This window comes from Triturus cristatus, chromosome 3_1 (assembly GCF_964204655.1).
Source record: "Triturus cristatus chromosome 3_1, aTriCri1.1, whole genome shotgun sequence".
NCBI classification, from domain to species: domain Eukaryota; kingdom Metazoa; phylum Chordata; class Amphibia; order Caudata; family Salamandridae; genus Triturus; species Triturus cristatus.
In genome coordinates, this window is record NC_140583.1 from 175,876,506 (window position 1) to 176,020,684 (window position 144,179).

The following is a 144,179-nucleotide window of genomic DNA, read 5'->3' on the forward strand; positions in this document are numbered from 1 at the left end:
AAAGATAACCTGAGCTCCCTACCAGGGAGGACCTGGCCTGGCAGTTCCCATAGGGCACAGGGTCAAGACTGATTTGCATATGGCTGGGTTCAAACTGGAATGGCGAGCAAAAAAACGATGGATTTAGGACCAGCTCTCTCTGTACTGGGGTGAATGTATGACATTGTCTGCATTCTGTTCATCAATTGTTCTTTTTGCATTTGTCACCCTGAGTGTGACGGGTATGCCCAGACGTGGGTCCCATGCTCTCCATGCCACTGGAGTCAAGCTATCTTGGCTGATGAGGGGTGAAACCCCGAAACCGTTCCGTCCTAGGATGCTTGTTTCCAGTCCAGGGAGGACCTGGCCTGGCAGTTCGGGCTGGACTGTTCTCATAGGGCACAGGGTCAAGACTGATTTGCATATGGCTGGGTTCAAACTGGAATGGCGAGCAAATAAACGATGGATTTAGGCCCAGCTCTCTCTGTACTCGGGTGAATGTATGACATTGTTCTGCATTCTGTCCATCAATTATTTTTGCATTTGTCACCCTGAGTGGGACGGGTATGCCCAGGCGTGGTTCCCGTGCTCTCCATGCCACTGAAGTCAAGATATCCTGGCTGATAAGGGGTGAAACCTCGAAACCGGTCCTAGGATGCTTGTTTCCAGTCCAGGGAGGACCTGGCCTGGCAGTTCGGGCTGAACTGTTCCCATAGGGTACAGGGTCAAGACTGATTTGCATATGGCTGGGTTCAAACTGGAATGGCATGGTGAGCAAAAAAACTATGGATTTAGGCCCAGATACCTGTACTTGCCCAGATCTCTGCACTGGGGTGAATGTATGACATGTTTTGCGTTCTGTCCATCAATTGTTGTTTTTGCAACTGACAGAAATCTGGCATATTAACTATGGTAAATGTCCTGACTGAGTAGGCGTAAGGCGGCGTCGGAGGTGATCTCGCGGAAGTCACCGTTTTTTCCCCGATAGTCAGCGCGCTAGTAAAGGTGAATATTTATTGTATTGCCCTTTATGGCTCCCAGGACGCTAGTTTGGTAACAGAGCTATCCTGATTGGGCGGAGTTGGCACCCCAATCTTATTTTATTAATCCAAAAGGTTTTCTCAGTGTCACAGGTTTCTTAACACTATTGGTATCTGAAAAGAGTGAGAGGTGTTGGTCACTTGGACCACTGGGCGTGATACAAATGGTGTGCCTTGCCCTTGGGATTTATATAAGGTGCAATTAGGATATTTAGGAAAAATAGATTTAGGCCTGGTAAATTAGGTGTAACTTTTGTATGGCCAAGTGGGCCCTATGGTTCTCGAGTCATTCCTTTTTTCCTCAAACTATTGAAGTTACCTTTGTATTGGCAAACTATCAGGATCACTTAGTTCAGTGCGATGTGGAGAGCTTCCCCTGGTCACAGGATAGCATGCACTAGGAGCGAGCTAAGAGATTTTTGACAAAGTCATTTTTCTCTGTCAGTTTTGTTGAGATTAATGTAATGTGTATGCAATGTTATGGTTCTGTTAATTATTGCAAATTGCATTTTGTGCTAAGTATTGTGTTTTTGTTGATGATTTAATGTTTCATATTATTATTATAGGAGAGTGCTGTTATTTCTTACAAACTGTATTTGACGCCAGAAGTCAATATCGTTCAGATACTGTTTTTTCTTTACAATTGCTTTTTTTTATCTATGTTGCAACCCAACGTGCATTGTAAATTGTGTTGATGAAATGTTCATATAGAATTATTGATGCATCTGTAGATAGCGTTGAGTTTATGGTAACATATTTATGAGAAGTACACTACATATCCGAAAAAACATAAGTTTTGCCTAAAATGGCATGCACACACAAAGGCATACATCTTTCTCTGGCCAAAAGAAGACATTTTTAACACTTCATGCAAGCAAACATATGAGAACACACAATAAAACCAAATACACAGGTCAAACGAAAGACAGGAGGCATTATTAGAACTATGGGCCAGCTTTGAGGAGGCCCAGAGCGATAATCCTACATCACAGTTAGCAAGCAAAGTGTAAGCACCTCCCTCACCATATGTAGGTATGGAGGTGCTCACCCCAGTTCCAACTGCATTAGGATATTCCAGTCCACCTGTAGTAGCAGCCTGCAGGCCCTCACTGAACAACAAATGGTTAGGCCCAAGCATGAGAAACCAATAGGCCAGCATGCCCAGACAATTCCAGGGCAACCCAAGTCCAGTGGAAAGGCTCGACCCCCCCGTCCATCACGTCTGACACATAGGACTCCAGCTGCACAGAGAAAACACTCTCCCACTTGTTCAGGTGAACATGCACAAGTGACAGGGAGGTTTGTGGCAGTTCTTAACAGTGATCCAGCTAGTGTGGGTGAGGACAGGTGCCCCAGTCCCCTGGGAACCGATGACAAAACTATGGAACTTGCCCAATCAAACATGGGAGAAATACAGGAACCGATGCTCAGGGTAGAAGATGTGCACAACCACACACGCCTCGTACTGTCAACCACGGGCTGACCAGAGGTACAACCAGTAGTCATGGTACTCGTGAACAACACCCCATAAAACGTTGTAATAGAAACAGGGGCGGCAAGGTCATGCCTAAGCGAAGGGATGGCCCCTTATTGAAAGACATTATAATTATACAAGGGTTCTCGGGTAGGGTGTCAGGGATCCCTTTCACATAACCCCTCTAACTAGAGATATGAGGGAATCACATGAGAGGACATGTATTATTACTCTCCCTCATCCCTATCTAATCAATTAGGACAAGATTTACTGACCAAACTAACAATGACCATCCAGTTTTATGATGCCGGGATCATGGCCTGCTCCTTCCCAGGGCCTCCTACCTTATGACCTGTATCATTGCAACACCCACACATCATAAGCATACAGGCAAAGACACCACCTACCAACCAGACCACCTTCACTGAGGCGGTCTTGACATACATGGGAGAACTCTTGGATATCTGTAAACTTGTTCAGCAGTGGGCGCCTCGCATGCACTGCCTCCTAGATAAGTCAGCTAAAAAGACAAAAAGCCTTTACTGCTAATAGGGTATTTGAGGAGGAAGAGAGTCACAATTATGCTACACACTTGTCCGCTGGATTCCCTACGCCAAAAGCAAGAAACAGGAGTAATGCCCGTAACGGCTAGAACCCATGCACCTTTTGAAACACTGAGCTCAGACTATGCCACCACCATGGTACCTCAGTGCACCTAGGGGTGGCAAAGACGAGGCTGCCTGGTGCTATGTGGTGCACTCACCATGCCTAGGAACCCCTTCGCTGTCAAATATGAAACCTGAACACATAGCTATTGTAAAGAATGCTGCACGTAATAGAGGTAGAAACCCATCTCAAGGAAATGTCCCTCCATATTGCATAGGGAGGAAGGCTGAGTATGGGTAAGGTGGGCAGTCATATGCACCTCACACTCAGCGACCCACAGGAACGATCCCCAAACAGGAGCAAGCTCAGAGAGACACTACTAAATTACTCCAACACAAATTAAAAAAGACTGCCCTCGAGGGGACCAGGTTGGCCTGAAGTTTGCAAATGACACCAGACCAGACTTAAAGGGAGCTCCAATGCAACACGCCAGAAGGCTTCAACCTAACTATAGTGCCAGAGGCCAGGGAGGTTGGCAGCAACCAGACTCTAGGAAATTTTGCTATTACCGCAGGATGGGCCACCTGGCAGATAGATGCCGGTTAAAAGCATACCACAGACAGATATCGATGGGCCAGGGCCAACTACTACAAAACCCCACGAACGTTCACCCAGAAAGCCAAGCACAGGGAAACACAAATGCACCTTACATTCACCCACAGGGAGGTCAGTCAGCCACCACGTCCCTGCAAAAGGGATTAGGGAGTTGGACAAACACGTGGCACCAGCAACCACAGCCAGGGACTGGAGCCACAGCCTCTGCAGGGAGGGGTAACTGCCTGGGGAGATAATGTCTTTACACAAACACAGAGCCCAAACATGAAGTAAGATAAAACCACCCATTCATTGACATCCCCCCATAAAAAAATTAACCAAGCTAAAAGAAGTACCAATGAAACAATGTTGGGAATACAAAGAGATTCAGGGCAGCTGTATGTGTTCTATCAACCGGGTATCTTCACTAAAGTTCGCCATCAACGGCACCTGTAGGAGCCAAAGCACCACTCTGCTGCTGACAGGGCAGTGGCAGTCTGTTGAGTGGGACGGGGAGGCTCCCAAACAAGGTACTAAAAAATCAGGCACCCAGGTCCCAGTGTCCAAAGTCACTGGGACGGGTTCCGGTTAAAAATCAAAAGGTCCCTATTCAAAGTCATCCATCCTGGGACCCAAGTGTCCTTCATGGCGTGTAGCCCCCACCAGCGTCTCAAAAACTGAAGGTCTCCACTCAATGGACGTCCCCGTTTCAATTCTAAGACGACGCTGTCCTCCAGTGGCGGGAACCAGGATTCCTGTAGCCCTGGAATAGTGAAGACCCCACAAACTCTGGAGCACATGCACAAGAACCATTGTGCATTGCGAATGGCAGTCAGGAGGTACGCTGGAGTGGACACGTATCCGAGAGCTGCCGGGGCAGTCCCGGTTCATCATCAGTGTCACTGGGCAGATTTCAGTAAGAGTTTGTAGCTTTGGCCCTGGACTCTCCACGTTCTTGCTGTCCCAGCTTTCTTTTTCCTCTCAAGCCATCCATATCTCCAAAGTCTGGCCACCGTACCATACCCCAAAATAGCGACAGAAGCATGCCCGCTCATTAGATGTCCCTAGCCACAAGCCAGGAACAGCAGGTCCAAATGCGCTGAAAAGAAAGCAGGCCGTGGTCCAAGAGAGAAAGATGGGTGCCTGGGAGAGGGGAATCCCCCATATCTGTAACAGCTCCAGGCGAGAGTAGAGTGGTGAATGAGCTCATCCCTGTATCAGGCCTAGCATCTAACCAACGCACCAAGACACTATCCAGGGAAAAGCAGCAGGCCTGACCTCGGACACCACAAAGCAGCATAATCAGGGGTACATGAGGTCTATGGAACACCTCTCCAGCTCCCTTTACCTCTGCAAGGCTGTTAGACCTGGCATCCTTGACGTGGTTTCCCCTGACTTTTTGCCTCTACCTCTTGTATTTTTGACACTGTGCTGGAATTTGTTTTTTCTGATTTAGATGCTTTGGGCACTTTGCCACTGCTGATCAGTGCCAAAGTGCAAGTGTTCCCTGGTTAAATTATTATTGTGATTGGTTATCCATGATTTGCATATTTGTTTTACCAGTAGGTCCCTAGTAAAGTGCACTGAGTGTGCCAGGGCTGTTGATTCAAATGCTACTAGTGGGCCTGCAGCACTGATTGTGCCACCCACATGAGTAGCCCTAAAATGGTGTCTCAGGCCTGCCACTGCAGTGCCTGTGCGCAGTTTGTTAACTGTCATGTTGTCCTGGCCAGTGTACACACTTGCCAGGCCTGACCCTTCCCTTTTCTTACACACTGGACACCCCTATGGTAGGTCCAAGGTACCCCCCTGGGCAGGGTGCAGTGAATGTGAAAGGTAGGACATGTACTAGTGTGGGTAACATGTCCTGATAGTGAAATACTGCCAATTTCGTTTTTCCCTTTTGAAAGGCTATCTTGCCTATAGGATAGAATGGGGAATGCTGTGTAGCAGGTTTACCTGCATATCTTCCCATAGAAGCAAGATAGAAAGTTGGAATCTGGTATTTCTGAACTCAGAATTTAATAAAACATATTTTAGGGAAGATGGTTTTTAAATTCTAAGTTTAGAAATATCACTTTTAGAAAGTGGCTATTTTCTTGTTCAACCTTTCTGTGTGCCTCTGCCTGTTTGTGGATTGACTCTCTGGTTTGTGAGTGACAGGGGCTGGGGTGGCTCCAGGAGGCTGGGTGAGTCAGCACTAGGCTGAATAGGCCTATCTGCATGTAGAGTGGTGGGAGGAGTAGCCCCTGGGTCTGAATAGAACTGTGCCTGCCTTCCACAATGCTGGCTCCACCTCCTGCGGTGCGTCTGATGGCCCTGGCCCACACTACCAAAGGAAGAAGATGTGCACTGGCAGAGTGCACCCAGAACTGGTTCGGACTGGGTCCAGGACCCCTCACACATGAACAGCAAAGACTTTTGGGGTATAAATATCTAAGCTGAAACCTCTAAACTTTAGATTAGGAAAAAATTTGTGATCAAGAAGGAATCCCTGCCAAAGAAGAACAGCCAGGAAGACTGAGGAAAAGTGCTGCCATTGCTGTGTGTCTGGGAGATGACCTGCAGTTGCTGTTATTATTGAGGAAGAGGACTAAGGGGCTTTCTGCTGTGTCCCCCTTGCTTGAACAGGAGCTTTGCTGTGTGCTTTGTCCCCTCTGAAGTATACCTGTCTCCAAGGGCCTGAGAAGAGCTGGCCTTCTGTTGCAAAATAAGGGATACGGAAGTTTTGCCAAGAACTCCAGTAATTCGCCCTGAACCGGACTCTGCTGTTGCTGTTGGCTCCGGGGATAATTGTGTACCTCTAGGACGCCGCTGCTGCCACCATGAAGCCTGCCTGGCTCACACGTCTTCCCGCTCTCCCTCACCACCGGCCCCTGATCCACAGAAATTGTTGTGTGTTTCATTTTAATCACCGCCGCCAGCCCGGGAGCCGAGAGAACACTCTGCCCGCATTCACCTCCGACTGCCCGGGGTCGGGTTTGCAGTACAGAAGAGCCGCGCTGCAGTACGAGTGAAGCCAGAGGGTTGCCTAGTAACCAGGACGCCTGCGTCGACGTCACCACTACGAGGAGCAGGAAGGCCGCTGGAAGGAAGTTCCGTCCCGACCAGCGCATCACCGCCAAATGAGAAGGGCTCCAGCCGGAGGATCGACTGAAGAGCACCATCTCCGTGAGAGCAGCCCCAGGTAATACGCTCCCGGCCGCGCTGTTGTCTGTGCGAGGCCAGGAGCAGGTGGGGAACTGGAAGGGCTGCCTTAGACTGTGCGGTGCGGTGCGTTGCGGGAGAAAAGTGCATCTGTCTCTGTGCTGCGAGTGCAGCGGGGACATTATTAAAGCGCAACCTTGCAGGATAACGTGCTGGGCCAGGAGTGTAGTATTTTGCTACGAAGGGCAGCGGGGACATCTTGTGGTACAAAACAGTTAAGTACAGCCTTCTTTGCTACAAAGGGCAGCGGGCGTATTTTTGTCCGAGAGGACCGTGTTCTTTCTCACAAGTGCGGCATACTTGAGCCCAAGTACAGCGGGGGCATTGTTGATAGGGGCACACTTTGTTACAGTGTCTTTCCCCACATGGGAAGCCGAGTCTATAGCCCTACTGACTCTCCAAGTCACTTTAGTGTTGCAGGGACATTTATTTTCACAAGAACGTTCCAAAGAACACTACAAGAGAACCTTTGCTTTTAAAACAACTTTTATGGTGTATGTTGGTGTTATGTCATTTTGATTCTGCCTAATCAAGGTAAAGAGATTTATATTTTTATAAATAACTTGTGTGGCGTCCATTTGTGGTGTTTCACTATGTTACTGTGAGTGTTGGTACAAAAACTTTAGACATTGCTTTGGGGATAAGCCTGTCTGCTCGTGCCAAGCTGCCAAGGGGGTGAGCAGGGTTTATCAACAGTGTGTTTCCCCCTTACCCTGACTAGACACAAGGGTCCCTATTTGGTCCGAGGTACTTACCTCTGCCAACAAGAGACCCCCAGATCTAACAAAGACCTAGGGGGAATACCCAACCCCCCCCCCAAAAAAAAATCCCAAGGTTATCCCAAAAGAAGTCTATGTAGAAAGGACAGAGTCAAGATATTTGGCACCACGAGGGAGGGTCACGTTCCACACCACAAGCCAGGAACTGAGTGGCACACACACACATGATCTCAGGACACGTTGCAACTCACCAACAACACTTAACAGTGACACGCCCCTCCTAGCGCAGTCCTGTGCACATGTAGATTGAGAGACGCAGCCCACACCAATGGCACCCCCATGCACACACTAGGAAAGACATATTTTTGGAAAATTGGCGGCACTCATAGAACCCTAGCTTAAAACTGATGCGTTTCATCTTTATGATCAAGATCACTCCATAAACATTTCCCACTAATTTAAAAACCTAGTTGAGTACAAAGAAAATGGGGGAGAGGGCGGATCAACACCTCATAAATAAAGATTAACTTGTCTAATTCCCAATAAGCACCTTTAATTTTTAATTATCAATAAGATACCAGAGATTTCCCAGAGAAGAGATTCTTTGAGGTAGCAAAACCCCCAACACTAAGCACAAACACATCTGCCCCTGCATCAATTTGTGGTCAAAGGGTGGCCCTTAGCATATCTGCGGCAGTCTTCTTTAACAACAAGTTGGCCGGGCTAGGAGTTCCTGTGTAGGGCAATCCAGCTTGACGATACAAAGGGAAATTAGTCACACAGGGGAGGGTTGAACAACCGCATGACCACCCCATGTCAGGAAATCTGGGATACTGAGGTGGGTAGATACACTTGGCTAGAAGGGATGGGGCAACCCCTAATTGTGCGGAAACGCTGTGTTCCTTGTGTTTCAGATGTAAAGGAACTCTTCGACTGGGCATGAATCACAACTGTGGCACAATCATGTACATTCTGGATATGCAATGGGGCACCTCCACACTGAACAGCAGCAGGTCTTTAGGCCAGCTCTCCCCTGCCGCTCACCCCAGCAGGCTCTCTCCTGCTCGCCTTAACCGTTGCACTCCTCCAGACTTTCTGTCCCTTAGCTTTCTCTACAGAGTTTGCCATTTCGGTCTCTCTGCCTCTTTCTTGCACTTCCCTCCCGCCTAACTGCTCGTCCTTCTGCCTCTTTCTCACTTCTTTTTCCTCATTCCTCGCAACCATTCTGTCCTCTGCTCTTCCATAAACCTCTGTTTATCTCCGCACAGATTCCTTTAACTTTGGCGTTTTCTTTCAGATTCCCTAACTTGCCTTTTTCTTTCAGATTCCCTAAACTTTTTACCTTCAGATTTTCTAATTTTGTTTCTTTTGCTTTCCACATATTCCCTCTTGTTTTTTAAGCCACTCACTCCCCATACGTCCCTGTTCTCCCTGCCAGCTGATCTTCCCTCTCCTGCCTTACTTGCACCATGCCCATTGTCCAGCTCCCTCCTTCCGCAGAACCTACTTAATGGTGGCCGAAGTGCACCCGCCATGTCCGCCCGTCAAAGGTAAGCCCATGTGGACCCATCAACACTTGAACCACGCCCAGCGCTCAGTTCCCTGGTCCCTCTCCAACACACCACAGATAATCAGGAAACAAACTCCTAGCCCTCAACCCAGGGCCTCAACATCAATTGATACCGCACATCCCCACGCCACAAGGCTGGACCCTTCACCTGCCGGCTCTGCCCTCTCCACTGCAACATCAAATCTACCACACCGAAACTCCCCCCCTTCACCACCACCGAAGCGGGACAACTCCACTGCCTACTCATCAACACCTACTCATGACAAACACTGTAGCAAAATCTGGTACACCATAACCTCACTCACGCAAGACCTAGGGCCAGATGTACGACCATTTGATTATGCGCCTCGCGATTTGCGAAAAATTGCGAAGCGCAAAATCAAATGTACAACAGTGTGTTTAACACTGTTTGCGATTCCCAATGGGGTCGCAAATTGCAAGGCTCATTAATATTAATGAGCCTCTCGCAATTTGCGTGCCCTTTGGGAATGACAGTCCCTCCAAGGGATGGTGGCCTGCTGTGCTCAGCAGACCACCATGTCACTGACTGCTTTTAAATAAGGCAGTGTTTCTTTTTAAATGCAGCCCGTTTTCCTTAAAGGAAAATGGGATGCATTTAAAAAACAAAAAAAATGAAACATTTTTGTTTCATTTCTTAAGGGCAGGTAATGGTCCGTGGGACCACTGCCTGCCCTTAAAAAATCATTTTGCATGAATTTGAAAAGTAAAAGGGGTCCCCCTGGGTACCCCTTCCCACTTGTGAATGCATTACAACCTACTTGAAGTAGGTGGTAATTGCGAGTGTTTTGTGACCGCAATTGCAGTCACAAAACATTAGTACATGGGTTTGAGGCTGGCTATTTGGAAGAGAATGCCCCTTCCAAATAGCGAGTCTCTAAACACTTTTTTGCAAGTCACAATTCATTTGCGACTCGCAAAATTGTATTGGTACATGGCCATGACAATTTTAGCATGCGCAAACGTGTCGCTAACCTGTTTGCGCATGCTGAAATTGTTCGTACATCTGGCCCCTAGTCTTTCATACCAAGACATGGCTAAACCATCATCGCTGCTGCTTTTCTGTCCCGATACAAAATAATTCACTGCGACTGCACCAATAAATATGGTGGGGGAAAAGCCATCATTCACAAAGCACATACGCCACATACACTCTCATCATGTATTGCCTCAATTTTCAGATCAACGTTAACAGGAAAATCACACTAAGAGGCACCTTCGCCTACCGATCCCCCCCGTACCACCACGCTTTCTGCAAGGACATCGCAGATTTCCCCACTAGCTAGCCATTCCAAAGACTTCCTCCTTCTAGGGAACCTAAACTTCCACCTGGAGGACCCCTCTGACCCCAACACCACCAACCTCCTCAAGATCCTGGAGAACCTGAGATTCTCCCAGCTAATAACCGACCCCACTCACACTGCAGGGCACACACTGGACCCCATTTTCTCTGCCAGCAAAAAAATCACCGACTGCCACACCAGCGAAATCACCTGGTCTGACAACTCTATAGTACACTCTCTTATCTCCTCCAGGCGCCTGACCAACCTCTCCAGCATCCTTTACAGGAGCTGGAGCAAGGTATCAGAGAACCTCTGGTCACACACCCTCAACGCCTCCCAGATCCCTGTCACAAACTTCAATACCTGATCACCCACCACCCACTGCACCCAAAAAGTCACCCCCTCAAAACCTCTGGACCCCGCAAATTCCACCCCGAGCCAATTGGTTCACAGACAAACTCGTCAACACCAAATAAAAGTGCAAGAAACTGGACCTGGTGAGCCAACAAGACCCCCCCCACCAACATGGAAAATCTCAAAAGAGCACTAAACAAATACCACTCCCAGCTAAAGAACACCAATAAAGAGGCCCTCAACAACCACCTAAAAGCCAGCTCCAATCACATTAAGGAACTCTCTGGCATCACCAGGGAATTCACCGACTCCCTTGCAGAGTTCTTCCACAGCAAAATTGCAACAATATGCAAACACTTCAACCTCCAACGTCCCCTTGATACCCTCAGCACTCTATACACCAACAAAGACAACAACCCAGCCACCATCTCAGTCTGGGAAACCCTCACCACACTGACCACAGCCTCCACCCTCATGAGCTCCATCCACTCCGGAGCTCCAAGGGACCCCTGCTCTCCCCCATCCTGAACCCCTCTGTCGCCCATACTTAACTCCCCATCACATGAAAGCATGCAGAAGTCAAAACTCTTCAAAAACAAAAACCTCCGCAGACCCTGCAGACATAAAAAATACCAACCTATACCGCTTCTACCCTTCCTAGCCAAAGTCATAGAAAAACAGTCAACACTCAACTGACCAACCATCTTGAAACCAACAACCTCCTGGATCCCTCGCAATCAGGATTCTGTGTGAATCATGACACAGAAACTGCCTGCATAGCATCCACGGAAGACATCAGAGTCCTCATAGACAAGGGCGAAACCTCTGCCCTCATCTTACTGGACCTCTCCGCAGCCTTCGATTCCATATCGCACTACATCCTCCTCCATGGCCTCAACCAGATGAGCAGCCAAGAAAATGCCCTTAAATGGATTGCCTCCTTTCTCACAGGCGGAACCCCAAGCATCCACCTTCCACTCTACTCCTCAGCTCCAAAAGACATCCTCTGCAGAGTCCCCCAAGGCTCCTCTATTAGCCCCACCCTCTTTAACATCTACATGGCCCCCCTTGCCTACCCTGGTCAAATCTCATAACATGAACAATCATATCTTACGCGGATGACACCCAAATCATCATGTTCCTTTCCTCTGACCCTACCAACACAAAAGCCAACTTCCACAGGTGCCTGACCAGCAGATACCTCAAATTTAACACCCATAGATCCTAGGTACTTCTTTGGGAGCGCCGTTACTCCTTGCCAACTGAACTAGGCCCCCCTCCTGAACACACAGAACACTCAAAATGTAGGCATTATTCTTGACAGCAATCCATCAATGAAAAGAAAGGTGAACACAGTCTCCTCAGAATGCTTCCACATCCTCCGCATGCTGAAGAAAATCTTAAAATGGCTCCCCAGACACCAATAGCATCATCTCCCAGGCCCTCATCAGCAGCCGCTTGGACTACGGTAATACGCTCTTTGTATGGATCAACACCCAACTCTAAAAGAGGGTCCAGTCAATAAAAAAGCGGCCTGCCAGGCTCATCCTCAACCCTCCGAGACAGACCCACATGACCCTCCACACCTCAGCACTGCACTGGCTTTCTGTCAGCAAATGCTGTCATTTCAAACTCCTCACCCACACTTACAAATCCCTCCACAATGAGGGCCCAGCCTACCTCAACCAGAGACGAAAGCCCATAAGACAGCTTGACTACTTCACCCTCCACTTCTGTCGTGAATAAAATATTACGCTCTCATAATTTCATAATATCAATAAGATCATGCATAAAGCAAGAGGCTGAGTCTGTGGTATCAGGTTCATAAAGGGCTTTATACCAATAACTCGAGTCAAAGGGAGAATATTACCATCACCACAAAGGATCTGGAAGGGACTCAAAAGTATTCTCAATATTCTCAAAACATTATTCACAGAGTACAGTATATATATATTTCTCAATTGTACGTAAGCAAAAGAGCAAGAGAGAATGAGATAAGAGCATGTGGGCGTGTAAGTAGGCGTGAAGGTGGGCGTCCATGTGGGCGTCCACTTGATGATAATAGGTAATTTGTCATAGGTGGGTGGATACCTGGAGGGGGTTGCGTGATCAGCTGGAACTTTACTGGAACTTTGCCTTACTTGTGCTCAACTCGAGCATGACGTGTAACTGACGTGGGGAGGGTTGCTATGCAACCGGACAAGTCTGGAAGTGAGGCCTTCAGTGTCAGGACGACCAGCACATCTTGTATTATCTGATATCTAAAGTCTGGAGCAGGGACTGATTTGTGACATAGGTTGCTCATCACCAAAAGCCAATGTGGCATTTATTTCTTCGTTTACTGCTGAAGTCTTGCACGGGGGCTATGGGCTTTTCACTGACGTGAGCTTTGTAATCACACAAAAAGAGACAGAAAGGCTAGGCTTTCTCCTTTGCAGATGGGTCATGTTTAAATTCCTCCTTCTCCAGGCAGGAATGTATTTCTCGAGGAGCGGAGCAGATAACTTGAAGGCTGAATACAGTTTTGGCAGGCAACAGGCCGGGCTAGGCACCGTTAGCCGCGCAGGGAGTAAGACAAAGTTCATGGATACAGATGCAGGTCCAGGCTGGAGCATTCAGAGGCAGAAGGCAGGAAAAGGCTTGATGGCAGAATTCAGGGCCTACCTTGCCAGAGCTGAAAAACGTGAAAAGTACACCATATAAAGACGGTGGCAAGGCATACTTAGGAACGGAATATTCGACCCATTCAGGGCGGATCTGAAAGAGGACATGTTGACGTTGGACACAATTGTATTTGCGTCTTCATAGCTTGAAGTGGAGGGAACATACATGTACTTGTAGCATGTACATGGAGCCGTTGGGGTCTAAGATAGGGGACACAATTGATCATAAAAATTCATATTTCCTCATTCCCTCCTTGTCCCCTACGGACCCTTCATGAGATATCGATCCTCAGGAATCCATCAATCTGTTCATGTAACATCATTTGCTCTTCTTTCTTCTTCCGGGATTTTGAATGAGAACTTGAACGTGGAATACATGATGTGGCACACAGGCCGCAAATCGCTGGCCCACATTGTAGACACAGGCAGCAACTGAATATTATTAATAGTATCAACCCACAGACGGTCAACACTTTCCATCCCCAAGCCGATATTAATCCCCAGAGCCAACCGGACCATGTCCACGTGCCTGGGTCTTGATGTATGCTTTGGGCAATCTTGTGGAGCCTTGTTATTGCTTTGTATACAGACGGTGCGTTATTAGGAATGAAAGAAATGATATGTAGCACGTCCCACCCCAGTCTAAGGGCAGTTGCACATAGGCTGTCTGGCCACAAATAAAGTAGGTGTGTCGTGATGCTCTGAAATAGGACTTTCCTTTGTCTTTGAATACTATTATAGTATCACACTCACTGTGCCCCAAATGTACTGAGCCTTCTTTTCTGACACACAAGTTCCCTTTTACTGGCAGGACTGTAATTGAGGATGGACCTAAATTGTGTATGGGCTTGACATTCAACACTATAAAGTCGAGGGTCGCATTTCCTTGCAGATACTCTTCATTTTCTAGATCTGTACCTTTCATTTGGGGAAGACCCTCTTCATCTGGGAAACATGCTTTGTTCATGACTTTATTCAAGTTACCCCATACCCACTCGCCCCTACACTCCTTGTCTTGACATTCTTTGGCATCACCGTTGATGGATGTCATTAAGGCAAACCATGCTCCGCAAGAACCATTATGGGAGAACGGAAAAGGAAAAAGAGGCAAGACTCCCTTTACCTTCTGATACGGGGGAAGTCGGCCACAGACCCAGCAGTCTGTAGCATTGCTAACCTAATGTGAATGGTGCAGCATCTGAATAAAGGTATTGCTGCGTAAGGCAAGTCGATATGATAACTCATGGGATGGCAGATCACTAAATGTGTGCTTTATGGTATCATTAGTGGAGGAGTATAAGAGTGAGGCAATAGGAGGAAAAATAGCATGTAGTATTAAGCTGATACATATTATCGTGATGCACAGAAGAGATAGAAAAATCACAGTCACTATACGTCTACCACGTAATATTTTACAGTATTTGCTTCTTATCTTGCTCTTTTTTTTTTTTTATGTTATTGTCCAAGATCTTATGCAAGCCAGAATACATGTTCAACCGCTTCACCACCTAGTGGACTTAATTGATCAAACGGGTTCTGACTTTTTAGATCTAAGTTTAACTCCTGCTGGGGAGTCTCCTCTAGAAAAGGGGGCTCAAAGTCCAAGCAGTCAGTGTTCTTTTTGGAAAGTACAGTTATTCCCAAAGTAACGTTTGCAATGATGTATCCATCCTTTCCGTCCCTCGACTTTAACGGCGGTCCTTGTTGTTAGCAACACCAATTTCTGCGTCTTCCACCTCGGCTTAAGAGGGCTTGATCTATCAAAGTTCCGGATCAGCGATGGAGTGTCCCTTGACCTGGGTGTTGTCAGGGAAGGCGGCAGCAACCTGCGAACAACAAGAGAGTAGTGCAGACATCGAGGAAGCCAGGTAATCTGTCAGCATGTTACTATCAACATCAGTAATCTTTTAGGCATTGGAGTGCCCCACATATTTGGTGGTCTACCAAAGACCACTTCATAGGGAGATAAGCCTGTTCTAGAATGAGCTACCATTTGCATGTAAAAGAGGGCAACCGGCAGGGCTACCATCCAATCTACACCTTTGTCTGCGCAAATTTTTAATGTCCGATTATGTCTTTCTACAAGGCCTGCTGCTTCAGGATGTCGCACACAATGGAATTTCCAGGTATACCCTAACAGAAGGGACACCTGCTTCATTAGTACCAGGACATATTTGTAACCTCTACATCTGTTTATTTGGATATAATCCATTTGGAGCACTTCAAAAGGGTGGTCAGGTGGATGGAATCCACCTTGTTCCATCGGAATGCCTTTACCTGGATTGAATTGGCAACAGATCATACATGTTCTGACCTTTTGTTTCGCTGCTGCACGCAGGTGCTTGTTGAACCATATATTCTGTAAGCTATCTATCATTGCTTTCTCTCCTAAGTGTGCAGGACTATGTGCGGTATTTATAATCACTTGTACCATCGAATCAGGAAGAAACCATGTGGATTTGCCCTTATTCATCCAACCCTGATCAGTCAGTACCCCTCCTTGTTCCGACCATTTCTTTAATTCGTCTAGAGTAGCATGTGTCTGAATGTCTTGTACATCCTTGGAAGGATCCCTAACTGTCATGGCGTTGGACACTGATTGAACCTGTAACTTTGTCATGTCTAGTGGGGTCTGAGCTGTCTGTTTAGCAGTTCGGTCTGCCAGATCATTGCCTTGGGAAATGGTATCTGTGGCTCTAGTATGTGCTTTACATTTTAGGATAGCTATGGCTGTTGGTAAATGTATTGCTTCCAGTAGGGCTTGAATAAGGGGGCCATGCTGTATCTTGGCCCCATGAGAGGTCAAGAAACCTCTTTCTCGCCACAGAATCGGTGTAAATGTTTACTCTCAGGTGCTTAGCTCTTATGCACGCTTGTGTCAGGGCGATGAGCTCTGCTGCTTGTGCTGACAATATGTCTATTCTTTTAGTCTCTATTATTACAGTATCAGAAGTCACTGCATATGCTGCCACTAATTCTCCCGCCCCTGTCCTCATGCATGAGCCGTCAACTTATAGTGTTAGGTCGGGGTCTGGGAGTGCAACGTCTGTCAAGTCTTGTCTTGGTTTAGTCACGGTATGTATTACTTCAACACAGTCGTGTGGTGAAACGCTTTCTGTACTGGAGGGCAAAAGAGTAGCAGGATTCAATATGTTGCATCGTCTGATCTCTATGTGTGGTTGAAATAACGTCAGCTCATAACCTGTCAGTCTCGCTACAGTCAGGTGTTGTGTTTGTGTCCGGTTCAAGAGAACCTCCACTGCGTGCGGTACTTGTACTGTCAGGGGGTGGCCCAGCACTATTGAGTCACTTTGTCTTATGGCTAAGGCCGTTGCTGCAACAGATTTTAGGCACGCAGGCAAAGCCTGTGCTACTGGGTCCAATGTACTAGAAAAATATGCACAGGGCTTGTGTTTTCCTGCATGATCTTGTGTTAGGACAGATAGTGCTGTTCCATCCCGCTCTGTCACAAAAAGCATAAATGATTTGTTGTAATCAGGGTTTGCTAAAACTGGTGCTTGACATAAAGCTCTCTTTAATTCTTCAAATGCCACAGTGTGTTCTTGTGTCCAAGAGAGGACTTTAGTAGAAACTGCCTCCTGTGTCGTCAACTGTATTAGGGGCTTGGCTATGTAAGCATACTGGGGAATCCACTGCCTGCAATATGAAGTGAGGCCAATGAATGCACGTACCTCCTTTTGTGTCTTGGGCTGTGAAAAACCAGAAATCAATTGAATACGTCCCGGTGCCCACAACTAATTCCCCTGAAAGATCACAATAAAACATGAGAAAAAGGGGAAAGCACCATACCTATTTCCTCGGCTTAATTTCTAAGGGGGCTAATTTCTAAGGGGCTTAATTTCTTAAGGGGCTAGCGGGAAGCGAACCTCCTCAGGGGCCAGCAGAAAGCCAATATTCTCCTCCTTCCCCCCTTTTTGACAGGAGGAAATCTGAAACAGATTTCACTGCTGTCAAACACTATCAAACCCTGTTTCTTGTCAACACTATTAATCCCTGTGTGTAGCTACTGGGCGTAAGCAAAATTATAGGAGATACACAGCGTATTTGAAACGGCGAGAATTCCTTCAAATTAATGTACAAACCTCATTGTGTTAGCTCATAAGCTGGCCAAATGACATCTCATATGCAAATGTCCCTATTACATGAACCTACACCAACCTGAAGTCAATATTAATGCTAGGAGGCCCTAATAGGAATGCTAAATTACCTAAATATTCGGAAAACCAAGTTTAAGAACAGTTGTTAATGTTGATAATTAATAATTTATCTGCTAAAGAAATCAGTCATTTTGCAATAATTTCCACCTATACAATAAACTGCATCCCTCGCCTTTCATATACAAACGTCTCCCTTCAGAGGCTCAAACCTAATAGCCTAATTAAAAAACATGTCAACTTGTGGCGCCACCATTTACAAGAATGAGCTTACTAAAGCAAACTTTAAAAAGGAAATCCTGTCAGATATTTTCCCATTACCCTAAATACTGAGCCTCATTTGTCACTCTGGGGTGGCAGTCCTTATTTAAAACAGGCCTTTCAAGAGTTAAGATGCGAGTGCACAGATCATAATGGTTCCTTAATGTCCAATCTGGAAACATATGACCGAGGCTGCCTGTCTATAAGAGAAAGGCAGTTATGTGAAAAATATTTTAGTCTTGCATAGCCTTTTTCTTTTGTTTCAATCACCGTGTCAAGTCTGACACACAGGATCAGCAACAATAATCAAAAATGAAGAACACACGAACCTGTCTTTTTTTTATAAAAATGAGCTATGCATCTTTGTACACAATGTACCCTCATGTCCTAGTCGAAGATGCATCTCCCATCTTTCCTCACAGACCCGTAACCACTGGATCATTTATCCAATGCAACTGGTGGCAGCTTGTGGCCACAATTCAAAAATGTCTGAATTTGAAAATCGTTTTTATATAGGCACATAGCCCTTAAAATTCCAAGCAAGAGCAACATTTTACTTTCTGGCCAGAAGCAATATAACATTTGCTAAAAAATAAAACAAATCTTCTCCATAGACATTTCCTCGGGGCACTGGTTTTGCACAGAATAGAACAAGGGAATCTTTCTCGACTTACATTTCTCAGCTGCCCTGTCTTATCAGAGAAGCTAAAAATAGCCCCTCAGCGCGGCTTGAGCCTGGGCTGCCAGCCATCTTATTTTTTTTTCTTACTCCTGGCCCCCAAGGCTCTCCGGCTGCAGGCATTACACAGATGCGATGTCAGAGAAGCTTTCTAAGCAGTGCCTTTGTTCTGCTCCTCTCACCGGCCCCCACCTACACTGGCTACAAGGTCAGAATCTGTCTCCGATTTCTGTATCACATTCTGCTCTACACAGCCCCCACCTTCTCCTCACTCTGAAGCTGTCAAAGACAAAAAGACTACTCAATTCCATAAAAACTGCAATAATTCGCCCAATTGAAAAATTATTTTTACATACAATTTGCACTCAGGGGGTCATAATCTTACCGACTTGACCCAGCACATTGGCTCACTGGACCACCAAGAACACAAACCTGTATTCTTGAACAATTTGCAAATTCGAAATACCCACAATTCTTTTTCTCAAGCTAAACCCTTAATGGATCACTAATTATTTTTCGTTAACACTTTGTACATTAGGGGTGTCATCAAATCACAGGTGTTGCTCCTTCTCTAGCTACACCCCTCTCAATTTCCTTTTGACAACGTAGTCAAATGTTGGACCATGTAAACACCAGCTATGCGCTGTTCGTTTGGTGGGAGGCTCAAGAACCTTTGGGCTACTATATCATTATTATATGTATCGTGGTACTTGCGGTGGCACTCTAACTGGTCTTTCTACTGGGGCCACTCTTGCTAGGTCCTCTGAAAGGACGGGATAAATACCAGCAACGTCAGTATTTCTTTCTCTGTCAGCCTACGCTCATTTTACCTGCTCCACTTCCTCCTGTAACATCTTTTCCTTGGCTTTTCCAGACTCCAGTCTACTTCTCTCTGCTTCGTGAAACACTTACTCTGTCCTCCTATGTGACTCCTTGCGCCAAAACTCAATGGCATCCTTCCGAGCTGGTCTACATTTTCTCTTTCATAAGAGTATTTCGTTGTCTGTCTACTTGTTCTCCTTTTACTCGGATACCTTCCTCAACTAATACGTTTTCTCGGGCTTTGTCTGAATCCTCCCTACTTTTCTCTTCTTTTCTGAGCGCTTTCTCTATGCGTCTATGCGATTCTTTACGCCATAATTCAATGGCATTTTTCTGTGACTGTCTGGCTTTCTTTTTCCATAATGCTTCTTCTACTCTCATGATGCAATCTGCATCCCATGTCCCAACAGCGGGCCATCTCTGATTCTCTGCTAAATCCTTGGTGTAGTCCACCCACAAATCGAGATATAATACGGCATCTAGGCCATGTTTATGGTACATAAAGTACCCTGCAGTGTCCCTAGGTGGAATGGGAACGGCTTCCTCGAGTATTCCTTTTCTAGTTTTTATCTGTCTTAATTTTGAGAATAACGGCATCTTAAACCTTGCTACTTGATTCTTACTCGGACTTGAACATAATTAATACAATAAACACAGTAATGAAGATCGAACAATCACTCATACCACGACATTTAAAACACATTAAAACATTTTAAAATGAACAACGATAATTAGAATAAAACTAGCTAACTGCATAATACTAGATGTACTGCTAAACAGTACAGATACACTGCTAAAACAGTGCAGACCAGGTCTGTGTACCCAAACCCATCTTGACCGGCACAAACCAATGTGCACGTCTAGATGCGTCCCCAGCAACGGTACTCACCGGGAAGCACGGAACGGAACAGAAGGCCTCGGAAACTCTGGACTGGACTAGACCAGACTGGACTCGACTCGACTCGTGACGTGGATACTTCGGAACTTCGGAATCTGGTGGGCCTCTGTATACCTCGGACACAGCTCTCTCGCAGGTGGGCTCTGGGTAGGACAATCTGCGTTCCTCACCGCCTCGTCTGGATGCCTGGTCGCAGTCCGTCCCCTTCGTTGGCCTGAGGGAGTTGGCGGGAAGACCCGCGAAGTGCGCGCTTGAAGTCCGTCACGGCTATGGAAGGGGGCAAAACTGGACCCTCATCTCCGGCGTGTGGGGAAAGAGATTGAACTGTTCGGGCGCCAATATGTCGTGAATAAAATATTACGCTCTCATAATTTCATAATATCAATAAGATCATGCATAAAGCAAGAGGCTGAGTCTGTGGTATCAGGTTCATAAAGGGCTTTATTCCAATAACTCGAGTCAAAGGGAGAATATTACCATCACCACAAAGGATCTGGAAGGGACTCAAAAGTATCCTCAATATTCTCAAAACATTATTCACAGAGTACAGTATATATATATTTCTCAATTGTACGTAAGCAAAAGAGCAAGAGAGAATGAGATAAGAGCATGTGGGCGCGTAAGTAGGCGTGAAGGTGGGCGTCCATGTGGGCGTCCACTTGATGATAATAGGTAATTTGTCATAGGTGGGTGGATACCTGGAGGGGGTTGCGTGATCAGCTGGAACTTTACTGGAACTTTGCCTTACTTGTGCTCAACTCGAGCATGACGTGTAACTGACGTGGGGAGGGTTGCTATGCAACCGGACAAGTCTGGAAGTGAGGCCTTCAGTGTCAGGACAACCAGCACATCTTGTATTATCTGATATCTAAAGTCTGGAGCAGGGACTGATTTGTGACATAGGTTGCTCATCACCAAAAGCCAATGTGGCATTTATTTCTTCGTTTACTGCTGAAGTCTTGCACGGGGGCTATGGGCTTTTCACTGACGTGAGCTTTGTAATCACACAAAAAGAGACAGAAAGGCTAGGCTTTCTCCTTTGCAGATGGGTCATGTTTAAATTCCTCCTTCTCCAGGCAGGAATGTATTTCTCGAGGAGCGGAGCAGATAACTTGAAGGCTGAATACAGTTTTGGCAGGCAACAGGCCGGGCTAGGCACCGTTAGCCGCGCAGGGAGTAAGACAAAGTTCATGGATACAGATGCAGGTCCAGGCTGGAGCATTCAGAGGCAGAAGGCAGGAAAAGGCTTGATGGCAGAATTCAGGGCCTACCTTGCCAGAGCTGAAAAACGTGAAAAGTACACCATATAAAGACGGTGGCAAGGCATACTTAGGAACGGAATATTCAACCCATTCAGGGCGGATCTGAAAGAGGACATGTTGACGTTGGACACAATTGTATTTGCGTCTTCATAGCTTGAAGTGGAGGGAACATACATGTACTTGTAGCATGTACATGGAGCCGTTGGGGTCTAAGATAGGGGACACAATTGATCATAAAAATTCATATTTCCTCACTTCGCCCACTCCCCCTGAATCATCAGAGGCAGTCGATCCTTCTCCCACCTTGTCCCCAAACTCTGTAGCAACCTCCTCCTACTTCTTCAATCATCACCAACACTACTGGAGTTAAGAAAGAGACTAAAAACTTGGCATTTCAACAAAAAGCTTGGAGAAGCAGAACATGCTCCCCCAGTGCCTGGAGACCCTCATGGGTGATAAGTAACACCCTATAAATCCAGTTTGATTTGATTTGATGGATATCTATTGGGAGTGTGGCGAGTTTGCCTACACTCAGCTTGTCCCCGGATGGTGCGGTCTCTTTTCCCTGGTCCCCATACACACCCCTATCCTAGTCATTCCTGGAGAAGAACTGTTGGATTTGTACCAACACCCACTAAGGAAAAAGAGCCTTACTGCATCAAGCTTGTGAAAAAAGAACTGCAGATTATTTTGGCTAATACCCGCTTGCTTCAAATAACCAGTGGGAAATGCTTAAAATTTTGAACAGCACCGAGTTCGGTCGTAATTCAATCAAGAAAGAACTGAGATCAATCCGCCTCATGGTAATGCAGCATCGGTATGTGTTAGACTTAATAACCACGATGAAGGGAGGGATATGTACCAAGATCCATGCTTCCTGCTGCACGTTAATCCCAGGGAATGACATGGATAACGGAACATTGACTCTTGCCATCCAAGCACTGCACCATTTGACATGCATGAGGAGGAAGGTGCCCCCGAGCAGGAGTGCTTCTCAAATTGGATTTCCTGGCTTCCCCAGTGGATCGCTTCTCTGTGCGCGTCTTTGTTGCCAGTTTTCATCGTGTTCTTGTTTTTTTGTGGCTCCGTGCAGTTGGGGATTTCGTGCTATTAAAACACAGTCTTTAAATTGTGTAGAATGCAAGTAACTAGGAAAGTAGTAATTGTCAAAAGCCATCTTAAAGAACAACAGGCCCCTAATAATGTAACTGTCATGAAGAATGGGTCAGATAGTCTAGTTGAAAATTCAACTAGAGGGGGGACTGTCAATATGAATACATTCATGCATAAAAATGAAATCTCATCTTTATTAACCTATCCGCCCGTCATGAACTCTACGCCAACCCCAACTCATGGCCGGAGGGGTTTACAAGCTCGCAAGACACCATAAAGTCAGTTGCCACATAAAGTTAGGAACATGTAGCCATTCAGGACACAGCACACAAAGTACATGCAGTGATCACGTACTCCCCATGATGGACATCTGGAAACGTTACCCGCTGGCCCTCATTGTGTCCATACAAGGTTGAGACCGACCTGCATTTGTCATCCGGTCAGTAGTAATTTGTGGCCTCATAACGAGACCCACATTCTACTCCCGAAACAAGATCTATGGATTGTTTTATGTTGCTTCAATAAATGTATAAAAAGACTTTCAAAACAATTGTTCTTTGAGTCAGACCCATTTCAGTGTGCTGCACTCTCGGCCGTAGCGTTTGATTAAACCACCTGTTCCAGTTTTCTCAAATGCCTCTTGTCTCGTGTATTTTCAAGGTGTGTCAGGTTCAAGCAACGTTATGTTATGTTATAAGTTATGTTATTTGTATAATGCACAACTCACCTGGGAGGGTACCGTGACACTAAAGCAGGAGCTGTATGCACCAAACCGGGGTTAGGGCTAGGTGAAGAGCCAAGTCTTCAATTTTTTTGCGGAATTCAAGAACTGAGTAGGAGGCTCAGATGTGCAGGGGCCGGTTGTTCCTGGCTTTAGGAGCGAGGTAGAAGAAACCTCGACTGCCGGGTCTGGTGTGCGCAGGCAGTAGGGGTGCAAGTAGGAGTCCAGCTTAGTGGATAGTTGGGGGTGTCTGGTAGGATTGGGGAATTTTACCTGGTTGTTGAAGTATGTGTGGCCAATGTTGTGTAAGGCGTTCTAAGTGTGCGTGAGGAGTTTGAGGAGTGGTTGTTTTTATACTGGGAACTAGTGGAGCTCTTTGAGGTGCAGGGTGATGTGGTTGTGGGATGGGAGGATAAGATGGAACCTGGATGCTGTGTTTCCTATGATCTGGATCTTCTGGTCAGTTGAGCATTGATTCCAGCATAGGGTGTGCTACCATGATGAGGGCTTGGACGATAGTTCCATGACTGTTGGTAGGGAGTCATTTTAAGACCTTCTTGAACACCTTGTTTCTATGAAAAACAGAAGATGGAGATTAAGACTGTGTACAACTGGCCAGTCAAGTTTTTGGTTGCAATTACTATTCTGAGGTTCTTTGTGTGGGTTTCCGGGAGGGGTGTGGGTCTGAGTTTGTAAAGCCACCAGGTGGATTTCTGACACAAGGTGTCTTTGCCAAAGATTCTTGCCTGTGTTGAGTTTGTTTTCACCAATCTGGTGACTTTTGTCATTCAAGGGGAGAATTGATCCAGATATTTTGCGTCATGATAGAGAGGGAGAGTATGAGGTGGGTGTCATCAGCATAGGATATGATGAGGATTCGATGGGCACAGACGATGCTGGTGAGTGGGGTCATGTAGGCATTGAACAGAGGTGGGGCTGAGTGAGAATCCTTCTGAAACTCCGCAGCTGAGGTTGTTGATATCTGAGATGAAAGGGGCCAGGCTGACCGACTGTGTGTGGCCTGTCAGAAAGGATTTGTTAATATAACAAGCAGCTACATAAGTCAGAACATTCACAGTCCTGCTTGCAGTGCTTAATTTGAGCAGGTGGTTACTGGTTGTGATCACAGGCACTCATTTTCGTGCACCAGCACTTTTCTTCATCAGACATTTCCAGAGAGCAAGAGAGGGCAAAAAAAACACACAAATGGGAAAGAAGAAGATGGAAAGCCTGTCACCAAGGGAGAAAGCTGGAATTTTCAAGAGTGAGATAGAGTAACAGGAAATGGTAGCAGTAGATAACAGAGACCTAGTTTGAATTCAGGATAAGGCAACCTTGGTATTGGGTGCGCCAACATTTAATATCCTCGGCCACGGGCTTCTGAGCAGTGCTTTGGGCACCGGTTTTCATTATTTTACAAACTAAGCACTGCCTGTTTGTTAGGGTGGACTGGAGGTCTCCTTCGTGGCACGGGGGCAGTTAACTCCCATGCAATTCAGTTGGACAGTTTCAAATCCAACCTTATGAACTCAATTTGTAAAATTAATTTGGAAATGTACTCCTTTGTCTGAAAGAAACTTTCTCTGTATTGGTTTGGTACTGCTACTTCAGTGTATGTATGAAAATTCCCTGAACTGGCATTTACTGCCGGGAATGCGGCCCATGAATAGAATACCTCTGTTTTGTACGCTTTGCTGGCCTTTACCATGAAGGCAATATCCCCTCCCATCTGTGGTAGCCCATGTTGTAGTAAGAGCTGTGTTAGTGCATGTCTGTAATTAAGTGGTAGAACCACCTGTGCTGGCTTTGCCATTGATATATTTCTGGAATATCTGGAATTCAGATTGGGTACCTTTATGGGGTGATCCTTTTAAAGGTTCAAGCTTGAACAACCTACAGCCAGAAATAGGGGTTCCCTACATAGCTGAGGAGGAATTTTTCCCTAACACCCCAGACGTTAGTTGGTGAGTAGGGTCTTTGGGCACACAAAAGAAGAACTACTCAGGAGACCCAGTAAATAAGTATCCAAGCTAGAACGTTAGTGGCGCCTTGTCATACAGTTCATACCTTCTCCGTAAAAGTTTGCGTTTGGTGGACAACATAACATCAAATCTGTGAGAGACTGACTCCAAGCACACCATCAGGTTATGCTGGCTTTACCTGGTTAGCTCGCAGTACACCATCTGTACCCCTAACATAGCAAGGTAACTGGTGGTATGTGCAACCTCAGAAAATGACAACCCTGCCTCCCCAAGGAAATCGTGGAAACAGATCTGAAACCCTTTCGTTTGGTAATTCATTCATGCCCAAAGGGAGACACAAGAAATACTCAAATTGGCATTTCAAATCTGTATTGAAGCAATAGGATTTTTGTGTAAAAGACTTTTGCTGCAATTATTAATAGAGAGAAACAATCAGCATCACAAGAATGGTAAAGAAAATGAATAGTTTAATTATTGTGCTGTTACATAGAACATATTCTTGTATATGAGTATAGTTATAGTTATAATCCTACCTAGCGCTCCCTATCCTCGTGTGCCTAGGGTGGGTGTATCTGCCAGAATCCCTGAGGGTGATCTAACTCCCCAGTTACCTGTGGGTATGTTTCATTTGGGAGCCCGTCTTGGGGTAGAGTTGGGAGCCATCCTTCTCAAGAGGTAAACAGGATTCAGCTGGGCTAAAATTCCAGCATGGGGCGACCTCAACAGTGTCAGCAAAATGCTCCTCTACTAAACCAAGGAGTAATTTTTTTATTTTTAAATATGTTTTTATTATTTCCAAAACATAACAATTCAATCATTTTCAGAATACGTAGGCAAGCAGGTACTCATATAACGACAAATAAAAACATATAACGACAATACAACCTGCTCGCACCCAGGGAGAAGTGACTTAGCCATTATCAACATATATTGCGTATCATTCTTCAATGCAGTTGTGCCAAATGTCAACAGGACCCTTGATAAGCAAATTTATTAGTAACAACCAGTTGTCAATGAGAATAATGGCAAAGACACTCGTGCCGCGGATTAAACCAAGGAGTAATGTCGTTTATATAATAAAACTCACCCATGTTCTCATGCTGTAGCCCCAGTCAGGCTGTCATTGTTGATTCTAGCCTGATATGTTTCATACAAAATGTTCAAGGCACTGATAATATGCCTGCAAAGATGTGTAAATGCAAGCAAAGTTGTCTCATGGAACATTATCCCATACAAGCATGCAAGCAAATGTGTATCAAATGTCAATGTTCAAGAAAAGATGTCTACTTTAAACATGTACCTGCAACAAATGATGAACGGAATGCGGAATGATTCAAACATTCTCCCCCAGTCAAGAGATCTGGGTTAAATCCATTGTTCTTTTGCTTACTACGCCACTCCAGTTTGGACCCAGCCATATGCAAATCAGTCATGACCCTGTGCGTCATGGGAACAGTCCATACCAAACTGTCAAGCCAGGTCCTCCCTGGACTGGAAACAAGCATCTTGGGACTGGTTTCGGGGTATGTCACCCTTCATCAGCCAGGCTAGCTTGAATCCAGTGGCACAGTGAGCAACTGGGGTGTCATGGTGAGCAAAAGAATGATGGATTTAACCTAGATCTCTTGACTGGGTGTGAATATATGATTTATTCAGCATTCCGTCTATCATTGGTTTCCGTAGTTCTTTAAACGTGAGCATGTAAAATGGGGGTGTTCTCACTCGGGTCTAATGTGACCACATAATAAACCAGAGGTAAGATATTTTCAATTTTAAACTGAAAATAGCTCCAAAATATGTTGTGTCAACCATGATCATCTGGTTGCGTTTGACCGGTACTTAGTTAAGGCTGATCATGAAGGAACATAGGTCAGATACTGAAAAAGGTTCTACCTGGTTACTCATTTTACTTTCGGACTCCGTATATGAAATGGAAGTCAACATTTTTTAGCAGGGCAAGGCAGCAGGCTGAGGCTGCTAAGGACTCCACAACATTAGATAGCATTTAAACAGGGTTCTGGGAAGCCCTTGACTTTTGGCAGCAAAGCTCTGAATGGGAGAATTTGAAATTTGGCCCCAGAGTACATCCCTTGCAGGTGGGATAGTTTTGCCCCTTAGCCCTGTGAAGATTTCTATCTTTGCAATCAGTCACCTTTTTGGAGCTCAGATTGTTCAAGTAGGGCAAGGTTGCAATCTGCAGCTGAAGGGGGCTTTATGACGCCAGATACATTCTTTGTGAGGTTCCGCTGAATCGGATGTGCTGCTGAGGAAACCTACATCTTCAGCCCGGGGTCAACAAACCTTCATTGAATTGGCTTCTCAGGTTTATACTAGTCCTCTGGAGGTCTTTAGAGCCATAGAGTTTCTAATCCCAGATTTTTATGGGTGGTAGGAGGAGTACACTATGACTCCACACATTGGTCCAGAACCTTTAAGACAGCAGTTGGGGGTCAAGACTCACTCCAGCTGAGGACTATAGTAGGGTCCAGGGCAGGTTCAGTTGGAACTGGTTAAGTGTGCCATTTACAGTGAAACGACATTGTGGTATTCCCCAAGACAGATACACCAACAAGGGTATGGATTTCAGCCTTTGTATTACTAATTTAGATTTATAGGTGTGTACTGGTAAGTCTTTCCTGCTATAGAGTGGTCTTGTCCTACCCAGGATCTTCACTATGATATTGCAGTGCTCCTTTTGTTCTTCGGTTTCCTCCCAGTAGTCTGCCACTCTTCCCTCCCTTAGGCCTCAGTTAATAGTCACAGTGCTCTCCTGAACATGTGCCCCTTTCCATCTACACTGTATGTCTTCGAATCGGTAGCCGCGCCCCGACCACCACCTCCGAAGTGACACAGACTGCAGCAGCGGTACTTGCCTGAGGCCTTCCAGTGTCATGGCAACGGGAACCACAGCGTCCTCCTGCCCTCCTTGGCTGCTGGGTTCAATCGCCTTCAGGGTAACGTGGTCTACGTCATTGGAGTTGTCTCATTTTGTAGTCGGCTCGGCGCCCTCACCTCGCGCCTTGGTGAGTGGGGCTGGCATCCCCTCAGCTTTGGCTGCTTCCTCTGGCTTTGCTGCTACAGGCGGTCTGCAGAAGTCCTTTAGTGTCATCTCGTCTACAGCTGAGCAATCCGGCATCATGGAGACACAGTGTCCTCTTTCTCATCTTTTTGACACTTCCCGGCTTTTATCTCCAATCACTACAGTCTACAACCTGACATTGCACAGAGAAACTAGAACGTTGCAGCTCCACCCTTCTGGGTCGAAGTTGTCGGCCATGTTGGAATCCATGGCCAGGGCTTCCTCCAAACTACACTGCCTACCTACCAGGAATGGACGTAGGGGCCGTTCAGTGACTTGGCAGTGGGACAGTGGAGATCCACATTTCCCTGCAGCTCACCGGGCACATGCAAAGCCTGAAAGAGAAAGGTTGCAGAGCCGGGAACCCCCTCAGCATGATTAGGATTTGTGTCTTTTTGTGGAGCTAACTAGATGAGTAGCACATGGTCTGTTATAAGAATGATGGTACATCCCAGGAGATAATATTGTATGCTTTTCATAGCCTGCTTGATGGCAAGGCACATATTTCTATAGTTGAATAGTTCAGTTCCCTCGGGTACAGTTTGCGGCTCAAAAACATTGCAGGATGCATGTCCCTAGGTGATCGGATTTGGACACGACGACCCATAATCCCTGACCCGAGGCATCAGTCTGCAGTACAAAGGTGCTACAGAAGTTGGGACAAACGAGAATGGGAGTCATCTATCTGTCGAAGGCATAGGTTTTGTAGAGCATTTGTCTGACAACAGACCAGTGAGGGGCCTTGCAACTTCAGGGAACCCTGAGATAAACCAGCAATAGTATCCCACAAGCCCCAGCACGGAGTGTATCTTCTTCTTAGTCATGTCTTTCGGTATCTTTTGGATGGCCTCAATTTTACTGATTTGTGGTTGAACAATCCTTGAATGTATAGTGAACCCCAAGTATTCAATATGCTCCATGGCGAATCTTTGGGTTCAATGTGAGTCCAGTTTGATGTAGTGTGTTCAACTCCCAGTCTGGACTATATACCACAATGTCATCCAAGTATTCAGCAGCATACTCCTGGTGTTCCCGCAGCAGAATATCCATAAGTCTTTGGAACATTGTGGTCGCTCCATGATGGCCAAAAGGAGGCACCTTAAATTGATAAAGACCCAAAGGGCATGCAAATGCAGTCTTTTCCCTGGCCTCTGGGGCAAGGGGTATCTGCCAATCACCTTTCATTAGGTAGATTGTGGACATAACCCCCGCCCCTCCTAGCCTGTCTATCAGCTCATCCACCCGTGGCATAGGATATGTATCAAACTGAGAGATGGAGTTCAACTGTCGAAAATTGATACAAAAACCTTTTGTTACCAGTACCAACTGGGAGCAGTAGGCAATAAATGACAGCTCTATGAGGTCTGCCTTTAGCATTGCTTCCACCTCCAGTTCCACTGCCTGCATCTGAGCTCCTGGTAGGGCTTTAACTTAACCATCCGGGACCCATCAGTGATAAGGTTATGGGGCACTAGTGTAGTACGTCTTTGATTCCCCAAGGAGAGAGAAGGGCATTTCCCCAGAAGCAGATTTAGTTGATTTCTATGGTCTAGGATTAAGAATTTCCCCATATTAACGCTTCCCGGTTTGATCTCTAGGAATGGTTGAATGGATATATCTACAGAGGTGCTTGTGGTGATGTATCCTATGTGTACCATCATGTTCCACCCACCTGGGAGGGGATTCTTCCCATTTTTTTAACAAGTTAATGTGGTCGATTTGTCCCTCCCTCCTACCATGGGGATTTTTCACTCTGTATGTAGCAGGGGTCACCTTTTCCCTGATTACATAAGGGCCCTAACACATGAGGAGGAGTGTTTTATCTGATGTAGGAGACAGGATCAACACCTTCTTCCCTATGGTGAATTCCAATAATATTGTCCCTCTGTCATACATCTGTCTTTGCCATTTTTGCGCTGCCTTTAGATTGCTATGAATCTCCTCCCCCATGTCGGAGAGGGTTTCTTTAAGTAAGGTGGTATACTCCATTAGAGATTTCCCTTCATCTTCTTCCTCGACCCACTGTTCGTTGGCCTTTTCCAAAAAGTTGCGAGGTTCCCTCCCGAACAAAAGTTCAAAAGGGGCAAACCCTGTTGACTTCTTTTCATGTGATCTGTTAGCAAAAAGGACCAATGGCAGTTTTCGGTCTCAGTCCCTCCCTGTCTCGTTTATGACTTTCCGCAGCATGGAAATGATGGTTGTATTATACCTCTCGAACAATCCGTTTGTGTGTGGATGATACACAGACGTATGAATTTGCCATATGCCTAGGTGTTTGCATATTTGGCCCATCAACTGGAACATGAAGGACGTGCCCTGGTCAGTGAGTAACTCAAGTGGAAAGCCAACCTGTGAGAAGAACAAGATCATGGCAAGAGTGACCGTGGTGGTGGTCATACTTGATAGCGGGATTGCTTTGTGATAGTGTGTTGCATAGTCCATCACGACCAATATGTACTAGCGTCCTTGAGCTGAGGAAGTCAGTGGACCTACTAGATCCATCCCCACACTCCTAAATGGCACCTTGATAATGGGGAGGGATGCAAGGGGGCGCTCGCTATGCCCAGAGGTTTTATTGACTGACAGGCTGCACAATACCTTGCTACCTAAAAGTATACCTCAGGCCAAAAAAACCTTTACAACAGGTACTTTAAGATATTTTCCTGCCCATTATTTCCTCCCGCAGTCTGGTTGTAGGCCAGATCTAACACCTGATCGTGGACAGCCATCAGGCACTAGGAGTTGTTCAATATGGCGCTCACCCCAAAATATCATCCTCGGCCCCTATAGGTCTAGAACAATGCCATTTACCTATGGAGTGCCTCAGGGCTCCTGTCTGAGCCCCACGCTCTTTAATATTTACCTGGCTCCCCTTCCTAAGATAGCCAGAGGCTTCGGATTTGAGATTATCACATATGCTGATGATATATAGTTACTTTTCTATCATGGCCCCACCTTGTCCAAATCCAAAACCATGTTCTCCTCCGGGATGAAGGCCATAGTCACCTGGATGTTGAATAACAGGCTGCAACTTAACCCTACAAAAACCGAAATCATGCTATTCGGACAAGCTCAACTTGTCTGGGCCCTGGATTGGTGGCCAGCTGAACTGGGCCCCAGCCCTTCACCTAAATTGGTAGTAAAAAATCTTGCTGTTCGCATAGATCAATCTCTTTCTATGAAGGAACACATTGCTGCTACCACAGCATCCTGTTTATACATGCTGCGTCTGCTGAGAAGAGTTTTTCCTCTATTATCTCTCTCCTCAAGGAAAACTCTGTTTCAAGCTCTGGTAATTAGCCGCCTCGATTATGGCAACTCACTTTTGGCGTTCATCAATGAAAATCTATTATCCAAACTCCAGGTGGTCCAAAATACTGCGGCACCCCTTATCTGCAACCTCCCTTCGCGTTCATCTTCAGCCCCTCTTCTGCGGTCTTTACACTGGCTTCCAGTGAAAAAAAGAATCATTTTCAAATGATGCTGCCTAACCCACCGTGCCTTTCATGGCCAAGGGCCATCTTTTCTAGCAGCCAAGGTTCTGCCTTACACCCCAGTGAGACTTCTTAGAACTAGTGACAAGGCTTTACTTAAAGTCCCTAGGTTTAGGAAGGCCACGGCTGGTTGCAGATCTTTCTAATTTCTTGCTCCTCATCTTTGCAATAGTCTGCCCATGCAGCTTCGTCTCTGCGAAAACCATTTTCTTTTTAGGAAGACACTTAAAAGTAGCCCAGTTGAGTCATCCTCAGCCTGTACTCCTCCCAGGTCCCGGACCAAGATGGCCCTTAGGGGCTGAATCGAGCACGTTATTAACTTAAAATAACACGTAACACCCCCCTTTGTGACCCTATACAATAGGCCTTTCTTTATACCAAGGAATGGTCCTACCTGGCTTGGCACCTGTTAGACCTGGCACCTAGGCGTGAGTCTCCCTTCCACTTTTTGTCGCTGTGCCTCCTGTGTTTTTATGGTGTTGGCCGCTCAGAGCACTGTGCCACTGCCCACCAGTGCCACAGTGCAAGTGCTCCCTATGTAAAATGTATATGTTGGTTGGATTCCATGATTGGCTTATTTGGTTTACTATCAGACCCCAGTAAAGTGCACCAGGAGTGCCAGGGCGTGAAAATACAAATGCCGCTGGTGGGCTTGCAGCACTGGTTGTTCCACCCACAGAAGCGACCTGGTAAAATATGTCTAAGGTCTGCCATTGCAGAACCTGCGTGCAGTCTGGTACTGTCATGCTGACTGCGCAAGTGCACACACTTGCCAGTCCCTAAACCTTCCCTTAACTTCATATTAGTCACCCCTATGGTAGGCCCAAGGGCAGGGTGCATTGTACGCATAAGGTAGGACAAGCCCTGATGTGTGTGGCATGTCCTAATAGTGAAGTACAGCCATTTTCATTTTTCACTATTGTAAGGCTACCTGTTCTCATAGGCCAGAATGGGCTGTTAAGATAGTTACATCCTATGATACTAACACGTCCAGGGAACATGGTAGAAAATCGAGTTTAGTATGCCTGAACTCAGAGTAATAAGGTACATATGTTAGTAAGGTTTATTTTAATATTCTGCGTTTGCAAATGCCACTTTTAGAAAGTTGGCCTTTGCTTGCCTAACCATTTCAGCCCGCCTCTGCGTGATGTGTATCTGCTGTCTGGCTTGTGTGAGTGACAGGGCTGGGGAAACCCAGATGGGCAGGGCTAGGTAGCCTGGTGGTGAATAGGAAGATTGGCAGATAGATGGGTGGGAGGAGTACACCTGGACTCTGAATAGGAGTGTGCTCTGCCACCGCAATGCTGGCTCTGCCCCCTGTGGAGCATCTGTTGGCTCTGCCCTGCACCCTGAAAGAAACAGCCTGCATCGCAAAAACAAAGTGCTCAGAAACCGGACTGGACTAGGCAAGGGCCCACCTGGCCTGGCAGAACAAAATAATTGCTGTATAAATGTAGGAGCCCTGCTCCCAAGAAATTAGATCCTGTCCTGCCAAGAAGAAACCTCTGTCCGACCTGAAGGAACTGGAAAAGCTGCATGGAGGAGTACTGTCCCTGACCTGGGGGATTGGCCTGCAGTGGTTGCCTTGCTGCTGAAGAAGAGGAACAAAGACTAAAGAGACTTTTATCTGACTTGTGCTGAAGATCTCCAAGGGCTTGTGAGTGAGCTTGCCCCCTGAACGAAGTTCCAGGAATAGTGCACTTCACCGCCGTGGAATCGCCGCAGAAAACGGACCGTTTTCCTCACATCTTCGCGTCGAACTGCTGTGTACGCCTCGCTGCTCGCGGCGTACTCCCTGTGAGCTGATATCCCGCTGTCCAGCACGAACAACGCGTCTTTGGCCCCTCTACGAGCTGTAGCTCGCACCGCGAAGGAAGGTACTACCAGCCCAAGCAACGCAAGTTACTGCCCCTACGAGCCGTAGCTCGCACCGTAATTGAAGGATATCACCATACCAGCTCGCACCCCCTACGAACCGTACTATCACTGTACACGCCTCTCCCCTGCTTTGGGAAAGGCCGTAGTACGTGTGGTGGTCGCGTACGTCTCCCGTCCGGAGCGTACTGTTCGCCTGTGTCAGCAGTCCAAGTGAAGATCAGCGATCCCGGTACGTCGCGTACCCGAACGTCTGGCAGTACGGACCGTACTTTTGCCCCGTCCCCTGAGCCGCACACGCCCAAGGTCTCCTGTACCATAGTACGCGCCGCCCAGAGGACTTCGCACCGTACTGTACGCCTGCATCCAAGGAAGTGTCCGTGACAAACTCACCAAGCATCAAGGTACTGTGCCCGTTCGCGCCGTAGGGCGTACTCTTCACTTGAAGCGCCTACAGCACGTGTACAACCCGTCCCAAAGCCTGTGTCTACCGCGTACGACGCGTACGAAGAGGGACGACATGCACAGAACTGTAAAAGTACGCTAAACTTAAGAACTCTTTGAAAATAAGTATTGTGGCCTGCTGAAACGTTATTTGGTCTTGTGCTAAGCCTGATTATTCTATATAAAGTATTTTTAAGATATATCCTGTGTGGAGTCCATTTGTGGAGGGTCACTGTATTACTGTGTGGGTATTTACAAATGCTTAACCTAAATGCCCTGAGATAACGCCTTGTCTGCTCGCGCCAAGCTACCTAGAGGGTGAGCAGGGGTTATTATTGGAGTGTATCCCCCTACCCTGACTAGAGGAAAAGGTTCCCTGCTTGTCACAAGTACCTACCTGTGCCAACCAGAGAACCCGGAATCTAACATTGGTGGTCAGCGGTGAGGATTACGAATTTGCATTTGTGATACATACACAGTGATTGGTGAACGCCACATAGTGAAGGCAGACCAATAGCGCAACCACTTACTTTTATTCGCATTTTTCTGGGAAATCGCCAGTTGTTAAAAGAATCATGCCTGGTTCAAGCGTTGTGGAGAGAGCAGAATCTGTAGTCTCTGACATTGAAGGTATTGAATGGGAAGAAGAGAGACTAGAGAGCTACACCAAGGCCCAGCTGAAGGGATTCTGCAGGAAGTTCAAAGTCCCCACTGTTGGATGTAAGAACAAACCAGATCTTTACAAGGCACTGAGGGCCTGGATGGAGTCAAGGAAACCCTCTAATGACGTGGAGAAAATTGAGCGGGCAGAGAGCATCGCTAGCTTGGGCAGAGGCCTGTCGCCAGAAGAGTTGGCTGACAGGAAGGAAACCAGAGCTCATGAGATAGAGATGGCGAAACTAAATGGACAACTGGCAATGGAACATAAAAGGCTGGAAATGGAAGAAAGAAAAAGTCAAATGGAGAATGAGATGAAATTGAGGGAGCTAGAGTTGAAAGCCCAGGGCTTGGGAAGCACTCCTTCTGGTGGCAGCACACCCCCAGTGCAGGTAGAGTCCAGAGTGTACATACCCAAAGATGTAGTGAAGGAATTTTTTTTAAATGACGACATAGGGCAGTGGTTCAAAGCCTACAAAGTAGCCATGTCCTCCCACCGGGTCCCTGAGAAGGATTGGGGAGCGGGGTTGTGGGGGCGGTTCTTGAGTGAAGGGCGGGACGCACTGCTAGATTTGCCCTCAGATGTGTATAACTCTTACCCCCATATGAAGGATGCTTTAATGGCTAGGTATGGGTTAACTCCTGAATTGTATAGGCAGAGGTTCAGGGGTTGCACTAAGATTCCCAATAGTACGTATGTGGAGTATGTGACTTTTTTTTGCAGAGCACTGGATGGTTGGGTGAAGGGTAGCAAGATTGATAATTTTCAAGGGCTTCTTGATTTAATGGCATGGGAGCACTTGTCCAGTAATTGTTTTCCTGAGCTACGCCAACACCTGATAGATAGTAGGCTGACTAACCCTAGGAAGCTTGCTGAGGAGGCGGACCGCTGGGTCAGTACCAGGGTCCACAAGGGTCCCGTGGGAGACTCCGCCAAAGGTGGGCAGGGTCCCCAGCAGAAGAGCGGGGGGGACAAGGGAAAACAGAGGGAGTTCCAGAAGAGGCCCTAAAGTAATCCCCAATGAAGTACCGGGTTTTTAGGACCCAGCGGTGCAGGGGAACACACACTAAGACTTCGGATTCTTCCTGTTTCAGACCCACAGAAACACAGAGTCTTCTAGGTGAAATCAAAGATCGTATTTATTGGCTGCAGACCAATCACAGATATCCGAGAAGTACACCACGATGTATGTTCTCAGGAGACTGCTCCCGAACCAAAAACCAGTCTTTACTTATATACACAAAATTACGCTTTGGGGCAACACCGCCCCTGTTTTACAAGTGGTCATTCACATATTTTAGTTTCAAAGGAACAGCAGAGCCATAATGACAATCCCACATTTCAGTTCATTAAGCATACAGTCATTGTACCCAGCAAGGCTCAGAACCCTCATCAGATAACAGCGGACCCCAATAAAACGGGCACCTCCTGCTCGTAAAACAAGCCATAAAGTAGGAAACAGAGTCAGGTGTGAAATAGCTTAGTCAGAGATCGTGTGCGAACAAGGACTTTATGATGGGTCGAGCCCTGATGTTAATCACATTAGGCCGCAAGGAAAGGAACTGGCCAGACAGGATTGACCTCGGGCAGCGGAGTTAGTTTGCACAGGTCAGAGAGAAGTCACAGAAGGTGTACGTGTCCTTTTAGGCCTAGGCAGGGCCTTAGTGCGCAGCCTATGTGAGGGCAACCACAAAATGGCTACTGTTCTAAAATGGAACCCGAAGGGTTCAATATGTGGTATCGTATGCACGGTGAATTCATCGGTAAAACATGACGAAAACACACATACATACCGCATTTGATATTTGCGGTTTGCTGATACTAAAATCGGCATGGTGGGACCATGCCACCGACACGGTTCCGAAATTTACAGTACCACAGACCCTCCTTTTGCCCTTACATAGGCAAGAACTATACTAATCTGAGTCCAAGTCTATGTTTATGAAGTCATGGAGATGTTGCTGTAGCATCATCCTATTGCTTAGCTCGTCCCTTGATACAGGTTTCCTTACACATGATGTAACGCAGAGGCTACACATTACAGGAGCACAATGTATACATAAACAGAACAGGAAAAGAATGGCTAAGATCGTCCCAATGACTATTAGAATCTTCCATCCCCAAGCTGATATCAGTCCCCAGAACCACCCCATCATTGACCAATCTCCTTTATCCACGTGAATGGATTCGGAAATCTTATGTAGTTTGGAAATGGCCTGGTAGACTGTCGGAGCGTTATCTGGTATGAAAATACAACAGCTCGATTGGATAACCTTGCATACCCCACCACGGTCTGCAAGTATGACATCTAGAACCATACGGTTCTGCAACGTCATGAGGTGATCCGCCTGAAGCTCAGCTGTCAAGTTACCAAGGGCACCAGCCGTTACATTAACAGTGGATTCAACTACACGGGTCAGTTGTCTCAGGTTCCGACTATTGACCATTGGTCCCCAAAACGGCAGGAAACCCAGGAAAAAGTCTCCCGCTTCCTGACCGGCAGTATCCTCCTTACTAACAACGCCTCTCACAACTCTGGTCTTGTGATAATCAGAGGCAGCAGTAAATGTTGGCGGTAGCAAATTCGCAACATAACACGTGCCCGAGAAATCAGGGGGCAACCATGTATATGCTCGATCACTACAAACAAAGTATGTACCCTTGGCAGCTAAAAACGCAGGGGAACTCTGTGATGGAAAAGTGTATGTTTCCATACAGTCACTCTTCCCTAGTTGAGCTCTTGGATTCTGACCATTGCCTTGTAAACAGAACCGACCTATGTGGGGTACGACCCAAATCGGAGATGAACTTTTGCGCTGTTTTTCGCCCAAACTAATGCTATACCCTGTCGCGTTCCAACCTACATAAGCTCGCAACTCATCCTTGGGAATAGATGTATATGCATCGATATCTCTACTCATATCTGCAACTCCTCTCATCAAGGCTTTATTGTTCGAGTTAGGTCTAGTGGAACGCGGTGGTCGTGGGGAGTAGGTTTCAAGCGCAAAAAGAAACATGGTCTGGAATGCCCATGATGAACCATTATAGCTAAACGGCAGTACTAGATATGGGATACCCTTATTAATGGTATGCGGCATCAAACCACACACCCAGCAGTTTGTTGTATTCATAACTAGTTGGTGCTGGTGCAGGAGTTGAATGAACGAATTGTTTACAAATTCAGCACGTCTAGCTTGTTCGTGTTCTGGCAGACGGTGGAAAGAGTGTGGGAAAACAGTAGGAAGAGGTGTGGGCTGTACAGTGGGTGCAAATGACACTTGGAAAGACAATAATACACACCCTACATAAAACATCATTATGCTAAATAGTACAGACAGACATAATACTACAAAACATTTGCTATTCAATATTTTACACATTCTGCTCCTAAAATGTATTTCCTCGGTGGGCCTCTCCATCCTGAAAAACTCCATCCTCTAATCGTGCTGCACGCGGCAGATGAGTATCTAGACCAACCTAGACCAACCAGAACCGTTGACCTAACGTCTTCGGCTTGTACCCTAAAGTCTTGGCACCGCGACCCTGCAGCTGAACCCGGATGGTGGTTCGAAAAACAAAAAGTCAAAAAGTTTCTCAGATGAGAGAGATGCACTTTTGAAAATATCAAAGGAAAATCAAATTATACCTGTTTTTCCCAGGTACTGTCTGGTCTTGAAACAAGAGTTCAGGATCTGTGGTGTCCAATCGAATTGATGGCGATATAGCTTCTTGCAGAATGTCGTCACTTTCTTGCTCTGTAATTGTTCCCTTTACACGTGCATCGCTAAAAGGCACAAAACGAGGCACAGTCTCAGCCTCGGAGTCAGCGATCCCCTCCTGGACCCACCGATCATACGGTAGGGGCAAAGGGATCCTCTTGCAATGGATGCCGTGTATCCAATTCTTTTTCCCTTTCACTCGAACCGCTGATCTTGTCGATAGCAGGACTAGGTGGGGGCCGATCCAACGGGGCTCATCATTTTTCGTACGTTGAAAATTCTTAATCAGCACCCACGTTCCAGGATTAATAGGGTGTCCTGGAGCTTCAGAGGCCTGGGGCAGAGTATTGTGAACCTGTTGGTGTAAGACACGCAATTTAGCCGTCAATTCATACAGGTAATCAAGCACTACTGGATGTTCGATTTCACTGAATTTTGTCGGCCTTGGCACTCCCCATACATTGGCCGGACGGCCAAACACAATTTCATATGGACTAAGTCCCACTCGTGAATGCACAGTCATTCTTGTTGATAGGAGTGCTAAGGGCAGAGCGTCAGGCCATTTAAGACCGGAGCTCGCCTGAATTTTGGCCAACTTATGTTTCAAAGTGCCATTATAGCACTCTACTAATCCAGCTGATTGGGGGTGATTTGCAGCGTGGAACTTCTGCTTAATGCCTAATCCTTCACACACATCCTTCATCACTCGACCTACGAATTCACTCCCGTTATCACTCCATACCATCCTTGGCATTCCGAACCTAGGGAAAAATTATTTGACAAGGGCTTTAGCTGTGGATAAGGCCGTATTGTCTTTTAGGGGATATGCTTCTATCCATCTTGAAAAAGCGCAAACAACAACCAGTACATATTTCAAATTGTTGCATCTTTCCATGTGGATGAAGTCTAGTTGCAGAACTTCAAATGGATATGATGGGGGAGCAAAATGACCAGGTGGAGTTGGGGTTCCCCTACCAGGATTGTATTTCAAACATACCATGCAATTTTTGACCACATTCTCTGCACATTTGGGAATTCCAGCATTCTGCCATACTGGAGCCAACAACTTACAAATCCCTTTCACACTGATATGTGCCATTCCATGTGCCATCGTAACCACTGGAAGCACATATGCATCAGGTAACAACCATCGCCGGTGTTCTGACAAATCAACCCAACAACCGTTTTCATCCAATTTACCCTTACTTTCTTTCCACATATTCAATTCTTTCTCTGTGGCTTCAGCTTGAAGGGACTTCACACTCTCTATCGTGTCTTCACACATTCCAACATCACCAACCCATCTTGCAGGGCCTGCAATATACATTCGAGTTGTCACATCTTTTGCTGTTTCTTTCGCGACTTCGTCAGCAAATGCATTACCACGACCAACATCATCGGTAACCTTCTTGTGTGCGCTGCATTTCACAATCGCGACTTGTAACGGCAAGGTCAGTGACTCGAGGAGATCATTTACTAACTGACCATTCTGAATCTTAGCTCCATGCGAGGTCAAGAAACCACGTTCTTTCCACAAACGCCCAAAACTATGGGCCACACCAAAAGCATACTGACTGTCAGTATATATGTTCACTTTCATTCCTTTCGACAACACGCATGCTCTTGTAAGTGCAATTAATTCTGCTGCTTGGGCTGAATTATGTGGTAGGCGTGCAGTTTCAACAATCGTGTGCAGAGTCGTGACAGCATATGCAGCAGTCGTATCACCATTCGGAAGCTTGAAGCATGAACCATCCACCCATAAGGTACCATCACATTCAACCAGGGGAGTATCTTTAAGATCCACTCTCCCTTTTGTTTCTTCTTCTGTTCTGAACAGACAATCATGCTGTTCAGCCTCATCTGTGTCTGCTGAAATTGGCAATAATGTGGCTGGATTCAGCGTGTTGCACCTCTTTATGTGCACATGGTTTGCTAACAGTGTCAATCATACACTGACAATCGAGCATTAGTTAAATGCTGTGTCTTGGTCCTGTTTAACAATGTGTCCACAGCATGAGGAACCATTACAATCAATGTGTTATTCATCACTAATCCAGCAGACTGTCGAATAGACACAGCTGCTGCCGCTGTGGCTCTTAAACAACTTGGCAACGCCCTCGCTACAGGGTCCAAAGTCGACGAAAAATACGCGCATGGACGCGGTCTGTCTCCAAACGGCTGTGTTAGCACTGACAATGCGCAACCGTCCTTTTCATAAACATACAAGGTAAAAGGCTTACTATAGTCGGGGGTACCCAACACAGGAGCTGAACATAATGCCTTGCGTAATTCCAAAAAACTTTTCTGACACTCTTCAGACCATGGGACAGGATTCGGTGTATCTTTATATGTTAATGCTAGCAATGGTTTTGCCAGCAAAGAAAAACTCGGGATCCAGTGCCTACAGTGTGAAGTAATGCCCAAGAAAGCACGCACTTCTCTCTTTGTCCTTGGCACGCTTAATTGTGCAATGGTTTGGATTCTTTCTGGGGTCAGCTTCCTTCCCTCCTTCGATAAGAGATGACCTAAATAGGTCACTTCTTGTCGACAATATTACAGTTTAGAGAGAGACACTTTGTGATGAAAGATGTAGCTCCTTTACAAATCTCCTCAGTATCCGCGGCGATTAGTAAATCGTCAACATACTGGATAAGGGTAGCACCACTAGGTAAAACAAGGGCGTCAAGCTGCGCTTTTAAAGCCTGACTGTATATTGATGGACTTTCACAGTAGCCCTGTGGAGCGCGTTTAAATCGGAAGCTTCGACCTCCTAAACAAAAGCCAAAAATATCCCTGCTCTCCTCTGCAATCGGGATACTAAAGAAAGCATTCTTTAAATCAATCACTGTGAACCAAGCAGCGGAAGCTGGGATCATAGTCAACAAGGCAGTTATATCAGGGACAACTGGAAACTGTGGCACAACTACCTTATTAACCTCTCGAAGATCAATCACAAATCTGTAAACAGGTGGCTGAGAAAGGTCAGTACGTTTTAAAACAGGCAGAACCGGACTATTGCAAACGTTGCCTCTTGTCTCTTCAATTACATCCTTCTCAATTAAATCATAGATAATCGCTAACAACGCTTTTTCACCTTCCTTAGAGATCTTGTACTGAGGAATGCGTGGCAATTTAACATTGGCTTTCAAAGTGACAACATACGGCGGTATTTCCAAAAGGCCCACATCATTAGGGCCAGTGGCCCAAAGGGCATCAGGAAGAGACGACAATTCAGCTGGCAGTTTATTCTTTGACAAATACATGGGAGAAATCACTTCCTTACCCAGCATAAGTTGTACTCCAGAGGGGGAACAATATAACGTCGCATGTAATCTCTTCAACAGATCCAATCCTAACAGGTTTTCACCACATCCTGTCGTTAGGATAAGGGGTGCTTTCAGCTCACAAGGTCCAACAGAAAGGGCCATAGTACTTGAGATCGGGTTCCTAACCGGGGCGCCAGGAAAACCTACTGAAACATTCATTTCGCCAGACAAAGGCGCGCCAGGGAGTTTTGAGAGCATAATAGAACTCTTTGCAGCACCAGTATCCAGCAGAAAGGGCTCTGTTACACCTGCTGTAGTCACCTTAACATACGGTCCGCTCTGATCCACTGGCCCTGAAACAACTCCCTCTCTCTGTCTATGGCTGTCCTAGCAATCATTACCTTCCGTATTATCATCTTCTGCATAATAGTCATTATTATAGTACTGAGCTGTCTTGCCAGTTGCATTGGCTTGCTGATCAAAACTATTCATCGTATTTTGAGGCGGAAGAGAACACGCGTTCTGGGGAACATTTCCACGCCCTCTACCTCTTGGAGCTTGCTGGCCACCTCTACCTCTTGCGCCATAAGCATTATTCGTGCGCTGCAACAATCTAAGACAATTATTTTTAAAATGACCTTCCTCCTTGCAATACGAACAATGATTGGGACCGATAGGGACACGTGGTTGATAATACCCATACATTTGCTGATGATTCTGAAACTGTTGGGGTTGCTGATAGATACCCTGTGTTTGCCTATAATTATTCTGATTTTCACGAAGCGGATAAGCCTGCTGTAAAAGAACCTTCGTTTTCAACTCTTTCGTTTTCTTGTCTGTTCTATCCTTCTCATCTTTGTCCCTATTTTCGTAATATTGTGCAGTAGCCAGTATTTGCGCTGAAGAGGAAACGGCCCAAGAACTCTCCGAATCTTTTAATTTTTTACACAACTCCGGAAGCAAATTATGCACAAATTTATCAACAAATAACCGTTGGCCACCTTCTGTACTCATGTCCTGACCACTGTGGTCGATAAATGTTTCTTCAAACCTGGTGAAGAAATTGGACACTGTTTCATCTTTCTTTTGTTTGCATGCGGATAATTTATCCCAATTTACACGTATTGCGGGCATTAAAGTTTTCATATAGTTAATTATTCTACCAGGGAGTTCTGCTACCGCGGGCTCAGGCTTGGCACCACCGACCTGTCTGTTGTCTGCATTAATGATATTAGCCCATGTGTCACCTAGTTCTGCAGCATGATCTGTATTACGAATCAATCCCCACAAAGGCTGCGGAACAACATTCCCGAACAACATATCTATGTCACCTAGGTTCATGACACATGATTCTGCAGTCTGTGATAACTCCTTATAATATCCTGCAGGGTTTTTACGGGGGTCAGGCAGAGTCTGCTTAAGGGCTAAAACTTCAGATCGCTTCTAGGGAACATGTACCCAAACCCGCTGAAAATGAGCTGGCATAGCAGCAATACCATTAACGGCATCAGCTGCAACAGCGTCCTTCCATACCGGAGGGACTTCTCTCATAGGGTACTGTCGCACCTTAGTGCCAGAGGAGTCAAGCCCAAACAGTGACTGAGAAGGATCCTCAATCCTAAAAGATAACAATGTCGCAACTGCTTGCCTAACATCGGGACCCACAATCGTACCTTTTCCAAATTCAAATCGCACTTGACACAACTCCTGCGGGCTTGAGTCTAAACCATTATCTTCCAATTCCTCACAGAGGAATTCACACATTTTCTCAAAAACGTATCTCTGTTGTGGTGCTTCCCATTGATGAAAAACATTCACAACAGACTCTACATCATATCTAGAAGGATAAACAATCCATGTAGGTGCCATGCGGTCCAGTTCTTCTTTCTCTCTCGGACCAGGTATTTGACTACGTAACTGCTTACATTGTGGACCAGGGGTCGTACTAGATGACCCAAAGAGGGGTGACATAAGACTAGTGACTGCAATAGCTATTCGTTGTCGTGCAGAAGGAGAAGTTGAGGCAAGAACCGGGGGAAAAACAGAGGGAAGAAAAACGGGTGTAGATACAGATACAGGAGTAGTAGCAGGTAGGGCACCAAGAGAGGCAGCTGACGTGCTAGGGAAAGTCGCAGGGAGCACAGAAGAGGTAGGTAGCAAAATCGGCGTCCCTTGGGAAGGCTGCGCTGCAGGGATAGGAGCCGGCTGAGGAGGAGCTGGCGGCTTGTGGCAAATTAACTAGAGGCTGTGCATTTAAAGGTTGCGGAGGTGCTGTAGCATTTTGCGCATACGGGGGTGGCGAATTTAGCAAATGCGACATTAGGGGGTCTTTCTCCTTTTCTTTTAACGCATCTTGCTGAAGGGGCGGCAAAACTGGGTAACATTTATCAATGACTAGTTTGCGTTGCCTGTGCAACTGCTCATTCATTTGGTCCTCTTCATTATCTTTAAACTGTAAAGCTGCTTGCATTATCGACATACCTCTCTCTCTTTTATTCTTCTTTGCTAATTTAATTTCATTTTGTTTAGCTTCCTTTCGCCATAGGCGGAAAGAATCAAACATCGCCGGCCGGGCTTTCTTCTTGAATAATTTAACTTCTAGATTATCTAGGATCTCTGTGTCGAAACTACCATTTTGGTGCCATTTTAAAACACCATCCTTCCTGGTGTATCGGACCCATACTTCATTATACGTAATGGGGCCCACGACATGTTTCACATAAAGATCATAAGTTGGAGTTCCAATTGGAGGAACCGGACACGAATCCTCCAATCGGGAATCCCTTTTACAACCAAAACAAAACAAATTTCCAAATATACTAGAACCAGGCATCTTCGCTCACTAGTCTAGCTTCAAACTTCAAAGGATTATCGAATACGATAGTCTCGTGAATACTCGAGTCCTCTGACTTTGGCACTTGCAAGACCCAAATCAAAGCGATCCCGAAGGATACCAAAATCCCGAAGGATACCAAACAAACTGGGAGACGCTCCACTTATACTTAACTGAGGTATCGATGACTTCACCAGAAGACTCTCTCAATTGTTTCGCTCTACCAAATCGTCAAGGGTCCAAAACAGGGCGATTAATCAGGGCAGCAGTCCTTCGTAGCCGTCGGGACGCGGAGAACCTCGCAGAAAAGACTTTCGGACCACGTCGAAATGCAGGGGTCAATGAAGTGGCGGCCTTCCTCCGGAATTTCCACACGAAGCTCCTCACGAACCTCTGGCTTGGACCGGTACCGCTGAAATCGCCCGGCGTTGGGCGCCAACTGAAGTACCGGGTTTTTAGGACCCAGCGGTGCAGGGGAACACACCCTAAGACTTCGGATTCTTCCTGTTTCAGACCCACAGAAACACAGAGTCTTCTAGGTGAAATCAAAGATCGTATTTATTGGCTGCAGACCAATCACAAATATCTGAGAAGTACACCACGATGTATGTTCTCAGGAGACTGCTCCCGAACCAAAAACCAGTCTTTACTTATATACACAAAATTACGCTTTGGGGCAACACCGCCCCTGTTTTACAAGTGGTCATTCACATATTTTAGTTTCAAAGGAACAGCAGAGCCATAATGACAATCCCACATTTCAGTTCATTAAGCATACAGTCATTGTACCCAGCAAGGCTCAGAACCCTCATCAGATAACAGCGGACCCCAATAAAACGGGCACCTCCTGCTCGTAAAACAAGCCATAAAGTAGGAAACAGAGTCAGGTGTGAAATAGCTTAGTCAGAGATCGTGTGCGAACAAGGACTTTATGATGGGTCGAGCCCTGATGCTAATCACATTAGGCCGCAAGGAAAGGAACCGGCCGGACAGGATTGACCTCGGGCAGCGAAGTCAGTTTGCACAGGTCAGAGAGAAGTCGCAGAAGGTGTACGTGTCCTTTTAGGCCTAGGCAGGGCCTTAGTGCGCAGCCTATGTGAGGGCAACCACAAAATGGCTACTGTTCTAAAATGGAACCCGAAGGGTTCAATATGTGGTATCGTATGCACGGTGAATTCATCGGTAAAACATGACGAAAACACTCATACATACCACATTTGATATTTGCGGTTTGCTGATACTAAAATCGGCATGGTGGGACCATGCCACCGACACGGTTCCGAAATTTACAGTACCACACCAAGGGAACCAAGGGAAAGGTTCTCAGCCTCCCCCACCCCAGAAACCGACTGGGGCCCCGACAGGTACCCCTGTTCAAAGAGGGCCCCCAACCTGTTTCAGATGTGGTGAGCTGGGTCATTTTGCCAATGACCCCAAGTGTCGCCAGTTTGGTTAACCAGCACCCACTGGTGCACCCCCCCGGCAGACGGCTAGTGTAGCCCTGGGTGGAGAGATGGGTGTCCAAGGTGGGTGGGGTTCTATAGAAATGTCCCTAGTCTCATTAGGAGACCGTGAAGTGGTCCCCAAAACCCAGCTGCCTGAGAACACTAAAAAATACAGGCAGTGGGTGACCATAAATGGCCATAGGGTTGAAGCTCTCAGAGACACAGGAGCCAGTGTGATGGGTGTCAAGCGCCACCTGGTGTCTCAGGAGCAGGTTGTCCCAGGAGCATTCTATCCGGTTGTTGCCGCCGACAACACCGAGAGTCACTGCCCGGTGGCTCAGGTTCCCTTTGAGTGGGAGGGGGTCTCTGGTACTCTTCAGGTAGCTGTGAGGCCCGCCATGCCTGTAGACTGTCTGTTAGGGTACGATCTGGAGAGCTCACCTTGGGCTAAGGTGGAGCGGAGTGCTCACCTGGAGATGTTGGGTATGCCAGATGGGCGTGTGTCACCACACGGTCCATGACAGCGAGTAGAGGTGCTCAAGAGGACCTGGAGCCTGAGAGGGAGGAGAAGAGGCAGGGGTACGGGAAACCCTGAAGTTCCCACGGTCCAGGAGGAAGCAGACCTTGAGGGGGATGCCCTAGAACCTAAAGGGAATAGATAGCTGAACTGGGGGACCTGCCTGAGCTGACCCTTTGGCAGCAAGAAGGAGGACCCTCCGGGGAGGAATTCTGCAGGGAGCAGAAAGAGTGCCCTTCTCTCGTGGGTATGCGGCAGCAGGCTGCAGACCAGGCCAACGGTGATCAGTCTGGAACACATTTCATTTACTGGGAGAACGTCCTCCTATATTCTGAGCCTAAGGTTGCTGAGCCTGGGTCAGCCCGTTTGCTGGTGGTACCCCAGCGCTTCAGAGCCTTGCTACTGGGGCTGGCTCACGATGTGCCATTGGCAGGACATTTGGGGCAGGACAAGACCTTTGAAAGGCTTGTCACCCACTTCTTTTGGCCCCAAATGCGCAGTAGTTCAGACACTCACTGCATGACCTGCCAGACTTGCCAGGCAAGTTGGAAGAGTGGAAGGAAGCAGAAGGCTCCACTCCAGCCATTTCCTGTGGTCGGTACCCCATTCCAATGAGTGGGGATTGACATTGAAGGGCCACTGGACCTCAGGACAGCGATGGGCAATAGGTTCATCCTGGTCCTGGTGGACCATGCCGCCCGGTACCCGGAAGCCATCCCTCTGAGGACAGTGACGGCCCCCGTGGTGGGAATTTTCTCCCGATTGGGATTCCCTCTAGAGGTGGTGTCTGACCGGGGTAACAATTTCCTATCCAAATATATGAAATCCCTTTGGCAAGAGTGTGGTGTAACCTACAAGTTTACCACACCTTACCACCCCCAAGAAAACGGGTTAGTTGAGAGATTCAACCGAACCCTAAAGGGCATGATGATGGGTCTTGAGGAACCCATGAGGTGTAAGTGGGATGTCCTCTTACCATGCCTTCCCTTTGCTTACAGAGAGGTGCCACAGAAGTCTCTAGGGTTCAGCCCCTTTGAGCTTCTGTACGGACACCCAGAGAGAGGACCTCTAAGTCTGGTCAAGGAAGGCTGGGAGCAATCTCCCAGGAAACCTCCCCAGAATGTATATAGCTACATTCTGGCCTTCAGGAACCAGACTAGGCATTTCAGGGAACTTGCTGAGGCAAACCTGGAAGTCAGCCAGGAGGAGATAAGCGGTGGTACGACCAGAATGCCACTCTGGTAGAGCTTCAGCCCGGACAGAAGGTATGGGTCTTGGCCCCCGTGGAGCCTTGTGCGCTCCAGGATAAGTGGATCGGTCCCTTTGAGGTGGTGGAGCGCAAGAGTCCTGTTACCTATTTGGTGGACTTGCGGTCTCCAAGGAACCCCTTAAGGGTCCTTCATGTCAACCGCCTCAAGCCCAACTTGGAGAGGTCCCAAGTGGGCATGCTCTTAGCGACAGATGCTGTGATGGAGGAGGAGACCGAGCCTCTTCCTGACCTCCTGTCAGCCAAGGAGCAGGATGGGTCAGTGGATGGTGTCATCCTCTCTTCCACCCTGACCCCTGAGCAACAGAACGATTGTCGCCAGTTACTGGGACAATTTTCTGACCTGTTTTCCCTGATTCCCGGTGTCACTGATTGGTGTGTCCATGATGTGGACACTGGGGATAGTACACCAGTGCGGCACAAGGCCTACAGGGTGACTGACAGGGTAAGTGCCTGCATCAAGGAGGAGGTCTCCAAGATGTTTGCCCTTGGGGTAATTGAGTCCTCAAGCAGCCCTTGGGCCAGTCCAGTGGTCTTGGTCCCAAAGGCTGCAGCGCCGGGAGCCACACCCGAACTCTGGTTCTGTGTGGACTACAGAGGACTCAATTCGGTCACCAGGACTGACGCACACCCCATCCCCAGAGCTGATGAGCTCATAGACCAGCTAGGGGCTGCCCACTACCTCAGTACGTTTGATTTAACGTCTGGGTATTGGCAGATCGCCTTGACCGATGGGGCCAAAGAGAGGTCAGCATTTTCCACCCCTGATGGGCATTACCAGTTTCGGGTTATGCCCTTTGGGATGAAGAATGCCCCTGCCACCTTCCAGATGTTGGTCAACCAGGTGTTGGCTGGGCTGGATTCGTTCAGTGCAGCCTACCTGGATGACATCGCAGTGTTCAGCTACACTTGGGAGGAACACCTGCGCCACCTCTGGGAAGTGTTGATGGCGCTGCGGAGGGCAGGCCTCACGATCAAGGCGAGTAAGTGCCAGATCGGGCGGGGGTTCAGTGGTGTACTTGGGGCACCAAGTTGGGAGTGGCCAGGTGGCACCCCTTCAACGCAAGATAGAAACCATCCTGAATTGGGGGTCGCCAAAAAGTAAAACCCAGACAGAGGTGAGAGCCTTCCTAGGTCTCACCGGGTACTAGAGGAGGTTTGTCAAGGGGTATGGCAACATTGTTGCCCCTTTGACAGCTCTGACTTCAAGGAAGCAGCCCAGGAATGTGATTTGGACTGACACCTGTCAGAAAGCTTTTGAGGCCCTGAAAGCTGCTATGTGCACGGCGCCCATGCTTTTGGCTCCCAACTTCTCCAAAGAGTTTATCGTTCAGACAGACGCTTCAGAGCATGGTGTGGGGGCTGTTCTTTCACAGATAAATGAGGAGGGCCTAGATCAACCTGTAGCCTTTATTAGCAGGAGGTTACTACCACAGGAACAGAGATGGAGTGCTATTGAGCGTGAGGCATTTGCTGTGGTCTGGGCACTGAAGAAGCTAAGACCCTACCTGTTTGGGTCTCACTTCCGGGTTCAGACAGACCACAGGCCCCTCAGATGGTTGATGCATATGGGGGTGAGAATCCAAAGATGTTGAGGTGGTCCATTTCCATACAGGGTATGGATTTCACGGTGCAACATCGCCCTGATACCGATCACGCCAATGCTGATGGTCTGTCCAGATTTTTCCGCCTTAGTGATGAGGAACTCCCTGGGGTAGGGTAGTTCTCCCCACTTTTCAGCTGGCGGGGACACGTGTTAGACCTGGCACCTTGGCGTGAGTCTCCCTTCCACTTTTTGTCGCTGTGCCTCCTGTGTTTTTATGGTGTTGGCCGCTCAGAGCACTTTGCCACTGCCAACCAGTGCCACAGTGCACGTGCTCCCTATGTAAAATGTATATGTTGGTTGGATTCCATACAAATGCCGCTGGTGGGCTTGAAGCACTGGTTGTGCCACCCACAGAAGCGGCCTGGTAAAATATGTCTAAGGTCTGCCATTGCAGAACCTGCGTGCAGTCTGGTACTGTCATGCTGACTGCGCAAGTGCACAAACTTGCCAGTCCCTAAACTTTCCCATAACTTCATATTAGTCACCCCTATGGTACGCCCAAGGGCAGGGTGCATTGTAAGCATAAGGTAGGACAAGCCCTGATGTGTGTGGCATGTCCTAATAGTGAAGTACAGCCATTTTCGTTGTTTACTATTGTAAGGCTACCTGTTCTCATAGGCCAGAATGGGCTGTTAAGATTGTTACATCCTATGATCCTAACATGTCCAGGGAACATGGTAGAAAATCGAGTTTAGTATGCCTGAACTCAGAATAATAAGGTACATCTGTTAGTAAGGTTTATTTTAATATTCTGCGTTTGCAAATGCCACTTTTAGAAAGTTGGCCTTTGCTCGCCTAACCATTTCATCCCGCCTCTGCGTGATGTGTATCTGCTGTCTGGCTTGTGTGAGTGACAGGGCTGGGGAAACCCAGATGGGCCGGGCTAGGTAGCCTGGTGGTGAATAGGAAGATTGGCAGATAGATGGGTGGGCGGAGTACACCTGGACTCTGAATAGGAGTGTGCTCTGCCACCACAATGCTGGCTCCGCCCCCTGTGGAGCATCTGATGGCTCTGCCCTGCACCCTGAAAGAAACAGCCTGCATCGCAAAAACAAAGTGCCCAGAAACCGGACTGGACTAGGCAAGGGCCCCCCTGGCCTGGCAGAACAAAAGAATTGCTGTATAAATGTAGGAGCCTTGCTCCCAAGAAATTAGATCCTGTCCTGCCAAAAAGAAACCTCTGTCCGACCTGAAGGAACTGGAAAAGCTGCATGGAGGAGTACTGTCCCTGACCTGGGGGATTGGCCTGCAGTTGTTGCCTTGCTGCTAAAGAAGAGGAACAAAGACTAAAGAGACTTTTATCTGACTTGTGCTGAAGATCTCCAAGGGCTTGTGAGTGAGCTTGCCCCCTGAACGAAGTCCCAGGAACAGTGGACTTCACCGCCGTGGAATCGCCACGGAAAATGGACTGTTTTCCTCACATCTTCGTGTCGAACTGCGGTGTACGCCTCGCTGATCGCGGCGTACTCCCTGTGAGCTGATATCCCGCTGTCTGGCACGAACAATGCGTCTTTGGCACCTCTACGAGACGTAGCTCGCACCGCGAAGGAAGGTACTACCAGCCCAAGCAACGCAAGTTACTGCCCCTACGAGCCGTAGCTCGCACCGTAATTGAAGGACATCACCGTACCAGCTCGCACCCCCCTACGGACCGTACTATCACTGTACGCGCCTCTCCCCTGCTTTGGGAAAGGCCGTAGTACGTGTGGTGGTCGCGTACGTCTCCCGTCCGGAGCATACTGTTCGCCTGTCTCAGCAGTCCAAGTGAAGATCAGCAATCCCGGTACGTCGCGTACCCGAATGTCTGGCAGTACAGACTATACTTTCGCCCCGTCCCCTGAGCCGTGCACGCTCAAGGTCTCCCGTACCGTAGTACGCGCCGCCCGGAGGACTTCGCACCGTACTGTACGCCTGCTGCCAAGGAAGTGTCCGTGAGAGAATTCACCAAGCATCAAGGTACTGTGCCTGTTCGCGCCGTAGGGCGTACTCTTCACCTGAAGCGCCTGCAGCGCGTGTACGACCCGTCCCAAAGCCTGTGTCTACTGCGTACGATGCGTACGAAGAGGGACGACATGCACAGAACTGTAAAAGTACGCTAAACTTAAAAACTTTTTGAAAATAATTATTGTGGCCTGCTGAAACGTTATTTGGTCTTGTGCTAAGCCTGATTATTCTATATAAAGTATTTTTGATATATTTCCTGTGTGGAGTCCATTTGTGGAGGGTCACTGTATTACTGTGTGGGTATTTACAAATGCTTAACCTAAACGCCCTGAGATAATGCCTTGTCTGCTCGCGCCAAGCTACCTAGAGGGTGAGCAGGGGTTATTATTGGAGTGTTTCCCCCTACCCTGACTAGAGGAAAGGTTCCCTGCTTGTCACAAGTACCTACCTGTGCCAACCAGAGAACCCGGATTCTAGCAGTACCTCCTCTTTAACTTACTCCCAGGGGGACATTGTTGGGCTGTGTGCCCCCACTCCGCAAAATGAAAACTCTGTGGATCCTGTGGCTGACCAGACCCCCCTGTTGGTACTCTGGTGGGAAATCTGGGTGGAGTGGGCATCCGTATTTCCCCTGTAGTTCCCCCTTCCTGAACATGCTCTTTTGGTGGAATAAAGGGAGGCAGCGGTGGATGAGCTAAGAACTCTGGGAAGCAGTGTTAAATGCAACCTAGCTTAACTGCTGAGGCCACAGACAGCGTAAGGTGCTGCTTCACCAAAAATCGGGTGTTGGTGGGTAGGGCATCAATGAATTGCTCTAAGTATATCTTCTCTGTTACTTCATCAACTGTTGTAGTAGAGGATTGGAGCTATGGATTCCCAAAATCCCTGATCCTATAGAACGGAGCTCTTGGATTTTCCCCAGCTGTCCATTTCTCTTTCCAAAACTGGCTCCTATAGTACTCAGGGTCACATCCTAAGCGTTTTAGTATACCCTTTTTACCATTCATATCAGGGGTTACTCCTGCAGGATCCGCTGCTTGGTAGGCAGTCTGTAGTTTGCTCGAAAGCAAAGGCGCTATGTACTGCCCCCACAGTTCATGTGGCTATGCTGCTTTGGTGGCTACCCTCTCGAAATTCACAAAGAAATAATCGGGGTCATCTCCTTCCTGGAACTTCTGGAGCACTGACCCCGTACGTTGTCATGATGCCAGACACAATATCCCACTTCAGACACCACTGTGGTCTTCCCCAAGACAGATACACCAATGAGAGTATGGATTTAAGCCTATTTATTATTAATGTGACTTGATGGAGACATCCTGGTAAGTCTGTCCTGCTATAGGATTGTCTTCTCATCATTCCCAGGATCTTCACTATTGTATCACAGTACTCGCATCCCCTTTCGTTCTTCAGTTTCCTCCCGATAGTCCACCGCTCTTCCTCCCCAGGCCTCAGATAATATTTGAGTTGATGGCCTTGAAGAAACCATACAACAGGGTAAATCACGGTCTATTAAGGCTCCCTGTTACACCACTAGTGCCCACCATCATGCTCGTGAGTGAATTGTGCTCTCCTGCACAGTTCCCCTTTCCATCTATACAAGGTGTCCCTGAACCGGTAGTCGCACCCCCGGCCACCACCTCTGAACTGACAGAAACTGCAGTAGCGGTACTTGCCTAAGGGCATGGCCCTCAGGGGTCATAGCATCAGGAACAACAGCGTCTTCCTGCCCTTCTTGGCTGCTGGGTTTAATCGCCTTCAGGATAGCGCTGTCTCTGTCGTGGGCGTCCTCTCCTCCTGTAGTCTGCTTCGCTTCTTCGTCTCGCATCCCCGTGGGCAGGGCTGGCACTCCTTCACCTTCGACTGCTTCCTCAAGCTGTGCGGCTTCAGAAAGTTCGCAGAAGTTCTGCAGTGTCATTTACTCTACAGCTGGACAATTGCCGGGGCAATTCCCGTCGCTGACCCAATTGCAGGAAGGGCTTCAATACCTGGCTCTTCGACTGAACTTCTGTGCCCAGACAGATCAGCAGCCCCTCTCCCAGCGCCATGAGACCCTCACGGGTGAGTAGCCGTGCACTACAAACTCCTGATTGATTGATTAAGGTAGAAAGGTCACCGTGTGCTGCCAAATCCTAGCCGCAGACCATGAGAAATAGGAGGGCAAATGTAATTGCTGAATACTAGATTTACAAGAAGAAAAATAGGAACCTAGCCTGACCCCGTGCTCTGCCCACACCACCACCAGTAGTACAATGCAACATCCTCTACAGCTCCTGTGCGGTGTGCCCATCCTGGGAATTTTAAAGAAAATCTATTCCCACAGCATGGGTTCAGGTCATGCTGGCAACAAGAAACAGTTTTTTTTAAGAAATTGGATTGCAAAATATTTGATATGATGTTTTATAATACTAATATATTTGTTGGCAAAGTGTTTTTTTCCTTGTTTTATATTCTCTTTTTTGCTAATCATTTTTTATGTGGTCTGGTATTCAATGTGACTGAATTCCAACATTTTAATTAATTTAATGTAGTCAGACTATATAATCCAAGATATATTAACAGCCAGAATGGAAAACAATAGAGAAAAGATTCCATATTCAGGAAAGAGTAATTAAGGAGTATTGTCTAGACCCCTGCTGGCAACAAACACTGGGTGAGTAGACAGGAGCTAGCACCTTTATACAGAAATAAAAATATTCATTTTATGAATTCTACATGTTCTATGTAATGTTGCCTCTTCAAACAATGTGGGGAGTTACCCATTACAAACATAATAAGAGATTAGAAGCATGTACGATGAATGCTTAACCTTGGAAGAGGCCATATGCAAACATAACGGGAGCAGCAAGTTCCCTCAACGTGAAATTGACCTTCTTCAGTTTATTGTCGATATTGACTTCGACTAGGTTACTGGTAACAAATAAAAAGAGTATAATTTAAATAACAGGTTAGTAAACAAGAAATAGGGGAAACAGCCAAGTGAAAAAAGATACACATCACAAGAAAATACAAAAAGAGCAGGAAAGAAGTTGTATGACTCTTGAATCATTGTGAAAATCAACATGGAGACTAGAAAGGTCTAATGAGCAGCATCTGAAAGTGAACTGTGTAAACACAGTTGCATAGATGAAGGTATAGACCTTTTTCACGGAGAAGATGGGCCTGATTTACAAAGGTAAACTTAGACCAAAAGTCTAAGTTTAGACCTGAAGTCTAAATTTAGACCAAAAGTCTAATTTACACCAAAAATCTAACTTTAGTCTAACTTGAACCAAAAGTCTAACTTGAGTAGGAGTAAAGTTAGACTTTTGGTCCACGTTTACCTTTGTGAAACAGGCATAACATTTGCAGACCCGTATATCATGTAGGACAACAGCTGTAAATAGTACATTCCATGTGGGAAAATGAAATGTATCAGAAAAAGATGTAGTTTAGAGAATTACTGCAAGAAATTGAGCGAAAATTGGATGCTCGACTTTAGAAAAAGAGTTTGTCCAAATGACATCCTATTAACTACAAGTAGCAAGGCTGATATGAGAATTCACAATGAATGATAGACAAAAAGACAGCATAAAAAAACAAGCATTGGCAAAACCAAAATGTTTCGCCTAAGCTAGAGCTATTGGCATTGTCAATGTGTTTGTTTACATGTTGCACAGCAGCGCAAATATGCTGCGCACCATAGCTTGGGGCAAATTTACAAGCCCCTTGCACCACTTTTGCGTCACTTTTAATATGGGAAAAGTGACGCAAACGTGGCGCAAGGGGCTTGTAAATCTGCCCCCATGGCTTAAAGTTAAAAAAATGCGCTATGACATGGTCAGCATTGACCACATACTAGCGCTTTCATTTTTACTTCAAGCATTGTAGCAAAGCAGCTCGGCACTCACTGCTGTGCAGCACATAAAAAATATATATATTGAGAAAGACAATAGATCTTGCATGGGTAAAACCTATTGGCTTTGCCAATGATTGTATTAAAATGGCGAGAATTTAAGGCCAAGACAGCTCTGAGTATTCACACTGATGATTGCCAGATCATCTAGATGGTTGCAAACGCCTAACTCACTGAGGGGCATATCAGCAAGGCGGCGCTATGAAATTATCGCCACTTTTGCATCTGTTTTCGGGCGAAAAGCGGCGATAATTTCATCGCCTTATCAGCAAAGACACGCTATGGCGTGTTTTGCTGACTTAGCGCCCGTCACAACAACGCCCAGCTTTGCATCTCTAATGAGATGCAAAGTGGGCGTTTCTTCCCAAAATAACTGGAGAAATGTTGCTAACCGACATTTCTCCAATTATGAATGGGCACGCTAACAAGCATAGCAAAAAGAAAAGTGGCGATATCCTCGGTTATTGCTACTTTCCTTACACCTGCTTTTGGTTTGACTTAGCCATGATATCCAATGGAAGGTGGATATCATGGCTGAGTCTGCCCTGCCCTATCAGCAAGCTATCGCCAAACGTTGTGCGATTATCGCTGGATTTCCAGCGATAATCGCACATTTGGCAGCTTGCGCCTGGAATTTTATCGCTTTTGAGATAAGCGTTGCTGATAGCACGCTATCTCAGCGATAAAATTCAGCGTTAGCCGGCGATAATTATCCTCGCGCTAAACGCGCTGAGTGATAATTATCGCCAGCCCTTGCTGATATGCCCCTGAGTTGGCTTAACCTCGCTTTATTAGATGATTAAGCCTACATGTCAGTTAGCTACATTCAGCTGTTTTAAGCTGGTTTCATTGCAGCATTCTTATGGTGATACAGAGCTCTGGTTGCCATTGTGTATTATAAGTGCCACCAAACAACAATATACACATCTCAAGAGTATTCATTTATTCTTCCAATTGGTATTTAAAGAGCATCTCATGGCCTAACCCCGTTGTGAGTGATCTCTTAAGTGCGGCGACAGAATGAACGAAGAAGAAGGCCTCCCATTGGTTGGGTGTGGAGTGGTGGGGCACAACGTGAGTTTGACACTTATGTGGGACAAAGGGAGGGATAATGGAGGTGGCATCCATACAACTCCACTTTGTTGTTGCCTCCGCCAGCCACCTGTCTCCAAGTCTGGCACCCAGAGCAGACAGACTATAAACATATCCGCGTTTTATCGTTTTGAAGCTTGAATGAAATATGAATCAGGGGCTGAAATAAAAACATGTCCCAGCATGATGAAATAGAGTTTGTGTAGCTATACAACAGCATTGCTGCTACGCTGAGGAACAACGACCTAGTGCGCACCTCCCTGCAGTGCACCAGGGTCTTGTTGATGTCAGCAGAAATGCCATTTCCTAGAGTCAGGGCTGAGGACGGACTGACTCCGAGAGCTGGCATTGGTGGTGGAAAATCCAAGGAAGGTGTTGCATGGAAACAATTTTTTTTTCTACCTGGGGCTGGGCAGCTACAGGGCAGCTATTTAAATATCTGACAATCTACTAGTATTAAGACACTGATAGATACCAACATCTGTGGCTTGTGAAACGCAGGCATGGTTGCATTTCTTGCCCGTGACCAATTCAAGCATTCAAGTGTTACTATGAGGGCAGCCTGCTGAGAGGAGCCTTCCGCTCCAGGGTCACAGCACGGGGACAAAACGCACTGCAGCTTTATTGGCACCATAGCAGCTGTTTCTGCAAGACAAGCAGAATATGTAAACAAAAAACATACCAACAGCATAAGGGTCTGGGAAAGGGTGAAAACAACATAAGAATGGGGGTGTGGGACAACAGACAGAGGAATGAGGGCAGGGGTGGGGAAACAACGAACAGCAGGAAGAGAGTGGGGGTTGGGGAAATAGACACCAGTAGGGCAACATAAACCACATATAGTGGGAACATGGGTGGAGAAACAATGAGGAGGAATGCTGGAGTAAGGGAGAGGGACTGGAGACACATACACTCTATGAGAGGGAATGTGCAAAAGGTAAAAAAAAACAAGTAACAGCTTACAGTTCAGGTTGCGATCGGAAAGAAATCTTTGCAAGAGTGCGTGCTGGTGCTGCAGTCCATCTAGAGCTCTTGCCGAAGGTCGCTGTTGCTCAAATATGCATCTGTCAACTTTGCAGTGCGTGGTTGAGTACAGTCGTGACATGCACTGTTGTTATGAAGAAGAGATGGGCGTAAGGGCTGGGCCCGGCTCAGAAAACTGTGCATATAAGCATGACTCAGCATCGAATGCGTTACTAAGCCGATAAATGAGCTATGGATGGATTACTCTGACGTAATGCCCAAATTGAATGAGAAGGTAATCTAAGAGCTGACGAGTTTGTATTAAGAACACTATAACCAGTGGTATAAAAGTCATACTTTCATGGTGTGTACCTGTCAGTATAGGCTGCGGGGGCTGAGGCGCAGGATGGGCTGCAAAGTGAGTGCTTGAAATGCGTGCTCACACAAGGAGATTAGGTAAAATGCGTTGGGCAAATTCATGCTGAAGGTGGATCGGAAACAATGCCAAAACCTAAAAGAAGTTGCACAAAAGTGGATGAACACAAGTACTTGGGCCACATGACACTGATAAGAGAAACACATGCGGAACAACAGGAAATAGTATGTTACAACCAATAGAAACGGGAGGAAAAGTAAATCACAAGCACATTAACAAATGAAACGTACGGGTAGGATGTAAGCTCCTTTTTATACATTAATTATAATACAATGAACACATGCGAAACCCAAAAAGTGGAAGCTGCCCTGATTTATCTCACATTGGAATCCAGTCAATTTGTGAAGATAATCAGTAGACATCAAATATCTTCAGAACTGATAACATTGTAAAATAACTGAGAGGTTATTCAGCAAATATCACACCAAGAAGGTGTTCATTAAAGGACAATTTGGTTCACAGTCATCTCAATGAGGAAAACAAAAACAAGTAAGAGTGGTTGACTACATTTAAGGGGTTCTTTCCGTATAACAACTTTAAGGCATGTAAAAACAACACTGAGAAAAAAGCAGTAAACAGTTCCCTATCAGAGTCAACCATTACAGATTAACACATTTATAACCTGCAAAACAGATTATACAGTTTATGCAATATAATGTCCAGCCACTAAAAGTATATGGGAATCACAATTTCACCTATCAAGGTCAGAATCCTGAAGCAAAAACAAGCCATAAAGACTCAAGGTTTTGCCTATGGAGCACTCAGCTTCCATTTAGCTAGGTGTGTGCTACAGAAATACCACATACATATCTACATACATATATACTGTAACCTGCCATTTCCACCAGGAACCTCAAGTCAACATATATATTGTATTTTGAAAACCTGTTGATTAAAATCTGAATATATTTTATTTTTGAACCACGAAAAGAGACAATTCTATAAGGATATTTGCACTCCTATTGAGAAAAAGACACTTAAGTTCAAACGTGTGGAAAGGAATTCGATTTTTTTGCCCGTGGTTCTTTGGTATGTATTTACCCAATATATATCTTTTCCTGAACCAACTGTAATGAACATTTTGGCAGAATTTATCTTATTCTCTTGTTTGGTGCCCTTTTTATTTCTCTTTTCAGCACTAGGCATTATGATAGTCTTCTTTTTGTTTAGAGTGCAATTAGTGAGGTTACCAAAAAAAACTGTTTGGTATAATTACATTTTGACTGGTAGCAACATAAAATATTTGTATATCTTGCCATTCTAGACAAGCGCTGTATAGTTTCATTGTCCCTTACACTGTTTCTGCAATCCCTTATAGATGTATATTGGGTGCTATGTCACGCCATAACTTTGTTTAAATAACTGAGTCTGTAAAACCAATGTAGACACAAGGCCACTGAGTTTCATTGAAACCCTAAATGAATTGCAGTATTATGGATCCAGGAGAACTGAAACATATCCTGTTTCATGAGAACTTAGCTACGCTCTAACTTAAGATTCCTCTAATAATGTAATGTTAAATGAATGATATCTACTGCTAATGGTAGTAAGTTATTCATTGCACTTTAAGAACTAAAAGTTAAATGGAGACAAAACAGAGATGCTTCTGTATGGCAAAGTTCAGCTGCACTAGTCGGAGGTTGTATTTATTTTATAAATATAAATTATTTTGTATTTTAAGTAGATAGAGTTAGTCATTTATTGAAAATAAATTGTGAGGTTATGGGGAGAGGATGGGTGGCAGAGGCAGCACAAGTTAGGCTGCAGGTTGGAGCTCCCCACAGACAACAGAGTCAGGGAGCAGCAGCCGGTCTTCTTCATTAGGGGACGTAAGAGTGATACAGAAAAAAGCGGGTAAGAAGTCTCCAGCTCATGGAGAAAGGTGATTCAGTTGATGGTACATCTGGGGATAAGCCCTCAAGATACACACTGCACACTAGGAACATTGGGGCTGGTAAGGTGAGACAGGTACCTGACTTCCCTTCCATGACCCCTTTAGTTACTGTAAAAGAAGTAAATGACTTAAGGAAGGGTAAGCGAGGGTGCCACGGCAGAGGTGTAGGGGGGCAACCTGTGCTCTGCAAAACAGGAAAACTGGTAAACCCCCTTCTAAAAACTCAGGGGAGAGAGGTAAACAGCTAATAAATCAACAAATCAAATAACACCTTCACTCAAATCTTTTTTTCAAGTTTTACCCATCCTGAAGAGTAATCTCAACGAAAAGTGCTAGAATGGAGGAACCCCCTGTGGCCATTAATCCTATTGAGGCAAGCATGATAGGAGTTTCTGCTCAAACTGTGTTAAATGAGGATGAAATAAGTTTGGAAAGAGTCCACATGAATGCAGACCCAGTCCCCATCAGGAACAGGTTTGAAGCTTTGGCAATCACAGAAACACCAGAGGAGGCAGAGGATCAACTTATAAGGAGTGACGAAAACGTTAAAAGCAGAGAGGTACAAAAGGAAAATGCAGAAGTGTCACTGGCCGGTATCTTACTGGGGTTCAAAAAAGAAATTGAATCGCTTTGAAGTTTCAGAGGCCAATCAGGTCGGCATTCAAGATTCATGATCTGAGCTAGCGCGGAAATTGGATGAGTTTGCCTCCCGCAGCAAAGCCCTGGAAGAGGTAACTGGATCAATAAAGCAAGATGTGGCAAAAAATGCCACTGAGATTACCATGCTGGTTAAACAAAACCAAATGCTAAGGGAGGACTTTGAGAGAGTGGAGAACAATTCTTGCAGGAATAATTTAAGATTTCTAAATATTCCTGTGGCGGAGGAAGGCACGGATATGAAGGTTTTCATAATTGGTCTACTGCGAAATACAGTCCTAATGGACAGAAAGGACATTCATCTTTAACAGGAGATCCAAAGAGCGGACAGGTAACCTTTCAGGCGCAATCCTCAATGGACTAAACCAAGGAAGATTTGAATAAATTTCCTCTCGTATACGGTTAAGGAGGCAATCCTCAGTGGGGCTTTAAAAGATGGGCCTTACACAGTCATGGGGTTCTCTGTCACAATAAGATTCGATATATCTAAAGCTTGAGAACAGAAGCAATGGGAGTTAGGTAATAGGATTGAGGATCTGCGGAAGCTGGAGGCGAAGGTGCAATAAAAAATTCCTGCAATGCTCCGGATAATGTGGGACAACCAAATGTCTAATTATCGAGCAGTCAAGGATGTTGATGTACTAATAGACTCAATAAAAATAATGAAACAGCTAACTAATAAGTGTATGATCATTAAATTGTCGATTTGGGAGACAGGATAACAAAATTTAGACGTGCTATAGCGCTGCAAAATCGATTGTTTAGAGTTTTGCTTAGTATCACCCCAGCAAGCAGCTCACAAGGCATATTTATGCCTACAAAGATAGGGAGGGTTCCCCAGGGTAGGGCTAATGGGAGGGGTAGGTGTGGTGGTGGTGGTAAACTGGTGGGGAGCAGTGGGGTAGAAATAAAAAAAAACTTCCTCAGTATCACCTAATAAGACATGCTTACTCAAACAGAACTTGGGACAGGTGGTGGGGATTAGAGTAGGGGGGTGATGGGTAGAGTAGGTAAAGTCATAGACTTCCTAACCTGGAATATGAACGGTCTTAAGTCTCTTACTAGGCAGAGGGTGGTTTTCAGATACCTGCAAGAAAGCCAAGCTCATATTATGGTGCTGCAGGAGACACCTTTGGTGGCAAGTGAGAGAAAGGAGTTATTCCGTAGGTATGGATGGATTCAGGGCTTCTTGGACTCTGATCATGAGCAATGTGGTAAGGGTGTTGCGATCCTATTAACGAGGGGCTCTGGTGTGGGGGTTAAGTATTCCAAAACAGATAGCTCCGGAAGATGGATCTTAGCTGGCATGAAATGTGTAGACTTCAAATTTATTTGTGTTGGGTTTTATGGTCAAAGGAGGACGATCCACAGTATATTGTAGAATTGTAATTTAACCTAGTGGAGACTACGGTTCTGCTGATTTTGGGTGGAGATTTTAATATTTAGTTGGACCCTGTTTTGGATTAGTCAACCCAGGATAATGGTGCTCTGACTCCTAGGATAAGGTGCGTTCTTAGAAATATGATGCAGAATATAGGGTTGGAGGATCTATAGCGACATTTAAGAAGGCTGACAAGAGGGTATACTTCCCACAGTAAAAAATATGGACATTACTCTAGATTAGATTATTTCTTGGTGGAAAGGGGTTTAGCTGCAAACATAAAAGAGATCATACATCATCCGGTACATTTCTAAGATCATTCAGCCGTCACCATGACATTACATGTCCCAGGAATTAAGCCCTATGTAAGTCAAGCATTAAAGTGTGCTCTCCTCTTATATAAGGAGGCGGTGCTTGCCTTAAAAAAGGCTATATCCGAGTATTTTTTAGACAATACCGGAACAGTTTCCCCAGGAGTAGAATGGGATGCTTTCAAAACATGCATTTGGGGGGTTTTGAAAAGTTTGTGTTGCTCTAATGGTAGAGAAGAGAGGGCCGAATTGGCTGGAATGGAAAAAGCTGTCAGTATTCTTGAGGCCTCTTTACAGGCGGCGACTGAAGGGAACATACGGAGATGTTGTCAAAACGGCTTGAAAAGGCACAGCTAAATTATAAAATCAAACTAGACTCTAAGTGTAAGGCAAGGTTGCAGGCTAGAAGTATGAGACAGTTCAAGTATGGGGAGAAAGCCGAGGCATTACTGGCATAAAGGGCCAGGGTCGATAGATCTAGAAATATGATTAAGGAATTGGTAGGCATCCACGGCGAGGTGATAGACAACATGGAAGATATGCAGAACCATATGGTCTCTCTATTTGCTTCCCTCTATAAGGAAGACATTTTTCCAGAACCTCAAAGACTCAGAGAATGGTTGAGGGGGCTGGTCTTCCTGTATTTACAGGAGAAGGAAAAGAGTGTATGGAAGCCCGATTACCAAGGAAGAGATTAGAAGGGCCGTGATGTGTATCAAGAGCATGAAGGGTGCTGGCCTTGATGCTATTCCCTCAGAGATCTATAAACTCCTAATAGAGGAAATTTACTCAGTCTGGGAGACTTTGTTCAACTTAGTATTTAAGGGTAAGACACAAGTACCCTGGTTGTGGAAGGAGGCTACTATAGTCTTGATCTTAAAACCAGCTAAAGACCCTAGGAAAGCGGACTCGTATCATCCGATATCCCTGCTTAATTCAGACTATAAGATTTTTGTTAGTATTTTGGCAGGGAGACTGGCTAAACTGACACCTCAACTGATACACTTAGACCAGAAGGGATTTTTCCCTGGGAGGCATATTCATGAACTCACCCAGCAATTAATGAGTAGTATAGATCTTGCCACAGCCCGTTTGATTCTCATGGCCGTACTTACATTGGATGCGGCTAAGGCTTTCAACCGTGTCTGCTGGGCTGTTCTGTGGGAAGTCCTGGTGAAAATTGGTTTAGGCCCTTGATGTATCACAACGTTAAAAGCCATCTATGGGGAAACGACCTTTACAACAACTAATTCACAATGAAGGGCCTGAACCACGACTCCTTAACAATGACAGAACCTGAATCACAAGTCTTTTAACCACTAATGCATTTACAACTACCTCTAGCTAGTAGATGGCACTCATGGAATGTATATGATAGATGTATTACTATTGATAAAATGGTGGATGGCTGTATTTTATATGGTTATGTAGAGTGGATGTTTTTTTTTTTAACAAAATAAGTTTAGGAAACCGTTTTCAAAAATAGTGTTTATTATGTGAAAACGTGTTTGAATCTCGTTGTAAATGCATTAAAGGTAAAGGTATACTCGCAGTAAAAAAAATTACTTCAAAAAGTAAGTATTTTGGTAAGTATTAAAGGTAAATATTACTTGTAATATATATGTATATATATAGGGTTGCAAGTGTATTTTTAAGGGTTTAGGGTGAGTATGTGTTTTTGTGTGGCAAGGGTAATTTGGGGATTTATGGTGGGTATGGGTTTTTGGGTGGCAAAGGTATTTTTTAAGCTTTGAGTGGGCATGGGTTTTTGGTTGGCAAGGCTTATTATAGGGTACAGGGTAGGTATGGTTTTTGGGTGGCAAGGGTATTTTTAGGGTTTAAGGCGGATATGGGTTTTGTGTGGCAAAGATAATTTTAGGATGTAGGGTGGGTATGGGTTTTTGGGATTGAAAGGGTAATTTTATGGTTTACGGTGGGCATGGTTTTTGGGTGGCAAGGGTTATTTTTAGGATTTAGGATGGATATGGGTTTTCGAGATTGCAAGGGTGTTTTTAGGGTTTAGAGTAGGGATGGGGTTTTGGGTGGAAAGTTTTTTTTAGGGACTTGGGTGGGTGAGGGTTTTTGGGTGGCCACGGTAATTTTAGGGTTTGGGCTGGGTATGGGTTTTTGGGCGGTAGGGGCAATTTTATGATGGGTATGGGTTTTTGGGTGGCAAGGGTAATGTTAGGATTTAGGGTTGATATGGGTTTTTGGGATTGCAATGGTATTTTTAGGGTTTAGGGTCGGTGTGGGTTTTAGGGTGGAAAGGGAATTTGTGGGGTTCCAGGTGGGTGTGGGTTTTTGGGTGGAAAGGGAATTTTAAAGGTTTGGGTGGGTGTAGGTTTTTTGGGTGGAAAGGGATTTTATAACATTAATAGTGAGTATAGGGATGTGTGTGTGTGTGTGTGTGTGTGTATATATATATATATGGTGTTAATACTTACCAATATTAACTTTACAACACATATGTCTTTAGTATGTATGCCCTTACCATTAAATTCAAGTGTTTTACAGGTACATACAAACGCATTACCCATACATACATGTATATATATATATATATCCACGCTTCCAGTCCTCCTTCTTGTAAGAAAAGACACAGCACTCACGGGGTCGAGTCAAGATTTATTGTGACTCACAACGCTAAAAAACCAGACGCGTTTCGGGTATGCCTTCCTCAATGGTTTACAGGCATCACGGAAGCCGCCATATTTATAATACATTACATTGCCACCACTTCCGTGCAACAACAACAAACAAAGGACTAGCATGTCCTTGTAATCATTAACGCCATATTGTAATGGTTTTTCTAAAGCGAAATGAAATGAGCGCTCATTGTACTCAACTACTGGTAAACACAAAGCTTGGTTTAAAATAAACGCAAATTGTCTATGATAATAGGCAAGGAATGTTAGTGTTAGAATCTCGCCCATAATGGGCTAACATTTAATATCCATATATATGATATTCCTCCCACGATCCATATCGACACAATGGGAAATCAGGATCATGTCACATTTATACATTTAACAAGTGTAAATACCCATGTTACGTATACTCGCCTATATTATCAAAAGCAATTTGCAAATTAATACCGCCCTGAATGGGCCAAGTCCCCCAAGCTCCTCGTCACCCCATGGGAGTACACAATCCTACACTGATGCAGGAAAAGAAAGAAAGAAGATAAAGAAGAAAAAGAAGAAGAGAGTGGAGGAAAGAAACTTAGATAATCAATTGTTAGGATACATTTCCCAATAAATTCATGTTATTTCCAACCAATAAAATAGTTCAAACAGTTCATAAGAGCAATACAGTTTGGATAGTCAGCTACTGGGATACATTTCTCAACTTGTTCGTATTGTTACTACCCATAAGAGATTAAAAATTTCAACCAGTTCATTGGAGCAGTACAGTTCATGCAGTATACATTGGATAGAGAACCCCTTACCCTAAATGTACGGTAAGTTCCTCATTAGTGTTGAGTCCCCCGGGGGTCTTGGTACCCAGATCTATAATATATCTTGATTCGAGTCTCCTCAATCTAGCTACCCTATCCCCTCCTCTTATATTAGCCGGCACTTGATCTATTGCAAAAAAAGTTAATAAATCGCTATTGCAATTGTGGTACGTTTGGAAGTGTCTGGCTACGGGGTATGTTGCATCTCGGTTTTTTATTGCTCTTGTGTGCTCAAGTATGCGGATTTTCGTTTGGTGAATAGTACTACCAATATATCTCAAGCCGCATGGGCACATAAGGCAGTATACTGTGTAGGGAGTACTACAAGTCAAGAATTTTCTAATGTATCTGCAATTATGGGTTCCCATGGCCTCATAGGTAAGGACCTTTTTTGAATTTTTACAAGATTTACACTTTCCACATGGATAAAAACCATGTGGTGCCTCACCAAATGGTTTGGGGACTTTACGTACAAAGTGGCTCTTGGTTAAAGTATCCCTGAATGCCCTAGCTCTTCTAAATGTGAGCATGGGTTGTCTAGGAATATCTGTTCCAATAATGGGATCATTCCTCAGTAGTTTCCAATTTTTCTTCAGCAATGTTCTTAACTCTCCCGATCCATTAGAGAACGTTGTAATCATCCTAAACTGTTCTTTAGTCTCTACAGTTATTTTTGGTTTGAGGAGTTCATCCCTAGATTTCTGCTGCACTTTCTCAAGGGATTCACGTAATGATTGTTCATTGTAACCTCTGATTTTGAATCTCTCTATGCTTTCTTCTGCATAGGATAAGAAGTCAACCTCATTAGTACAATTTCTTTTAATCCTCAGAAATTCCCCGTAGGGGATACTTAATATCAATTTGGAAGGATGACTGCTGGTAAAATGCAAAATTGAATTGCCAGCTGTGGTCTTACGAAATAAACGTGTGTTAATCTTGTCAGCATCAATAAAGACTTCGAGATCCAAGAAGTTCACACTAACCGAACTAATCTCCGCTGTAAATTGTAGATTGTATTGCTTATCATTAAGTATCTCCACGAACTGTAAAACAGATTCTTGTGACCCTCTCCACACTATAAAGAGGTCGTCTATATACCTGTACCAGGCTACTATTTTTTGTGTCCATTCCCCATTGGTCGGCAGCCAGGCCACCTGCTCCTCCCACCAGCCCACTAAAAGATTCGCGTAGCTGGGGGCGAAGCAGGTGCCCATGGCTGTACCTGTTAGTTGTTTATAGTGCTGATCCTGGTACAGGAAAATGTTGTTCTCAAGACTGAAGGTAAGAAATTCTACCAGCATTTGGTTGTGCTTGGTGAATTTCGCCGAGCGGGTATCCAAAAAGGACTTCACGGCTTTGATGCCATCCCTATGCAAGATGTTTGTATATAGGCTGGCTATATCCATAACTAGCATACAATCACCTCTATGCCAGTTAATCTGTTCCATATGACTTAAAAAATCCTTCGTATCTTTCACATAGCTACGTAAGTTTTTCACAAAACCATTCAAGAAATTGTCAATATACACAGACATATGCTCTAAAAGGCTGCCCTGCGAACTCACTATTGGTCTCCCCGGAGGCTTTATGCTGTTTTTATGAACTTTAGGTAAATGATAGAAACTTGGGGTTATTGGGTTCAAACATCTTAGGTACAAATACTCCTCAGTCTCCACCAACCCTAGTTCATACCATTTCTTCAATAATTGATGACACTTTGTTATGCTTTCTAAATAGACTTTTTTATCGATTTTTTCATAACAAACAGAATTGGACAATTGTCGTAATGCCTCCTCATTGTATGCCTCATAGGTTTGAAGCACTATATTCCCCCCCTTATCCGAGGGTTTCACAATGATACTGGTATCGTTCTTGATGTTATCGATCGCCAGGATTTGTCCCTTAGTTAAGTTCGGTTTCTTATTCGTGAGTTTTGTCCTTCGCTTCATAAGTTCTTTAGACACAGTCTCTACAAACATATCAATATTGTCGTTGGGCATCTGTGGTAAAAAGGTTGATGCAGGTTTAAAGGAGGTTTCTCCTCCCACTTGCTCTATTCCTGATAGTGAGGATACATCACATGTCCTTGTTTCCTCATCTTCCATGCCCAAATCTTTCAAAGCTTGCAGCGCTGGTAAATCTCGTCCTGTTATAATGTCTGTTATTTGTTCTGATTTACTCACTGATGTTGCTTTTTTCGGTCTTAGCTTGTAGAATTTGTGTAATTTCAACTTCCTGGCGAATTTGAATAAATCGATGCGTGTCTGTGTGTATTCCAGATTTTTTCGTGGACAGAAGGATAGTCCCAGCTTTAGAACTTCTTCTTCATTTTTTGTGAGCTTTTTCGGGGTCAGATTGATAATTGTAAGGTTGTCAACTTCTCCTTGATTTATTTCCATTTGTTGAACCTTTTGCTTCGAGTTGCGGGCGGTGAGAATTTGCTTTTTGCGCCACTCGCCTCCCCTCCTCGTTGGCCGCCTCTTGCGTTCTCCGGTGGTTTGCCTCTTGTCCCCTTTTGCCAGGATTGCCTGATTAATTGAAATTCCTCGTGAAAAGGGGTCTTTTTTGTCATTGTCGAGCTCGCAGTGTCTCTTTTCTCGGCATTTGTTTGTTCAGTTTCCGACACTTCCGATTCGGTGGTATCTCCCTGTTCGCTCACAGGTGGTAGACTCTTACTTTGTTCCAATGCTTGCCGTGGCGCTTCATATTTTTTCGCAAAGGTTAAGATTCTGCCCGATGCGTAGTCGCGTTCATCACGTGCAAACTTTTCTTGCTTCCGCTGTCTGATTTTCCCTTCATACGCTTTGATTCTTTTGATCATTAATGTTCGTAGTTCCTCCTGCTTCTTCTTATCATCATCTTTATTAATTTCATTTTCAAGTTCATCTATAGCCTTGCGAGCCTTCTCATGGTCGCTCCACGCAAACTTAATCAGAATTAAGAGCATTCCTTTGCAAGAGCCAGCTGTATATTCGGCCCATTCTTCAAGGAGCTGTGGGTCCGGGTTTTCATACGCTGGAACCGTATAAATGCGAAGGCCCCTCGGTACTCTGTTAGCTTCCACATAATTTTGCAGGGAAGTCGCTTCCCACCATTTGCGGACTTCGCGTTCGTGGAGTCTCTCAAGGCTAAGAAATTTGGCTTTAAGTGTAGTTAACTCTCTCGTGTCACCAGAGTTACTCGCCGTTGCGTTAGGTGGTCTTTTTTTAAATACTTCCAAGGCTGCCTCTTGACGATCAGTATAACTATACATCGTCACGTGTTGTTACTTATATCTGTTCTGTAAGCGATCCCCAGAGTCCCTGTTGAGCTTCTGGAGCCCCCTCGTTCTACCAACAATCCGCACAAAGATATTTATCGTCGTCCCCTACCTGAGGGGATCTTCATACGTTTCTTTCAATGGTGAAATCCATGGCAGATGTCGGCGGTGCGTGACAAATCATATCCACGCTGCACTCGCACCAGTGTCTCGCACTCTCGAACGGGTGCTGTTGGGCGGGGGGTGCGCCCGCCAAATATCCACGCTTCCAGTCCTCCTTCTTGTAAGAAAAGACACAGCACTCACGGGGTCGAGTCAAGATTTATTGTGACTCACAACGCTAAAAAACCAGACGCGTTTCGGGTATGCCTTCCTCAATGGTTTACAGGCATCACGGAAGCCGCCATATTTATAATACATTACATTGCCACCACTTCCGTGCAACAACAACAAACAAAGGACTAGCATGTCCTTGTAATCATTAACGCCATATTGTAATGGTTTTTCTAAAGCGAAATGAAATGAGCGCTCATTGTACTCAACTACTGGTAAACACAAAGCTTGGTTTAAAATAAACGCAAATTGTCTATGATAATAGGCAAGGAATGTTAGTGTTAGAATCTCGCCCATAATGGGCTAACATTTAATATCCATATATATGATATTCCTCCCACGATCCATATCGACACAATGGGAAATCAGTATCATGTCACATTTATACATTTAACAAGTGTAAATACCCATGTTACGTATACTCGCCTATATTATCAAAAGCAATTTGCAAATCAAGATATATTATAGATCTGGGTACCAAGACCCCCGGGGGACTCAACACTAATTAGGAACTTACCGTACATTTAGGGTAAGGGGTTCTCTATCCAATGTATACTGCATAAACTGTACTGCTCCAATGAACTGGTTGAAATTTTTAATCTCTTATGGGTAGTAACAATACGAACAAGTTGAGAAATGTATCCCAGTAGCTGACTATCCAAACTGTATTGCTCTTATGAACTGTTTGAACTATTTTATTGGTTGGAAATAACATGAATTTATTGGGAAATGTATCCTAACAATTGATTATCTAAGTTTCTTTCCTCCACTCTCTTCTTCTTTTTCTTCTTTATCTTCTTTCTTTCTTTTCCTGCATCAGTGTAGGATTGTGTACTCCCATGGGGTGACGAGGAGCTTGGGGGACTTGGCCCATTCAGGGCGGTATTAATTTGCAAATTGCTTTTGATAATATAGGCGAGTATACGTAACATGGGTATTTACACTTGTTAAATGTATAAATGTGACATGATCCTGATTTCCCATTGTGTCGATATGGATCGTGGGAGGAATATCATATATATGGATATTAAATGTTAGCCCATTATGGGCGAGATTCTAACACTAACATTCCTTGCCTATTATCATAGACAATTTGCGTTTATTTTAAACCAAGCTTTGTGTTTACCAGTAGTTGAGTACAATGAGCGCTCATTTCATTTCGCTTTAGAAAAACCATTACAATATGGCGTTAATGATTACAAGGACATGCTAGTCCTTTGTTTGTTGTTGTTGCACGGAAGTGGTGGCAATGTAATGTATTATAAATATGGCGGCTTCCGTGATGCCTGTAAACCATTGAGGAAGGCATACCCGAAACGCGTCTGGTTTTTTAGCGTTGTGAGTCACAATAAATCTTGACTCGACCCCGTGAGTGCTGTGTCTTTTCTTACAAGAAGGAGGACTGGAAGCGTGGATATTTGGCGGGCGCACCCCCGCCCAACAGCACCCGTTCGAGAGTGCGAGACACTGGTGCGAGTGCAGTGTGGATATATATATATATATATATACACTTGTATATTACCTACTGGCAGTCGCCAGTAGGTAGTTATAGTTAGGACCTATTTTCCATGGGAAATCCGCAACATTCTATTCCCAATAACTTTGGCGCCGATTGACGAATCTTTGCGAAATATTCAAAACTTTTTGACAGCTCCAGTCCGCTCCTGTCCTGAAAGTCTCGGGATGATTCGTGTAGCGGGGGCCGAGAAAAAAGGGGGTTCCCAAAACGTGTTTTCCCCATGCAATTTCCAATAGGTCCTTTAGTCGCAGCTACAGCCCGAACTGCTGAACGGAGTTACACAAAATTTGGCAAAGAGGTAGTCCTCAGTTCAGACTCGTGCCTTTTGCTTAAATGGTGTCAATCTGTTCAGTAGTTCCTGAGAAAATTACAGTTAAAAGTACATATATATCTATGGCTGCGCTGGATCCGCGCACCCTGAGTGCACCCTGAGCGCACCCTCCCGATCTCGCGCTGAATGCTAATTGGCTGTCAAGTGGTTGTCAACATTCAAAACCAGGAACTGTTGGCAGCCATTTTGTGCCTCGGTAGAAGTGAGGCTGAAGAAGTCTGTGGAATAAGTGTGCAAAACATATAAAGGGGGCAGGGTAGAAATACCCTGACCCTCTAAACCTGCTTAGAGGGTCTCAGAAGGACTCCCAGGGCCCCCCCAATTATTATTATTTTTTTTTAAACCACAAAGTGCGCGCAGAGTGTGCTGATCCTGCTGTAAAAAATAAATAAATAAAACAGAGCTTTTTTTATAATTAGCCACTGGGGGGACAAATCCCGGGGCAAAAATATTAAATTTAAAGGGGGCCCAGAGGAGCCCCCCAGCCCCGGGGACCGCCACCCCCCTAGGGCTACAAAATAAATTGGGAGGGGCTCGAAAGCCCCTCCCAGTATAATTTGTGGGGGGGCTCAACGGCCCCCCCAAGCACCGGGGACCAGCACCCCCCAGGGCTTTATGTATTGAGGGAGGGGGGCTGTGTGGCCCCCCTCCTGGAGCCCTCGAGTGCCCTGGGGACCGCCACCCCCCAGGGCCGGCTCCTGCAGTGTCCTGGGGTGCCCACCCCAGGACACTGTTGTTTGCTATGAGAGGGCGGGAGTCTCCCGCCCTCCCATAGCAAACTTGGTTTGGATTTTGAAAGAGAGTGCAGGGAAACCTGCTCTCTCTTTCAAAATCCAAACCATATTGCTTTTCCACACGGAGAGCTGAATGTCAGCAGCTCCCCATGTGGAAAAGCAATGCCGGCTCCCAAAGAACGAGGGGAGCCAGCTGGGACCGTGGGGGCGTTGGGGCTGCCCCCACGGTCAACAACGTTTTTTATAAGCCCCAGGGGATGGGGTCCCTGGGGATAATAAGAATTTGTGATTGGAGCTATTTTTTTTATGGTAAAATTAGGAGTCACGCATCCAACGCGGCTCTCAGCGTGGCCCCCTGGTGTGCACGCGTTGGATGCACGACTACTAACCTGTAGGGTGCGCGACTCCAGCGCGTTTGGTGCGCCACTTCTACGCGTCAGATGCACGATTCTAACGCGTTGGGTGCGCGAGTCCAAGCAAAAAAATACATAAATTTGAGCTATACATCAAGCTTCTGTCTTTTAATCTCGGGTGGTTCTAAAAAGAGCCATTGTGTTTATTGACAGAGTTTTGGTACCTACAAGTAAGTACCGATGTAGAGTCTAAAGTTTATGAGGAAGACTCTGTTAACCTCATCTGTAAAATTTACACCATCTCTCCTGTAGATGCCATCCATATTGAAACGCAGATTGTTGTGGTAAATGGACCCCATTCTATAGTCTCGGAGAAAAGCAGAAACAGATTTATTCACATGTTTCCTAGCTTTCTCAATCTGTGGACAAAATTGATTGGACCAGTTCCATTTCTGCCTTTGGCATATGTTAGAATAGACAAAGGCAGTTTGGGGGAAAAGTGACATCAATTCTTCAAAGGTGTCCTTCATAAGCATTTACAGACCTACCCCAGTCAAAGTGCCTAGGTCATTGCCACCACAGTGCACAATTTTGAGGTCAGGGTGTGGAGATGCAAAATGGATTTTACCAATGGCATCAATTGGTGCCACGTTAACCCTCCGTGTCCAATCCATTTAATGTCTACATTTGGCAAACCTAGGACTTTGTGAATGCCTTTGTTTTCTGCATACCTTTGGCTCCAGAAAATATAGCTGTGTCCCATAATCCACACTCTAAGCATCTTGAAGGGAGGTCTGGATGCACTCAGATGGTCTCTCTAAATGAAATGGCAGTTTGAAAAGTAAGATTTTTCAAAAATGGTGGATAAGATGCAGTTTTGAAAAAAGAAAAGTAATGATTGGTTGTTTGACAACATTCTACACTGAAAACTAGGGTGCATGTTTCTGTTTTTTAAAAGCATGATTCTTATTGGTTAACAAAAACTGATTGAAAGGAACATTACATAGGATAAGCTGATATGTTGAAAAGTCAAGCACACTTGCTGTTTTGATTAGCAACATTGTGTGCTGAACTTGTGACCTGTGTGCTGAGTTAAGTGTTCCATGAACTGTTCTTTGGTTTTGCTGACAGGTGCACAGTGCAGAGATTCTGTATAAGAAAATCTGTTGTGTGACTGACATACTTCTTAATCTACAAAACAATTTGAAAGGTTAGTTATTTAATTGTGAGGTGATATATGTGGTCCATTTTGGTTTTAATCAGACTAATGTGTTTCTCCTGCTAAAGTGCAGGGAGTACTTTATTTTGTCTAGAATCTTATTGTGAGTGTATATGTATTTAGAAACCATTCTGAGATAAGCATTTGTGTTTTTCATGTGTTAGCAGACAGATATCTGTGCTGTTTTCATATTTTGGTAGAATTAGAAACCAGTCATTGTTTATGTATTTGCAAAATGAGTCAAGTTTCTACACTAAAATGCAGTACTCCTTCTAGACTATGAAATGTGTTTTGGTAAAATGCAAAGGATAGTGTTGTTTGTCTAGAATCACACAGTGAGTCTGTGTGCATTTAGGAATCATTCTGAGAAAAGCACTCTATACTAGGGGTGGGCGGAATTTGCGAAATTGCGTTACGCAAATCTCCGCGAAACGGTAAAAAATCTCCGCGAACACGCAGAAATTCCGCGAACACGCGGAATTGCTTGTTCGCGATGCTTTTTTCCTGTTCACAATTGCTGTTTGCGTGCTCGGGGAGAAATATCTCGCGAACACGCATTTTGAGAACGAGAACAAGCAAAAATTTCGCAAAATCGCGGAAAGCGGACTTTGAGCAATTTCGCGTTCTCCGCGGAACGCGAAATTACGCAAATTCCGCAAATTCCGCGAGAGGAACGGAATTTGCCGCCCAGGCCTACTCTATACTAATGTGTAGTAGAAAATGTTGTGGAATGTGTGCAGTCATCTTACGTCTTGTAGACTACTAAATGTGTTTTGGTAAAATGTAAGGGATAGTGTTGCTTGTCTAGAATCACACAGTGAGTCTGTGTGCATTTAGGAATCAGTTTGAGAGAAACATTTTGGTACTAATGTGTAGTAGAAAATGTTGTGCAATGTGTGCAGTCACCTTACATCTTGTAGACTAGTAAATGTATTTTTATAAAATGCAAGGGATAGTGTTGTTTGGCTAGAATCACACAGTGAGTCTGTGTGCATTTAGTAATCATTCTGACAGAAGCACTCTGTAAAAATGTGTAGTAGAACATTTTGTGGAATGTGTGCAGTCACCTTACGTCTTGTAGACTAGTAAATGTGTTTTGGTCAAATGCAAGGGATATTGTTGCTTTTCTAGAATCACACAGTGAGTCTGTGTGCATTTAGGAATCATTCAATGAGAAGCACTCTATACTAATGTGTAGTAGAAATATTTGTAGAATGTGTGCAGTCACCTTACGTCTTGTAGACTAGTATATGTATTTTTGTAAAATGTAAGGGATAGTGTTGCTTGTGTAGAATCACACAGTGAGTCTGTGTGCATTTAGGAATTATTCTGAGAGATGCATTTTATAGTAATATGTAGTAGAACATTTTCAGGAATGTGTGTAGTCACCTTACGTCTTGTAGAGTACTAAATGTGTTTTGGTAAAATGTAAGGGATAGTGTTGCTTGTCTAGAATCACACTGTGAGTCTCTGTGCATTTAGGAATCATTCATTGAGAAGCATTTTGGTATTTCATGTGTTTGCAGACATATAACCGATTAAAAACTCTGTTTTCACATTTTGGTTGGATAAGAAACCAGTCATTGTTTATATATTTGCAAAATGAGTCAGGCTCCTATACTAATATGGACTATCCCTTCCTGTATACTAAATGTGTTTTGGTATTATCCAAGGTACAGTGTTTGTTGTCTAGAATCACACTGTGAGTCTGAGTGTATTTAGGAATGATTCTGAGAGAAGCATTTCGGTATTTGACTGTTGTTGCAATCCCATAGTGACTCTTTCAGTACCATGTAGTAATGCATTCACTAAAGTAAAACTCAACCAATTATGAATTCACCCAATGTCTCTCCTTATAGTACTGTAATCATTCAGTCAGTAAGCATGTACTCATGCAGTGAGGCAGGCTTTAGGGCATGTAGTGTTTCAAACTGCTATGCAGTATGCATGTAGTGGTGTAACCACCGTCACACTTGTGCTTCAGGCCTACAAGTCCCCAGTCACTATCCATACACTCCAGCAAACACAGTGTGACTGCTGTTGCAAACCCATAGTGACTCTTTCTGCACAATGTAGTAATACATTCACTAAAGTAAAACGCAACCAATAATGAATTCATCCAGTGTCTCTCATTATAGTACTGTAATCATTCAGTCAGTAAGCATGTACTCATGCAGTGAGGCAGGCTTTAGGGCATGAAGTGCTTCAAAGGGCTATGCACTATGCATGTAGTTGTCTAACCACCTTCACACTTGTGCTTCAGGCCTCCAATTCCCCAGTCACTATCCATACACTCCAGCAAACACACTGTGACTGCTGTTGCAAACCCATAGTGACCCTTTCTGTACCATGTAGTAATCCATTCACTAAAGTAAAACTCAACCAATTATGAATGCACCCAGTGTCTCTCCTTATAGTACTGTAATTATTCAGTCAGTAAGCATGTACTCATGCAGTGAGGCAGGCTTTAGGGCATGAAGTGCTTCAAACGGCTATGCACTATGCATGTAGTGGTCTAACCACCTTCACACTTGTGCTGCAGACCTATAATTTCTTAGTCAGTATTTATATAAAATGTGTTTGTATAGTAAGAGAACAGTATAATTTATCAATTTATTAATATACATTTATTTCTGATTATTTTTTACAGATACTATCTATTACCATTAAAATAAAGTTATCATGCCGGACAAAGTAAGAAAAAGAAAAGAACAGAAAAAGGACAGTTACTTGAAGAAAAATCAACCACAAGTATTGGATAAACAACATAATGTGGCTAAAAAGACAAAATCTTCTGGTAAGTTTACAAAGCAATTTATTAAAAAGTTTGTAGGGCCAGACAGAATGTACAGAATGCTGAAACCACTGACAATGCTTCAACTAGAAAAAATACTCAAAATGATAGGAAAGGAAAAAAAGCAAATGGACAGTCAAAGGACACGAAGTATGGTAAAAGAAGACAAAATCAGTATAAAGAAATACGCAAACAATTATTTTACAACAGAGTAGTGCATAATTTGCTGAAAGATATGAAGAAATATAAAAAGAGAAGCATATTGAAACCATTTTTGAAAAGGCTTTTGAAGTAAAAAGGAAACTATTCATTTTAGTATTAAACAGAATTCTATCACTAGATAAGCCAATCCATTTAATGAAGGCCAAAAGTAAAAGGAAAAGATTAATTAACAGAAGTGATTTTTATGATTCTTTTTAGGGGAATGGAAACATAGTTCAAGTTCTGAGCCTTTTTTTAAATAAGAGAGTTATTTTCAAACCAATGATTTGTTGCATGCAGTTGACACCAGTGGTCGAGCTTATGAGGTTAGAAATGGTTGTCCATTTGACAAAGAGAAAATGGTTCCCAGAAATGTAGAAGAAGTGATAGCTGATGAAGTTCTAGGGAGACGTCCTAAAGCCCCAGTGTACACTTGGGATTGCAGTAGTATTTGTAGTGTACGACAAAAATCTATTGATAAATTATGCGATTTCTTACGAGCATATAGTAAAAAAAGGACTAGACCCTTGCAGAGTGAGAAAAAATACTGGTTTGCAAGGCCATTCTCTGGCTTGTCTTTCTAGGAAAGTTTGTCAAAGTGTTTTTCACCATTTCAGGATGATGGCAGTACATCATACTCAAATGCGGAAGTTAGTGAGAAGATTGTATCATGCAAAAAGTCCAGCACTAAAGTTAAATGAGTTGAATAGTGCTCTTTTGCGTGGGTCAGTATCAGATGTGAAGAAGGTTTGTGATGATATTGAGTTTTGTTACTTTGGTCCTCAACAAGTGAGTGCAGAAACTGACACATTAATAGAACAAAATGTTGAAGATAATGTAGAACCCACTATTACAAAATATTTTGAAGATCAAATTACAAAGTTTACGGTCATTTCAGGTGAAAGACCACATTTTTCTTGTATTTGTTGTCGGCGAACTCACTATAAAAATCAGACTAGGAGTGTCAATCTCTATTTAAAAAGTGAAAGAGAAAATAATGATAAGTGGAAGGAATGTGCAACTTATTTGTTGGTAGAAAATTGTTTTGATTTGGGTTCTGACCTGTGTATTTGTAAATATTGTTATAACAAATTAGATGCGAATAAAATGCCCGCTAGAGCTGTCCGTAATAATTTAGAGTTGGTTGGTATTCCTACAGAACTGATAGATTTAAATACCTATGAGTCTATTCTCCTTCAGTGTGTGCACCCGTTTCAGGCTATTGTTCGTATGGAGCCTAAAACAGGTAAATTGCCTCCATCAGATTTACAAAGAGGATTAAAAGGAAGGCTTGTGTATTTACCGTTAGATTTAAAGAAAAACATTGAAACTATTGGTGTAGACTGTGTAGAAAGTGAGCCACTAGTTATTCTAGTTAATGATGTGCCTACTAAGAGTAAAAAGTTCTGGCAGGAGTTAGTGGATGTTAGTAAAGTACAGAAGGCAAGTTTGTATTTGATCAAAAACAATAAGTACTATACAAATATTTATATGGGAGAAGATTAAATATTTTTACCAGAAGATACTGAAATATCAAGTGGACAAATTGAAAAAGTGGATATGTCAAGATGTGAAGAAGTCTATGAACATGACAGTGTAGATCCACTTCATTCAAAAGAAGTGATGGGGAATACTATTGAGTTGTTCCAAATGAAAAAAACAAAAGGAAGTCCCATGAGTGTATGGGAAGAGAGCTTTGAAGCTCGTTGTTTCCCGCAGTTGTTTCCAACAGGAAAAGGTGGAGGATATGATGATACTGTTTTGTCTTTTATTGAAGAATATGCCACATGTGCTGTACCCAAAAGCACAGAAGATAAAAACTTAAAACAACAAGTCTTACGATTCCAAAGCCATCGATGTGGAAAATACTGTCAACGAAAGTTCAAGTCTAAGGATAAGTTCTATACCAAATGTCGTTTTGCATTTGCACATCCTGTATTATCCAAAGGAAGAGTGAACAGTTTTATGTCAGCTATGCGACATACCATCACAAGAAAGTCTCCGAAAAATACCTACAACTTAAGAAGAAGTGAAGAGTCAAAATACATAAATGACTACAATCCAGTTATTTTATCCATGTGGAATGCTAACATGGATATTCAGTATGTTGCGGACAATTCCATTGCTGTTGCTCGATATGTAACATCCTACATTGCTAAATCAGAAAAGACGGAATTGAAAGAAATGTGGGAAGAGATTTCTCACGAGAAGACTCTAAGTAAGAAATTATACAGTTTCAGTTTGAAGATGTTATCGCATCAAGAAATTGGAGCATATGAATGCTCAGAACAGTTATCATCTGCAAGTCTATACTCCAAATCTAGAAGAATCATTTGGGTGAGTCTAGGTCTTGCAGCAATGCGAAATCGGGTACTGAAATCTATTCAAGAAATTTAATATTTAGCAGAAAAAGAACCAGAAAGTACAGATATTTTGAAAACGAATATGTTGGACACATATTACCCAAACAGAAGTCATCATCTTGAGAACATGTGTCTCTATGAAGTGCTGCAAAACTACACTTTTAAACGGAATACTACAGAGAACATCAATGATGGAAAATAGGAAGTCATTGGTTACGAAGGATGTTTGGTGAAACAAACGAAAGGAAATTTGATTAATCACAGGAAGCTGAGTTGTGACACTGCTGATAAAAGGGAATTTTAGTATTTAGCCCTTTTGCAACTGTTCAAACCGTGGCGTTCAGAACTGGAATTACTTGGAGATTTTCAGAGCTATGTAGATTCCTTTAATGCTTGTAAAGATAGCATACAATGCAGTGCTTTTGCAAATTATGTGAAAATGTTGAATGATGAAATTGATCAAGAAGCTACAATTGCAGTTGAGATTGCTAGAGACAGTTATCAAGACAGTCAAAGTTCCACTAGGACAACCAATTGTTGAAAATGAAGCAGCAATCCCCATGAATGAGGTGGAAACAGCAATGCATCAAGCTCAAGAAGATGTAATGGACTTAGCAAACTTGGAAGAACAACTAAATGTTGAACAGAAACAAGTATATCAGCAAGTGGGACAACAGATTGACCATAGATTACTTCATGAAAAGAAAGAGTGCTCATGCAGATCATTTCAACCTATACGAAAAAGTTTCTTAATTAAAGTAATTACAAGTTATATACAGAAAACAACTGAGTTGCATCTGTCTTGTGTTGTCACTGCTCCAACAGGGTTGGCAGCACATAACATTAAAGGAATTACTTTACATCGTTTACTAATGCTACCAGTAGAGCATGAGAACATATTGGAATACCACAAGCTATATGGAGAAGCTTGTTGTGAAGTTTCAAGAGCCCTGAAGAAAATGAAACTTCTCATTATTGATGAGGTAAGCATGGTCTCAAACTTAATGTTTAAATTTAAATTACCTAGACTTAATTTATGAGGTAAAATTCAATAAGAATAACTCAGTAAAAATAAGAGGCAGAATCCGTGGTATTTGAGGTTATAAAAGGGAATTTATTCCTTACAAAGGAATTATGGTTCGAACCAGGCAATCGGGTTCCGTCACCACGAAGGTTCAGGAAGGGATCGGCAATACATTATTGACAGGCTATAATATATATAGTAAATGCATTACAGTAAAGACAGATGCAGGAGGCGTAACAGCTGATAGGGAAGATAAGAATACACATACATAATAAAAAAGGCGTTACAATAGGCGTGCATATAGGCGTATACTAGAAACGTCATTATGATGATGACACAGATGGGTGGATCCATGAGAGAATCCTGCAAAGTCGGCAGAAATACATGGCAGAGATGCGCGCACAGCCGCATGACATGTGATTGACGTGTAACTAGAGGGTGAAGGGAACTTGACATTTAGCCCTACATGAGGAGACAGAAGTCTGGGATGTCAGGACAACCTAATCCCAAATCGTATCTAATATCTTGTGTTTAAGGAACTATATTATCTGGAAGGGAAGGTCTCTCAGGCAGAGGCTATCCTATACTAACTACTAGTGCGTGTATAAGCGTCTAAGTGTCTACATGAGATGCGAGGGGGCATGGGCCTACCATGGTAACGAAAGTCATGAATTACTTGCACGGAGACAATGAGGCCGGGCCCTTTGCTCTGTAGCTGGAAGAATGTTTACCTAAACTACTAGACAGGAATGCATTTCTCGAGGAGCGGAGCAGATAACTTGAAGGCTGAATACAGTCTTGGCAGGCAACAGGCCGGGCCGGGCACCGTTAGCCGCGCAGGGAGTAGGACAAAGTTCATGGATACAGATACAGGTCCAGGCTGGAGCATTCAGAGGCAGAAGCAGGAAAAGGCTCGATGGCAGAATTCAGGGCCTACCTTGCCAGAGCTGGAAAACGTGAAAAGTATACCATATAAAGACGGTGGCAAAGCATACTTAGGAACGGAATATTCGACCCATTCAGGGCGGATCTGAAAGAGGACATGTTGATGTTGGACACAATTGTATTTGCGTCTTCATAGCTTGAAGTGGAGGGAACATACATGTACTTGTAGCATGTACATGGAGCCGTTGGGGTCTAAGATAGGGGACACAATTGATCATAAAAATTCATATTTCCTCATTCCCTCCTTGTCCCCTACGGACCCTTCATGAAATATCGATCCTCAGGAATCCATCAATCTGTTCATGTAACATCATTTGCTCTTCTTTCTTCTTCCGGGATTTTGAATGAGAACTTGAACGTGGAATACATGATGTGGCACACAGGCCGCAAATCGCTGGTCCACATTGTAGACACAGGCAGCAACTGAATACTATGAGAAGGCCAATACCTAGGAAGGATAAGATCCTCCATCCCCAAGCTGACAATACGCTCCAGAGCCAACCGGACCATGTCCAGGTGCCTGGATTCTGATGTATCTGACTTGCAATCTTGTGAAGACGAGTTATTGCTTTGTATACTGATGGCGCGTTTTCTGGAATGAAAACACAGCAACTTGATCCGATGACCCTACAGGCTCCGCCCCTATCGGCTAGGATGACGTCAAGGACAAGACGATTTTGAAGAACAACAATCCGCATCGCAGACTGCTCCTCTGTTAAGTTGCCTAGGGCGGAAGTAGTTTCATTCACTACTGCTTCAAGGGTTCTGGTTAATCTACGTATCAGTTTACTATTAGTGACAACACCTATGTAGGGAAAGAATCCTTTATTGAAATCTGTATATTGTTCCCATGCTGTTTCAGTGTAGTCAACAATCGGGATATCTCTCTGGGGTCTATTGTGTACTAAATGGGTATTTCTATGATAATCAGGAGGGGCTAGGAAAACAGGTGGCAGAAGGAATGCAATGTAACAGGTACCATCCCAATCTAGAGGTAAACGTATATATGCGGTATGACCACATATGAAGTAGGAATGACGAGAAGCTCTAAATGTAGACTTGCCTTGATCATTGAATTCGATCACAGTAGTACATTTACTATGACCCAGGTGTACTGAACCATTCTTTCTTACACAGAATTCACCTTTAACTGGAAATACTGACATAGCGGGCAAGACTGGTGCAGCTTCGGATTCAACATTCAGAATCATGAGGTTAAGTGTAAAGTTACCTAATCCATATACTTCATTTTCTAGGTCAGTTCCTGTCCTTTTGGGAAGTCCCTCCTTGTTAGGATAGCAGACTTTAAGCAAAACTAAGTTCAGGTTTCCCCATACCCAGTTGCTCTGGAAAACTACAGTGTTTGAATCTAAAGAATTAATCAAACTAAACCATGCTCCACAGGAACCATTGTGTGTGAACGGGTACGGAAAAAGAGGCAGAACTCCTTTGTATTTCTGATAGGGAGGGAGTCGGCCACATATCCAACAATTTGTAGCATTGCTGGCCTGATGGGAGTGATGTAACATACTAATGAATGTGTTGTTGCGCAGCGCAAATCTGTAGGGCAACTCATGTGGAGGTAGTTCACTAAAAGAATGTTCAGCAGTAACATTGTAAGCAGAATGAGCACGCTTGAAAATAGGATAGTACATGCGCAACAGTATACTTGCAGCAATAATCAAAAGACTTAGAAAAAACATAATCAACAGTGTCACTATACAGTGACTATGAAGTGATTTACAATATGCACGTTTCTTGAGCTGTTTCTGTCTATCTCTCTCTCGATTTCGGTCTAGAGGATACATGTCAGAGACTAATTCAACCGATTCACCGAGGAGAGGACTTAAACAATCGAATTGTCTGACTTGTTAGACCTTAGTTTCAGTTTATATTTTTGTGATTCGGTTTTCTCAACCAGGGGGAGTTTTGAGTCAGTCTGTGGGGGAAGGCAGGGCTGAGAGTTCAAATCAGACGGTAGTCCATGAAATTTCTTGATATGGCTCGAGTGTAGCCAACCCTTGCGACCCTCGACCTTCACTGCTGTCCTCGTGGTCAGAAGTACCAGTTTTGGCGTTTGCCAGCAAGGCTCCAACGGGCTCCTCCTGTCGAAATTTCTTATGAAAACAAAGTTTCCAGGAACCACTTCATGGGGCTTCACCTCGGTGTTGTCGGGAAAGGCTGCAGCTACCTGTGAACGGCAAGATTGTAGTGCAGACATCAAGGAAGCAAGGTAATCTGTCAGCATATTACAATCGACATCAGTGATTTTACGAGGTATAGGCGTCCCCCACATATTTGGTGGCCTACCGAAGACCACCTCGTACGGGGATAGCCCTGTGCGAGAATGTGCTACCATTCTCATGTAAAATAGTGCAACTGGTAAGGCTACTATCCAGTCGACACCTTTCTCTCTGCAGATTTTTGAAAGTCGAATTTTCAGAGTTTGGTTGTGACGTTCCACGAGACCTGCTGCCTCGGGATGTCGGACACACTGGAATTTCCATTGATAGCCTAACAAGAGTGAAATGTGTTTCATTAGCTCGGATGAGAACGGTTGGCCGTTATCTGAGTACACGATACGGGGCAAACCATACCGTGGGAAGAATTCACGAACTAACTGTTTGGCAGTAGTCGGGGCAGTGTAATCTGAGACGGGATATGCCTCTGTCCAACGGGAAAGAGCGCATACAACTACGAGGACATATTTGAATCCTCGACATCGTTCCATCTGGATATAATCCATCTGGAGGACTTCAAAAGGGTGATTGGGAGGTTGAAATCCACCCTGCTCTACAGGTACGCCTTTACCTGGATTGAACTGACAACAAATCATACAAGTTCGGACTTTCTGTTTGGCTGCAGCTCGTAAGTGTTTATTAAACCAAATGTTTTGAATACTGTCTAACATAGCTTTTTCTCCTAAATGTGCTGGACTATGTATTGTGTTAATGATAACTTGAACCATTGAGTCGGGGAGAAACCATGTAGATTTTCCCTTCGTCATCCATCCCTGATCTGTTTGGATCCCTCCTAATTCAGTCCATTTCTTGATTTCCTCTGGTGTAGCATGTGTCTGTATGTCAATTACATCAAGGGCGGGATCCTTAACTGTCATGCAGTGTGTCGATGTCGGAACTATTGTCTTTGTCAAGTCAGTTGCATGAGTTCTATTCTGTGCTGTTTGCTTAGCCGTTCGGTCTGCTAGGTCATTACCCTGGGAAATGATATCGGTGACTTTTGTATGGGCCTTGCATTTCATGATAGATATCGCAGTAGGCAGATGTATTGCATCTAACAGAGCTTGAATGAGGGGACCGTGTTGAATGTTGGCACCATGAGAAGTCAAATAACCTCTCTCTCGCCAAAGGACTCCGAAGTCATGGACAACTCCGAATGCATAACGTGAATCTGTATATATGTTAACTTTTTTATTTTTGGCTTGAATACAGGCTTGTGTCAGAGCGATGAGCTCTGCTGCTTGAGCTGACAAAGTGTTAATACAATTTGTTTCAATGACTTCAGTGTCTGTTGTGACTGCATAAGCGGCCACTAACTCTCCTGTACTTGTTCTCATGCATGAACCATCCACATAAAGTGTCAGGTCTGGGTCTGGTAATGGGATGTCTGTCAAGTCTTGTCTGGGTTTCGTCGTAATAGTAATGACTTCAATACAATCATGTGCCAATGGGTCTGTTCCACTTAATGGCAAAAGTGTGGCAGGATTTAATGTACTACAACGTCTGATTTCTATGTGTGGCTGAAACAATGTTAGTTCATAACCCGTCAGTCGTGCTATAGTCAAGTGTTGTGTTTGTGTCCGGTTCAAGAGAACTTCTACTGCGTGTGGTACTTGTACTGTCAATTGATGTCCTAATACTATGGAATCGCTTTGTCTGATCGCTAAAGCTGTCGCTGCGACTGATTTCAGGCACGCAGGAAGAGCCTGGGCTACTGGATCTAATGTGCTAGAAAAGTAAGCACACGGCTTGTGTGATCCTGCCTGTTCCTGAGTGAGTACTGACAAGGCAGTACCTTCACGTTCTGTAACAAAAAGTGTAAAAGGCTTACTGTAACATGGTGTCGCTAAAACAGGTGCTTGGCATAAGGCTTTCTTTAAGTCTTCAAAAGCTTGTGTATGTTCTGGAGTCCAAGGGAGGACAGTCGATGTCGCTGCCTCCTGGGTTGTCAACTGAATGAGTGGTTTTGCTAGAAATGCGTATTGGGGGATCCACTGCCTACAGTACGAAGTGAGGCCTATGAAGGCCCGTACCTCCTTTTGTGTCTTGGGTGGTGGCATGTTTATAATTAACTGGATACGATCAGGTGTGAGCTGTCTCCCCCCCTTGGACAGCAAGTGCCCAAGGTACACAACTTGCTGAACACAGAATTGCAGCTTCGAAGGGGACACCTTGTGCCCCTTGTCGGCCAGAAAATGTAAAACCGTCAGTGATGCTTTTTCACATTCGGGTTCGCTTCGGGCGGTGATCAGCAGATCATCGACATACTGAAGCAGTGCAGTGTTAACAGGCATGTGGATACTGTCAAGTTGTCTTTTCAGTGCTTGGCTGTAGATGCTAGGGCTTTCTGTGAATCCTTGAGGTGCGCGTGCAAATTTAAAGCTTCGTCCATTTAAACTAAATCCGAACAAATATTGGCTTTCCGGATCGATTGGGACGCTAAAGAAGGCGTTCTTGAGGTCAATTACAGTGAAGAACGTTGCTTCTGAATCAATAGCTGTCAGTAATGAAGAGATATCTGGGACCACGGGATATTGTGGTACAATGCATTTATTCAATTCGCGCAGATCAATAACTAATCGATATACTGGGGGTGCTTTTGGATCAGTTCGTTTAAGAATCGGAATGATCGGAGAATTACATACATTGGAGTCGGTTTCCACAACCACTCCTTGTGCAATGAGCTCGTCAATGATTTGCAGTAAAGCCACTACAGCATCTGGAGGTAACTTGTATTGTCGCATTCGTGGTAATACCACTCCTGCTTTGAGTGTGACTCGATATGGTGTAATGTGCATACAACCTACATCAGTGGGGCCTTGCGCCCATAAATGTGCAGGTAGATTCTGTAACCGGTGATCCATGTCTCTTGACACGTAGTGACCTTTAAAGTCACGCAAAAATAGTCGTACTCCGTCCGGAGAACAACATATTATAGCTCCTAGAGCTTTCAATGTTTTTATACCTAACAAGTTTTCTGGACATGATTTAGTAAGCAATAAATCTGTAGTCCGTGTCAATGGACCAACTGTAAGAGGAAGCGGTTGCGATACTTCGTTAATAGTAGGCTTTCCTGAAAATCCAAGGGAAATATTCTGTGAGCCTGAGAGGGGTGCCCCTGGAACCTCGTCGTGACTTATAGTTGTTCTGCTTGCCCCTGTATCAAGTAGAAACTTTCTGTCTTTCCCTAATACTTGACTCTGTACATAAGGACCCTCTTGATCTACGGGAACCTCAATAAGGGGTAAGCCAACTTCCCTCTCTAGGCTATTTCATGTGTATCGCTGATAATCTGGATAGTCATTTTGTGCATACTGGTACATCTGATGTGTCGTGTTTTGTGTTGCGGCAATAGGCTGTGGCTGTGGTACCGCTACGGTCTGTTGTGGAACCGGCATAGGTTGTACATGCTGAGGTGCTTGTTGTTGGATCTGATCCTGTCTAGGCGGTCGTGGTCTCTCCTTGGTTTTACCCGTAGAGATATTATGTTTCAGAACTGCACAATCGTTTATATAATGACCTGGCTGTTTACAATAGTTGCATGTCCCTTTTACAGGAACCGCTGAATTACTGGACTGTGTCGCACCCTTTTTATGACCGTCAGCTGGAACTGACTGAGCAACGAGCATTTTCATTTTCGTGTCTTTCATACGTCTTTGTTCGTGGTCTTGTTCTTCTCTAATTCTATTCTGGTGATACTGTAACATTTGTAACATTTGTGAAGGAGTGTTAGCTTGCCAAGTGCTCTCAACTTTCAATACTCTGTTCTTAACCTGGGGCAGGGAATTCTCGACTAGTTTTGTTACAAAGAGATGTGGATATGACTCGCTATTTGCTTTTAGGCCGCTATTAATACCAAAACATTTTTCAAATCGGGAATAGAAATCACTAGTGTCTTCATCGGGTTTCTGTTTACAGGCTGAGATTGCTCCCCAGTCTTCCTTTTTCGTAGTTAATAAACGTGGCAATACTTGTACTAATAATCCTGGTAATGCTTTAGTTTTGTCCCCAAGCCCTACGCCTGCAGTACGGGCATTTTCTTCGTTTTCTAATGCTGTCCAATCAATCTTTTGGTCTCCCACTTCCCACTCTTTTTCTTTGAGTTTCTCGTAAATACCGGCAGGCAGTAATACTTTCAATATTTTCATAATGTCAGGATAGGTATAATCACCCATGAGTAACATGTCCTTTAGTTCACGGTGAAAACGTGCTGGATCTTTGTCATGGCTGGGCACTAATTTTTTCATTTCCAATAGTTCTATTTTAGTTATAGGCGTGTACACGAACACGCGTCTAAAAGTATTATCATCATTTCTAACTGGGTGTACTTCGCGTAAGGGATTCTGTCTGTCTATGTAATACATCTTTCTTTCCATGGAGGGAGCTGGATCATGTTCTGGACACAAAAAGGCACTATATCTGTGTCAGTATTCTAGAATTACTTTAATTAGATCGGTACCTAGACTTCTCCATTTATTCAGGAGTAGTTCTATCAGTATATCAGGTAGGGGACCAGGATCGGAGTGTTGGCCTTTACATAATATAAGGAGGTGTTGTATCATGTATATACCAGCTAAACGCTGTTCGTCTGGTGTGAGATTCAGAAACGTGTGTGCTAGCGCATCATCACTGTATTTTTCAGAACTGTCAGCCCATTGTACTGCTGACCTGGCTAATTCTTGTTCATCCATAGAATCGAGCACATGGTACCCCCTTCGTTCTCGAAGTAATTTATCAGTAGCCTGGAATAAGTGTTCAGGGGTCCTTGGATTTGAGATAGCTGTTTGAAAAATTCTGTTACATTCTGGACGTATCGGACGTATTGTTTTATTAAAAGATCTTCCTTTTCCTACATAAGCTATCGTTTCTCTAGCTGGTAATTCTAATTGTCCTGTTGTCATTTCTGACTGTTCCTCCTCCTCTCCCTCTGATTCAGTTTTATCTGCTTCTAATCTTCTTTCATGTATTCGTTCTACTTCTTTTCTGATCTTTCGGTGCATAACTTCTATACTCTTCTGTTTATCATGTTTTCCGTCTGCTATATTCTGACCCCATCTGGTAAGTACTTGCATTTCCTCCGGATCTACCTCAGGCCTATCTCTGTTTCTGATCAGGCAGTTTATGAAGAAGCGTAACAATAATTTTTGCATGTCCACTTTCTGGTATTCCATGGCCTCGCCAATACTTTCAGGACCTTCCCCTGTTTGGATAAAGTGATATATTTTGTCTAGATGACCAATCATTCCTGGTAGCGTCATTAGATAGGTCGAAACTCGTCGTAAACGTACTGATGATAGCTACATTCTGTCGTGTTTACCGGGCACTGGATCATATCTACAATCTGTAAGAGGCTCATTAAATATTTTGTCATTAGCTGTTTGGGGTGTACGTTGGTGTGCTAAATCCCTATAAGTCAATCTAGGTGCTGGCGGTGACTTGGAAAAACCTCCTGTCGCACCTCCTGTCGCACCTCCCGAGGTGCCAAGTCCAAAAGGATTTGTTGGGTGTAAGGTAGAGAGTGTAGATGCAGGAAGGACTGTAGAAACAGGTGGAACGTTTTGAACGTGAGGAGGAGTTTGTTGCTGCGGAGGTGGGGGCAGATGATCTTGGGGTTGAGCGTCGTCAACAGGTGATGCGCGTTGATGCGCAACATTAACATATTCGGGGGCTGCATCGTCTAAATAAGAAGAAAGGAAAATGTCCTTTGCGGTCTTGGGATGTACTTTAATCGGGAGTAATGGAGGTGGCAGATCTTTTGGTACCTCCAGGGTGGCCTTAGGCAAACCCTCGGCCAGGAGAGGATACATACCATTCATAAGAGTGTTTCGTTGTCTGTCTACTTGTTCTGTTTTTACTCGGATACCTTCGTCAATTAATAGGTTTTCTCGTGCTTTGTCTGAATTCTCTCTACTTTTCTCTTCTTTTCTGAACGCTTTCTCTGCGATTCTTTACGCCATAATTCAATGGCATCTTTCTGTGACTGTCTGGCTTTCTTTTTCCATAATACTTCTTCTACTCTCATGATGCAATCTGCATCCCATGTCCCAGCAGCGGGCCATCTCTGACTCTCTGCTAAATCCTTGGTGTAGTCCACCCATAAATCTAAATATAATACGGCATCTAGGCCATGTTTATGGTACATAAAGTACCCTGGAGTGTCCCTAGGTGGAATGGGAACAGCTTCCTCGAGTATCCCTTTTCTAGTTTTTATCTGTCTTAATTTCGAGAATAACGGCATCTTAAACCTTGCTACTTGGGTCTTACTCGGACTTGAACACAATTAATACGACAAACACAGTAATGAAGATTGAACAATCACTCATACCACGACATTTAAAACATATCAAAACATTTTAGAACGAACAATAATAATTAGAATAAAACTAGTTGACTGCATAATACTAGATATACTGGATGTACTGCTAAACAGTACAGATACACTGCTGAAACAGTGCAGACCGGATCTGTGTACCCAAACCCGTCTTGACCGGCACAAACTAATGTGCACGTCTAAATGCGTCCCCAGCAACGGTACTCACCGGGAAGCACGGAACGGAAGGCCTCGGAAACTGGACTGGACTGGACCAAACTGGACTCGACTCGACTCGTGACATAGATACTTCGGCACTTCGGAATCTGGTGGGCCTCTGTATACCTCGGATCTTGCTCTCTCAGCTAGGCTCTGGTCGGGATTCTCCGCACTCCTCACCGCCTCGTCTGGGTGTTGATCGCAGCCTCAGTCGCCCCCGTTGGCCTGAGGGAGATACAGGAAATCCTGCGGGTACGCGTAGTTGTCCGTCCGGCTGTGGCAGGAGACCGGGTCTGCAACGCACCTCCGGCGCGTGGGGTGTGAGAGGTGTCCCTATTCGGGCGCCAATTATGTGGTAAATTTAAATTACCTAGACTTAATTTATGCGGTAAAATTCAATAAGAATAACTCAGTAAAAATAAGAGGCAGAATCCGTGGTATTTGAGGTTATAAAAGGGAATTTATTCCTTACAAAGGAATTATGGTTCGAACCAGGCAATCGGGTTCCGTCACCACGAAGGTTCAGGAAGGGATCGGCAATACATTATTGACAGGCTATAATATATATAGTAAATGCATTACAGTAAAGACAGATGCAGGAGGCGTAACAGCTGATAGGGAAGATAAGAATACACATACGTAATAAAAAAGGCGTTACAATAGGCGTGCATATAGGCGTATACTAGAAACGTCATTATGATGATGACACAGGTGGGTGGATCCATGAGAGAATCCTGCAAAGTCGGCAGAAATACATGGCAGAGATGCGCGCACAGCCGCATGACGTGTGATTGACGTGTAACTAGAGGGTGAAGGGAACTTGACATTTAGCCCTACATGAGGAGACAGAAGTCTGGGATGTCAGGACAACCTAATCCCAAATCGTATCTAATATCTTGTGTTTAAGGAACTATATTATCTGGAAGGGAAGGTCTCTCAGGCAGAGGCTATCCTATACTAACTACTAGTGCGTGTATAAGCGTCTAAGTGTCTACATGAGATGCGAGGGGGCATGGGCCTACCATGGTAACGAAAGTCATGAATTACTTGCACGGAGACAATGAGGCCGGGCCCTTTGCTCTGTAGCTGGAAGAATGTTTACCTAAACTAATAGACAGGAATGCATTTCTCGAGGAGCGGAGCAGATAACTTGAAGGCTGAATACAGTCTTGGCAGGCAACAGGCCGGGCCGGGCACCGTTAGCCGCGCAGGGAGTAGGACAAAGTTCATGGATACAGATACAGGTCCAGGCTGGAGCATTCAGAGGCAGAAGCAGGAAAAGGCTCGATGGCAGAATTCAGGGCCTACCTTGCCAGAGCTGGAAAACGTGAAAAGTATACCATATAAAGACGGTGGCAAAGCATACTTAGGAACGGAATATTCGACCCATTCAGGGCGGATCTGAAAGAGGACATGTTGATGTTGGACACAATTGTATTTGCGTCTTCATAGCTTGAAGTGGAGGGAACATACATGTACTTGTAGCATGTACATGGAGCCGTTGGGGTCTAAGATAGGGGACACAATTGATCATAAAAATTCATATTTCCTCAGCCTTTGTGCATTTAAGAATGCAGCAAATTCTTAAAACAGAGTATGACGTGTTATTTGGAGGAAAACACGTCATAGTTTTTGGAGATCTACTGCAACTGACTCCTGTAAAAGGACAACCAGTATTTAAAACACTTGCGCATGAAGACACCAGAAAGTCTCTGGGTAGTGTTGGAAACGTGAACTTTTGGTCATATTTTGAATACAAAGAACTCATTACAAATATGCAACAGGCAAATGATGTTGATTATGGAACTATTCTCCAAGATATAGGAATTGGACTACTGACAGAACATGGCAAACAAGCTTTGCAGAGACGATTACTTTCCAATTTGTTTCCAAATTAAAATGTTGTTCCTGAGAAAATATACATGAAAATTGCAGAAAATAAATCTGTGAATTGCTTAAGAACACTGCGCGAGTGTTCTATATTCAACGAACAACTTTTGAAACTGGAAAATGAAGAAATTATAAAAATGGAAGCCATCGATAAAATAGAGCATGAAGAAATCACTATTATTTTAATGGAAAAATTGAAAACAAAATTGGATCCTTTAGAAAAAAATATATCTAAAACGGCTGGTTTAGAAAAGAATCTATATGCATGTATAAACCGTCGGGTAATTTTAAGGCGTAATTTGGATGTAGAAAAAGGTTTAGTTAATGGATCAATGGGTAAAGTTGTGGATTTTGTTAATTATCAGAAAAAAGATGGAATTGAATTTTTAAAAATTAAATTTGATCAGATTGAAGAAGTTAAAGAAATTGGTCGTTGTTCAGTTCGTTTTTTGCTTGTTAAAGATTTATATGTCCGTAGGAAACAATTTCCATTTTCTCTGGCATACGCAGTGACTATTCTTAAATCTTAAGGATTAAGTGTAGACAGTGCTTTGGTGAACATTGGATCTACCGTGTTTAAAGAGGGTATGCATATGTTGCTTTGTCGCGAGTCAGAACATTATCTGGTTTGTTTTTGATTGATTTTGATGACACAAAGGTTACTGTAGATGCAAACTGTGTAAAAGAGTATTATAGGTCAAGAAGAACATATGCTCCCAATTTAGGTCAATATCCTGTATTTGAAAAGCGTGTGGTTGGTCGAAAAAGAAGGTATGAGAATATCCGTACTGAAGGTGTAGAGAAGGGAAAAATACAAGACAATGTTGTCATTGCAAGCAAAAAGAAAAAGGACACTGTTGAAGAGATTGTTGGTTATCAGTCTGAAAATAGTTCAAGTGTCAACTGCTATGCTAATGTAGTGGTCAATGTTGTTTTTTTTCTTGAAGGTTTGCAAATTATGGAGAATCGAGAAAAAAGACTTTGTTCCATGTTGCATTCTGTTTATGAAAAATTGAGAACTGATACAAGTAAAATACAAACCGTTTCTGATGTTCGTAATCTTTTGGATGTATGTTCTGGTTCTACACAATTTACGCAAAATATCCAACAAGATGCTCAGGAATTTCTAATATATATGCTTACCGTATTGGAAAATGAAGGTGTAGAAATAGAAAATACTTTTGGCCTTTGTTATAAATGGGAACATCATTGTGAAAATTATATGTATACATGCAGCACTAATGTAGACACTGAAAGATTTCTATATTTTACATTGCCGGACTGTAAATCAGTGTCTTTCAATAAATTTGTTAAAGCCGCAAATCAAAACATGAAGTGTATCCAATGCAAATCAGAAATGTTATCAACATTTTTTTTGCAAAGATATGGGCAATATATCATTTTAATGATGCAACGTTGATGGAAGAAAATTGGACACTTTAAAAAAACATTTTGTAGCAACTCAACTATCAATATCAGGAAGGACTTTTGTAGCAGTAGCAATAATTTTCCATGATGGTCCTTCCACAACATCTGGATATTACACTGCCTATCTAAAATGTGATAAAGGCTGGACACTTTGTAATGATGCTCAGTTGGTTTTCAAACAACGTTTGCCTAGCGAATTACCAAATTCCTACCTAATATTTTTAATGCCAAAGTTTTAGGAAGATAATTCAGCCTCTGATGAATTTATTATAATAATTTAATAGGATTACCATTGGACAATATACATAAAAAGAGTGCAAAAATACCATTTGGCCTCATGGAAAGGTATATGTTTGAATTATGGACTTTTTCTTAAACATTGTCTCAGTGTATATTTTTAAGCGACAACATGTACACTGTTTATAAATTTAAGTTATAAAATTTTCTTAGCAGTAAGCATTTTCTAAATGTGTGATTTGTATTATCTGGTATTCTACTGAGGATAGATTGTTGTTTTTTTTTAAACAATCTTTTTGATTGGTTTTTTTTGCCCGCTGTTATGTGATGAGTACGATTGAAATCACTGTTTCTAGTGAAATTCAATATATTCTGAGAACTGCAAAAAAAGGCAAAGAAACTACTTTGTAAAATGTTTAAATTATGCTGTGTTGTTAAAAATGTATTATTACATGTTATAACTATTTTTTCTTTTCTTTCACAGATCCTAATTCTAAAATAAGCAATTTACCACAATTTACATTATAAAAAACAACTGAATAAAATGTGTAGCGTCTTTTAAATATTTTACTGCTGAGGTAAGTTTAAGTAAGTTTTAAAATGCACAATGGCGTGTGTTTCAACACAGTTGAAAAAAGTGAAGCTGGATGGAGTAGATTTGTGCCAGAGAATTCCATTGCAGACAAGTATCAAATAGGACACAACTTCAGAGCACCTGTCTGCAAGACACATGGTATAGTATACAATAGAGAGATATGGTGGTCTTGTAGGACCTGGTAATTTTAGAATTAAAAGATATAAATCTCTTTAACTTAAAGTACATAACTGAGTGTTTTTGCACATGTCACATTAGGCCCCATCTCTTCCCTTCAGTAATATATAAACATGTCCTATAAGTTTCCTAAAACGTAAGTACTTATACATTTATCTTGTTCTCTGTTAGCAGTACAGAAATGTACTCATATAATAAGAATTGTCCTACCATTAACTCTGTTTCATATTTACAAGGAGAGGAAAAAGGTCCTCTGTATACCTTTTGTTTTCCAATCTCATCATACACACCACTTTGCGTTGAAAACACGTTCTATAGGTGTTGCTGTGCGTGTTTGCTCGGAAGATTTATAGAACAAGACACATCTCCAGTTTAAAAAAAAATCATAAATCTGGACATGCATGTGAATGCTGCACCATCCTCCAATTGGTGTAGCAAGGCACAACAAGGAGAATTGTTTTCACTTCTCATTCTTTTTTCTTTAAATATATGTTACAATGCACAGCATATATTGAAGGAAAAAATGCCTTCACTGAAGGTGTCCCTTTCTGCACAAAAACTATCTCCACATGACACAGACATCCTTGCACCATGGTGCAAGGGTGCCTGTGTCACCACATGGCTGCAGTTTATGTACATATTACATCCCTGTGCTTCGGAAGTACCACAACACGCTGTAGCTAAACACTTTACAGTGTCATGCTGCAGCACTTCCTTATAGTTCTGCACTTATCCATTCACCATACACCACAAATGCTTTCTTTCAGTCAATCATCTACTACACATATATTCATGTAAAGTTTCACACACTAGCATACAAGTTTAGCTCTTTTTTTAACCAGAGTAGTTAGTTCTGAAAATATTTTTTTTTCTTTTTGTTATTTTATATATTTTTTTTGATTTTTTGAACAATTTTTTTTTTTTTTTTTAAAAGAGGGTAAAAATGTCAATAGCACAAACAGAACTAAAAACTAGGAGGAGAAAAAAAAAGGAAACTAGCTACGGTGGTTGTCGATGGCACGACAAACAAGGTCCACTGATTGCTCTCCATATGCAATCAGGTGGTAGCATTTAACACAATGCATCTTGACTTTCCCAAATTGGGGACGAATATCAGGAGGAGATGTTGAAGTTGATGGTGTTGCCCCAGATGTACTTGCAACACCCGGTGGTGCAGGAGCATTTCCCCTCAGTCTTCTCATCTCTTCTCTTGCGAAGTTGACCGGATGTCGTGTCTGAAGATGTTTCCGCATATTCGCCATTCCACAAGAGTATTTCTTTGTAGGGTCTCCCCTGGAGAGGACCACCTTGAATATTTTGCAAGTAAATAGGGTTACAATTGAAGTGTACTTTTCTGGAGGGGGAGGTTCAGGCACAAACTCTTCTCTCTCAGAATCTTATGAATCAGATGATGGTGGATTAGCTGCCATTTCTCCAAATTTGAGGACAAACAGGTGTGCAATAAGCAAATAGAGCAGTTCTTGCTAGTAGATGTCTTCTCCTAAGGAAGGTCTAACAAGATTGATTGAAATGGGTGGGGTCCTTCGAAACTTACAATAGGAAGTGTAATGAACCGATCAAATCTCTTTTTTTGTGGTCACATGGGGTCCACGTAGGGTGCACGCACGCAGCTCGTACCCAACTCGCACCCAGCGCGACTTCGCGAAATTGCATTTAAAAGAAATGTAACTTTATTTAAAGTTAAAGAATATTATTTTTAAGATTAGCTCAAATAATGTCTTGTCTTAATATTTATATTAAATATATATACATATATAAGTTTTAGAACATTAAAACATTTTGCGAAAGTCGCGCACCCACCGCGTCCGATACGCTTATGATGTCACGCGCAACCGCGCAACCGTCATGTCGCATAATACGTACAAGTCGCGTATGCGCTACAAGTCCGCGTTGGGAAAGTCGTACTCGTCGCACACCGTACGCAGATCCTACACTTCAATCCTAAAATGGCGGACACGTTCCCGTTCCACACAGTGAACGAGAAGGGTGCGCTTTGGGTGCGCGACTCCCAAAAAAAAGAAAAAAACTAGAAAAAAAAATAATATAAGTATATTTAATAGAATATAAAATAATTAAAAAAATATATATATTTTTTTAAAATATTTTTTTAAAATATGTGTAGTGTAATTAAAAAAATATATATATATAAAAATAAGTAGATAAAAAAATTTAGTTCAAGAATATAAAAAAATTAGAACAAGAAATACATTTTAAAAATATCATTTAAAAAACCTTTGAAATTCTCTGAAAAAAAACAAAATTTTCAGGCATGTTATTCTTAAGAATTAGCATTTCAAAAACCTTTGAAATTCACTGAAAAAAAACATAGGTTTCAGACATGTTATAGTTAGGAATTAGCATTTTAAAAACCTTTGAAATTCACGGAAAAAACCATAGGTTTCAGACATGTTATAGTTAGGAATTAGCATTTAATAAACCTTAGAAATTCACTGAAAAAACCATAGGTTTTAGAGGTGTTATAGTTAGCTGGACATTTCACTCATACAAAACCATTGAAATTCCTCCGTTATAGTTAGTTCAGCTAACTATAACTCGCGCGCCCGCAATCCACTGCTGATGATGTCACATATTACATCATTCATGACATGGTCAGTGACATCACTGATGACATCACTGATGACATCTCAAATGACATCACTGATGACATTATCCTCGTGACAACCTGAAACACTTCATCACACAGTAGTATAACCTTTTATCATTCAGTATAAAATATGGAGTACCATGTTTAAACCACTGACACACCAATACAATTTTGTAAAACCCACTCAGTCATTTGTAGATCTACATACACATCTAAACACTTACCTATACATTTACTCATACATGCTGAGAAAGATCAATAGCACACTATTAAATATACTTATACACCTATATCGACATTAGACACCAGCACACATCCTATTCACTTATGCAAACATCCTACTCACTTATGGAAACAATTGATCATACTTACAGCCACTCAGCTACACACTTATACAAACAACACTTTATTTATTCATATAGATAATAACTTATACTTAGTGTGTTATAATATCACTATTATAAGTATATAGATTTCCATACAGTCACTCAAACTATCAATCAGTATCCTGTATACTTATTTATATACAACAACTGTCACATACATTGCCTTTTATATTTCTAATTTGTTGGACATCTATCATTGAGAAATATATTTACTCATCAACACACCCATAAAGACATTCACTCACCCAAACAACTGTTTTCACATACAGTCTCAACCTCATATATCTACTTAATCAATTTATTTACACATCTTTACACAGTTACACACCTTCCTTCCAACTACACACACATTCACTCTCTCTTACATATACTCACTTAACTAATAAAAAACTAATATAGAGTTTCACATAGCTAGTAACCAACGTATGCAGTAGTTTTCACAACAAGACACAGAGTGAAACAAATATTCATACCGTTAAATCACTATCCCATATATTTAGTCAGACACTTTAAATTAGTCACTTACACAGTCAATCACATTAGTACTAAATCCTCCATCCAGACACCTGTACATTCACTCAGTATTCAATGTGGATTCCTATATATATAATACTTATTTAAATACCGAACCAAACCACATTCACTGGATGATGTCATCAGTGAAGTCATCAGTGTTGTCATTTGAGATGTCATCAGTGATGTCTCTGACCATGTCATGAATGATGTAATATGTGACATCATCAGCAGTGGATTGCGGGCGCACGAGTTATAGTTAGCTGAACTAACTATAACAGAGGAATTTCAATGGTTTTGTACGAGTGAAATGTCCATCTAACTATAAGACTCCTAAAACCTATGGTTTTTTCAGTGAATATATATATATGTAGTGTCCCCTAGTGATTGGAAAACTTCTTGTGAGGGACCATTGAGAAGGATCCTAGCTGTTAAGTGCTCATATATATATACACACATATGGGTTTATACTTACAAGCAAAATAGATACATTAATGGGGTAAAGGCAAGCGAGTTAAAGGCAGAGTAGTTGTAGAAGATAGTTGTTTTTAAAACTTTAGTGGTTTAGACTAAGTAGTGGTTAAGGAGTAGTTATTTAGACTGTAGTTGTTCAAGTGGTAGTTGTTTCATCACACAACCCCATATATGAGCACTCAACAGCTAGGATCCTTCACAATGGTCCCTCACAAGAAGCTTTCTGATCACTAGGGGGCACTCGCCAGGGCTACCCTATTTCCCCACTGTTGTTCGAAATTTATATCGAGCCACTTGCTCAGCTTCTGCAGCGAGACAGTCAGGTCTTTCATTTTAGTTCTGCCGCCTACAAAAACAAAGTTGCATTGTATGTGGATGATCTTATAATATTTACTTCGGACCCGGTCCAAACTATTCCTAGGGTGGAAATTTTGGTGAAAGAATATGGGGTATTATCTGATATTTGGTAAATAACCTGAAGTCCAGGGTAATGTGTTGGAACATAGCGGGCTGGAGGTGGGGAGTACAGGATGAGCTTAGGTATCTTGGTATAAGTATCTTAAAGTCATTAGAGGCAATAACCCAGTACAATTTGAAGAGGGTAGCAAAGGAGGTTGAAGCATCATTAGTTAGTTGGAAGAATCAGCCCTTGAGCGTGAACTTGATTAAAATGGTGATACTTCCCCAATTGACGTACCTTTTCAATTGTATTCCCTTGACATTCCTAAAAATCGTAATAGATAAGATTCAGAGGAAAATAGCGAGTTTTATTTGGGGATCAAAGGGAGCTCGGCTGGCCTGGGAGAAATTGAGGCATGGGCTTGAAAAGGGTGGACTGGCTTTTTTAGAACTAAAATTATATTGTATGGCCTTCCGGTACATACACGGGTGGGGGTACGACTCGAACGTACACGGGTGTACATACACGGGGGTACGACAGGTACACGGGTGTACATACACGGGGGGTACGACACGTACACGGGTGTACATACACGGGGGGTACGACACGTACGTACGGGTGTACATACACGGGGGTACGACACGTACACGGGTGTACATACACGGGGGTACGACACGTACGTACGGGGGCTGGGGAGGGTCGGCGCGTATGCGGGCACATGTCTCCATGGTTGCTATCGGTGTTCGGTGCGGACGGTGTTTTTTCCATACGGTTGTAACATCGGACGCACGGGATGGATCGTGATTCCGCGGTCGGACTTCACTTTTCACATTTGTACGGTAAATCGTCCGAGGACGTGTCGGACACATTTTCCGACCCGAGGACGTGTGGGGAATAATTCCCAATGCGGTTCGTATGGACTTTTTACCATGCGAATCGTGATTGGCAGTTTGTACGGCACTTGTACGATTCGTATGGTAAAAAGACCGGATACGAGTCGTACGGGGAATTTTTTTGCCGGATCGTAATCGGCACCCAAATGTTTTCCTTTTAGGTTCACAGGAAGAGAGACATCACCAGCAGTACTGCCAAACAGAGCGCCTGTGCAGTCACACGTCAGTCCTCCAATCACTTCTGCTTCTGCAGTTTGGTGTAACTGCCAACTGAGAGCTTTAGGATTGCCCCTAAGAAAGATGCTGCCAAGAAAATGGCCAGTGAGAAGAAGCTATTTTCCACCACCGGCATGCTGACCTGAACCTTTTTCGGCAACCTTGGGGCTGCTGCACCTGCCTCCAGGGAGCAAGCTGCAAGCAGCACTCCTACATCAACAGCACCACCCCAACCTAAGCTCAGGACCATGACTGTCAGTGAGGCAGCCACTGCAATCATGACGACGCCAACTAGTAGTGACGTTGAATTGGATTTTTCCCTTTTGCAAAGTAGTACACAATCATTTCAGGAAACAGAGCAATGTGGACAGCAGCCGCAGCTAGCAATAGTACATTTTCCTGACGTTAGAGCAGAACAGGAGGTTGAGCTTCCTTCTGAGCAAGAAACTCCTCTTTTAGAATTACTGGCTCCCAGATCTCCAGCTTTGAAGAGGAGGGATGCTACTCCACCATCTTCTCCAGGCACCACTTCTGATAATGATAATAGGGACATGGACTGGACCCCAGCAGAGTCCAGGAGACAACAGGAGAGGCAAGGTAAAAGAAAAATTCCTTAAAGACTACGGGGCATATTATCAAGAAACGGCGTTAAAATTATCGCCGCTTTGGCGGCAGAAAACTGCCGCTAAAGCGGCGATAATGGGCTTGATAATATGTCCTTGAGAATTCCCAAAGAAGCCCATGTTCTGGTGTCAACATGAGCTTCTATTGGAATTCTCTGCGGCATATTATCAAGCCCATTATCGCCGCTTTAGAAGCAGTTTTCTTCCGCTAAAGCTGCGATAATATTAACGCCGTGCTTGATAATATGCCCCTTAGACTTAAAAAATTGGATGATGAGGAGTATGACGACAATGAGGCAGTCATTGTAGAAGGTGACACAGAGGAGTCTAATATTGTTATTCAACTTGCCCAGAGGGATGTGGCACAGGTAGCATTGCCAGCTCTCATATTTGCACAGCACCAACTGAAACCTACACCAACCCCTACCTCAGCAGAAGCATAGAGGCAATCGACGGCATGCCCACCTTCCTCCAAGTTCTTCTTCAGGCATTGCCAGTGGCACAGCAAAAAAGTACTTCTCCCAGTTTGGGAAATTTTTACGGTATGCAACAAGGAGGAGCACGTTGCAGTATGCAGCACAAATGTTTGTAGGGGAAAGCCTGGTACACATTATGGTACTGGGGGCCAAACGACCCATATGAAAAAACACCACACAATCAAGTGGGAGAAGCACATTAAAATAATTGCTGAACGTGGTTGCGGTGGTGAGGAAAAGCCAGAGAACATCAGCTACCAGTAAAATCACGGTGGGAGGAGATGATGAGGAAGAAGAGTGGGACATCTTCACGCAAAGCAGCCCTGTCCCCAGCAGTGACTGCCACACCACGACACACATTGAGTCTACCACCACCATCTACTTCTCGAAAGAAGCCTGTTTCAGTGGCCCCAGAAAATACAAAAATCCAGGTTACTATTACAGGCATGTTTAGGCAGGAAGGGCTCTATGAGCGGAACAACCCAACTGCACGTTTGTACAATGGGAAGCTGGCAAAAATGTTGGGAAGGAGTGGAATTCTTAGAATTTGTGACAGCCATCTGCCCAAAATGTAAGGCACCAAGTTGGATCTATTTTGCCAGATTTGCTGTTCTAGTGCTGCATCACAATATGCTACAGTTGGTTGGACAAGCTTTACAGCAAAGTGTTGTTCACACCATCCACCTGACCAGACGACTGATTACATGTTCATCGCTGCACACTGGATCTCTTTTGCGGGGGAAAGCAAATGATATCTGCAGGTCTTGGCTCTGAAGAAGGTTTTTAGAGAATTGGGTGGCATGAAACAGTAGCCATGTTCGCAATGGAGAAATCACATACAGCTGTAAACATATTGGATGAATTAAACAGCAAGGTGTATGGGTGGCTGCGGATTTGTTTCCACAGACCATGGCAGTAACATATTCAAGGCCATGTCAGACGAAGGCTATTTCAGTGTCTTGTGTTTTGCCCATTGCAAAACCCAATGGTGCAAGACTCCGCTCTCATTTCAGCCATTCTTTTAAAGCCCGCAAGCAGTTGCGGATTATTCAGCATACTAATAGAGCACCAGTTAAATCCCGATACAGGAGGTGCCAACACGTTGGGACTTAACCTATTTCATGTTGCAAAGAGGAGGTGATGCAGCTAGGAAAGGTATGACCATGGATGCGGGCAATGGGGGCTTGTCAAATGCCTGACACATATGCTTCTCCTTTTTCAGGTTTTCACACAAGTGGTTAGCAAGGAGGACTGTACGACTGGCCAATCAATCCCATTGTTGCATCGTCTAAAGGGCCAGGTAAAGAAGGTGTCTTAAAGCTTCACCCAACAGGTGTGAATGAAAACACAGAAGCGCATGCCTTGGTTGAAAGCTTAATCCTTCGCTTGGCTTGTAGCACAAGGTTGCAAAATGATGTCATTGTGTCCAAAGAGTGCATCTGTGCCGCACTACTTGATCCACAGTACAAACAAATTCTGAAATTCTGCCCACTTTAATTCCTTTTTCTGAAGGGGATGTTTCAAAATACAAGAGGTGGATTGTAGAGCAAGCTGGATACCTGGAAGAAGAACTGCTGGAACTAAGAGTCCCACCCTGCAGTTCTGGGGTACTGCATTCAACCACCGGAAAAGGCAGTCTTGTCTCAAACTAGCTAACACCACCATCAACCAGAACACCAGCAACAACAGCAACAGAAGGACTTGACTCAACCTATGCATTGTATTGGTTTCAATCAGCAGGACTTAAGTCAAGTGCAGGTTGAGCAAGTGGCATCACCAATGACCATCCACAGGATGTTCTAGGAGCATCTGGATGATCAAAAAGAGGACTATTTGGATCAAAATGCATTGATGTATTGATATGGGAAGCATAAGTCTCTCGCCTTGAAACATGGAGAGATTGACTATGATCAAAACAAACCCACATTTTATACCATGCAATTACACCATTCCAGAAACAGCACAGGAGGAGGATGATTGGTCAGAAATTGAATCACGTGTATTAGCTGGTCAAATTCTGGGCGAACCACCTGAGTTTGACCACAAACACTACTTCCCGGACTAAGTATTCAGGTGCCCGTATTAGAACCTTTTAATTATTTATCGTTGAACTTCTATCTTTGCAAAATAAAAATAGCTTGTGGAAGATTATTATTTTTGTCTCAGATGTATGCTGCCTCACCATTTTTTATGTCACATATTTTGCCAGATAGCAGTTGAACCAGGGTGCATTGAAGAAGCCTCTACAATTCCCTCATGACATTGGAGACAATGTCTGCCCCCTCACATACCTATTGCCTATCCTTTTTTGCATCACTTAGCACTAGCAGGTCTGCCGCAGAAGATTGTTTATTTACAAAAGTGCCAATACTAAATTCAAATGTGCTGCCTGCGTCAAAGATGAATACCTAATACCTAAAATACCCGTGCTTGGATTGGAAGAGGTAACTGATTATTAATCATTTTGTGGCTGACAGTGACAGTGAGGGAGGGTGTACTGTTGAACTGTAATGCAGGAACTTTCTTTAGATGATTGATTTACAATGTTTTGGGCCTGAGTGATGGGCGATCATTTTTCCCTGGAGGTGACTGACCTTTAAAAACATACTTAGTAAACATTAGTTAACCTGTACGGTCCACTCCTATGAGCCTTCTATTGTATTTATCATCTGGGATGGCTGCCCCAGGCAATCGTTTGATTTACAAGACTGCAAAATTCCAATCTGTTGCTTGCATCAAAGGGGGGATAGTGTACCTACTACTTAGCTTGGATTGTAATAGGTTAGCCTTGAGTCAATGCTAAGATTATCGATTGATTGTGAGTGCTTATTGATGATACATGAGGTGGTTGACAGTGAGGGAGGGTGTGTGTTGAACAGGTGCACAAATAACACTCTTGGACCCGCTTGTTGTTAATATGTTCACTCGGAGTGACCGATGTGGGCAATGTTTCAGTGTTGTGAGTGCTGACCAGAGTTCTGCTCTTAGTGGTGTAGGCATATGAGAAAGAAATGGTGCTTACGTCTTTAAGTGCTTATGTCTTTGGCTGGAAGGGTGAGCAAATTAAGTGTGGACTACGTGGGAATCGCGTTGTGCTTTATTGACATACCTCCAGCACTGAAGTCAGAGAGTGAGGCACGTTTTCAGGATACTGAAGCCCTCGTTGTTTTGGATACCTGCAATCTCCCTCTCCTGCTGGGCGAGTAAAGCGGCAGCAGGGCCTTCATTGGGGACTCTGTCTTGCTTTGGTTGCTATCCACCAGTGATAAGAAGATAACAAAGCAGCCTTTTTTGAAAGGAGTCATCTGTACAACATGTCCGATACTTGTAAAAATAATCCGGTGTTCAGCAGTGTGCCATTCATATCACAAACACTGCTTTCCCAAACCTCCTCTCGAAAAACATTACAAACATATTATGTGAGCAAGACATGTATATTTGTTTCAGCTACCCGCTGCAGATGAGCTCAGTGTATATGGTAATTTGTGCCTGCTGCTGACTGGCCACGGGACTTTTAATTTTTGGGACGTTACAAAAGCTAATTCCTCCTGAGAGCCAGAAAAAGTGTTGTGGGCCGAATCTACTTTTTTGACGCAGTTATTTCCTGACCTTAGAGTTATTTGTGACAGCACACGTAAATGCAACATCTACCCCTTCTGTGAGGTTTGCATATGTGAGCAGACTGCGGGCTACTGGTGTTATTTTAAAAAAAAAATAAATAGCGTTGATATGAGTTTGGCAAATCATGGTGCAAAAAGATGGTAGAAAAAAGTAACAGTAGTCTATGCCGTTCACAAAACAAGCTCTGCCGCAGCAAATGCCATTGGCTGCCGGGTGCTGAGGTGTAGTGCCTCTGAAAGGAGCTTGTTTCAAGGTGATGTAGGTTAAAATCCTTCCACACACTGGGTGATCCTCAGGGTGTGTCCTTGAAGCCCCATGCTTATCTCAGGGCCTTTTTAAAGGGGCATCCAGAGTGTTTGAAGCCCTCGTGGACCGCTGTTAAAAAATGCCCAAAGAGAACAGAGTTCTGCCTCAAGAGCCGTCTGCACAGAAAGGGCCTCAGTGCCACGTGCACAGAATAGTAAAATGCCCCTGGTTCCTTGAGTCAAGATATTCCCTGGTGCCACCTCCATAACAAGCAAGGATGAGGAATGGACGGTATAGGCATTCAAGGAACGGGTAGGGTGATAATGAGGCTGGCATTGCAGCATGTCCGGACACCTCTGGGGCCACGTGGACTGCTGTTAAAAAAACAAAAGCTGGCCACGACAATATGTAAAGATAAAGTGGAGCATGCCGTGCTGAAATTCAACGATAAAGCGATGCAATGGCATGCTGATATTCAGAAGCAAACAAAAGCGGGCGGTCGGCCAGCCGCATATTTAAAGTGAAAGCACGAAGCGTTGTGTGTTGTCTATAAACAGAACTTGGCCCAAGAAAAAACAAAGTAGTCCTCAGAGGAATACCTACACACTGAAAGCATAAGGAGAGAGTACTTGGCCAGTGCTCCATGGCAGGAAAGTGGAAACACAAAGGAGGGAAAACAGGAATGGTCGTTGTTGCACAGTCATCATGTGCCCTGGGCACCCCCCAACTTTTTGCTGACTGATACTGGTGGTAACTGACTCTGACTGACCCTGGGCTCTGCCTAACCAGGCCCAGGGCCAGTGCTCTGCTGAAAGAGACACATTAGAATACAGTTAAACACCTACATACACTAGGGTACACAATGGTATGGTGGGGTACCCCTGTGATTGGCATGACCTACCCTATAAGCCCCTATATACAATAGGGCAGGGGGATTGAAACTACCTAGAAGTCCCTAGTACCCTAGGTCATGGCGGTTTAGAGGCCAGCAGCTCATTTTGCACTTGCATGTGTGCACTGCTGAAGCCTGAGGTCAGTTTAAAAGTAGCCCTGGGTGCCAGGACTGCTTTTAAAAGGTAAATTGTACCCAAACTCGACTTTGGGGTTCGGGGCACTTACAAATGGATAACCTACAATGTTTTGGCATATTAGGCACCCCCAGGGTCTCCCCTAGGTGTTCCAATGGTGGGGAAACAGATATTTATCAGAGACACTCTTAACAAATGAGTTTTATATGCCCTGGGTTAAGTGAAATTCAACGTTGATGCTAGGAGCACTCTGGAGGGAGGATCTGCAATATTTCTACAGATTCAGAACCCCCAAAGTTTCCCCTAGTTGCACATGGGGTGGGGGTCCTGTAGAAATCAGTAAAGTACTTATAAAATATGTTTTTATAATCCCTAGTGCTGGAAAAATGTCGCAAGTCATTTTCCCCATTACAAATCCCAGGCCACATAGGTTAGCATGACAAGAGGTTAGAAACGAATAACTCTTGATAAGAACAGGCTAGAAATACCATTCAAAGACTTCTCAGAATGGTATTATTAAATCCAACAATATCATATTGTTGAATTTCTCCTAAAGTGTACATACAAGAAGTTATAAGACGTTCTTGCTTGTAAGTCCAAATTCAGCCTTCCAGTGGTCTTCCCTGATTGGTCAGAGTTAAGTGGATTAGCCAGGCTGCCTTGAAGAGGCGATAAAGAGCCCCTGTGGTCAATCAGCTCTTCTGGGAGGGCCGTGTGCTGCTACACAGGAATGCCAGAGCAGGGGGAGGAGTCGTAAACCATGGTCTTCCAAGACAGAGGGATGGCCACAGTGTCAGTTTCCACTCCACACTTTTGACCCCAACCAGACCTAGGATTAGGGAAGGTATGTGCAGATGGTAGGGGAGAGTCTATGGAAATAAGCCATCCTAGGGGGTGTGTTTAGCCAGCTCTTTACACTCGGGCTTTGTCCGTTCCTCCTGATCTCTACCAGGCCTTTTATTTCTCAATTAACCTACACCCCACTGAAAGCTTCTCTGGCATCTTATGTTATAGGCAACCAGGCTCTAGGGTTTCCTTTAGTCAGGATTTTAGTAGGTTGCTAGAACCCTACTATGATAGATCCAATCTTACTCTCTTGGGGGATTTTAATTTTCACTTAAACAATATTCAATGTAAAGATACCCAAAGTCTTTTGGAAAACTTGAGTTGCTGTGGTTTCTCACAGCTGGTCAGAAAGCCCACCCATATAGCTGGACATACACTTGATGCTGTCTTCTCCAATGACCTTCGGATAAGGGTGGGGGATCCTATCCCCCTAGCTTGGCCTGACCATTTTGCCATCCCTTTTGATTTACACTTTATGGCATCAGCGATGGCTCTTCCTGGCAGCAGGACTTCGGAAGAAAGGAGGAACTTTAGCCTCATCAGTAAGGAGTCACTTTCTGATCTCCTTAATAACCTTGAGCTCACTAAGCTTCATGATGTAAATTTGGCAGCTGCGGAGCTATCACATCAATTATCAGCAACAATGGACACCCTTGCACCTCTTAGTAAGCACTACTCAGCAAGTAAAAAAAACCTCTGCTCCCTGGTTTATGGAGAGACTCAGAAAGTTGAGTCAAGGCTGTCGTAAACAGGAGAGGCTCTGGCGCATGGACCTAGAACCGTCAAGTAAGACCTGGCTGTTTCAACCAGTAACTTCCATTCTTGCCTCTATTACTTTGTACTCAGTCCGTCCAGGCGCCGGGAAACCCTTCTTGGGTAGCTGTCGCGCCATACAAATGCAATAATAATAATAATAATAATAATAATAATAATAATAATAATAATTGCACAAACAGGGTCTAAAAGAGTATAAAACAGATATGATGGAGGAGAAGAGATTATACTTTTCCAAGATTACTTAATCTATTAAATCGTCCAGGGATCTTTTCAAGGTAATAAACTCTCTTACCTCTCCCCATGTCACTGACTCCTCAGAATTTTCCCAGAAGCACTGCGATAATATATCTGAATTTTTCCATACAAGGATCTTAGACATTTATTACCTGCTTGAAGCATCCAACACCTTCGCGGGGTCGTCTGTTGAGGTGACTGATCAGCTTTTAAAACGGGTCAAATCAGGCTCCCCACTGGATCCTTGTTCCCTCAATCATCATTTCCCATCTTACCGATGTCCTGAATGTTGCCATCTTAGAGGGGCAATATCCCACTCAGTGGAAGACGGCTGTAGTGAAGCCACTTTTGAAGAAACCTTCTTTGGATCCTGTTGAACTGAAGAATTATCGGCCGATCTCCCTGCTCCCTGTTCCCGCTAAGATCCTGCTGCTAAACTGTGGAACTCCATCCCGGAAGAGCTTTCAAGTCAGGCGTCTCATTCTCTTTTCCGTAAAGCCTTAAAGACCTGGCTTTTCTTACAGCCCTCGGTATAAGCATGTTTTTCTATCTGCACCCTTATGCTCCGCTTTAGCGCTTTGACGGCTTTGGACTAAGTTTGCGCCCTACACGTCCAATATTCATTAATTCATTCATTCTGCTGGAAAATCAGCCATTATGAATTTGGAAGAATTGGTGCACTCTGGGACAAAATAATGCCACACTCTACAGGATGTGGTCATATTTTTGGGGAGTTGGCCTGCTCCTATTGGTCAGCAGTGACCTCCTACTTGACCCAGAGAACTGGGAATAAGTATCTGAGAGGGGCAGAGCCTCTCAGATCTGCTGCTTGAAACTTGAGTAAGCAAGACGTTGCCATGCTGAGAATTTTGAAGTACAAATTTCTAAGGCCTGCCCTCTGAAGACTGCACCATCTGAAACTACAGCCCTGTGGACTACCTTGCTGTAAAAGAACTAAAGAGTTGACTCCCTGCAAGCTACAGGTTAACAGAACTCATCTGGACATCCCCAAAGAATTCCCAGCCTGGAGTACCAGTGGATTTGTAAGGGTTTTGTTCAAGTGGATTGCGGAATTGAAGTTTCACACTTTCAAGGACCCTCTTGGAGATTTCATAACCTTGGATTGTGTTGGATACTTTGGGACTCGCAAGCAGAACTTCAGGAAGGAGTTCTAACTGGACCCAGCCTGCTGGAGAAGGCTGCACAACACAGTGGTGAGAAATTCTCCAGAACAATTTCTAAAGGTCTGTCCCTGTCACAGAAAACAAAATGACTAAAAGTGGCACTGTTGCTTTTTAAGCACTGGAAAGTGACTAATCTTTACAAATTCATATCTCTGGTTCCCTACAGTGGATTTTTGTTGTTTTGGTGTCATTTTAAAGATAAAAATGTTTCCTAGTTTTATAAATTGGTGTTGGATTTTTATTTTGTGTTGTATCTTAATTATTTACTGAATTAGTGTTTTTAAATGCCTTACATACCAGCCACGTTACCAAGGGTTGAGCATAGGAATAATTTTCTAAGACCTATTCTGAGCCCCATACTGTGTTAGTGGCCTTCTTGCCAGGGGCAGACGTACATTTGCCCCTACCAATAATCCACTTTCCAACATTCTGCCAGTAGCAAGCAAGGATTTCTAGAGGACAGTGGTCCAGACAGCTAAAATTCAATGGCAATCAGTTGGTGGAGTTTAACTCCACAACCCATCTGCAACAGGTCACTAAGCGACAGCGCAAGCATTTTACACTCAACCTAGAAACTAAAATAAAGTAGGTTGCCACTCCTTAATTTTATGTATGGCAGCAAAACGGAACAAGATTACAGATTTTTTTTTTGCAGGAGCAGTTTAGTTTCAAACAATTACTTCCTGATGTGGAACTCCCCCTGGTTTGTTTAGATGAATTTTTAAAATGTTGGATCTGAGTTAAATATCTTGGTAAAGGCTACTGCAGTGGCCCAGCAAGGATTTTATGGGCCCCAATGCAAGCAAGAAAAAAATGGGTAAAAAGACAGCCATGGAACGCATGATATGAAACCCTGAGACCATGGATCACTTACCCACTGCACCTACTACACTAGTGACAGCTACACCCCTGGATTGGATATCAGATATCTTTACCACATCTCAGCGCTATAAAGGCACTGGATTCCCTATATACTGAACAGAAACAGGCAAGCCATTATCTCTATGGCTTCGGTTATTACGCTGTTGAGAGCATGCAGGTGCATGAGTTATAATCTCTCATCTGATGGATCTTTGTGAGTTAATTGAGACTCAAAGGGGGTTTGTAATAATAAAGCAATCCACCTTTTGTGAAGCCCATTTGGCCCCACAATAAGGACCAGGGATCAGTAACTGAAGTTAACTGAAATATTGCAATAGGTTCAGCCTCAGTAAAATAAGACATGAAATAATCATACCCACAGCAATAGAAAAACTGAGAAATAGAAATAGGTGTTTCTTAGAGAAACGTCGATTTTCTTTCCTAAACATGAATATGTTCTAAAGTCATCTAATCGAGGCTCTAAATTTAGAATATGAATGTTTTGTAGAATAGGGTCATAAGAAAATTAAGAAGTGTGTAAAGGTGTCAGTATGGTAAAGGCTCCAGTAGAAGTCTTCCAGAATTGGACCCCGTTTTTAGCATGAAGCTTCACACTTGTAAGAATAAAGTAATCAGAGAGGTCTGTACCCTTCAAAGTCGAAGGGATCTGCTCTAACTTAAAACAGGGTGAACCCTAATTAAGACCCATAAAACTATAAAAACAATCATAACTCTTCCTACACCACCAGAAACCAATAATTTCACACCTAGTGCTGTGCATTTGCAACATTACCAGACTTTCCCATTCCACAGAACTTGGAAAAACTGCAATCTTTAATATTCTCTATTTCAGATACACAATGAATAGGAGGCTTCATCTGCCCATGAATTCTTCATGTTTCTTGACAAGATGTCTCTTCTCAGGCCCTACTAGTAAGAAACTAGTACATACAACAATGCTCCTTTCTCTACCTATGAAACTTTGAGAACGCACCTGCAAAAAAAAGAACATACTTACCAACCAAAGTACATTTCAGAATTAAGGTCTTTAATCAAGATAACTTTAATCAAACATTTAAAGGTGCACTTCAAATACATGGTTATACTTGTACACATGCAACTCAAGAACAAATGCAAATGTAAGTAAAAGCGTAAATGATTACACTTGCAAATATGACTTTCTGAAAATATGCAAATGTGACTATAAGTATAAATGCAAAGTGAATAGAAAATACGTTTTCTTGTTAAACTGAACATTAGCGCACAGGTTTATAAAACTCTAGTTTATAGTAAATACATTTTTTTTAAAGAGTTCAAATGTTCACATATGTTAATAAAGCTATGGCACACATTAAATATAGCGTTACATATAGGTACATAAGAGCATTTCTGTGGCGTGTAAAGGTGAAGTCTAAATTGTGTCACCTGACAGCAGCAAGGGCCAAAGGTCACCACAAATATTTCTCACAGGAGCTAAAGTCTACACAGTTTGGGTGAGCTGCAGAGACTACGGTTTGGCAGACTGCCAGTGCTAAGAGAAAACAGGGTAATATGATGACTGCTGCCAGAGATGGAGGTGAAAGGTTGCAGCGACTAGGGAGGCAGGATGCACAGGATAGCTGGAAGCAGACTCCAGAGCCAAGCGGATGCATGTCTGAAGTGCTGCAGGAAAGCAGATGGAGAAGGGAGAATGCTGGGGCTGCAAGTGGCACAGGACAGAAGATGCAGAGGGGCAGACTAAAAGAATCACCACCAAGAGTGAGTACGTGACCGAGGCAGACTGCAAGGGCACCCACTGTAACAAGTCAACTGCTGTAGTTGGGGGTGCAGGCTGAAGGACATGGGGTGCAGGCTGCATGACCAGGGAAGATGGCTTGTAAGAGCAGCAAGGATGCAAGAGCTGAATCGCACCGGCTGCAACAACTGGAGGCGATTTGGCAGTTTTGGCAGCTGAGAGGCAGGGAGAAGCCTGCAGGAACCAATCTGCATAATCTGGAAGGTGACCTGCAGGAAAGAGTTTATGGAGCTGCCTGACTGAAAGGAGAGGCAGGATGCTAGAAGTGGGGAGGATAAACTGGAGATGGAATAGATAGGCAGCAGCACATGTAGCTGCAGGACAAACACTACCGGTGCTGAAGTAGGCAAGCCTCAGAGGGTCTCAGATGTGAGGTAGACTGAAGGAGTCTTGTGTGAGCTGCATTAGCTGTGTGGAGGACTGGCATATGCCGGGACATCAGTTGCAGGAAGTTGGTTTCAGAAGTAGACCGATAGAGATCGGTAGGCAGAATGGGGACCTGTGGGTGGGCTGTGTGACTATTATCAGCAGGTGAAGGAGCAGGGAGTGAGACTTCTAGGAGCTGGGTAGCAGGAGCTGGAAGTGGCAGACTGTCGGACCTTCTGTGACATAGAGGAGGGGGCTACAACATGAGTTAGGTTTAGGGTTATTGCTTCAGAAAGGCTAGGGGAAGGACAAGGGTTCACATTGTGGATGTCTGTTTCTACAGTGGAACAATGAAATCTAAAAAACTCAACACTTGCAGAAGAAATGGAAGTAAAGAACACTCAGTAGTCCCTTCTCAAAGCAGTTTAGCTTTGTACGCACCAGTAGGTCCACTGCATCCACCTTCAGAGCTGCTTCTGTTGGCATGCACCTGTATATTGTCACCTGTTATGGGGATTCTACTCAGAAACTGAACTATGCTTGGGACCATAGAGCAACAGTGTGTAGGGACGAAGTTATCATATCAAATCAGTACCTATTGGCCCGAATCAGACTAGCTTATAGTCCCTCACTTGCCCTCCTAACCTTTCCAGAGAGACAAGTGATTTGGCACCCCAGAACACAACCCTCTTGACCCTCTCAGGAATCGTTGTAGCAGGTCATCTCCTTTCATTCTCTCACTCATACTTGTCCACAATAAATAGAAAAGAGACACAAAGGAAGCTTAAAATATTTATTGAAACTATTGTGCTCTAATATGCAATAACAGTCCCACGGTTAGAAAACAAATGCAGGTTAGTAATGTCATTACCCCAATTAAAATATCATATACAATAAAAAGCCCTGTCATATTAGCTGACAGATTTGCATATACCCAACCTCACTCTAGAAGCCAAGCATTATATTATAGATCTCTGCAAGTAGTGGCGAACCCCATACCTTGGCACATATAGATGGCTGCTCTAAATCTCAGCCGGTGCCGCCCTTTGTCTCAGAACCTTTGCTCTGCCTGCAAGTCTCCGCTCTGTGTGTTTTCAAAACGACAAGTCCCAGGTTACATGATAAAACATGTGTTCAAAATAGCAGCTGGGGTTCTCTATTATGTCTAGGTGCTAGTGTCCGACCACAGAGAATTACAAAGATCAACGTTGTTTGACCTTGTCTAGGATGTTCTAAATCACAGAGAGAGAACAAAATACAAAAACATGTGCTGCCTATGTGTGAAAAAATAATGTGACACAGAAACAAGCTTGTGCGCCCTGCAATGTGCATAGTTAGGCTAACATAGGGAAAACGACAATGGACAACTTAGAGACCACACAACACACCCTGTGGGTGCATGGCAATCCCCTGAATTCAGAGGTGTGATTCCTAGTGAACATCAATCCATACTCGCTCCCAGCTGTGTGTCATAGACATTGCCGGGCATGTGCAGCTGGGCTCTCTTACATTGGAGCCGCGCCTCCTGTGGTAAAACTAGGGCCACATGCAAATTAGTGATGAGGCTGTACAGGGCCTGTGCGTTCATACTTACATAAGCTGGGCTGCTTTGTATTTTCATGAAAGACAAGGCAACTGCTCAGTTACAAAACAGATGAGCTTAATTAGAATAGATGCCTGCCTCGTGTATTCAGGCAGCCTCTGAAAATGCATGTTGTTGTGCTGTGACTGCTCCAAGATGGCTGCGCAATACCTCTTCCATCCAGGGAAGAGTAAGCACAAAGTGCCTGAGATAGGCACTCGCAAAATGTAGAGAACAACCTGATAAATAACTGCAGCTGCTGCAAAGCAGGCTTTGGCCCCTTTACCTTTACCTTTCTCAGCCCGGAGACACTGCACCGGCTGTACCACGGACAGCTACATCCCCAGGGTACTCAGAAAAAAGCTGCAGTGCAAGGTCATTGTATTTGAATGACTCACTTCTTTGCCTATACTCAAAGAAACAGTACACATTCTGCATGCTAATGTCTTGTGGTGCTAGAATGTGCTCACATCTTAACACAGTTTCTTTAGTACATGCAAATATCACTTTTTTGTGGTATCCTATTGATTAGTTCCCGAGAGTGCTATTACATCACAATATTGATGGACAGATTACTCAATTTGTTCTGTTCTTTTACTAGGATGGTTTTTACCAACACTGACCATACGTCATTGAATCACATCTCAAGCAAAGTTCCATTTTGTTCCAAGATGCCTTTCTTGAGATGTCCAACCCCAAGGATACATTTCCCACTGATGCAATTTTCAATCTGATAGTACAGGCTCTCAGTAACCTGTCACCAGAGAAACTGCCTCACAACTGTAGGGCTTTCTAATATTGCAGGAAAGATCACACTAAGGCACCCTTTCACATAGTAATAGTGTGAAATTGAGAGGGCAATTGGTGTTGCAGTGCCCGTTCCACCGCAACACCCATTGATTTTGACACTGCCTCCTATTTACAAGGGCAGTGTAAATAGGAAGCAGCACCAAAATTAAGACCAGGGAAAATCTGGTCTTAAACAGGCGAAATGAGGAGAAATGCTCTATTTCTCCTTGTTTTTGATGTTTGCATGCAGCACACATAGAAACAGCAAATTGCCTATGATTGTCTTTGCGCAGTAAGGTCCGCCTTCCTGCACATAAACCATCATTTAAAAAAATTTAGTGGCATATTCACTAGGAACTACCGCCAAGTTACCGGCACTTTATCGCAGCCAAAGTTCATTCACAAACTGGTGTTCACAACCCACAGCACCAGTTTACCTGCAATAGCAGCCGCCAAAAACATCACCACAGAGGAACCTCCCAACTATCGCTAATGAGATGCGGAGTAGGCATTTCCGTGCCAAAAGCCGCAAAAACACCACTCCACAACATTCACAACGACCAGACAGAACTGTGATAAGAACACGAAACAGGCGATAAGGCGCTTTAGCAGCAGGAAAATAACACCTGCTCTGACCTGGTGCTAAGTCGGACCACAGCCTGCACCACAAAAGGGAGCACAGCCCTCAGCTTCGCCTGAAGAACAACCGATGCACCCGGGCAACTGAACATGCAGCCCGAAGCGCCGAAAGAGAAACAACACCTGCCACAACCACCCCCAGGACCCCTCCTCCTCGGCCCTCCCCCGACCAAAGACATGCCACATCAGCTACACCCAATCACGTACAAAATTATCCACATGATGTCGCAGAATCACAACTGGTGACATGCATGTGTCATCACAAAAATGAGCATCACACATTCATTTCCAAAGTAACAAATCAAACTTTATTAAAATGAACACAGAAATGAAATGAAGACATATTGCGGCTCCCCTTGTGCCAATCCATAAGTCACAGCCTGCAAGACAAAAATCATGATGAGAAGGTGTGTCCTGCGCACATCAAAGGACAGAGAGAGAGCGTAGGAGAGAGAGAGGAAGAGAGGGAGAGAGAGAGAGAGAGAAGAAGAGAGAGAGAGAGGAAGAGAGTGAGAGAGAGAGAGGAAGAGAGTGGGAGAGCGAGAGAGAGAGGAAGAGGGGGAGAGAGAGAGAGACAGAGAAGAAGAGAGTAGGAGAGAGAGAGAGGAAGAGGGGGAGAGAGAAAGAAGAAGAAAGTGAGAGAGAGAGAGAGAGAGAGAGAGAGAGGAAGAGGGGGAGAGAGAGAGAAAAAGAAGAGAGGGAGAGAGAGAGAGCGCCGCCCCTGCGCACCCAGGCCACACTGCTCACCTGCTGCCACCGGTGTGTCTCCAACCACTTGCCGGCATGTAGTGCAGTCCATTAGGTCACACATCTGAGACAGACCGTCATCCGAAACAGAGTCCAGATACATGTTTGGCACAGTACACACAATTGCACAAGACAATATCGCCTGCCCGCCCATGTACACCTAGACAGAGGCACCGCAGCCCCTCCCGCTGCCCATCAGAGCATGCCCGCCCATGCGCACCCAGGCCGCACTGCTCACCTTCCACCACCGGCGTGCAGACAGGAGGTCTCACCACGTGCCGCTGTAGGCCACAAGCCTGGGCCCACGAACATGGCACACTCCACACCATGCCGCCCTGCTCCACAGGCCACCAGGTCTCACATTTGGTGCTGGGTCTTGATTACTCGAAGGCAGAGGACATACCAGGGCACCCAGCCTCATCGCGGCTGCACACCCGCTCAGCAGCTTAAGGTGCCACCAACTCTGTGATCCCGGAAGTGACATCACGTGGCGGTAGGCCCGCACTGCCCACTGGCTCTGGCCTACTCTGCGGGCCAGCAGGGCACACAAAACCTGTGCTGTCCGGACCACCGAGACGGGGCATCATTGTAGGCTGCACATCTGCATCAGCTTAAGGTGCCGCTGACTCAGTGCACCCCAAGTCACCGTCCTGTGGCAGTGTGCCTGTGCTGGCCGCAAGGCCTCGGGGGCCACTAACCCTGTGCAAGCCCAGTCAGAACCACGTGGTGGTAGGCCCGTGATGGATTCAAGGCCTCAGGTGCCACTAACCCTGTGCAAGCCCAGTCAGTGCCACGTGGTGGCAGGCCCGTGACGGACGCAAGGCCTCGGGTGCCACTAACCATGTGCGCAACAACTCATGGGCTCTTTATGAATGAGAACTGTGGAGCATCCGTCATCCAGTTACCACCGGCAGAGGAGAATGTGAGTCACATCTCCAGCAAAGTTCCATTTTGTTCCAAGATGCCTTTCTTGAGATGTCCAACCCCAAGGATACATTTCCCACTGATGCAATTTTCAACCTGATAGTACAGGCTCTCAGTAACCTGTCACCAGAGAAACTGCCTCACAACTGTAGGGCTTTCTAATATTGCAGGAAAGATCGCACTATTTGATCTGGTACAGAGACAGTGACGTTGTGATGGCTATAGGGGCCTCACCTTAATTACAAGGCTTAACTCTACCTTGTGAATAAGGCACCCTTTCACACAGTAATAGTGTGAAATTGAGAGGGCAATTGGTGTTGCGGTGGCCGTTCCACCGCAACACCCATTGATTTTGACACTGCCTCCTATTTACAAGGGCAGTGTAAATAGGAAGCAGCGCCAAAATTAAGACCAGGGAAAACCTGGTCTTAAACAGGCGAAATGAGGAGAAATGCTCTATTTCTCCTTGTTTTTGATGTTTGCATGCAGCACACATAGAAACAGCAAATTGCCTATGATTGTCTATGTGCAGGAAGGTCCGCCTTCCTGCACATAAACAATCATTTTTAAAAATGTAGGGGCATATTCACAAGGAACTATCACCGAGTTAACGGCACTTTATCGCAGCCAAAGTTGCAATAAATCTATCGCCCCGTTCACAAGCTGGTGTTAACAGCCCACACACCACTTTACCTGCTAGAGCATCCGCAAAAAAAATAGCCACAGAGGACCCCACAACTATCGCTAATGAGATGCAGAGTAGGCGTTCCTGTGCCAAAAGCCACGACAACACCACTCCACAACATTCACAACGACCAGACAGAACTGCGATAAGAACATGAAACAGGTGATAAGGTGCGTTAGCAGCAGGAAAATAACACAAGCTTTGACCTGGTGCTAAGTCGGACCACAGCCAGCACCACAAAAGGGAGCACAGCCCACGGTTACGCCTAAAGGACAACAGATGCTCCCGGGCAACTGAACATGCAGCCCGGTGGGCCGAAAGGGAAACAACACCCTCCACAACCACCCCCAGGACACCCCCTCTCCAGCCCCCCCAGACCAAAGACATGCCACATCAGCTACACCGAATCACGTACAAAATTATCCGCATGATGTCGCAGAATCACAACTGGTGACATGCATGTATCGTCACAAAAATGAGCATCACACATTCATTTCCAAAACAACAAATCAAACTTGATTAAAATGAACACTGAAATGAAATGAAGACACATTGCGGCTCCCCTTGGGCCAATCCGTAGGTCACAGCCTGCAAGACAAAATCATGATGAGAAGGTGTGTCCTGCGCACATGAAAGTACAGAGAGAGAGAGAGAGAGAGAAGAAGAAGAGAGTGGGAGAGAGAGAGAGAGGAAGAGAGTGGGAGAGAGAGAGAGAGAGAGGAAGAGAGTGGGAGAGAGAGAGAGAGGAAGAGGGAGAGAGAGAGAGAGAAGAGAGTTGGAGAGAGAGAGAGAGAGGAAGAGGGGGAGAGAGAGAGAGAAGAAGAAGAGAGGGGGGAGAGAGAGAGAGAGCCACCCCCGCACACCCAGGCCACACTGCTCACCTGCTGCCACCGGTGTGATTCCAACCACTTGCCGGCATGTAGTGCAGTCCATTAGGTCACACATCTGAGTCAGACCCGTCATCTGACACAGAGTCCGGATACATGTTTAGCACAGTACACACAATCGCACAAAACAACAGCACCTGCCCGCCCATGCACACCCAGACAGAGGCACCCCGGCCCCTCCCACCACCCATCGGAGCATGCCTGCCCATGCACACCCAGTCCGCACTGCTCACCTTCCGCCACCGGCGTGCAGACAGGAGGTCCCACCACTTGCCGCTGCAGGCCACAAGCCCGGGGCCCACGGACATGGCACACTCCACACCATGCCGCCCCGCTCCACAGGCCACCAGGTCTCACGTTTAGTGCTGGGTCTTGAATACTCCATGGCAGAGGACATTCCAGGGCACCCAGCCCCATCGCTGGTTGCACACCCGCTCAGCAGCTTAAGGTGCCACCAACTCTGTGATCCCGGAAGCGACACCACGTGGCGGAAGGCCCGTGCTACCTGCTGGCTCTGGCCTACACTGTGGTCCAGCAGGGCACACAAAACCTGAGCTGTGTGAACCGCTGGCACGGGGCATTATCGCAGGCTGCACACCCGCTCAGCTGCTTAAGGTGCCACTGACTCAGTGCACCCCAAGTCACCGTCCCATGGCGGGGTGCCTGTGCTGGCCGCAATGCTCCAGGTGCCACTAACCCTGTGCAAGCCCAGTCAGCGCCACGTGGTGGCAGGCCCGTGATGGACACAAGGCCTTGTGTGCCACTAACCCTGTGCGCAACAACTCATGGGCCCTTTATGAATGAGAACCGTGGAGCGTCCGTCATCCAGTCACCCCCGGCAGAGGGGAATGTGACGTCGACGGCACCTTATGTTGGCGGAGTCACAGGGCCTGTGATGCCTGTGCTAGATGGGTGTGGTGTGCGTGCACACCTGCCCTCAGGGAGTGGCTGTGACATGCTGACAAATAGACCAGTGACCTGCACACCACCAGCGAGTACGCCTGCAATGGGTAGTAATGAGCGCCCCCCCTCAGAGCGTAAGGGGAGTGGTCTGCCCTGCCGTACGCCGGACCAGCGCAGGGCTTGCAACAATCACACATGGGATCTGGGCGTGATTCAGTCCATGTCCGGACATGGAAGTGACTGATGCGTGTGTCCCTGTTGTGGTGTTCACGGGACCCGGTACACAATATGCTATGTAGCACCCTCTGAATGGCATCCCACTGGATGAGCATCATTGACCCTACATTCACCCACACATTCATACATGGATGATGAACGACATAACACAGTAGTGCTTCACTGGATGCTTATTGAACATCCAGTGCAGTCCTGCAGCTGGAGCGGTACAGGGCAATGCGGAGCACACTACAAAAAATGGGCCTGTGGAGGGCCAGCCAGAGTCCATCCGGGGATGACAAGTCCTACGGAAGAGGTAGGGTACAGTCCACAGTGTGGGATCTGGGCGTGATTCAGTCCATGTCCGGACATGGAAGTGACTGATGCGTGTGTCCCTGTTGTGGTGTTCACGGGACCCGGTACACAATATGCTATGTAGCACCCTCTGAATGGCATCCCACTGGATGAGCATCATTGACCCTACATTCACCTACACATTCATACATGGATGATGAACGACATAACACAGTAGTGCTTCACTGGATGCTTATTGAACATCCAGTGCAGTCCTGCAGCTGGAGCGGTACAGGGCAATGCGGAGCACACTACAAAAAATGGGCCTGTGGAGGGCCAGCCAGAGTCCATCCGGGGATGACAAGTCCTACGGAAGAGGTAGGGTACAGTCCACAGTGTGGTCGCTGTGTCATTGGTCATCACACAGGATATGGCAGTCCATGTCACTGTCCAAGGTGAGTGCATCGGAGTGTATCGGGGGTCAGTGGTAGGTCATGGGGCCATGTGCGGCACCAAGCAGGAACAGGTCAGGTGGCGGAAATGAATGCTAGTGCCTGCTGATCACAAACCCATTCACGTCCTTGTGTGCTCTGCCCCACCTGTGGACGTTGCAGTACCGACTGGGGCACTGTGTGCCACTGACACATCAGGGGCCAGAGGAGGGTTGTCGGCCGCACTGTGTGGCAGTGACACATCAGGTGCCGGAGTGGATACGCCTGCGGCACTGTGGGGCACTGACACACCAGGGGGCGGAGATGTGGATATTGTGGGGTTAGCAGCATTCATCAGCGCCATGCCTTGTGGCAGCAATGCTATGATGATGGTCTGCAGGGCATGGTAGATCCCAGCCTCATTTTGCTCATGTACAGCGGTGGCTGCCATCCTTTCCGCCTCCATCTGCACCATGTCCTCCATGAGCCTCCACATGTGTGCCAGCTCACGGCTGCTGTCGCTGGAGCCCCTCTGAGCACACAAGTGTTCTTCTCTCCGCGTCAGGACTCCAGCGATGTCAGTCAGGGCTCGTTGGAGGCCATGCAGTGGCCCTAGACACCCATGGATGACGGTCAGTTTGGTAGCCATGAGGTCAAACCCCACCCGCACCTGCTCAGCCGTCTCCCTCTGGGCCTCCAGCACACGGCGTTGGAAGGCCATGTGTTGTTCCTGGGGGTCTTGGGAGACTAGTGGGGCCGTGGGTGCCTCCTGCTGGGTGGTTTGGGTGGTGGGTGGGGTCTCCTCGATGCAGCTGGGCAGCCCTGATCCTGGAGGTGAGTTGCGGATGATGTCAATGATGTCTTGGAGGGCTTGGGTGTTGATGCTGGGGTTGTCCTCCTCGTCCTCAGTGAAGAGTGGCTGGGACTGCTCTGCAGGGGGTGTTGACGGTTGCCCTGCAATGTGAAGGAGAGATGGTGTATTGCAACGTGTCCACATGTTTGTAGCCGCATTGTACATGTTGACATTCAGATAGCATGGCATTGTACATTGTGACAGTCTGTGGATCTGGGCGATGACGCAGAGTCATTGAGGGTGTGCACTGTGCTGTGCTTGATTATGCATGTGTGCCATCATGGCCATCTCCACCCGTCCCCTCAGTACCTGGTGGTCACTCACCCTGTTGCGGTTGTGTTGTGTCGAGCAGTGTCCGGTCCCCCGACTCCGGCCACTGATGACTGTCGACACCAGCTCCTCCATGTCCTCCAGCTCGAGCTGTGGCGCTGGGCCCCCACCTCCCGTCTGCATTGCTGCCTTCTCGTTGGCTGCGAGTTTCTCCTTGGTCATTGTCCTCTTGTGCCCTCCGACGGCATTCACCTTGTCCACGATGTCCTGCCATATTCCAGTTTTGGTGCCCAATGACATGTTGGAGGTGATGAACAGTTGTTGATGGTGTTCCATCACCTCCGTGACTATGATCCTGTTTGTCTGCGGACTGAACATCGTCTTCCTCTTCTTCTTGTCCTTGCCCTTCCCTGTCCCCGAAGTCCCGGGCTGGTCATCCGGGGTGCTTGTGGGGTTGCGCTCATCCTCTGCGCCTGCTCCGGCTGCCTCCATGGTGCTTGGGTGTTGGTCAGTTTGTGTTTGGGTGTTTTTTTCTACTTTTATGGAGATTTTTCCCGCCGGCCAGGTGTGTGTTGCAGGCCTCGTGCTGCTTATCACTGATTTCCTCATCGCGCTATGGCCCGTCGCAGGTTTTTTGGTGTTGTGGTTTGTGTTTTTATCTCCATCGAGGTGGTTGTGTCACGGACTTTGTCCGCGGTTTCGGCAGACTATCGCATGGTACCGCCTTGTTGTGAATTCCACATTGACATGGGGTTCTTTTCCCGCGATGGACTGCGATGTTGAGAGTTGCGTTAAGCTACTCTTGCGGTAGTTATCACACGTTCTTGTGAATATGCCCCTCAGTTTTGCACCTTCTATGTGTGCTGCATGAAGGGGGACCTTCCTGCACATAAACAATCTTCCTGTCAACACAGGCTCCCTTGCACCAGGGTGCAAGGGTGCCTGCATGGGCGCTAGGCAGACAAAGTTTTCGCCAGTGCTAGGGAAAATGCAGAGCTGCACCATATTCTTGTGAATATGGTGCAGCCCTGCGTTTCTAAAGTGACAGAGCGTGTCATTAGCCTTCTAGGCTTAACGACATGCTTCCCCGCTTTCTTTGTAAATATGCCCCTTTGAGCCATATTTTCGACTTTAGTGGTGCGGGGCAGCGCAGCAAGTCAGATTGCTGCGCTGCATCACAGAGAAAGGGCAGGAATGTACCATATTTATCCAATACGGTGCATTCATGTCCTTTTCCCCGCAGAATGCCGCACACTCAGAAAGAGGAACAAGCCTTTGCAATGCAATCGGTCTCGCATTTTTGAAAATTAGAGCTATTGGTGTAAACGGCAATGTTTTTTATTTATTCTATTTGTTTGCAGTGGAGGATTTATTTAGAAATCAAGTGCACAATATACCAAAAACAGCAACACCCTGAAAAAAAGTGGTTGCATAGGGTTCTAACTTATGGTATCATTTGGGTGGGGGAGACAATTAAAAGCTGCAATTTGCAAATGGTTTACCTCTGCTTAATAGAAATTGTAGAATATATTCCTGAAATGAAAGGAGGCAAATATGGGGATTCGGGCAGGTTACCTAAACTAGATGGGTTTCCCTATTTTTGAACGGGGGGCATGCTAACGTACAGCACCACAGAGAGGAGCACGGCATTTATATAAATATATATGAAAAGCACTGAACATGTGTAACACACAAGCAACGGTCCTTCCCTATAAGAATGCCAGCATGGCGGACGCCAACATCACTGATAATTTCGGCCAGACCAATATTTTTTAGGAGAGACAATTTATGAACTGCGTGTAATAAAAGGATTTCTGGCTTAAAACAGTAACCCACCGACCTACCAGTAATGATGTTTTTGTTAGGCATACAAAACTGGCAAAGTTGAAGACTTTAAAGTTCCTGGCTGTAATACTTGCAAGATACTTCACGCAGCTGCGTGGCAATGAACACGCGATTGCAACACCGCAGTAAAACTGAAAGATTCTCCGAGCCCAAGTCAGGCGCTGTACCTTTAAGAGTGCCCCCTTACATCTGTCTCCACGGTACGCTGTTGCACGGGTCCTTGCTGCCGACCACTGCATGCTCTGCAGTGTGCAGCGCTTCGCCCCAGCACCGCGGTCCGCGCGGCGCGAGGCGGCTGCAGCAGCCCTTCTAGCAGGAAGCCGCTGGGATCCGTCTCACCTTCCGGCCTCTGCCCTGTGCGCTCAGGCCGCCAAATCCGTTCCCATTAAAGTCACGTCATAATGGTTTCCTCATTAAAGACTCTGCGAGGTGCTTTCTATGAGACTGCTCTTGTGCACCCACCCTCCGTGCTACCTGAGACCCCTGCACTCTTCATATGGGTTCAGGGACATCTTAAGGATTTTTGGGGGCCCTCGGCCAAACGTACTTTGGGGGCCCAAGTTTGCTACAGCTTTTTTTGAGTTCAAAATATTTTATTAAATTTTTCCATAATATTAAACAAATACAGACAATACAGAAAAAAAAAATTGATCATAAGCGAAAATACCTATGTAAAATAAGAAATTTCAAAAAACAATTCTAAATACAATAGGTAAAGAAGTATAAATAATCAAGTAAAGGAGGGATGACAAACTAAAAAGAAGGGAAGGAGCCATGAAAAATTGCGATGTCAACTTATTTAGAAAAAAAGAGCTATAATCATCATAGAAATCTTGAAGTAGAATGACTGTAAAACGGTGGATCAAGTATAAATAAACAATTATAAAGATAAGTATATATCTATAGGTAACCAGAAAGAGTGAAACAATTTAGAATTATGATTCATCCCTTGCAGGGATAATTGAGCACCTCTTCTTGTAAAAATGACCCATGACCACCAAGCATGAACCGATAAAGACGAAATATCCTTCCAGCAAAAAGTAATGGACTTTAAAGCAGCTGACAGTAGGAAATTAAACAGTTTACCTTCTAATTCAGATAAGTTATGCAAAAGACCAACAGATTTACATATTAATATTTCGTAAGAAATAACATCATGAATATGAAATATTTGTTGAATAATATCCCAAACATCAGACCAAAATTTAAAAATTAATGGACATTCAAAAAGCATATGTCGTAATGATCCAGGAAGTAATTTACAATGCCAACATAGGTCGTCTTGCATCAATTTAGCACGAAATAAACGCACTGGGGTCCATAAACAATTAAATAAAATATAAGAATTGGTTTGGTAAAGTGAAACAGGCAGCCATCCTGAAATACTATTAAGCCAAACAGCCGTCCAAGTATCGTTGGACAAAGAAAGTGAAAGCTCAGCATTCCAGAATGTTGAAATAATATTTAAATTGTTTCCTATAGAATTAGATAATTTCTTATATAAAATAGAGACAGTATGCGATGACATAGAGATAGTTCGAATATATAGTGCTAAATCTGCTTTAACATTAAACGGAATACCATGAGGGAAAGAGTCTAAAATTGAATTACATAAAGATTCATATTTAATCAAATCAGAATGAGGTAAACTAAATTTCATTTGTAAAGCTTCAAAAGAAATAAAAACATTGTCAAAATAGATATCTTTAAGATACAAGACACCAGCTTTAATCCAAGCATTCCAAAAATTAACATTTCTATTCAATTTAATCACATTACTATGCCACAATGACAGATCTTCAGTATGATTCATAGGGGTCAAAAAAATTGAATCCAGGTCATTAAAAATGAGTTTAGCGGATTTAATAATAACCGACTTATGCACATATGTTGACCTATTGGACATTGTTAGTAAGGCGGTCAAAGGAAAAGGAGCCACAAGAGACTGCTCTATATGAAGCCATGTAGGTTGGTTATTTAAAGAGGAAGGAGAAAACCATATGGAACTTTGTTTCAGTATAAAGGCCTTGTGATATAGAAAAAAGTCAGGCACGCCAAATCCAGCATTGCATTTAGGTATTTTTAATTTCTTATAACCAATACGAGCTGGTTTATTGTTCCAGAGAAATTTGGAAAGAAGTCTATCAATGTCTTTATAGAATTGTAATGGAAATTGAATAGGAATCATAGCAAGTGTATAGAAAATTTTAGGAGCAATAGTCATTTTAATAGAGTCCATTCTACCCCACCAAGAGAGGTGTAGTGAAGACCATTTAGATGTTTTATCTTTGATATAATTCAGAATAAAGTTACTATTTAATGTTAATGTTGCTTTTATGGAGGACGCAAATAGAATCCCAAGATATTTTAATTTATCTTTTTGCCACACAATATCAGCCATGGGTAACATATCAGGAGTACAAAAAATGTTTAAAGGGAAGAATTCAGTTTTATTAATATTAAGTTTATAGCCAGAAACCATGGAATATTTTGCAATAATGTCTAATACGGCAGGCATTGAGGATATAGGTTCACTAATAAATAACAGCACATCATCAGCATATGCTAAAGTTTTGATATTAATCTCCTTAATCTTAATACCTTTAATATTAACACATTGTCGTATATGAGTAAGGAAAGGTTCAATTCCAATGAGAAATAAAAGTGGAGAGAGGGGACAGCCTTGTCTCGTGCCTCTAAAAAGAGAAAACTGACTAGATACTTGGCCATTGATAAATAAACGAGCAGTAGGGGCATAATACAGAGCAGAAATCATGCGTATAAACGAAGTACCAAAATTAAATGATAGTAAGGTTTGAAATAAAAATTGCCAGTGAATTTTGTCGAAAGCTTTCTCTGCATCCAAAGCCACTTTGAATTAATGATACATTTAAGCTCTTTCATGCCCTCCTCGGCCAGGTCACAGACAGTGCACATACACACTTGTCCCAAATCCTGAATGTGTTTACAGCCACAGATGTGTGTTTTCAATGTTGTAACGCAGCAGCAGCTCACTAATATTACTGCAAATAATCTCGGCGGCACCCTCCCATTTCCCATATGCGAGGTCCTGTTTTGATGTAAAAGAACTTTTTTATGGATGTTGTATGAAACAAAATGCATATTTCTCTGCAAAATGTCTGTAATACACTCACACCTCGTCCACATTCAAAATCAATTAAAGGAAAATGCTATTTAAAACAATCTGTTTAAGAATTATGCAAGGTCCATTTGTGGGTTGTAAACTGTTACTGTTACAGACATGCAAATAATGGGAATAAAGTGCACAACTGTAGTCTACTATTTGTCTATGCTGTGTGACTAATGAAAAATACAAATATTTAAAAAAAAATATTATTCAAGGTCACCAGGGCAAGACTAGGCCGAACAGAGCTGGCTCTATCAAGGGGGCCTTAAAAGACTGGGGCCCTGGGCCAGAGCCCCCTTTGCCCTTGCCTTAAAACATCTCTGTATGGGTTTGTATTATGCAGTAGCGTAGCAAGAATGTTATGGACCCTGATGCAAGCAAGAAAATGCTCCCTTTGACAGCTGTTGGGGTAGTTGAATAAATATAGCAATTATTAGATGTGAAATGGGCCCCTGAGAGCTCTGGCCCTGGTGCACTGAGATGTCGCTCTAGCGTTATGAATGCAAAGCGCAATGTTTATATCAGGGGTGAGGGGGTGCTGTTCCGTCTTCTGACCTAATGGATTCAACATACGCGAGCGACCCAGACATGACTGACGCCGTCATCATAATGTGTTGTGATTGAGTTGACTAGATTCACCGTAGACAGTAATATGTTTGTAAGCTGCGTGGATGGAGCTGAGCGAATGCTGATTCAACACAGTTTTAGCACTGAGGGCCATATTAGCAACAAACTGCGATAAATATCGCAGAGCGCTTAGCGCGAAATTGTTTATCGCCAGCTATCAATGGAATATATCGCCACGCTAACGCTGTATTAGCATAGCAACAATTAGCGCTATGGCGATAAATATTCCAGCGATAGTGGGAGGGAAGGGCCAACATCGCGACAAAACCAGCGAAGCTGCTAGGGGAAGGGGCAAAGCCTTGCTGATACGACCCTGTGGTCGTATCAGCATAATCCACCCCCCATGTTAGGTATGGTTAAGTCAGGAAAATAGCAGGTGTTAAAAAACCGGCGATAACCCCGGTTAGCACGACTTTTCACGTCGCTAACCGGGGCCAGGGCCTCCTTGCTAGTAGGCGATAGGCCCGTTAGCGGCTGTTTACCAGGTCTGTTGGTCGGGAATGCCAACTTTGCATGTCATTAGCGATAAATATCGCTGACATGCAAAGCGTCACCCAAACCGGTCGCTTTCGTCAGAAAGCTGTCGCTAACTGCTGTTAGCGACCGCTTGCTGATAGGGCGATAGAATTATCGCCGCTTTAGCAGGAAAAGGTCTCGCTAAAGTGGTGATATTGCCCTTGCTAATATGCCCCTCAGTCTGCTCCACAGTCATGTATACTGCTGGTATTGTGTGTAATCGAATTACACAGCACACAATATTGGGAGGGGGTCCATGACCATGGCCACTCTCTCGTGCAATTAAAATCTTGCAATGCTTATTCTTACCTCAACGAGCAGTTGTTGCCCAAAATGGCAATGCCACAGCTGGCAGTGGCGTTCGACTCCTTGAAAGGTTCTACTCATTGCCCGACCATGTGGTAAATGTGCCATATTTCCTAGATGCTGCTGAAGGTTGAACCCAATACGGGACAATAAATAATCACGTGGGCAAGCTCCCTTTGTTATGATGTGGCATTTATTTTATTTATTTATGGCCAATGCACGCTCAGCCTATTGTCAGTTCCTACGAGTCTACAAGACTACACACACATTAACAGTAAGTGCAAACACTAACCAACCTCCCTTGCTGGGTTGTTAGAAAATGACAGATGCCTACTTGTTTAGATTTTACGATGGTTCCTCGAGTGCTTTTAGTGCACCATTCTGTTTCTGTTGATGTATTCATTCATTTCTATTTCCTCTTGAAGGGGTCTATTGACCATTGCTTCTGAAGTGTGCCCCTCGCATGAATGGTGCTCCTGGAGCCATGCTCGGATTATGTAGCTGGGGCGCTATGCCAGATATTGCTGTGCTGTCTCTCTATTAAGGTGACTAACCTCTTGTTAGTGCATGTAGTTCAATCTGAAAGGTAAGTGCCTTATTCCTGAAGTTCAGGAAACGATGGTTTTGTCCTTGTAACTTAACTTACCCAAAAGTGCGGATAAATGTGTACGACTTCTTTCCCTTTCAGCTCCATGTGTTCAATATCCCCTCCTATGGGCTCCTCGAAGTGTAAAACACACGCAGATCAAGGTCATGGTGCTGTTTACGTGAGGGTGACAAGACCAGTCTCCTACATGCAAACCTTGGAAAACAGTTTGGCTTCTAGCAACGATTAACCTATGTCTCCTTTACTCTACGGGGCAGATTTACAAGGCCCTTGCGGCGCTTTTTCATCATCTTTAACATGGGAAAAGTGACGCGAAAGTGGTGCAAGGTATGCATTTGTCCCCGCCTGGTACTGAATGTTAGCTACCAGTGTGATGCTCGCTGTCATTATTCGTTGCTGATCTGCACGGTGGCTGCTCTATAACCTTGAAGTGAGCGGCACTTACGGTACAAGTGAGGGTTATTTATTTATTTTTCTCATGTCTGTGCTGGGATCGTGTCTTCATCCCGACAGACGATGGGGGCTTTGATCATGTGGAAAGGAGTGCCCCCCCCCTTGCGTATTGTTGATAAGTGGAATTAGTACCATGAAAGCCTGGTCAGCAAAATCAAACCTACAATGTCACTTTGTAAAACGGTTCCTGATTCACATATTGGTTTCTCTCAATATATGCCCCAAACCCGTGACGGGGACCTCTGCCGAAATTTTCAAGAAATCTCACATATGCTTTCCTCGGCCATACACATTGCGGAGCTAAGTCAGGTGTAATGACTTGGAACTGTACGGAACCTCAAGCTCTTGACTCGAGCTCTTCTGCATTGCATTAACGTTTTGCGAAAGCTGGAAGTGGCAACAAATTGCAGAAGATTAGGGGCATATTAACAAACCAGGCGATAAAATTATCTCCGCTTTAGCGGCAGAAAACTGCCGCTAAAACGGCGATAATGGGCTTGATAATATGCTCTATGGAATTCCAATTGAAGCCCATGTTAGACGTCCTTCACATTTAACATGGGCTTCAATTGGAATTCCATAGAGCATATTATCAAGCCCATTATCGCCGTTTTAGCGGCAGTTTTCTGCCGCTATAGCGGCGATAATTTTATCGCCTGGCTTGTTAATATGCCCCCTAGTTCGCTAATTGCAAACGCAGTTTCACCAGCTACAGCTGCACATTCACATTGGCCTTGCCTGCCTGCCGTGCACCAGTTAATGGAAATACCACCCATTTCTGCTCATAAAAAGCAATCGTTCCCATTGGGACATACCCCGGAGGACACTGAGGCCCCTCGTTGTCTCTGAAGCATGTTTTACACTGGCCTGTCCCTTGTGTGGCCCTCACGGTATCGCGGCGGCACTAGTAACACGGTTCCACCACTCGGTCTCCAGCATACCAACTGAAAGTATAATAACAACGCCCAAGGGCATGGCCAATAGTATGCCACTGCATTGTGTGCCCCCCCCCCTCTGTCCCATTCACCCAGTATATGTAGCATGTGCATATCAGTACCCTCTACCCCAATTACGATCACCGGGAGCAACCGTGTGCTCAGTGCACGTCGTGGCGCTGCAGAGAAGCTGCATGCTTCGTGGCGCTGTCGGTCACAGTTGGACTGGGGCGGGAAAAAGGGCTCTCCATGAGTGCACCCTAACCTCGCAGTTCACCAGCCAGTAAACAAACCTGGCCTGTACTGCCTGTGTGAAAAGCATGACCATCTGCGGAACTGCGCCACGTTTGCTGATCCATGGATCATGGGCTGAGTGGTCACAGCACCTTATCTGGCTCATGGCTTGAGTTTAGCCAGGCTTCCGTCAGCATCTTGTTGCTGCCACTCTGTTCTTCTTGTGTAATGTGTAGAAAGGATAGCCTGTGGAGGCAATGGAGATTATTTTGCTGAATTTATTTCATTTATTTATTTCCAGGGGAACATAAGGCCTGCCAGAGATCACATGTGTACCGACGACTCCAGGACTCAACCTTGGTTAACCCTGTCTCAGAGCAGGCTTTTCTACCTCTTCTGCCCTGGAAGGAGGTGTTCTGTGCCATGATGCCATCTCAGACATCGGGAACTATATAACTCACTGCCTATATGAACCTTGGATGCACTGTTAAACGTTTTAGGAATCCGTGTGGTGCTTGCACCCGTAAATTCAAATATCAATAAAATCATTTACATTCCACTTAGTGCGGTGAACAGCTTTTAAAGGACATCACATTGGAGCGGTCAAAAGACCTACCCCTACGGGGACACCGTGATTCTACCACTTAATCCTTCTGCTGGTGTGCGAAAGCCCTTAGATTGCACGCGCCCTGCTTCATTTTGCGTTTGATCACTTGTACATGGAAGTTAATGCCGATTCATCAACTAACTTGGAAAGGGTTCAATCAATGGTAGAGGTCCCTTGCAGTGATTCCAGTTGACAGGATGTGCGCTGAGTGTTCATTTCATTGAGGAACACATGCGCCCTAACACCCATACCGTCGATGCTCCGGAAGTGCCTGGCCTCAGATCTCTCATATTAATGGTCCCATGCCTCCTTTCCCTGCCTCAATGAGCTCCCTGGCGCCCACCTTACATGGGGCAGGCAAGGGCTTAACTTTCCTTCACCTATCCTTTACATATGTACAATCTATGTTTTACATCCAAACGGTGGGATCCCGGGGGTCGGACCCACGTATTGCTCATGTTCTGACCTAACTTTGCGCTGTTTAATTTGTCTTTGGTCACGGCTCCCTAGGCAGCGGGTATGGTGATTAGGCCTCACTTGTGCCCCTTCTATACCTGCACCATAGGGGGTCTGTGGCTTGCAGCCCGAGGCCACATCCAGCAAACCATCGGAACATCACAACAGCAACAGGAGGTAATAGACACCATCCTCCGTTATGTGAACAGCCAACCATCTTACTGCCCTCTTTTCAACCTCCAGCCCCCACTGTGTCCCGCACTGGGGAGGAGGGAGGGCACAACAGTAGTTGGGGCCCTGCATGGAATGCCGGCTTGGCATCCGAACCCAGACCCTGTTGCATTCTTCGGTAAAATATGGTACAATTCTCCTGGTCAATACGACAGCTGTGGAGAACTGCAGTGCAGCGGTGCCCACCATGCCTAACTTAAACAGCATACAGTATACACAAGGGCTTGCGTTACTGAGGTATTCTGTCACTGGAAGTCATGGCCAAAGAACCACAGTGATCGCTTCTCCCAGGGTATAGCACTGTCAGCTGGCAGAACTACGCGTCCTCAATACAAGCCCTAGACTTGCCCCTCGGGGGATGAAAAACAGCTTATCCAGGCATGCCAGGCCTAGCTCGTAGTCTGCGCTATGCATGGAAATGCGGGTGACACCCGGCTAAGGTGGGGCACCTTCTTATTACTGCCGCACCACCCCCTGGTGGTCAGCAAGCTAGAATTTATTAAGACTGAGTCATTAGGGGTGATAGTGACTCAAACGCGGTCCCCCTTCCAAACGCAGTCCCTCCTTACGCTGACAGCCCAACTCCCCCTCCCCCTCATGTTACACTAACAGGCAATATCGCCCCAAAGCATTATCTGCCTCCCGAAAGTGGCGGAGCCGCTGCACCAAAGCAAAGAAAGGCTCACATTTTTTAAACACGAGCATTAAAGAAATAGGATATTAAAAAAAAAAAGACACACGACAAAAGCAGTGGCAACGCCAATCGGTCTCGCTCGTTTGTAAAGTTGAGACCAGGTGGCAGAGGAAACAAGTCCCGCGGCCTCCATTTTTGAATATGTTTTAATTTAAAAAAAAAAAAAAACAACGGCAAGCCGCTTAATGAGATGCACCTCGTTCATTTGAAAGCCGGCACTGTGCTGAACCAGTGACTGAAGAGGGGGGGGGAAGAACAAGAGACAGAGGCAGACTTTTGGCACGCATGCGTATGATGTATAGCATCGCGCACATGTGAGAGTCTAGGTCATGCAAAATAGAGTGCGAATGCAGCCAGCCAATCAGAGGGGAAAAAAGCATTTACAAATGCAATAGGACTCGTATTTACGGGAGACCTATTGTATTATAAATAAAACTGCGGTTGTCCAAGAAGGCAGGAACCGGAGTGGGTGGGGGGTTGTGGTGGGCAGAGAAGTGACGGACTGCGGGAGGAAATGGGGGAAGGCAGGGTAACAAAACAGTTTTAAAGGTAAAAGGGCCGATAGCTATGGAAGGAGAAAAATGACGACATGGCCGTTAGGAGGCAGTATTAAGTTGAGGAAAACCAACCAGATTGCAGCATTTAGGAATTCGGCCAAACAAAAAGATAGGTGGAAAGTGGGCGGAGCTTCCCCCACTATACTGTATACAACATCTCTCAACGAGACAGCGCATGCGCTGCCTAGGCCAGACCTAAAAATGAGGAGAAATAAAGATTTTTATCCTATTTTTGGGGGGGCATTCTCAGATTGACAAGGTCTTGTACATCTGGAATTGCATGAAAGACAATGGAGTTGTTTGGGAACACTCATGCAACTCCCATAGAATGCCATACCGGGGCAGAGTAACACAACACAGCGTTGTGCGCTGCATTGCATTACTTCATATTTTTGGAGACACTCAAAGCCATGCAAAGTGGCTTTGCTTGGCTTCAGAATATGGCATAAGGTTTCTGCCGCTTTTGCACCACATTGCTTGATGCAAGAGAGACACAAACGGAGTCATATGTTTGACCCTTTGTAGCCTCACTGACGCGTGATTTGAGTCACCCATCTAGCAACGTTCCATCTTTTTCTAAGATATCTTTTTTTAAATGTCTAACCAGAAGGCTACGTTTCTCATTTATGTTATTTTCCCAACCGTTGTATGTTCTTGCCTTAGCCTAATACCACATAAATGAACTAACAAGTAATGAGCAGGTACAAATCCCAGGTCATGCCAGCAGTGTTTCAGACTTGCAAAGCACCAGGAACAGCCTGGGTGTTGCCAGGGACAATGCTTAGTCAAAATCGTTACAGGGGTGAGTCTGATATTTCCCTACAAGCAACATGGTGGACGCAACTGGAAGGAGTAGCGACGGTGTGAAGTCACTCACCTGGAATAAAAGACAATCTTCGGGGCATTAGTTTTTTAGTAAAACATAGTCATTCTTGGTAGCAATCATATAGTCCTAAACCACAACACAAGTTAGCATAGAACTTAAGTGTTTAAAATGTATTTGCAAATTGCAGTAAACTATAACCAATAATTTTTGTAGCATGTGCTTAAGAGGCACAATAGAACACTTAGGGGTATATTCACAAGAATGTGTGATAACTACCGCAAGAGTAGCTTAAACGCAACTCTCAACATCGCAGCCTATTGCGGGAAAATAACCCCGTGTCAACATAGAATTCACAACAAGGCGGGCCCCTGCGATAGTTTGCCGAAAACGCGGCCAATGGCTGCGATACAACCACCTCGACGGAGATAAAAACACAAACCCCAACACCAAAAAACCTGCGATGGGTCAAAATGCGATAAGAAAACAGTGACAACCAGCGCGAGGGCAACAATGCTCACGCGTAATGCGGGAAAAAGCCCAAGAACAGCATGCGGAAAAAGTCACAGAAAAAAATACATCAACAGCGGAGTACCACGGATGCACGCTGACCGACTGCAGAGGACAACATGTACACCACAACATCCAGGCACCGTGGAAGAACAGAACCGACAGGCACACCGCATGTAAGAGACAAGTGGCACACAAATCAGAGCCGCAGGAGTGACTCGCCCACCGTACAGCATACGCACATAAGCAGAAGTGCACCTCGGCATTGACAACATCCCGGTACAAACAGCAACCCCTCCACAACTGAACACAAGACACAACTGGTTCCGCAAATGTGCACAACATGGCAAATCACATCTGAAACCACATCTGAAACCGCATGAAAATGTAACTTGACAATGTAAAAGTACAACCTGTAACCTGCAAATATGTTTTAATCACACATGCAGTGCAATTGGACATCTCCTATTGTCCCATGAGTGCCATGGACGGCCACAATGTGACGTGCTCATGAGAAGTAAGTGTCAATGATGTAGTTCCTACGGGCCATTCCTGCCGCAGCTGCAGTGGGATGTGGGCCACCTGCCCATCGTCACCATCATCGTCCGGTACCTCTGGAACTGGGATCCATGGTGCATTGGTGCGAACACAGATGTTGTGCAACACACAACCTGCATCAATCATCTTGCACACGATGTCCGGGCTGTACAGGAGCTTTCCACCTGTGCCGTCCAGGCACCTGAAACGTGACTTCAACATGCCAAATGTGCATTCAACGATTCCCCTGGTGCGTATGTGGGCCGCATTGTACTGCCTCTGGGCGGGTGTGTCCGGGTCTCGTAGGGGTCCTCATCCAAGGGCAGAGTGCATATCATTGATCACCTGTGACAGTGCAGGGAGAAAAGAGTCAATACTTGGTTCAGCAGGATGTGATGGCAGACCCACTAATACAGTGATGCCTGTGCTGGCTGTGTGTGGAGTGAGTGTAAGCCAGCCCCCAGGGAGTAGCTGGTGCTCGCAACAACTCCAACATTCATCAGGCACTCAGAAATGCAATGCCAGTACAACAAGGGGGAATGACTCGAGTCGCAAGGGCTATTGGCCCCGGATGCACAGTGGCCGACACGGGCCCACCGCCACAGAATGCTGACCTGCGGGAGAATGGGGTAGGGTCAAGAGGGCAGCGCAGGGCCTCCCATGTGTCATGGGTGCCTTCTGCGGAGTGTCACGGGGGAGAATGGGAGGCCTACCCCCAGGGCATGATGAAGGGGGGACATGCCAGCTGTGTCCGGCAACATGGCAGATATGAATGCCACAGACCCAGACCAAGTCCGTACCTGTCCGTTGCTGATGACAACCCCCAGGCCACAGGCTCAGACACCAACGATGTTCCGCTGGAGGATGATGGTCACTCATGGCGCACAGGGTTAGTGGCACCACGTGCCGCAGGCCTGCGATATGGAATTAGGGCTCACTGATCAAAGGGAGTCTTGTGCTGTGGCTGCTGCCACGGACTTGGGGTCACTGATATACAGTGCGGCGCCGCATGGCCTGCCACGAGGCCAACGCTATTCAGGACACAGGACACTGTTCCACATGTGGGACCTACTGGGCCGAAGAGGATGCCGGTGGAGCATGTAAATTAGTATGGAGTGATGGGGACCAGCGTCGGGGGGGGGGGCCAGCGATGGTCTGCGGAGGCTGCAGAGTTTGCGGGACTGGGGCTTGGTGCTTGCACCGGCACGTTTTGGGCCCTCTTTGACACATGACGGTGTCGGCAGGTGAACAGTGTGGCACTGGTGCGCTGGGGCAGGTAGGCCTGGTCTGGGCATCAACATCCTGGGGTGCAGCAGGCGCACAGGGTCGCAAGCCCCGCTGCTCATGGCGTTGGCCTCGTGGCAGGCCATGCGGCGCCGCACTGTCAGTGATGTCGACCTTCCCGGGAGTGGACCATGTCCTGCGCAACGGGGTTTGTCACCACACCCCTGTGCAGCTCTGGCGTACTCAGGGCCAACCCACTACGCTCACGCACATGGGGGGACGCTGCGTGCGACACTTTTGCCATCTGTCCCACGGCCTGGGGTGACATGGTTGCATCCACTGCTCACTACTCTCCTGTCACCAGCAGTTGTGGTCTGCATGGACATATCAGTTATTTGCATTCCTATGTCTGTCCTGCACATCCATGCCTCACTTCTCGTTGTGTACATTTCCACTCATGGGTCACTTGCATCCTCGCACATGGCTGCATTCCGCTTCTCCACACGTTCAGCTGTTGTGTGGCTGTGCTGCCATGAAATGTCTGTGTTGGGTGCAGGGGTAGCCCAGGATGACCATGGAGTGGTGTTGTCGTGTCTGGTAGGTGGTCGTGTATTTTGACATGTTGTATGTGGTTTGGTCATGTGTGCATTCCCACAGTTGTGTGTTGTGTGTTGATGGCTTTGGGGTGTGTGATGTGTTGATTTGGCACTTACCAACGAGCAGTCCCATTCCATATGTGCCATCCTGGAAGCGCTGGTTGATGACAGACTGTCGGAAGATGAAGGAATCATGCACACTGACTGGGTAGTTGGCGACGACATTGGTGAAGAGTCCAGCTTTGTCTGTGGTGGGATGTTGGTTCTCCGCTGTGTTGGGACCGTCAGCCTGTGGGCGATGTGGGTCATGATGCAGAGGATAGTTGCCCTTTTGAGCCTGTAGTGGGCAATGACTTCCTCGGGCGTTAGGTCTGTGAGACTTGTGTGTTTTCGGTAGGTCCGCTGTCTTACTATGCGCTGCCTCTGTGGTGGGCCGGGGGGTGTGGGTCCTGGGGGGTGGTGGCGGTCCTGTGGGTGGTGGCAGTGGGTGTTGTGGCCCTGTTGGGTCACCGAGCTGCATGATGAGTAGCTCCATGACATCGTATGCTCTTCGGGTGTGGCTGTGTGCGGGGCTGCGTTGCCTACTGCAAGTAGTCATCCGTCTTTACGCCTGCTTGAGGCAGGTGTTAAATACCTGCGGCTACCATGGCTTATCGCCTGTTTTTGGTTCGCTTCGCAGATCTGGCAGTTCATTGTGAAAGTGGTGTTGTGTTTTTCTCGTGTGTTTTTGCACGGGAACGCCTTCTCTGCATCTCATTAGGGTTAGTTGGTGGTGTCCGCCGTGGTGATACATTTTGGGGCAGTTCTCTCGGGAATACTGGCAATGTCTGCAGTTTGCACCAGCTTGTGAATGGGGTGTGAGGTCTATCTCCACTTTTGATGCGTTAAGGTGGAGATAAATCGGAGATAAGTCCTTGTGAATATCCCCCTTAGAATTGGAAAAAACTACTTTTACCTGAAAAATGAATTTGAGTGTTTTACCTTTCATACCACACACAGGTCACTGCGTCAAAAACTGTAAAAAATTTCAATTAAAAAAAGAACACTCTAAAAGGGGCGATTCTCTCTTTTTTTTTTTAAGTGTCTCTTATTTATACAACTTATTCTGATGTCAGGGCTAGTTTTAGTGCTGGTAGCGCCCAGTAGAACAATCTTTTTTGGCGCCTTCCCCCCAAGACCTCCTTCTCCATGGATTTCCTCACTACAACCATCTCTCAACAGCCCTTCTCGGAAATGCACTTAATTTGTTTTTTAGCACTATTCATAGTAATTTAGAGTGTCAAAGCACTTTACATCACGTATAAATTATGCAGTGACATAGAATCATACCTATGTAAATACGTCTGTAGGAATTGTGACATGACACATTGAGGATTAAAAGGTGTAGGAATCACATGTTATCCATACTAGTAGACAGTATATTTTCAGAGTGATTGGTTTTAAGAAACACAAGCTTAGGACTTAAAATATACAGTTAGGGCTGGCTATAGTCATAAGTCTGTATTTCTACCCAAACCAACCCTTTTGTAGCAATATTAGGATAATGAACGACTGGGGGAAAAACATACCGTTCTAACCTATATCATGCAGTTGCCTTGCAGCTCTTTGATGACAGTTCAAAGTTCACTGTGGTAGATTACTTAGGATTAGTATTTATTAACGGCTAGTAACAAAAGGATCTCTGTGACAAAAACAGAAACCCACTGAGCTATCCACACATATACAGCTCTGTGATCTACATGATACACGTTCTTTGCAGTAACCCTCTGTGCTACAATCAAAACTGCCACTAGACAAAACTCAGATCTCTCTCCAGCAGGAACATAACTTTAATCACCGCCGCCGTCTTGACATTTTTATTGTTGCCTGAATCCTGCTAAAACACACAAGGAACTCTGCTGCACAAGAAGCTCTTAAACCAGGTTATTTTTTAACAAAGTGTCCCCGATCTCAGCGCCCTCTAAGTCAGCGCCAGTGCCCACTGCCCTAAAAGCTGGCCATTTCTGATGCCCAGCTGTTGGTCTCCCAAAACTATGAGCCCAAATTTTAAACTTCAAATGCACGTTTCTAAAATCATGTAAGAATTCAGGGACATATTTACAAGGGCATTAAGCCACCGGAGCGTCACTTTTTAGGACGCTCCATATTTACACAGTGACGTTAAACCACTTTGCATGGCTTAATGCCGCTTTGTAAATATCGTTACCTTTCATGCAGGTATCTGCGTGACAGGGGAGGGAAATGGGTGTCGCTGTGAGCATTCCACCACAATACCCACTGCTTGTTGATGCTATCCCAGATTTACAAGGATCTGCAAATCTGAGGCAGCACCAAAAATGAAAGGCACTTAATTAGATTGGCGTTAGATTGGCGCAACAAGATTATTTCTCCTCCTTTTTGCTATTTCTATGTGTGCTGCATTCTGCTGCACACATAGAAGGAGCAAATCGCCTTTAAAGATTGTTTATGTGCAAGAAGGTGCCCCTTCCTGCGCTTGAACAATCATCCCTGCAATACAGACACCCTTGCGCCGTGGTGCATGGGTTTCTTTATTGGCGCTAGGCAGCTTTTTTTAGCGCCAGTGCAAGGGAAAACACAGGGGTACACCGTATTCTTGTAAATACGGTTCAGCCCTGTGTTTTTTAAATGACGCAGCACGGCACAGCTGAAATTGCTTACTCCATCAAGCAGCGCCATTTAATTTATAAGTATACCACCTAGTTTTAATTGTCCGACTTTTTTAAGGTGCTGCTGATAACTGACAGCTGCTTCACTTGTTTGCTGGATAATACATCCATACATGAAACTCATACATCACAGTTTCCGAACAAGTCGAGTACATATACATAGCAGGTGCACATGCAGCCTGTGTTAGACAACAATGTCAAAAATACACACCTGAAGAGCATCAGCCTCTCCCAACTGCCTGCTCCACCTGCCTTTTCAACCGTGAGCACAGCCCTCCCAGAACACACTTCAGTAGCATTCCAATTGTAGATAGAATCACTGGCATGCAGAGAAAGCACTGAGCCCCAATGCGGAAGCACCACACCCTGACAAAGGCTCGAAGGAGGAAGTTATAGTAGGGTCACTGAGGGGTCACCACTGCACCAGCAACCCAGTAGAGCAAATGACAGGCAGAGAGAGGACCATTGATCTGGTGCGATTGGGCCATTTTCATTCTGACATGTGCTTTGAACTCAGAGCCCTGCCTGTGCTCTCACATTCTCTCTCCTCCTGGGCCCAGCAATCTTGATAAAATAAACGCATGATTACTAGCAGCAGAATGGAGAATGCTTCCTTGTAACCGACAGAGCAATAATTTGGGGGGTGTTCCACCCCATACAACGTTTTGGGGTGTTTTCTACATATGGAGCACAGTGATTCTTGCAAGAAAACAGTTTCATCTCACAGGTCTGTCTAGCTTTACAGAACATACGGTCAGATTTAGAGTTTGGTGGATGGGTTACTCCATCATAAACATGGCGGATGTCCCGTGCACCATATTACAACTGCCATTGGATACACTTGTAATACTGCGGACAGGATTTCAATTATTTTTGTGATGAGGCAACCCGTCCGCCAAACTCACAGTCAGGCCCATAGTCTTTTACTCACATTTGGGTAAACATACTTTGTGTGCTTTGTCTTTGTTACCATGAGGTATTGACATAGTGCAGCTTTGAAAGAATGGCACCATGAAAGGGAGTTTAAAGCCATCGTGGATTTGTGGATGAGGTAACCTCAAAATGTTTTACACCTAAAAACTCTACATCAACAAAGCACCCACATTTCAATGAATCGGATACAGTGTTAAGCCTCAGTTTCATGAGACAATATGTCACTGAGGTAAGAGACTTTGCAACATATCAAAATATCAAAATACAGTCAATTTTGTAAAAGGGCCCAATCAATTACTGAGTTCTAAATCAGAGGAATACATTTAGGGGTTTTACTAAAAAATTCAAAAGATAAGGTATAGAATAATTACCATTAAGACTGGTCAGAAAATTACAGAGAAGTGCAAAATCAAAAATATTCTAAGTTTCAAGTGGGTAGATAAACCAAAAGAGAAACAGAGTGCATCCTTAGTAGAACTGGAAATTCTTCTTTCTTATCCCAAAAAGCAAGGGTTTTTATTTGCGCACTATTTTCGCTTATTAAATTACTAAAACTGCTAAATCTTTGTGGCATGATCAAAAGCGTTACATGCTTAGCAAATCGGAACACAGTTTTACAATCACCAGATTGCCTTTGCACCTGAGCACTATCCACTGCTTGAATATTGATTCTACCCACTGTTTGCTAATATCATTCAGAATTTGTGCAACACAATTAGATACATGATCAACAGGAAGTTATTATGAATGAATTGAGTACAGTGAGCTAGGGAAAGGACCATGACATAAGTTACAGTTGCATAACAAAGCCCGATGATATTCATGGAGAATTGCAAAAACAATGTCAATGGAAATAAACAAACATGGTTATCTACAGTGCCAGACCCATCTTACTTTAAGTAAATCTACACAGTACTTGGCTCCTAATGGCTCTGTCCCTGATCACCCGACAGTCACTTGTGGTACTTTCCCTCTGGAATTTGTTCGAGCATAATGATCATAAATAAATGCCAAGAATGCTGTGCGGTGACTACCCCCAAAGGGAAGGTGCATTTTGGTACATTCTCAGAAGAGTGTGGCATTTAAGTGCATGCTCAGCCATACCAATCCTCTTCTCCTCTGCTGCACTACATTAGTATGTACACCTACCATACACAAGACAGACCCTGATGCCCTCCCCAACTACCTGCCCATCATTCACCTACCGTTCGTTGGCAAGATCATTGAAAAAGCAACCTTCAGATCATGCTGTAGCATGGAGAGATCGGCATCTTACACTCTGAAGACAATGCTCTCTTAACCACATATGAAGATGACCCCACCTCCTGAGATTGCTAGGCCTCTCAGATTCCTTCGACACAAATGACCATGCCACCCTCATATGCAGTTTGAGTTGCAAATTGGATTCACAGTAATGTCTGACACTGGTTCTCCTTCTAACTTTCCAACTGACACCTGTTGTACAAAGGCACCTCCAGGTCACAAAAGATCCCTATTGTGTGTGGAGTTCTTTAAGGTTCCATACAGTCTCCAGTCAACTTCGGACTTTACATGGAGCCTCCTAGTGCTCTACTCATATATAACACCATCATAATTCACCAAAATGGCGATGACAGACAACTGTAGTTAAAAGTCTCCTCAGTTTTAGACATCTATTGCCTCGAACACCTCTTGCACATCATGCAGACCAGGATGTCCAGCGCATACCTGAAGCTCAACCCAACTTAGACAGCATTGCTATTATTTGCCAAGAACAAGAAACAAAATATAGTACTAACGTATTTTAATGACATGAACTTTGACGTCTTTCAAAACCAACTACCACCAAATGCCACATCACTTGGATTCACCCGGGATATCTACCTCCTCTTCAAGGAACACATTGCCAAAAACCAAAGACAGCCTGGTACTACCTCTCTTATGTATGTATGTATGTATGTATTTAGTTTTTGTACCGCGCAGCTATCACCCTACGGGTATCTTGGCACTAGGACTGTGATGGAAAACAGTACTTTTAAACCAACCAGAAAGTGCAACTACCGAGACAGAAAGAAGGTGAGAAATCAATGAGTGGGAGCCAGGCAGGCGATAGAGAAGTTAGAAGGCCATAGGCCTCTCCCTAGGGAAGAGCCAGGTTTTCAGATTTCGCCTAAACTCCATCAGGGAGTTAGCCAGTCTGATATTCAGAGGGAGTTCATTCCAATAACGTGGAGCCACTGTACTGAAGGCCCTACCTCCCATTCTGGCCTTCTTGATCCTGCCAGTGTTTAACAAAAAGGCATTCGAGGACCGAAGAGTCCTCTGAGGTTTGTACCAAGAAATCTTCTCCTGTAGGGAGATTGGGCCAGTGCCATGTGCTGCTTTATAGACAATGCACAGGGACTTAAATTTGACCCTTTCCCTCATAGGAAGCCAGTGAAGCTCTTGGAGCGCCAACGTGGTTGAGGAGCCCCGATTCCTAGTCAGTGCCAGTTTGGCTGCCATAGACTGGACCCTCTGCAATCTCTGAAAGATGTAAAGAGGGGCTCCTAAATACAGAGAATTGCAGTAGTCCAGCCTACTCAAGATGATACTGCGAACTACTAGAGGTCTTTTCTCCACCGGCAGAAAGGGTAGAATCTGCCGTAGGGCTTTCATAAGGGCAAAACACACCCCCACAGTTTTTTTGACTTGTGAGGCCATTTGCAGATCATTATCGAACATGACCCCCAGATTCCGCACCGTAGTCACAGGAACAATGGGCTCCATTTCTGGGGCCAGTCGTAGGTCAAAAGGCATATCCCTTACTTTCGCTGGAGAGCAGTAAATCACCTCAGTCTTAGCTCTGTTAAATTGCAGGGAGTTAGCCCTGAGCCAGTCCGCAGTCTGACTCATGCATTTATGGAATTCCTCCATAGTTATGGCATCCCTTCCCTCTAGTGAGAACACCAGTTGGGTATCATCCGCGTAGTTGACGATGTCAACCCCATGCGCCTTAATGATGGAAATTAGTGGCTGCAAATAGATATTGAAGAGAATGGGGCTGATGGCGGATCCCCGGGGGACCCCATGTTCCACCATGGTTTTGCTAGAGGTAAAAGGGGGCAGGGAAACCATTTGTTGTCTCCCTGTGAGATAAGAACGTATCCATCTCAGGGCACAGCCCGTAACTCCCAGATGCTCCAATCTGTTCAGCAGGATTTGATGGTTTACCGTATCAAATGCGGCTGACATGTCTAAAAGGACCATTACCGATGGTAGGCCTCTGTCAGCCCGCATACGGAGGTTATCCAACACTGTGACCAGAGCTGTCTCTGTACCATGACTTGGCCTAAAGCCAAACTGGCTCTTATCCAGGAGATGGAACTCCTCCAGATATCCAGAGAGAGAACGGCTCACTATCTTTTCAAGAATTTTTATTGGAAAAGGTAGCAAGGAGATGGGCCTAAAACTAGTTGGATCTTCAGGATCCAAGGATGGTTTTTTTAGTAGTGGAGTAACCACAGCCAGCTTCCAGGTTTCAGGCACCATCCCTTCCTCGAAGGATTGGCAGCATATCTGCCATAGCCGAGGGAGTAAAGCCGAAGCCTGATCTTTCCAAATCCTATTAGGTATAGGGTCCAATGGGGACCCTGACCTCACACTCTGTGCACATTTATTAAATAACTCAGTAGTAAGTGGTATAAAGTGCTCCAGTGGGGATACTCCTACTAGCTCTTCCATGGGCGACTGTCCAATAACATTTGACGGAGAGGTGTCACACATAGTAAGCCCCCCAACAATCTTAGCGATTTTCTCCTCAAAATGAGAGGCAATTTTATCGCATAGCGTCTGTGATGCTACCACCTTATTTCCCACACTAGTGGGGTTAGAGAGGTCTCTGATGATCTTGAAAAGAGCTCTGGCGCTATTTGGTGCTGATACGATAGAATTGAGGAAAAAGTCTACTTTGGCCTTAGCCAACAATTCTTTATACTGAGCTTGTAGTTTTTTAAAGGCCACTTTATCATGCTCAGCATAGTGCCTGCGCCAAATCCTCTCTGCCTGCCGAGAGGCTTTTCGTATGATACTCAGCTCTTCAGTGAACCATGGCGCAGAGTGTTTTATTCTGGCCTTCAGGCGTTTCAGAGGTATGAGCTGGTCCAATACCTCAATAATGTAGTTCTGGTACAGCCGGTAGTTTAGGTCCACTGACTCATTAGGGTCAAAAGGAGGCAAATTTTGAAAAGGTGATTCAGCCCTACTCCTCAAGAGTTTTGCCCAATCTCTCCCCATACGATGTATAGCAGGGGGCAGTCTGCTTATTTTACCACCAGGTATACAAATCCGGAAATGGATCAGCGAATGATCTGTCCAGGTCTGAGGTAGAATGTTGACCATCCTAGTTTCATTAGGGTCAGCAAACAGAAGGTCCAGAATATGCCCCCCTTGATGGGTAGGTTGCTGGACCAGCTGATGCAGGTTAAGACTCTCACAGGTTTCCAACAATTCTCTTAAGTGGCTATCATGGACACCATTCTCCCACAGATTGAAGTCACCCAAGAGCAGCGTTCTAGAGTGGGTCAGTGACTGGGCCGCAACAACATCCAGGAGTGCCTGGACCTGAGTAATAGAGCTTGGGGGTCTATAGCAGAGCATCCCTGTGAGGAGCCTCCCTCTCTGTTCTTGTAGGGAGAATCCTAGTAGCTCAATACCCGCCACCTCGTCAACCTTAAATGGGGCGAGGTCCCAGGTGTCCTTAAACATCACCCCGACCCCTCCACCCCGTCCAGTTGCCCTGGGCTTATGGAAGATCTTATATCCCTCTGGGCAAGCAAGCCCTAACTCCACCAGAGAGTCCTCACTACACCATGTTTCCGTAAGGAATAGCACATCCAAGTATAGGTCTTCCACCAGATTGAATACATCCTGATAATGTTTTGTCAGAGATCGGCAATTGATCAGGCCACACTCAAGGACCAAGCTGGGCTTTGGCGCTGCAGAGTCTTTCTCCCCCCTACTAACCTTATTCCTTATATCTATTAGTTGTTCCCTAGAGTATTTCACTCGTCTTACATTACTT